The sequence below is a fragment of the Atheta coriaria genome, unplaced genomic scaffold (assembly GCF_025399875.1).
Source record: "Atheta coriaria isolate IRGN ID8LTWV9N9 unplaced genomic scaffold, Caltech_Dcor_3.1 hic_scaffold_9_pilon, whole genome shotgun sequence".
NCBI lineage: Eukaryota > Metazoa > Arthropoda > Insecta > Coleoptera > Staphylinidae > Dalotia > Dalotia coriaria.
Window position 1 is genome coordinate 9498272 of NW_027045451.1, and position 116752 is coordinate 9615023.

The following is a 116752-nucleotide window of genomic DNA, read 5'->3' on the forward strand; positions in this document are numbered from 1 at the left end:
GCTGTAGGTTGGGCCGGGAGCAATGGACGGATCGAAGCAGTGGGCGATCGACCAGAGCGCCTCCGACCTATGACTGTCTTATAACGACACGTGCCAAAAATTTAAAAATCTCATCCACTCCTGTTGCTCTTTCTTCCATCTCCTCCCCTTCTCTACTCTGTTCTCTTCCTTCTGTCTTCTACTCTTCTCTGCTATTCTTTTCTTCTACTTCTCCTATTTCTCTGTTCTCCACTTTCTTACTTCTCTTATATTTCGTTGCAATTCACATATGCAACCCAAATTACACCTGTTATTTTTATATTTGAGAAAAATGCCTTCTATAACTGGGATTCGATCCGTGCCTACTAGCATGCTAGCAGGTGCACGTACCCACTCGACCACCGAGTCATTTTATCATTGTTATTTGATTCTTCTATATATGATTCTACTTTATTCAACTTTTTAAAAACAACAACACAACACAAACAACAGCTATATATTGTACACGCTCGACGCACTTAAAAATTTATATGGAATATGATTCAAGACATCAATCCTGCAAACAGCAAAGGGGAAACCAGAAAGAAATATGAAGAAGTATATAATATTACAATAGGTTTTATTAGAAACATTAAAAACTACATACAAACAAAAAACAGGATAATGATATACAATTATATAATGCTCTTTTTATAACTTTTAACAAAATAACTAAAAATGATATCAATAACAGCTTCAAAATGTTGTAAATTTATTTAATCGTATTTGCAATCATCATCAACAGCGAGATACGGAATTAAATTCTGCAGCGGAGAAAATTCTTCCGAACATACTGTGAGACTGCCTCCACGTGCTATACTAAAAAAAAAACTACAATACAAGCAACAAGTACTATGGGGCATACAAACAACTTTCAATATAACTCGCGTTACGGAATTTTCTCGCAATATATTTCTATACAGGGTGATTCAGAATAAAATTCTGCATCAGGAAAAATTATTTCGAAGTTATTGTGAGACCGCGTTCGTGTGTTATAGCAAAAACTACAATTCCTAGCGCAACGAGTACTACGGCGCACACACACATCTTTCAATATAACTCGCGTTACGGAATTTTCTCGCAATATATTTCAATACAAGGAAATAAAGAATTAAATTATGCATCTGGGAAAGTTCAATCCGAACTTAGTTTAAGACCGCGTTCGCGTGTTATAATATTAAGAAAGTACAATTCCTAGCGCAACGAGTACTATTGCGTATATGCGTATACACACAACTATCATTATAACTCGCGTTACGGAATTTTCTCGCAATAAATTTCGATACAGGGAAATAAAGAATTAAATTCCGCATCTGGGAAAGTCAATCCGAACTTAGTTTAAGACCGCGTTCGCGTGTTATAATATTAAGAAAGTACAATTCCTAGCGCAACGAGTACTATTGCGTATATGCGTATACACACAACTATCATTATAACTCGCGTTACGGAATTTTCTCGCAATAAATTTCGATACAGGGAAATAAAGAATTAAAATCCGCATCTGGGAAAGTCAATCCGAACTTAGTTCAAGACCGCGTTCGCTTGTTATAATATTAAGAAAGTACAATTCCTAGCGCAACGAGTACTATTGCGTATATGCGTATACACACAACTATCATTATAACTCGCGTTACGGAATTTTCTCGCAATAAATTTCGATACAGAGAAATAAGGAATTAAATTCTTCATCTGGGAAAGTTAATTCGAACTTAGTTTAAGACCGCGTTCGCGTGTTATAATATTAAGAAAGTACAATTCCTAGCGCAACGAGTACTATTGCGTATATGCGTATACACACAACTATCATTATAACTCGCGTTACGGAATTTTCTCGCAATAAATTTCGATACAGAGAAATAAGGAATTAAATTCCGCATCTGGGAAAGTTAATCCGAACTTAGTTTAAGACCGCGTTCGCGTGTTATAATATTAAGAAAGTACAATTCCTAGCGCAACGAGTACTATTGCGTATATGCGTATACACACAACTATCATTATAACTCGCGTTACGGAATTTTCTCGCAATAAATTTCGATACAGGGAAATAAAGAATTAAATTCCGCATCTGGGAAAGTCAATCCGAACTTAGTTTAAGACCGCGTTCGCGTGTTATAATATTAAGAAAGTACAATTCCTAGCGCAACGAGTACTATTGCGTATATGCGTATACACACAACTATCATTATAACTCGCGTTACGGAATTTTCTCGCAATAAATTTCGATACAGGGAAATAAAGAATTAAATTCCGCATCTGGGAAAGTCAATCCGAACTTAGTTTAAGACCGCGTTCGCGTGTTATAATATTAAGAAAGTACAATTCCTAGCGCAACGAGTACTATTGCGTATATGCGTATACACACAACTATCATTATAACTCGCGTTACGGAATTTTCTCGCAATAAATTTCGATACAGGAAATAAAGAATTAAATTCCGCATCTGGAAAAGTCAACCCGAACTTAGTTTAAGACCGCGTTCGCGTGTTATAATATTAAGAAAGTACAATTCCTAGCGCAACGAGTACTATTGCGTATATGCGTATACACACAACTATCATTATAACTCGCGTTACGGAATTTTCTCGCAATAAATTCCGATACCGGGAAATAAAGAATTAAATTTCGCATCTGGGAAAGTCAATCCGAACTTAGTTTAAGACCGCGTTCGCGTGTTATAATATTAAGAAAGTACAATTCCTAGCGCAACGAGTACTATTGCGTATATGCGTATACACACAACTATCATTATAACTCGCGTTACGGAATTTTCTCGCAATAAATTCCGATACCGGGAAATAAAGAATTAAATTTCGCATCTGGGAAAGTCAATCCGAACTTAGTTTAAGACCGCGTTCGCGTGTTATAATATTAAGAAAGTACAATTCCTAGCGCAACGAGTACTATTGCGTATATGCGTATACACACAACTATCATTATAACTCGCGTTACGGAATTTTCTCGCAATAAATTTCGATACAGGGAAATAAAGAATTAAATTCCGCATCTGGGAAAGTCAATCCGAACTTAGTTTAAGACCGCGTTCGCGTGTTATAATATTAAGAAAGTACAATTCCTAGCGCAACGAGTACTAGTGCGTATATGCGTATACACACAACTATCATTATAACTCGCGTTACGGAATTTTCTCGCAATAAATTTCGATACAGAGAAATAAAGAATTAAAATCCGCATCGCGTGAATCCGAACTTAGTTTAAGACCGCGTTCGCGTGTTATAATATTAAGAAATACAATTTCGAGTACTATTGCGTATATGCGTATACACACAACTATCATTATAACTCGCGTTACGGAATTTTCTCGCAATAAATTTCGATACAGAGAAATAAAGAATTAAAATCCGCATCTGGCAAAGTGAATCCGAACTTAGTTTAAGACCGCGTTCGCGTGTTATAATATTAAGAAAGTACAATTCCTAGCGCAACGAGTACTATTGCGTATATGCGTATACACACAACTATCATTATAACTCGCGTTACGGAATTTTCTCGCAATAAATTTCGATACAGGGAAATAAAGAATTAAAATCCGCATCTGGGAAAGTCAATCCGAACTTAGTTCAAGACCGCGTTCGCTTGTTATAATATTAAGAAAGTACAATTCCTAGCGCAACGAGTACTATTGCGTATATGCGTATACACACAACTATCATTATAACTCGCGTTACGGAATTTTCTCGCAATAAATTTCGATACAGGGAAATAAAGAATTAAATTCCGCATCTGGGAAAGTCAATCCGAACTTAGTTTAAGACCGCGTTCGCGTGTTATAATATTAAGAAAGTACAATTCCTAGCGCAACGAGTACTATTGCGTATATGCGTATACACACAACTATCATTATAACTCGCGTTACGGAATTTTCTCGCAATAAATTTCGATACAGGAAATAAAGAATTAAATTCCGCATCTGGGAAAGTCAATCCGAACTTAGTTTAAGACCGCGTTCGCGTGTTATAATATTAAGAAAGTACAATTCCTTACGCAACGAGTACTATTGCGTATATGCGTATACACACAACTATCATTATAACTCGCCTTACGGAATTTTCTCGCAATAAACTTCGATACAGGAAAATAAAGAATTAAATTCCGCATCTGGGAAAGTCAATCCGAACTTAGTTTAAGATCGCGTTCGCGTGTTATAATATTAAGAAAGTACAATTCCTAGCGCAACGAGTACTATTGCGTATATGCGTATACACACAACTATCATTATAACTCGCGTTACGGAATTTTCTCGCAATAAATTTCGATACAGGGAAATAAAGAATTAAATTCCGCATCTGGGAAAGTCAATCCGAACTTAGTTTAAGACCGCGTTCGCGTGTTATAATATTAAGAAAGTACAATTCCTAGCGCAACGAGTACTATTGCGTATATGCGTATACACACAACTATCATTATAACTCGCGTTACGGAATTTTCTCGCAATATATTTCTATACAGGAAGATCCAGAATTAAATTCTGCATCTGGGAAAATTGTTCCGAACTTAGTGTGATACCGCGGTCGCGAATAATAATAAAAAAGTACAATTCCAAGCGCAACGAGTTTAATGTCGATTTTAGGACACTTCCGGCACGATTTTGCGGGGCGGCAAGGGCGCACCGTATAAGTAAACTCTCGCGTTACTTAAATTTGAAAGAATCAATCAAATCGCACAAACGGTTCTCGAGATACAGCCAAATTTCCACCGCGTGTTGCAAAAATTCGCAAAAATCGAGCACATTTTAAGGCGATTTTAGGGCACTTCTGGCATGGTTTTGGAGGACGGCAAAGTCGCGCCGCATAAATAAACTTTCGCATTATTTAAATTTGAAAGAATCATTCAAATCGCACAAGTGGTTCTCGAGATACAGCAAAATTTCCACTGCGTGTTTCGAAAATTCGCATAAATCGGCAAAGTTTAAGGGCGATTTTAGGGCACTTCTGGCATGATTTTGCGGGGCGGCGAGGTCACACCGTATAAACTAACTCTCGCGTTATTTGAATTTGAAAGAATCATTCAAATGGCACAAGTGGTTCTCGAGATACAGCAAAATTTCCACCGCGTGTTTCGAAAATTCGCAAAAATAGGCAAGGTTTAAGGGCGATTTTAGGGCACTTCTGGCATGATTTTGCGGGGCGGCAAGGTTGCACCGTATAAATTAACTCTCGCGTTATTTGAATTTGAAAGAATCATTCAAATCGCGCAAGTGGTTCTCAAGATACAGCAAAATTTCCGCCGCGTGTTTCAAAAATTCGCAAAAATCGGCAAAGTTTAAGGGCAATTTTAAGGCACTTCTGGCATGTTTTTGCGGGGCGGCAAGGTCGCACCGTATAAATTAACTCTCGCGTTATTTGAATTTGAAAGAATCATTCAAATCGCGCAAGTGGTTCTCAAGATACAGCAAAATTTCCGCCGCGTGTTTCGAAAATTCGCAAAAATCGGCAAAGTTTAAGGACGATTTTAGAGCACTTCTGGCATGATTTTGCGGGGCGGCAATGTCGCACCGTATAAATAAACTCTCGCGTTATTTAAATTTGAGAGAATCATTCAAATCGCACAAACGGTTCTCGAGATACAGCAAAATTTCCACCGCGTGTTTCGAAAATTCGCAAAAATCGGCAAAGTTTAAGGACGATTTTAGTGCACTTCTGGCATGATTTAGCGGGGCGGCAAGATCGCACAGTAGAAATAAACTCTTGCCTTATTTAAATTTGAAAGAATTATTCAAATCGTACAAACGGTTCTCAAAATACAGCCAAATTTCCACCGTGTGTTTCAAAAATTTGCAAAACCGACAAAGTTTAAGAGGGATTTCGCGGGTTGTCAAGGCCGGACGGTATGAATAAACGCTCGTGCTATCTAAATTTGAAAGAATCATTTAAATTGCACAAACGGTTCCCGAGATACAGCCAAAGGGAGCAGCATTGTAAATCGCAACTATTATTGCTCCATTAATAAAAAAAAGACTCTCAAAATAAATCGAGAAATTTCCGAGATAACAATTTCAGCACAAGGAAAAGGGTAAACCTTTTTCAATATCCAAATATCCAAACTTCACAAAAATCTGTTTTACCACAGTTTTAACAACAAATATAATTCAGTAAAAACTTACCGGCGCACCGTGTACTAAGAATCAAAGAGTCCAGTGGCAAGAGCTGTAACAGACATAGAATAATTAATTTTAATATTTCACATGGTGATACAATGCAATATGTGTTGTAAATTTACGGCTTGACTAACAAATCATAACACTCGTATTAACAGAAGATTATGCTAATATCCGTTTGACTCTATTGCAAGAAAGTTTAGGTTAATATTATTAGTTTAAAGCACATGGTATTAAAAAGTTGAGATAAATTACCTTCAGCTTTGATAATAATCGACACATGCGGGGTATCTCACTCTTCTTCAAATAAACACGGAGTTAAATTATTATACACGGCAACACCACGAAATGAATTACAATTTTGAAACAATACGGCGACCGGACAGCAACGTAAACCGAACGAGAATGCACTTGAGTGCAGAGTCGCAACGCCGAATGCGCTGAGAATACTAGCAGCTAAGCAGAGCGCGCAGCGTCAATGCGCGTAGAATGCGCGCGTAAAAAGTTGTTTATCTTGATAAACGCACTGATAAACACGAATACCCGAATACGAAAACAATTCTTCAACGATTCACTGAACAAGTTTGACCGAAATACAGCGGAGAGAACGAAAATACGACGAATTAAATTACGTATATTCACTGTCAACTATATGCATATAAAAATCTCTTATTGAACAAGAATTTAGAAAAATATTCATCTCTAACGTGTAACGTGTTAATTGATCTATAAGTTTATATGTTTATTTTTCAATAAAAACAGCTTAGTTAAAAGTATTTGTAGCGAAACTCATCAATTTTCGTAGTATTTTTTCGGAAAACTCAATTTTTCATGGGTTTGTCCCTTTAATATTTATTAATCCGAAGCGACTATAAGTAATCTTAAATCGTGTTGCAAGATTTTTAATTAATACAAAAATATGAATTACCCGCGATTTTTAATTATCTTATTCAATAGAAAATTGATTTGTTATTGAGCAGATTCGTTGAATTTTAAATTTACATACATTTTTTTAAAATTACATTTCTAACGTATTCACATATTTTAAATAACATTATATCGTCAGTAACTGATGATGACGAAACACGATTAACACAAATAAAATATTCAATATTAAATAATTTAATATCTGGGGAATTAAATAAAAAAAAGTTATTTTTCTGTATTGTGCGTAACAGCAAATGGTAAAGAGGAAGTGGAATGTTGTCTTTCATTTGCTCGGATAGATTTTAATGAACGACTTCATCCTGTATATACAGACATATTGTTAATAATAGTATCGTCTAGCAAGATATTACGATAACTAAATTTGAGCGTTAATAAAATATCGTAATCTGTTTCAATATTATTAAATATTAGTGACTCGTTTTCATAAAAATGATTAAATAAATACTATTTGCTGCTATCATTGGCAAGATTACCTAAAATTAGTGGCAATAATATTTCAACTGTTTGTATGTGGAATTCAACTTCCATATCCAAAGCAGAGAAAATATATGTGATAAGATAAGAACAGCGATGCAACGTTTAAAATAACTTCTACTTTCGCAAATTATATGCAGTTTGCAAAATGTGGGCGTTGTTCATACTGCTTTTAGGTTCTCAAGGCTACTACCAAGTGTTAGCGAAGACACAATTACTATTCGCAAATGTTACTGGAACTGGACGAAATGCAAGGGTGGAGGCAGAGTGTTACAATGATGATTACAATGACGCCATTGCATGGATCACACCACCACAGAACAATAATATTTTGTCAATGTCAGGTATTTTATAATTTGAATTATTTTACGCAAATATATATATATTTAAATTTGTAGATAATTTAGGTTCTATTGACTTTAATTGGGATAAGGCCGGATGGGCTTCTGATTTTGCCTATAAAGGAATGTTTGGGCCAATCATGGATTACTCATGGGAAAGTAATACTCTTTCAGTTAATACTATCTTATATTGAATTAATTTTTAATATTTAAATAGCATTCCCAATTATTAAAACACAAAGAGCCGAACCAAAAATTGAGAAATACAATTTTGAAAAGCTAGACCCAATAAAAATATTTAATCAATTCGAATTAAATTTTTCATTTTTGGGAAAATCAAATGCACAAATTTACATGTGCACCGGTGCGCAAGTACAAAAGAGTGCTTGCTTCATATTTATTTTAGGCGGTTGGGAAGGAACGGGTAGTATTTTAAGACGGTGCAAAAATGGTACATCACCTATTATCTCAAATGATAAATTGGATGGATGTGAAAATGTTGTTAAGAAAGTATTAACGTTGTAATGTTCATATGATCAAATTTATACCAAAATATTTTTAGAAAGAACATGGATCACTCTTCTCAGAAGATAATTGGAGCCATATATCAATAAGATATTCTAATCAACAATTGCAAGTGATTGTTGATGACAATTCATTAATGTTATACAATGCAGCGAATAACAGCGAATTTAATCAGTATGAAAGATTGTTTATTCACTCATTTAACGAGACCGCTTTGTGGAAATATCATAATTGTATAAAATCACAATTAGTGATTAAAATGCTTAAACTAAATGTATTATTTTAGATTTATACCATGAAGCTCGAAGTGTTAAAAATGGGTATATAGATAGCAATTGGTTTTATGTAAATTCTGGTCAACTATGCATTTCGTTCTTTGCAAACTTTGAGAAAGAAACGACTATATCACTATATGGCTATAGTGACAATGACATACCCAAGCAAATTAAAACATTCAATTATGAGGGTGATAAAAACCTGCAATGGAATTACAAGACATTGAATAGTTCAGAAGTGGAAAACAATACATACATATTGCGTATAAATGTGGATGAAGAAAATATCATAGCAATTCGAAACGTAATACATCAAGTAAATTGCGGAAGAACTAAACGTAATCAATTCCATTCATCAATATTGTCATTCGATGGTTTGCCGCTCAAAACAAAGTGTACATCCCTTCGAGAAAAAAGCGCACAACTTGCATTGAGACAAGCAAGTATTAATAGCGACACTGAGAAACAGAACTCTTTGTGTACTACTTTGTATAATAATACAGTTTGCCAACACCGAATAATATGCAATGAAGAATTCTGTTATTGCTCAATGGGTTTCCATGGAACTTATTGTGAAAGTGGTAAACAAAATGTATTCCACATCATTTCTAATACATCTAAAACAATATGTTGCAGCCTGTAATCCGGGAACTTATGGATTCAATTGTGAATCTAAATGTGGAGAGTGCAAATATTCAACTAATTGCAATTTCATAACTGGAGAATGTCAACACGGATGCAAGGATAATTATATTGGACCAAATTGCAAACAAAGAGATTTACCAGTTTTAAATGACATTGCAGGAATTCAAACTGAATGTATCTCGGATTGTGCAATAACAATTTATGATAATAATGTAAATTATGATGGTGTTCAACAGCCAAAATATTATTATACCATATTAACACATCCGAGTAGACAAACAACAGAAGGAGCAATAACAGCAATAGACATCAATGTCATTAAATTTACGAATCTATTAAAAGGCCACAAATATACTTATCAAATAGTACTTTGTGTCAATAATAACAAACGGGAATGTTATGCAAAAGACATTAAAACATTTGAATTTGAGACAAAATGTGAAGGTAACTTAATAGACTGAAATTATAAAAAAATAAAATACATCGCATTTTCAGAAATTTCACAACATCAAATTATAATTAAAAGTGTTGATAAACTCACCACTATTACAGTCACTGGTTACAATTCTGAAACTCAGTGTGACTTAAGCCAATATCATTGGTCGTTGAAGGAAACTTCCAGAAACAAAGAGATACGCTCAGGATCATTAGATGTAAATATATATTGGAATACCTTAAACCTATTCACAAATTATTCACTGCAACTGACGAGAAACAACAGAATAAGGAATAACATTTTATTTACTACGGACGAATCTAGTACGTATTTTAATGTTATACTATAAAATTTTACTTTCTATTGATTGTTGTTCTAGTTCCAAATGCTGTTAAAAATATCAAGGCAGAGTCAAAATCATCAAATACACTAGCATTAATATGGGATGAACCATTTCCAGTTGTTGGTATTATCACCAATTATCTTGTCGAATGGAAGGTAGGTTTTGAAACAATTATTGCAATTTCTTTATTTAACAAATTATAACTTTAGTTTATAGGCAATAGGGATTGTTCAATAGATACTAAATCGCAGGATATCCTATTTAGAAATGTGACAGAACCAAAAATAAAATTAAGTAATCTACAATTTTATTCAGTTTATGATATTTCAATTTATGCACTTACTAAGAAGGGAAGGAGCCAAGTTATAACTATTATCGGGCAAACTGAAGCGAAAGGTGGAATTGAACTGAATGCATACAAGTACAATTTGTATCCTGTCGGGAACGCTGTAACAATATCACTGGTTATTGACTGTAATAATTGGAATGGTCCTGTTTTTCTGTATTTAACTGCAACCTGCAAAAGCGAGTGGTGTGATGGAAAAGTGACAAATGGTTCTAAAATTATAAAATATAACGATATGAATGCCAAAGTTCAAAACCTGCATCCATACACAAATTACTCAGTTGAAATGTATTTGTGTGCCGACTCTAATAATGATCATCTTAAATTAGGATCTGTTGATATTATGACACTAGCTAGTGGTATGAATGGGATTGAATCGTTTTCTTTCTCTAAATTGTACAATGTTTTTAGTTCCGAATCCGGTGCAATTTGCGGAAGTATATAGTTCAACAGAGAATAGTTTATCGTTAAGATGGAGTGCACCGTATCCCCCAACTGGAATACTAGATACATTTATATTAAAATATAAATATTACAAACGTTGGAATGGATGGTCAATGAAACAAACTTATACAATTGAGTCATGTAAAATATGGACGAATATGTATTGTACTACCTTGCACAATCTCGATAATAGCTATGAATACCAAATATCAATTACTGCACGCAATAAGAATGTTCCAGGCGAGGGTATGCCAATTGAATTCAGTGGAGCTACACGTATTAGTGGTAATTGATATTTATACGCACTCTAATATTTGATAATAATTGTCTATGTTTTAGCACCCCAGCCGCCATTAAACCTTACAGCAATTTGGGATGAGTCGCATTTCCTTCACCTGCAATGGCAACATCCGAACAAAACAAACGGTCCATTTGTAAGATTTGATGTAAATGTTAGTGGACAACGTTTTAAACATCAAGTGTCGGAAAATTTTACATACACAGTAAAGGTAAGGCACAATTAACGCATTGAAATATTCCATATATTACAACACTATTACCATTTGCAGACTTCTTTCCAATGCCAACCTGAAAACCATCACGCAACTGTTAGTGTGCAAACAATTAACTCAAAATTTCAATCTAGCCAATTATCTAATACGTTTTCGTGCCCAGTCTTTAAAGCTGCATTTAAATCCGAACCAGAATTGAGAAACATTGACAATAACACTTTGAGTGTTTATATTCCATCAATTGAAAATGCTGAATCAAATAGCAATTTGTATATTATTCTAATAACTAATCTGTCTAGCAAAGAAAGCAATTGTAAAACAGGTACGGGATTTAAACTGGATGCAGTCATACCAATTCAAGAACATGAGAGTTGCCAGATTATCGGCCACTATGGACAAGTTCAATACAAAGAGATTGAAGAAACAGAAGCACACGTAACCTTCACCGAAGCACCAGAATATAATTTTAAAACAGAAACTTACGAATTAAACATTCTAATAGTAAACGAATTTAATGGTCAAATGTCGCATACTTTGTACCAAGTAGCAACATACGCCGCCATAAAACCGCATGACAACGATAACGGCAGATCAAATACCGCCGGCTTTAATTTCTGGTGGTTGATTTTGAGTGTTGCAGTTGTTATTATTATTACTGGAGGTTTACTTTGGAAGCGAAGATCAAAATCAACCACAAAAACTAAACACGGCGACACGGAATATTCTGAAATACCCATCATAGACAAGCCGACAACTAGAGCATCTTCACCTGCATTACCTCCACCTCTTCCAATGCGGCAAATCAAGTCAACCCCTGAAAAGAATGAAAAATGCTCCCAAGTTGTGCCTATTTCAGGAATTGATGAATATGTAAGAACAATGATTTTTGATGATAAATTGGAGAAACAACATAAAAAAGTCATGGATATATCGACAAAGGCTTTAGATTTTCATCGACCCAAAACTGCTCCTGATTCTATTGCAGCAAATTACATATCAGTAAGTAATTCGATTAATTTAACTAACATTCAATTCGACGTTTGTATTTGGTTTATAGAGTCCTCTCTGCCCGAGAGCGTATATTATGTGCTTGGCCCCAACATCTGCAAATATTTATCATTTTTGGCAAATGATCGTTAAAGAAAGAGTAGAAAACATTTTGTTATTTGCTACATCGGCTGATATTAAAAGGTATTTAGAACACTTATAAATAATTGTATATTATATACTAGCATTATTTGTGTTTTGGTTTTGCAGAAAAATATTCTACAATATTGGCCAGATTATCCCACAAACAATACAATATCATTTCAAGATATAGAAATATCCACTTAATCAGTTGAGATAATGTACACCTATAAGGTGTATAACTTGGAAGTGAAGTTGGACACTCGGGCGACACAGTTACGTATCTTACACTTTACCAATTGGTCAAAACGAGGAAAGCCTATGAATCCCATTCATCTCACATCATTTCTCCAATGTCTTCAAACAATTCCACATTCTTCTAAGCATCCTATTCTGGTGCATGACGCCGGCGGATATGCAAATTGTGCAAGCGTAATAGTTCTGGTGGATATCTGTTTGAGGGAGGCTGAGCGTGATGGTCAAGTGGACATTTTTCATCAATTACAATTGCTTCACTCTCAACGATCAAACATAATGGACAATGTTGAAGATTACTTGTTGGTGCACCTTATTCTAGTCAAGTATCTTGCCACCCCTCAATATGTATATCCTTGCAACGTATTCAATTCTATTCTCACCGGCATCGACGACGCCACTGTAACACAACAGATGAAGATGATATCAGATTCATTGTGGCAGGAGAGTGTGCTACGACCTGAAGGATCTGTCCTGTATTACAACAAAAGGGACAAGAATCGAGATCAGGATATAATTCCACATCCGTCATGTTGTGTATTTCTGCGTCCTCTTTATGAGAAAGAATCGTGTTACATCAATGCGATTTTTGTTGATGGTTACCAACAGTCGAAACAATTTATTGTCACCCAACATCCTCTTACCAACACCGTCGATGATTTTTGGCGAATGGTAGTTGATAATAATGTGAAGCTGGTTATATCTCTACAACCTGAATATGATGTAAATTGAAGAACTAAAAGTGTATTGTTTTAATATTCACTTTGTGTTTAATTGCAGGTAGAATTCTGGAACAATGGAGGCGACTTCCTAACACCAAATGGGACTTCCATTGAACATCTAGAAATTGCGGAATTACCCGATTTCCACATGCATACTTTATTTGTAAAACCCAATGGAACACCAATTAAGAAAATAGAAATAAACTTAATAGAAGTTGTGGGATGGAAAGTAGAACATGCAGTGCCGATTGATTTGCGCGTTTTGATGTCAACTCGCCTTCAGATGAATAGAACAAAATGTAAAGAATTCAATAGTATTGTAGTGATGTGCAGGTAAATTGATCACTTTAAATTGTTTAGAATAGCTTATAATAACAATAATTTTAGAAATGGTGCATCCGCATGTGGTTTGTATATTGCTGCATGTAATCTCTTGGATAGCATGGAGTCAGAACAAGTTGTCGATGTGTGTACGAGCGTGCGCAATATACGCAATTATCGATCTCAATTTGTTACTGATCAGGTAAGTGATGATTCAAATACCAATTACACATTGTATTCATACTGTTCATGGTTTGTTCTAGGCTCAGTTTCATGCTCTGTATAAACTGGCATCATTGTTCCTTGATGATTTTCGAAAATACTCTAATTTTGAGGCAGTTATTACAACAACCAAGAGGACTAAAATATGACTAAATGTTAAGCACAATAATCAAGGTCTAGATGTTTATATTACAAAAAATATAATGTAATATGTGTGTAATATTGTGTATTTACAGTTATACAACAATACAGTTTATTTTGAGTTTTTATATGTTGTAAGACATTGTCAAAATCAGTTGCAAATTTGCGTTTATATTAAATATTATAAAATGGAAATAATTATTAACATATTCAATAAAATATAGTTTATAAAAACTAAAAACCACGTTTTTATGAGAAAACTATATTAACTTACATACGAGTGCACATGCTAACTTACACTTAAGTCACCTGATTCAAGTGCACTTAGTAATTGTTTTCGTTGCATTAAAACACATAAAAATTGTGTAAAACTTTGGTAGAGTGTGCCGTGTCGGTTACAAACAGGCAAGCAAACAAACATACCTATGAAAGAATGCTCTACGAATAAAAAAGAATGGAGCTTAGACTAATTCTCTCTTGGGGCTGAAATAAAAACAACAAGATTGGATTGTAAAATAGAAAAATGAAGAACATCAAAGTGGGTGCGCAAAAGGTAATGACTTGGTCAGGAAATTAACATGTGGAGGAGATATAACGCAATGCTTAAGAAGAAAGAAAATTTAAGAAGATAAAACTTAACTACAGATCTGAAAAACAAAATTGAAGGAAATGCTGAGAAAAAAGAGCCGAGTGCAAACGTGGCGGATTGGTGAAGATCCTGGTTAGCCAGATTTGCATTGGTGGGAGGTTTATTACAGAGACCCGAATTCATAGATGATGACAACACAAAAGTAAACCAGAAAGTGATATTGTTAATGGCACTGACGAACAAAGAAGGACGGTACAAATATAATGCGCAATTTGCCAAGAGAAGAAGTATATGAGTGTCTAGATCTCTAGAAAGATTGCTGGATTTTGTATGATTTGAGTTTGCATTGCGTTTGAGTATGAGATTGCAGTTTGTTTGATTGGATGAATGCCAATTTCACACCTAATTCAACACCGAAAGTATTATTCTAGTATTATTATTATTATTGTTGTAGTATAGAGCATAAAATAAACGAGTAAAAATAAGATAAAATACTTTCATATATTTCTATTAAAAATATCTTAAGTGAATTCAAAATTTAAAATGTAAGAAGTATTGAAATTGCTTATAAATAAAATACAGTAACACAAATTTGCTGCTATTTGAAATAAATTTATGCCTAAATAATTATATATTAATTTTATAGTATTTCATAAAACACATTATCATAAAAACACCACACCCATACTAAATAAATACTATTTTGCGTTATCACATTTGAGATTAGCTGAAAGTGGTAGCAATAATGTGTCATAGGCTGATTTCGTCCGTAGAATTCAACTTCCCGTTCCGAATGAGACTTTGAGGAAACCGTGATAAGATAAGAATTTCGATGAAACGCTTTAAGTATAGTCTAGTTGCGCAAATGGTGTGCAGTTTGTAAAATGCGGGCGTTGTTCATGTTGCTTCTAGCTTCTCAAGGATACTACCAAGTGTTAGCGAAGACACAATTACTGTTTGCAAATGTTACTGGAACTGGACGAAATGCAAGGGTGGAGGCAGAGTGTTACAATGATGATTACAATGACGCCATTGCATGGATCACACCACCACAGAACAATTACATTTTGTCAATGTCAGGTATTTAATAATTTGAATTATTTGACGCAAAAAAAAAATTAAAATTTGTAGATAATTTAAGTTCTATTGACTTTAATTGGGATAAGGCCGGATGGGCTTCTGATTTTGCCTATAAAGGAATGTTTGGGCCAATCATGGATTACTCATGGGAAAGTAATACTCTTTCAGTAAATACTATTTTATATTGAATTAATTTTTAATAATTACATAGCATTCCCAATTATTAAAACACAAGGAGCCGAACTAAAAAAAACCTATTACTATTTTGAAAAACTAGACCCAATAAAAATATTTAATCAATTCGAATTAAATTTTTCATTTTTGGGAAAATCAAATGCACAAATTTACATGTGCACCGGTGCGCAAGTTCAAAAGAGTGCTTGCTTCATATTTATTTTAGGCGGTTGGGAAGGAAAGGGGAGTATTTTAAGACGGTGCAAAACTGGTACATCACCTATTATCTCAAGTGATAAATTGGATGGATGTGAAAATGTTGTTGAGAAAGTATTAACGTTGTAATGTTCATATGATCAAATTTATACCAAAATATTTTTAGAAAGAACATGGATCACTCTTCTCAGAAGATAATTGGAGCCATATATCAATAAGATATTCTAATCAACAATTGCAAGTGATTGTTGATGACAATTCATTAATGTTATTCAATGCAGTGAATAACAGCGAATTTAATCAGTATGAAAGATTGTTCATTCACTCATATAACGAGACCGCTTTATGGAAATATCATAATTGTATAAAATCACAATTAGTTATTAAAATGCTTAAACTAAATGTATTATTTTAGATTTATACCATGAAGCTCGAAGTGTTAAAAATGGGTATATAGATAGCAATTGGTTTCATGTAAATTCTGGTCAACTATGCATTTCGTTCTTTGCAAACTTTGAGAAAGAAACGACTATATCACTATATGGCTATAGTGACAATGACATACCCAAGCAAATTAAAACATTCAATTATGAGGGTGATAAAAACCTGCAATGGAATTACAAGACATTCAATAGTTCAGAAGTGGAAAACAATACATACATATTGCGTATAAATGTGGATGAAGAAAATATCATAGCAATTCGAAACGTAATACGTCAAGTAAACTGCGGAATAACTAAACGTAATCAATTCCATTCATCAATATTGTCATTCGATGGTTTGCCGCTCAAAACAAAGTGTACATCTCTTCGAGAAAAAAGCGCACAACTTGTATTGAGACAAGCAAGTAACCGTAGCGACACTGAAAAACAGAACTCTTTGTGTACTACTTTGTATAATAATACAGTTCGCCAACACCGAATAATATGCAATGAAGAATTCTGTTATTGCTCAATGGGATTCCATGGAACTTATTGTGAAAGTGGTAAACAAAATGTATTCAACATAATTTCTAATACATCTAAAACTATATGTTGCAGCCTGTAACCCGGGAACTTATGGATTCAATTGTGAATCTAAATGTGGAGAATGCAAATATTCAACTAATTGCAATTTCATAACTGGAGAATGTCAACACGGATGCAAGGATAATTATATTGGACCAAATTGCAAACAAAGAGATTTACCAGTTTTAAATGACATTGCAGGAATTCAAACTGAATGTATCTCGGATTGTACAATAACAATTTATGATAATGATATAAATTATGATGGAGTACAACAACCAACACATTACTACACACGATTAACAAATCCGGATAAACAAATAACAGAGGGAGAAGTGACATCAATTAAAAGCCATATTATTAAATTCACCAATTTATTAAAAGGCCACAAATATTCTTATCAAATAGTACTTTGTGTCAATAATAACAAACGGGAATGTTATGCAAAAGACAATAAAAGATTTGAATTTGAAACAAAATGTGAAGGTAACTTAATAGATTGAAATTATAAACAAATAAAATAATCACATTTTCAGAAATTTCACAACATCAAATTATAATTAAAAGTGTTGATAAACTCACCACTATTACAGTCACTGATTACAATTCTGAAACTCAGTGTGACTTAAGCCAATATCATTGGTCGTTGAAGGAAACATCCAGAAAGAAAGAGATACGCTCCGGATCATTAGATGTAAATATATATTGGAATGCATTAAACCTATTCACAAATTATTCACTGCAATTGACGAGAAACAACAGAATAACGAATAACATTTCATTTACTACGGACGAATCTAGTACGTATTTTAATGTTATTCTATAAAATTTTACTTTGTATTCTTTGTATTGATTTGTGTTCTAGTTCCAAATGCTGTTCAAAATATCAAGGCAGAGTCAAAATCATCAAATACACTAGCATTAATATGGGATGAACCATTTCCAGTTGTTGGTATTATCACCAATTATCTTGTCGAATGGAAGGTAGGTTTTGAAACAATTATTGCAATTTCTTTATTTAACAAATTATAACTTTAGTTTATAGGCAATAGGGATTGTTCAATAGATACTAAATCGCAGGATATCCTATTTAGAAATGTGACAGAACCAAAAATTAAATTAAGTAATCTACAATTTTATTCAGAATATTACATTTCAATTTATGCATTTACTAAAAAAGGAAGAAGTAAAGTTGCAGCTATTATCGGGCTAACTGAGAAGGATGGAATTAAACTGAAAGCATACAAGTACAATGTGTATCCTGCCAAAAACGCTGTAACAATATCACTGGTTATTGACTGTAATAATTGGAATGGTCCTGTTTCTCTGTATATAACTGCAACCTGTAAAAGCGATTGGTGTGATGGAAAAGTGATAAATGGATCTAAAGTGATAACATATAACGATATGAATGCCAAAGTTCAAAACCTTAATCCATACACAAATTACTCAGTTGCAATGTATTTGTGTGCAGACTCTAATAATGATTATCTTAAATTAGGATCTGTTGATATCATGACACTAGCTAGTGGTATGAATGGTATTGAATCGTTTTCTTTCTCTACATTGTACAATGTTTTTAGTTCCGAATCCGGTCCAATTTGCGGAAGTATATAGTTCAACAGAGAATAGTTTATCGTTAAGATGGAGTGCACCTTATCCCCCAACTGGAATACTAGATACATTTATATTAAAATATAAATATTATAAACGTTGGAATGGATGGTTAATTAAACAAACTTATACAATTGAGTCATGTAAAATCTGGACGAATATGTATTGTACTACCTTGCACAATCTTGATAATAGCTATGAATACCAAATATCAATTACTGCACGCAATAAGAATGTTCCAGACGAGGGTACGCCAATTGAATTCAGTGGACCTACACGTATTAGTGGTAATTAATATTTATACGCACTCCTATATTTTATAATAATTGTCTTTGTTTTAGCACCCCAGCCGCCATTAAACCTTCAAGCAATTTGGGATGAGTCGCATTTCCTTCACTTGCAATGGCAACATCCGAACAAAACTAACGGTCCATTTGTAAGATTTGATGTAAATGTTAGTGGACAACGTTTTAAACATCAAGTGTCGGAAAATTTTACATACACAGTAAAGGTAAGGCACAATTAACGCATTGAAATATTACATATATTACAACATTATCACCATTTGCAGACTTCTTTCCAATGCAAACCTGAAATCCATCACGCAACAGTTAGTGTGCAAACAATTAACTCAAAATTTCAATCTAGCCAATTATCTAATACGTTTTCATGCCCAGTCTTTAAGGCTACATTTAAGTCCGAACCAGAATTGAGAAACATTGACAATAACACTTTGAGTATTTATATTCCATCAATCGAAAATGCTGAATCAAATAGCAATTTGTATATTATTCTAATAACTAATCTGTCTGGTAAAGAAAGCAATTGTAAAACAAGTACGGGATTTAAACTGGATGCAGTCATACCAATTGAAGAACATGAGAGTTGTCAGATTATCGGCAACTATGGACAAGTTCAATACAAAGAGATTGAAGAAACAGAAACAAACGTTACCTTTAGCGAAGCACCAGAATATAATTTTAAAACAGAAACTTACGATTTGAACATACTAATAGTAAACGAATTTAATGGTCAAATGTCGCATGCTTTGTACCAAGTAGCAACAAACGTGGCCAAAAAGCCGGATGACAAGCAAAATACTGCCGGCTTTAATTTCTGGTGGCTTGCACTCATCTTTGCACTAATTGCCCTCTTCGCAGCCGGAGGCTTTATATGGTATAGACAACCTGTTTGGCTGACCAAATTCTTATTTTCCGCCGATACAAGCAACCACATCGACGAGACGAAACCCGACCTCATTCCATTGACGCAACAAGTAACAACAACTGCAACAACTACCACTACCACAACACCAATAACATCAAGGACAACAACACCGCTCATTAAACCACCGGTACCTGCAAAACCATCCATTAGCTTAATTCCTGTCTCAACCCTGAACGTGTACGTGAAGCAGGCATCACTAAGTGGTGAACTCGAGAATCAACACGAAAAGTACCAACGAGGAATGCAAAAGAAAGCCGATTGCGGCAAACAGAAGGAAAATTTTCCAAAAAATCGCTACAAAAACTTGATTGCATGTATGTTTAGTTCCCCCCAGAAAAACACAGAAGAATATTTTCAATGTTTATGATTTCAGACGATCATTCCAGAGTCATCTTGAAGCAAATCAATGGAAAACCTTCTTCGGATTACATCAACGCTAATTATATTAAGGTTTCTTTGATAACTTTTTCAAAAAAACAAATAATTTTAAAAAAACCATGAAATTTTAAATATTTTAGGGTCCCACCTGTGAAAAAGCATACATTGCCACTCAGGGACCAATCGATTCAACCATCTACGATTTCTGGCACATGATAATAACAGAACAAGTGGAACATATCATCATGTTAGCAAATTTAGTAGAAACAGGAAAGGTAAACATCAAAATTTTCCCAAAAAAGACTACAACACTTATTTTCAGCAAAAAGTAAGTCCCTATTGGCCAGATTTCAAAAAAATTAACAAAGTGAATGTCTTGGACGACATCACAATCACCGCCACCAGCGAGAAATTTTTCTACAATTACGTCCTGCGTACATTCAACGTGAAACGCGGCATAATTAATACAGAAGTAACCCAATTACACTTTACCAACTGGCCTGACCACGGGGTACCTTTATATCCAGCAAGTCTGGTACCATTCGTCAAAGCCATCTTCAATATTCCACATTCCGAAAAGCATCCTATTCTGGTCCATTGCAGGTAACCTAAAACACAAAATTAAAAAAAAAAAACTAAAATTTATTGATATTGAATTCTAGTGCTGGTGTGGGACGAACCGGTACAATCATCCTGATTGATATTTTACTGCGTCAGGCAATGGCGACCAACCAAGTGGACCCATTCCATGAACTGGGCAAATTGCGTGAACAACGTGCCAATCTGGTCGATAATGTCGAGCAATACAAACTGGTCCATCTCGTATTACTGGAGTATGTCAATCCGTATGAAACAACGCATTCCTGTGAAGAGATCGAAGCTATATACGCGGGTCTCACTGATAAGAAACTAAAGAATTTACTCGAGTACATCGAGGAGTCCGCGTGGCAAGAGTCCGCCATCTTTGAACAACCGCGCAGCTTCCTCAAAGCGGACCCGACGAAAACCCGGGATCCTGAAATTGTTCCCGGAATGTATGGGATTCTTTACCTGCGGCCACGCACAGAGAGTGATTCGAGGTTTATCAACGCTGTGACTGTTGATGGGTTCAACGAACCGAAAAGGTTCATATCCACGCAGCATCCACTACCGAATACCATTGAAGACTTTTGGAGGTTGGTGATTGATCAGGAGATCAAAGTCGTGGTTTCCTTACAAAACGAATACGATGTATGTTATAACCTAGAAAATATTTTCAGAAATTTAACCTCAAATTTTTTTCTTTTGTGAATTTTTTAAAAGGTGGAGTTTTGGAAAAATGGCGGTGATTTGATAACTAAAGGAGGATCTTTGATTGAGCACATAGAAGAAGTCAATCTGACAGAATTCTATATGCACTCGTTGGACGTGACATTGAAGAATGAAAAGAAGCATGATATTAAACTTATTGAGTTGGAGAACTGGGGCGTGAATGACGTGTTACCCAAAAACCTCAATTCGCTTATTTCTGTTTGGAGGCAGGTGAATGGGATCAAGTTACTGGAGTCAAATATATTGGTTATGTGCAGGTATAGTTTTTTTGTAGGTTATGTAACTATTTTTTGTAAATTCGAATGTTTCAGGAATGGAGCTAGTGCTTGTGGGTTGTATATTGCAATGACAAACCTTTTGGATCGTATGCAGGGTGAACAAGTGGTGGATGTGTGCATGTCCGTGCGTACAACACGACGCAGCCGGAAACAATTTGTTAATAACATTGTAAGACATTTTTCTCAAAATATTTTCCTAAAAATTCTGAAAACGTTTTTTTTTTGTTTTTTTTTTTTGTTTCAGGAACAATTGAGGGCACTTTATCGACTGGCTGTGCTGCATCTAAGCGAGTTTGACATCTACTCCAACTTTACGCCTATCACGCATGCGCCAAAGAGAGCTTGATGCTTAGTTACTTAATTCGTAAATTCTATTCATAAAAATTAACATGGTTACAGGTAGAGTTAGAGCTTCAAACCGTAAACCGTAAAATTCTAAAGGTTGTAATCGTAATTGTAATTGAATTCCAATTCAAACTTCATTGCGTTTTAGATTCGTAGGTCATTCTTATGCATTGTTTTGTAATGCGCGTTTTTTTATATATATATAGAATATAGTGGTGTGTGTTAATATTTACAATTATCGTGTGTTGTTGAAGGTGAGAAAGAGAGCTGTTTTATGCAACAACAATGCGCTAGCAAGCAGATGGCGCTCTCACTATGCTAACATAACCTTACTTACTAGCTGCTGCTTTACACATATATAAAATGGACAAAAGTGGTACTCTCGTAGGCGTTGTCAATGATATGTAGCTGGTCTCTAACAGTCATCTAACAGAGCGCACGCGCGGGATTTCTTTGATTCGTTTGCTAGCTTCGGATGAGAGGAGCGCTCCATTTTGTGTCGCCCGACATTTATCACAGTTCTTTTCGCGCGGGGGCTGCTTAGAGCAACACCTTGCTGTTGTCCTGAATGCGGGTGGCTAGCAATGCGGCTCCGAAGGTGAGGACCACCGTTAGGACCGCTGGGACCAGCAGAACAGTCTGTACCATTGCTGTGTACATGGGGATCGCGCAAAGTGAAGCCAAGTGGAACAAACAACGCATTACTCCATGCGCAGTACATCTACAAGTTAAAAAACAACATTTTTATATCAAACAACTAAATATCACATAAATAATTACCTTAAATGACATGGATAACCTTCAATTATCACCATGGTCAAGGTATTGATAGCGCACATAAGAAACACCTTGACCAAAGCTTCCGTGAGTAAAATAAAACTGAATCTGTACTGGAAAAAGATCCCAATTGACGAAATACTGGATAATAACAATAAAGTGACCACAATCGGTGGTCTTAAGGTGATTTCCAGTAAAAACCCAAGAATCAACAGGGATGGTAACATGGGACCTGCCCAAGCGATGGTCTCACGGTACAAATCCTCCAGGTAAATATTGTAGTCGAAATCCACAGTGCAATCAGAGATAAGTGATAGAAACGTGTTGTTGATCATCATACAGTCCACAAAATGGTGGTCGGATAAATCTGTGTCCACAAATCGCGAATCACGCACGGTTGTATTCAGAAAGTACGTGATTGAAGACTTGACGTTTGTGAACTCTGCTTCGTCGAATACACAATTGACGAATTCAACATGGCGGAGTTCCAGATTCTTAAAAGTGACGTTTTTGAAGAGGGAGTCGCGATATTCGATGTTTTCAATGGTCGCGTCAAAGACCCGATCCACGTAACTTGCATGTACGATATACTTCCGCATAGCATTGTATTCCTGATCATTCATGTCCTTGATCATCGCTGAAGAGTATGAGGATATGCCCATGTAGACAAACCCTAGTAGAAGATGTAGTAATGCAAGTAGGGCGGTTGTCCGGAAGTGAGCAGGTGATGAAATCCGCCGGAAAGCATCGCAGACTGTGTCAATCCAACTGCGGACTGCATTACGTCCTGGACTTGCGGGACGGTCACGATATGCACTGCGTCCCGGGAGTTCCAATTCGGTGAGACCATATTGTGTACGGCTTTTGTTCAATCGGTGTAAACGTTGATAGACTTCAAGTGCTTCTACTTCCCGGGATGCTTCTAGTAAATACCTAGGTGATTCTGAGGTCCAGATCAATCCAACTATGCAACTGATTGTTGGGAGGATATTAGCAATGAGGAAACGATGCCATGAACTCCAATGTTCACGGTTGTCCAGAACTACATCAGCACCCTCAGTTGGTAAGGTTAGATGCGCGATGGTTGAGGTTAGCAAAGCTCCCAAGGGCCAGAAAGAATGTAGGAGACCTGTGTATCGCGTGCGGGTTGCCCTTGGGCAGGTTTCTGCTAAGTAGCTAAAGGTCAAAGGGACGGCGCCTGCAATACCAACTCCAGAACAAAATCTGAGAATAAAAGTTTTTAGGTTAAAGTTAAAATTTCTAATTTCTAGTTTTTGATACCTTGCAGTCATAAAGGTACCATACGTGGGCATAACTGTAGCAACAGCTGAGAAAAGGGCGGCTACTATAAGGGAACTCACAAGAGCCCTTCGACGACCAACTCGGTCACCCAGAATCCCCCAGGCGATTGACCCAATGGCCAATGCCAACAATGTTATTGATACTACAATAAAACATTGGTAACCACAACATAACCTTAATTCTGAGCTATCTTACCCAACCATCCCTTGCGATGATCATCAATACACAACTGCAACTCAGCTGCGGGTAATATATACCCCAATATGGCTACCTCACTGCAATCAGCAGCAATTGCAAGACCTAAAACCATGGTTAACAGGAGTTGGGCCTTGCCCACATTGGCCTGTGATAGGGCATCTTCATGAAACCCTACGAGGGCTTCCCCAGCGACGCTGTTACACCCAGCACTACCTCCTGTTGACACTACAAATGATTTTATTTCAAAATTGTTTATATTTTAGTGTAAAATTGCTAATACTTTGTTCTGTGGGACCATTCTGGGCCGTTTCCAGTGGTGGGACCAGACACGCTGACTCCTCGCACATTTTCGTTTATCGTTGTTTACTGTTGTGCTTCGTTGATAACACACCACGCATTTGAAGCTTTCAAGGTCGTGTTGATATTTTCCTGCTTCTGTTTGCGATTGGTACGATTGAAGGGTTGCAAAGACATGTATGCTTGAATGGTGGAAAGTGGTTCGCGAATAATTCACTATGTACTCGAAATGGGGCCACGGCCCAGTTTCTTCGCGTGTGTTTCCACCGCCGCCGCCGCCGGTGTGTGCGTTCGCCAGCAAAGTGGAGCGTCGTATCGATTACTAGCGGGCTACCGTTGGTGTGCGTGACGCGAAGGGGGCGGCAACGCTTTGGAGTAAATCAATATCCGCACGGGTGGTCATGCATGCCAAAAATGTGCGATGAGGATATCCGGATGTGATTTCCTTTTTGGATATCCACAACTTAAGGAAATGATGGATTTCAGAACAGAATCTTCCGGATATCCGGTTTTGTTTCAAATCAAAATGGTTGAGATTTTGAATTTTGCGCCGTTGATTTGTTACCAAGTGGAATAAAAGAATTCCAGCGGTTTAAATTCTAACCTTTGAACGTAAATCGTGTTGCTTGCTTGATTTTACAGAAAACATATTGTTATAAGAAATATTAAAGTAATTATTCATAATAAAATGAGTGTAAAGTTGAATTTGATTGCCGCAGCATGCGAAAACATGGGAATTGGTAAAAACAATGATTTACCATGGAAATTAAAGTGAGTATACATAAAATAAACATAAAATAACCTCATAATGTACAATAACGTAAAACATCAACATTTTCAACACTTTACAAAATATTACGATGATCCAAAGCATGATGCACTTTTCTCGGCCAATCAAATCGATGGAAAACCATAACTGTCATTTCAAACCTAATCTCGACCAATCCCGAGGCGTATTTTGTGCACAATGTTAATTTTACAATTTTCAGAAAAGAAATGCAATATTTCAGTCGCATGACAACGCAAACCTCCGATCCCAACAAAAAGAACGTTGTGATCATGGGTAGAAAAACCTGGGACTCTGTCCCAGCGAAATTTAAGCCGTTCAAAGACCGTATTAACTTTATTCTAAGCAGACAAAACCTGGACTTGAAAGATTATGAAAATGTGCAGGCATTCAAAAGTTTAGATGATATCATCACCCATCTTGAAGAAACTTCTGCAAAAGAAGGATATGATAAAGTTTGGGTGATTGGTGGTAGTGATATTTATAAAGTAAGTAAATGTAAATTATTTTTTAAGTTTTTTGATGTTTATGATTGCTTTTTAGTTATCCTTGGAGAGTAGAAGTTTCCACCGTTTGTATTTAACTGAAATCAAGAAGAACTTCGATTGTGATACGTTTTTCCCTCATTTCGGAGATAATTTAAAGCTTGTTGAGTAAGTTTCCTACAAAATAAAACTTCTGTTTTTAATTATTATACTTTTAGTGATCCTGAAGTTCCTGCCGGCGTTCAGAAGGAAGGAGACATCGAATACGTCTTCAAGGTCTACGAAAACGCCGACTTCGGCCAAGATGGCGGCCGTTAGGTAAACATAAATATTCTTTTACTCAATTTCCTCTTATAAACAACAATCGGCGCGCGCTCCCGCAGCGCATTTGAAAATATTGTATACATATCATAATATAACGCACATATTCAACGAATATAACCTGATAAAATCTTCACAGTCGAATTCATATTAAATTTATACATCGTCATCACATCGCGCCCGCACGCTGCTACTTGTGTTTTGATTCTTAAGAGTTACTTCGCCCCCAAGGGTGGGCGATCAGTCGTCGCGCTAAATGCCGCCGGCGCCCGTCATCGTCTCCTGCACTGGGCTCTCGGTGGGCAGCTGATGGCGGCGCACATTCGTCGGCATCTGTCTACTTGTGAGACTAGTCGCCTGATTACTCCAATCACCTGTTTGCACCAAAGTGCGGTAGAACTTGGACGTTGTCTTGTTGAAAATAGGCAACAATTCATTCGCCTCATTAGACAACGCTTTCATATAGATTACAGCGTCGGTGCCGTCACCTTCACAGGATAAAAGTACTAAATCTCCGTGGAAGTAACGTGCATATAGGCGTGAAATAGGAAGGCCGTAGCCATAACCAGCTAGGGGAACAGTATGCGAGTCGGATTTACTCGGCTGCGGGGCTGTTGAATACATATACTTGAAGAGGTGCTCCGTTGTGCTTCGTGCTATCCCACCTCCTTTGTCAGACATCTTGAAATGATAAAATTCATGAAAAACATAACCTAAATGTTACATTTGAGGTTATATCTACCTTAAGACAAATATCTTCTTTTCCCTTGGCGATGGTGACCGTTATAGGTGGATAATGTTCAATTGAACCATGATACTCCATGACAGCACGCATCGAGTTCTTGAACAGCTCGAAAAGCATGTGGTAGAGATGTGATGGCACATAGACCATACGCACATCGGCTTCCTGTTTAAGTGCGTTATGCTGCGACTCCTGGACGATGAGTTCAGGCGAGGCGAGATAATAACGGTCGCAGAGGAAGCGCGCGTTTTCGTACGCGTCCTTGATCACACTGACGATATCACAATTCGGGTCGATGCAACCGATGTATTTGCTGCGGTTTGGTCCCGGCGCGTTTTCCAATTGTCCACCAAATAATAACGCTAAAAATCGAATCACAGTATTAAATATTTAATACTAATTAATTAATAATAACTTACTGTGTTGATTGATAAGCATACGAATCGATATACGTGACATATAGAATCTATCCAGGAAGTATTGTATGCTGTGCTCAGTATGGTGGTCAATATCGTGCGATTCTTTGAGTTCAAGCACACCCTGCGCCATTGTTTCCACGACATCTGCGTGACGATTACGGATCATCACCAGACTATCGCAAAAGTGCTCCAAAGTCTTGCTGTTGATTTCGGCCTTCTCGAATTCAATTATCTCCTCGAAACTGCGAATATACCAGTCGTTGACTGCCACTACTGATGGCATTCGGAGAAGATGTTCGGGTAACAAGGCGATTTCTTTCATTATATTAGCTAGGCGTACTGGTAATTCCTTTCGGAGGAATATGAATGATTTTTGTTCGGATGCGCTTAATCCTTGAAGAAAAATAAGAGAATATTATTCATTAGTGTTGTTTAAATCAGAATCCCTACTAATATTATAAATGCGAAAGTCCTGATGTTTGTTACACTTTCACGCAAAAACTACTTAACCGATCATCATGAAAATTTATACACATATGCTTAGTGGTCCCCGAATGGTTATAGGCTACTTTTTATTTAATAAAAAAAGTATTTTTTAAATAAAATAAAGAAATTGTTTAGCCAATAATACCTCTGCATCTGGCTATTTGACTACTTTAACGCCATCTGGCATTCCAGCAATGAAGCTCAAACCTAAGTACTATAGTACCATCACACTGTATTATCACACTGTATTACCGACAGCTACGTCAACATCAAATCCAATTGACTACACTATGGAGACTGTACACTATACTTCCATAGACTATACTTTCAGCCATTTTAAACTACCCGCCATTCTACTTCATTGTTACTTCTGCTGTGACTACAGACGCGTACGAAAGCAACTTCATTATTTTAGATATTCGCGAGCGAAGCCGCAGGTTAAAGCTAGTAATAAATAATTTAATGTTAGGATTGTACATGGAGCGACATCTGTTGATCATTTTTATAAGCTGCTCGTAAAAAAATATTCTAGCTCATAATTGCTAGAAATTAAAATATTTTTGGTTGTTACCCAAAGGAAATCAATATAAACCAACTAAATTGTACCTATTTTGTCGTTTTTATAGGGTATTTATGGTTGCTTATAAAATATCATCGAGTTTTAGTCGAAAAAAGTGATTAAGGTCAATCGCGTGACATGAAGAGCGTACTTATATCAATTATTGACAAGGTACTGCATTATTGACTCGGCTAATTTTATCCACGCGGATAATGACTGATAATTCGATGGTCTACTTTGAGCAAACACACGCTTGTCACTTGTTTGTGTTTCTGTACGAGTGCTAAGCATTAAATTCAAATATATTGGCAAACGCGATGCTCCAATACATACGAGTACAGTACGCAAATTCGGCGAAATTGTCAAATTTGCCATCATTCACAACAAGGCTGAATTAAAATTCACCATGTCAAGGTCTCACTCCACTCAACTCAACTCAAAACATAACTTAACTCATTTTTTCTAAAATTTCAAAAGAATTCATATAATTTCTTTATTAAAGAAATTAAATCTAATTTGTTTTGTTATGGGTTTTAATTTCATAATTACACTGTAACTATTCAAAAACAAATTAAAACCGTCTGAATTCTGCATTTTTCCCCGAATGACCGTGAAATGAACCAGTTGAAAGTCACGTGTGTGAATAATCACACAATATGCCAGTTTTACTGTGTACTGTAGCTGTGAGCCCGTCGGCCGTAACCTGTGTTTAACAACAAATACGTAACTGCACGACACGTTTCGCGTCTGCTGGTTGAAATGTTGAAAACAACTCGTCTGTGTGTGTATCATGTGTGTGTTGTGTTTGTCTCGCGTGTGCGTTAATGATTTAAGTCATGACCGTCGCTGGAAGTGCTTGGACTTTGCACCCGTGACTCGCGCGATGCCGTCAATGGCGGCCCCGCGAAATATTCTATCATGTCGCATAAGCAGCCGGTTCAACTGGCAACGGCTCAGCGGAGGAACTTTTTACATGCAAACTTTCCGTAAGTATTTTTAAAATATGTATTAAATTAAGGAATGCTCGTCGGGGTTTTTATTATTGAGTAATTGCCCAGACTGGCTGTAAAAACAAGTATGAAATTAAGCGTTGTAAATAAAAATAAAAACAGAATATGAACGAAATGGAATGGAATGGTTTGGTGTGGAGTTGAATGATGACTGTAAAATGTTAGAGTGTAGTGTTAGTGACCGGTTGAAAATATTATGGTTTAAAGTCTGAACACTTAAAAACGTTGTATTTGTTTTTATGTTTTTTATGTTTTTGTATGGCTGGTAACTAATTTCTAAAAGTGTACATTTATCTAATTTAGTTTAAAATTGAAATTTGCACACGCCTTGAGTGGGCATGTTGTTATCTTATTTTAGTTATCAAATTTAGGTCAAATAATTGGGAATTTCATTGCCAAATTTTATTTTTTTCCGATAAAAATAAATATTCTCAATATTTAATTATAAATATGATGTTTTCTTGGTGGTTTATTACAAAAATTGACTCATAAATAGTTTTATGTCTTTAGAATTTAGATTGTCCTAGGTTTATAGGAAAATTGTTTTTTTTTTGTTGTGAGATGTCATAAAACTAGTACAATGCGTAAAACATTAATTTTTTAGGTCATTGAACCGACTTAGCCTTGGTGCTGCAGGTTGCAATCATCTCGAGTCATTACAATTATGCACAATGAATTAATTTTTAAAGTGTATTTCTTAATTTGTGGTAAATTTGCGTCGTTGGCAGGCAAAATGCAAAAACAAGTGCATTGCACACAAAACAGATGTAATGGAATAGGCATGATTAGATTATTGCAAGTGCAAACCTCTAAAAATAATTATTGCAGTTGTTTTTTATTAACTGCGAAGTTTGTGATTATTTTTAATAACAAAAATTTATGAAAATCAAAAATCCGTCAAGATATTTCAAACACCAACTCAAGACTGACGTCACTTCCCCAATCAGCAGCAAATCTGATATGGGGACAAATGTCAACTAAGGAAAACTCGATTGTATACTGTTTACATTGAATCTTGATTCTTATTTTCACGGATTAGGTCTAGAGACAGTCACGTTTTTCGTTTTGTTTGCCGAACATTGACGTCAGAAGAAATACGAAGTGTTTTAGGGTGAATTTAAAAAATGACAAACTAAAGTTTAATATTATAACAGCTAAACCAACAATTTCTGTAAAAATTGTCATCATGATAACGCGGTATTTAGAAGATGAATCAGAATCAACCTACTCCAGACACCAAACACCAGTTCCGTGCTAGGTGCATTTGCCTTATTCTGTTTACTCCGAGATAAGAGTTTCTCTATTCTAAGCAACAATTTTTTACTATCGGAAACATAGGTACACTTCAAATGCATAATTTGTATTAATATGTTTCAAAATCAGTAAAAAATACAGTAATACATTACATATTAAGAGTAGAAAACAATAAATCCCTACTAATATTATAAATGCGAAAGTCCTGATGTTTGTTACACTTTCACGCAAAAACTACTTAACCGATCATCATGAAAATTTGTACACATATTCTTAGTGGTCCCCGAATGGTTATAGGCTACTTTTTATTTAATAAAAATTTTTTTTAAATAAAATAAAGAAATTGTTTAGCCAATAATACCTCTGCATCTGGCTATTTGACTACTTTAACGCCATCTAGCATTCCAGCAATGAAGCTCAAACCTAAGTACTATAGTACCATCACACTGTATTACCGACAGCTACGTCAACATCAAATCCAATTGACTACACTATGGAGACTGTACACTATACTTCCATAGACTATACTTTCAGCCATTTTAAACTTCCCGCCATTCTACTTCATTGTTACTTCTTCTGTGACTACAGACGCGTACGGAAGCAACTTCATTATTTTAGATATTCGCGAGCGAAGCCGCGGGTTAAAGCTAGTAACATATAAAGAACGAAATACTCACGTAGCTAAACGTAATTCATTGTTTTCCACTCTAGACATGTAATATACTAGTTTTTACTACTACCGCGTTTAAAAACTACATTTTGCATACATAAAAAGGTCTACATGTCCCTAACGACAATTGACTTTTGCATTTTTTGCATTTTGTACCACATTTTCCACCCGATAGAAACGCACGCTCTAATATCCATTGATATTCATGACATGCGAATTTCAAATGCATAGCGCCTGTGCCGTGTCCTTGATGCGTAAAAACAAACAAGCATGACAAATGTATAGTAATGCAATGCACTGAATGCGTCTCGTGCTGGCGGAGATCAAACACAATCCGCGCCCAAAGTCCAAAGTCTGAAAGGGCTTCCCGATTAAAACGCGCATTCCACGCCCACCTATACGCCCCCTTCAGTCGGCCATAGTCAATTTTCACATCGGACGTATGTCTAGGTATATTTATAGTAACTTTGGCGGCCAGACTTACATCATACGCTCGGAGTGCAAAAGGGAATTAATTAATTAATCAAAATAAATGAGAATAAAATAAAATTTTGTTTAAAAAATGGTTTTTAGGTTAAAATATCATGAAAAATGATGAAAAGTTTATGCTATTTGATGATTAACATGTTGATTAACATTGTAGTGTGAATTAAATGTTGCTCAGTGTTTCGAGTACATCCGGTATGTACTCGTATGTGGTAACAATTGAAACAAGTTAGATTGCATCACATAGTTTCACACATAATTTTTTATAACCCACGACTGATAAGACATAAAAATAAAATAAAAAAATACGTCATATGAGGAGATGAGACACGCCCCCTAAAATAATACCCAAATAATAATTCATTAACAGTGAATTTTCATTTTACTGCATCGCGGATGAATAACCAAAAGGTCAAGTTCGGATGAATCCGGAAAAGCGAAATCGCAATCGATATCGCCCGCATGTCTAGCGTGACGTCCATATTTGAAACCGAAAAAATCATCGCAGCTTTGCGCGTTTTTCACGAAAATAGCCGCGGCGAAAAAAGCGCGCGCACGTTGTATTGCAACACGTGAACTTCGGACGCAGGCGACTCTCATTTAATGGGAAATTGCGCCTTTTCACGGTCGCGCGCTCAACGCCAAGTAAATAAACCATGCGGAATTGGGCCATTTATCTAAAAATTTTCAGTGAATTATAACTAAAAATAGCATACTTGGTTGCCTACCCTAATATGCTCACGTAAGGGAAACTTCCACTCGTCACAATTTCAAAAGTGAACATGTTATTTACAACCGATATTCACCAGCTGTTAAATAACATTATTACATCTACTTATCACTCGCGTCATACACGCGAAGAAAAAAAATAACACATAAAAGCATTGATACGAAGTGATTCGAGCGAAAACAAGTCCAAACGCGCAAAATATAAATAGGATTGGCCTAGATCCGCGTCATTTTTGACGAATTACCAAATAAAATTAATTAAAACAATTTGTTTAAACAATTAACAATAAAATTCATACTAAATAATAGTAATTCTGGTGTTTTTGTGATTTTTATTCTTTGGATGATGTTTTCTGGTGTGATTTTGCATCATTTCTCCAAAAGTGCAACCAGCACTTACCGAAATCGATAAACTTCTTGATGGACAGCGGCGACGGATTGAATTGCGAGTAGAAGTCGAGCATCTTGGCGAAGCTGCCGAGCCCTTTCGGTGTCAGCTTCATCTCGATGCGGCTGTGTGGTAACGCAAAACAAGTGAACCCTTTCAGATAGCGGCGATTACTTAACGAATGCCGCGCGCGCGACCAGAGTGTCCGTCCGTGGTGCGTGTCTGTGTTGTTTTGCAATGCGGTTTTCTAGTTACGCTCATCGACGCCCGCTTACGAACGCAATCATCGCCTAACTAACGTGACCTTGCCTTGCGCTATCAATTTATAACCTGCCCGAACGCTGCGAGTAGGATTGCGACCAATGAGCGTAACTTGTTTCGAATAAAGCTTGGTGAACACGTTTTGGTTGTAAAACAGTGTTTTTTATATTATTTATGTAGTAAAGATAATAAAAATGTTATATTTACGGTTTTTAGTTGATTATTGCTGTGTTTTGTTTTAAAATGTTTAATTTGTTTAGTTGGATGTCATTTTGTTTAGGGGAATCTGGGGATATTTGTGATGACAACCTGTTTTGTATCACTAGGTTAATTTTGTTTCATTTGAAATTGTTTCTGGAAAAATTAAGAATTTGAATTACTTTGATTGTGGAAATGACAATATGTTTTAATAATAATATTGTGTGTTTATATTAGGTGAATATTTCAATATTTTACTTTAAAATAATAAGTTTCTTCAACTAAATGACATTTTACTTAGGGGAATCTAGGGATTTTTGTATTGACAACTTGATTTTCTGTCACTAGTTGAATTTTGTTTCATTTGTAGCTGTTTGTGGAACAACGAGCATCATAATCATAACCACTGCGATTCTAGAAATAACAATCAATTATTACATATTTTATCACTAAAAGAAACATCATCAACACAATGTCTTACCAATTGTACAGAAACACAACACTTGGCCACACATTACAAGAGTCTCTGGATGAATTAATTCAAGTATGTATTACATTTTCCCAATCAACAATCTAAGCATGAAATTTATTATCATTTATCTATTTTTCAGTATGGACAAATTACCCCGCAGCTTGCCTGTAAGGTCCTCTTACAGTTTGATAAATCCATCAATCAAACACTGGCGACCCGTGTCAAGTCTCGTGTGACATTCAAAGCCAATAAATTAAACACTTATCGCTTCTGTGACAATGTGTGGACTTTCATGCTGGATGAGGTTGAATTCCGTGAGGTGCAGGAGATCATTCAGATTGACAAAGTGAAAATCGTGGCCTGTGATGGAAAGAGTGCAAATGCAGATTAAGTCCAGCTGCTTGTTCAAATTTCATTCTCAGCTCACACATGATTGCTCATCATTGTTCAGTTCATTAGTAAAACAAAACTTGTGATATACATGATATAGTTGAGTTAAGTATGACAGGGGGTTTAAACTAATAGATTTAATTTATGAACTGGCTTGGACTATGTACATTTGTGGGATTTTGGGGGCAAATGCTATTCATAATGTACAATTTTTGTGTTTTATTTCACTTTGATGGCAGGGATGTTGAAAAAGTTTAATAAAATGATGAAAAAGTTTTTGGTTTGTAAGTAAATTCTTATGTTAGGTTGGTATTGTGTTTAGTATGGAAATTATAATGTTTTAAAGTGAGATAATAAAGATTTGACATTAAATAAAGAGAAAACTGCATTTTTATCTTATTTTTGAATAATTTTCCACTAACCCATTGTATCCTCATAAAAGTTAGTAAAATGGAGAAGCGTTATCATTTTAATTAAGATATCAACAAAATTTTTACCAATCTTTCACATTTTCTAACATTTTTCCAAAAGATTGATGAAAAATACGCTTTTAAAAGCTGTTTGTGTCCATGGTTTTATTATTCAGATAAAAATGTTTTTAAGTATTTTAAATTCCGATGAAACTTGTGAAATCCTGCGAAGATCTCTAAAAATATATTAACCTCCTCGCACATTCTGTGATCCTGATACAAACTTGCTCCGAAACTTGTGTCGAAAGGTTTCTTGCACATTTTAATATCAATCTAATTTTGTGAATACTGTCTAAATTATCAGTCTGATAACAAAATTTTACTAAGATAAACTGTTCAAAATAACGTTTTCTTCAATATTCTATAATAAAAAAGTTAATTTTCAAATTTTTATTTTTTGCATAAGAAATGATGGAGAAAATGTAAAATTCAGTTTATCGCAGTTATCTCACAAAGTAAAAATGTTAAAGAAAAACGGTTTTCAGTATCGTGTACAGGGTATAATTTTACATTATGTAGCACTTTAAAAAGTTCAGTTTTCTACACTTATGTAATAATTGAAAATGGTCAATAACTCGAAAACTAATTACGTTATCGAAATGAAACAAAGATTAATGGATTCCTTGCATCATTATACATCTAGTTGGAAAGTTTGGTGAAAATCTGAGTTGTGGTTTAATTTGGCCGGTTTCAATTTTCACCAGTTATTTTGGAAATATTGGTGATATCGAAAAACTGACTGGATATCTTTCATCCCCTTGGAAAACTGTGATGATTGGCGTTTTCCATTTTTCTCTAGCGTAAAAAATAATTTTTGAGCCTCAAAAGAGTCAAGTGTAACCACTTAAGTATTTTCGAGCAGTTTTTGGTCAACTTTTGAAAATGGAAAAACTAAATCTGCCATTTTATAGATTCCTATCCCAATCTGAACAAACTGAAGAAAGTTCTTCTCTAACTTTATTACTTTCCGAGAAAATCGTGTCGGAAAATTTGAAAATCACGACTTATATTTGAAAATTTTTCAATGTTATCCTATCTAGAATTTGATGCTAATCATCATAGTGTTTTCGGTTTTTGTTTATCTCAATTAGTTTCTGAGATAATTGTAATTTAAGTCTCGCTGCGAGTACACATTTCACTTAAAGTCATCTACTGAGAAAACCCTTGGCGTTATTAAATTAAAAGTTCTATAAATTGGGTAATTAAGAGCTGCTCTACACAATGAATTTATTTGTTTTAATAAATATTTGAAATACTAATTAAAATGTCAGGCGCCTCCGCCAAAAGTTGAAATAATTAATAAAATTACCTAGGGAATTAAAAAATCTACTTTTTTATCGCGTTTTGCCAAATAAAATAAAAGAATAGGCAAAAATAATTGCCTTTTCCACTTCAAAATCATTTCTTTCATTTTTTATATAAATTTGGACGTTTTACAAGCCATATTAAAAAGAATTCTTGAAAGATCAAGAATATAAAGCCTTTTTTGTTCTACTCCTTTTAGTTGTCGTGATAATTAATATTTAATCTTTTAAACTTTTCCAATGATGGAGGCGCCAAATGTCAGGCACCTCCGCCAAATTTTCTAGAATTAAAAAATGTTTGTTGTTTACAAACCCTTTTAAAAGGAAACACGGAATTTAGGGCTTTTCTTAGAGTTTTCTCAAAAATTTAAAATATAGTACTGAGAAAAATGATACGGCTTAGCTTAATGTTTTCAAATTAACAATCAAATACATTTCAATTTGGAAGTGGAAGAACCTGCATTGTATACAAGTTAACCTCAGTAACATCTTTAAGATGACTTAGTACTAGGCATGAATATTTAATTTTAAGACAAAAAACGCACAAAACTATTTAATTCATTAATATAAACCAGTAACAGTAATTATCCTTTATATTTAAGTGTTAAAAAATGTGAAAATTCAAAGTGCCAACTTATATTTCTGAAGAATTTACTAAAAATCACCTAAATTATACTCAGTATGACTCTATCCAGAGTAGAAGTCTTCTTGAACTTTGCAACATGGACAGGGGCAGTTCTCTACTCACTTTATAACTTTTACTTAGCATGTGACAGTAAGTTAATGTGTATTTCTTACAAATAAACAAACATTAACTAATATTCTTTATTATCCACAGTTTTTAATCACCAAGAAGATAGCTACAATGACTTCTCACCAGGTTGGACATTCCTCCATCGAAGAAAAGACTCAGCTGACATCGAATGGCAAACAATTCTATATCTCCTCACACAAATAACATCATGGTGTCTTATGCATGCATTCCTCAGTGAAATAATATCTAAAACTAAATTTTATAACTATAAACAAACTCAGATCTTCCAAATAACATTCACATTGATTTATTTAATTGTACATATGCCAATAGTATTACTACTAATGATAATTCTCCAACCAGTTGTGTTCAGACTGTTCTACACATTACAAAACACTGTTTTAATGTGGATTTGTTGGTTGTCATGTCTCACAATCATCACAATGCTTAAATTTGTTGATTTAAGTGAGTATCTCGATGGATATAATGAGATGGATGTGTATTTGACTATCACCTGTTTATTCTGGATGAATTTAAAGTGCTTCAGTTATTTTATGGACAAATTTAAACAAAACAAAGAAGAAACATTAACAAAAGATGGTTTATCTTCTAAAAGTGTTGATAATTTAGAGTATTTTGCATATTGTTTGTACTTACCTACACTTTTTGGTGGACCATTTGTATGTTTCGATGATTATGTTCATTGTGCACAAGATGGCCACTTAAAACATTCATTTTTAACTAAATTAACCAAACTAGGGAAGAATTTAGTGAGAATTGGATTCTGGGTGGTTTTCACTGAATTTGCCCTGCATTTTATTTATGTTAATCCAATGATTTATCAAATTGAGGTGAGTTTTATTGTTTTTACTTACTTTTTACTGAAAAGTTAATTTTTTCGTTGCAGCATGTTAAAACTTTCAACTCCTGGACGTTTTACGGCTATGGTTACGCAATGGGACAATATTTCCACCTGAAATACGTCGTATTATACGGTTTTAGTCTATCATTCGCAGAATTCGACGGAATTCCAGTCCCCAACAGACCAAAATGCATCGGAAGGATTCATGTCTATTCAGATATGTGGAAACACTTCGATCGTGGCTTCTACATTTTCCTCGTACGGTAAGTTAATCAATCAAAACTATTCTTTATTGGTAAACCAATAAAAAAATAAAAAAATCAACTTTGTGTCTTGTTCTCTGTACATGTTTAGATATATCTACATTCCATTAATGGGCGACCAAAGAACACTACGCCGGCAGATACTCGCAAGCATAGTGTGCTTCCTCTTCGTCTACGCATGGCACGGCATAGCCACCTTCATCCTCATCTGGACCATAATCAATCTCATCACAATCATCATCGAAAAATGCTTTAAACTGTTCATTGACTCGCAAATCGGCGCAAACATCATGCATGAATTGAATTTAAGTGATCAATGGAGGCAAAGACTGCATGGTATTATTGCTGCACCATTATTAGCTATATCAGCAATGTCAAATTCATATTTTTTCGCTGGTAGGGAAGTCGGAGATGCTTTCTTTGCGCAGTTCTTTGCAAGTCAACTCAGCGCAAAGCTAACATTCTTTTTCCTGCTGTACTTTTGCTGTCAGGTGTCAATTGAAACCAAACAATGGGAACAAAAGAAGTCAACAGCAGGAAAACAGCGATAACGAATAAAAAATTGGATAATTAGAAGTAATACTATGTACAGTACCGGGTCATTGATGATTTTGTAAGAAAATGCCGCAGAAAATGATTGTTTTCATGTGGAATGATTAATGAATAAAATAATACCGAATATAACCTAGGGATAAATCTCCGGGTGTTTCAAGGTCGTCGATTCTTCCGCCGCAGTTCTAGTTTCTTCAAGGCTTCGAGTCGATTACGCTCGATTAATTCCTGTTGCTTTTTTTGTTCTAGTCTGGCAAGTGCTTGTTTCCGCTTGTATTCTATTTCTTCTGGTGAGCATTTTATCGGCGATGTATCAGCTAAAAATATAAATATTTCAAAATTATTCGTTTTAATTAATAAATTTTGTTTATAATTACAATCACTTAAAACAGTCGCCCTTGGAGCATGTTTAGCTCTGAGTTTTGCAAGCGCAGCCAATCTTTTCTTCTCAATTTCCTCTCTTAGAATTTCTTCATTAGATTTTTTAACATAAGTATGCCCGAAACTAAGACTTTTTGTTTTAAACTTCAAAGGACTCTCTTTTTTAACATTTGATGTTGATGTTGATGTAGATGCTGATCCAGCAGCACTGGTTTTTAACGGCGATGTAGGTAACTCAGGAAACATGTCCAGCGTGTCATCAAACTCCTCCAAAGCCAAATTAAATGAATTATGAGTCTTTTGTTGTTGTAATTTTCCTTTAAAACTAAAATTACTCCTATTTGGTGTTCGATTAGGCGAATCTAACAACGTATTCGAACTGTAAGATTTTGTAAGTGTTCTAGGTGATTCTGTTTTAGTTGTTTCTGTTTTTACAGGTGTTTGTAGGACTGTAACTGCTAATGGTTTGCATATATCACTCAATTCATTGTGTTTCAGCTTCTCTTCAACTTGTTGGCTTACCATCAGCAGTTCTTGTTCTAATGAATCATCAAACAGATCATCTGTGGGTTGAGGCACATGGTTATTGTTAAGACTACAATTAAAATCTAATTCTGCATCATCTAGTTCTACAATATCTTCTCGGAATGCCATCAATTCATCTCTGATTTCATCAAAGGTTCGATGTGAGTTTGTGGTTGGTGCATGTTTTTTTCAATGGCAATGGAGATGATTTCTGATGGTTTATGATTCTTTTAGGTCGGCGATTTGTACGTGGTTTGGACTGGGGTGAGTTCCAGTCCCATAGGACATCCACTTTGTCAAGAGATTCTTGGGTGCAGGTGAGATACACTGGACTGTAGTCTTTGTCAATACTTAAATTTGGTTTCATAGGAGTTGTAGTTAAGTCAGTTGAGCTGCCTTCTAAAAATGGTGAAGAAAGTGTTAATACTTTATTTATTATTAAATATATTGTGTTGGATTAGTATAATTAAATAATAAAATGATGTTAAACTCTGAAGTCGAGTGAATTAATTTGTATACATTGTAAAATTCTTACCATTTTTGATTTTCAACCGGTTTCTTAGACTTTGGGCCATCTTTGTACACTACTATCACATAAATTAAATTCACTGGATGAGTAATTATTTATCTATTTGAATTAAACAACAAATTAGAAAATCAACACAATAAATATTTGCTTTTCAGGTGGCAAAACAGTAAAACATATTGAGGGTTATGACAGACTTTTGGTGTATAAAAAGTTGCCTACGTTAAATATGCATTTTTAAGAAATACAAACATAAAATTACGTTTTTTGTAGTAAAAACGTTATTATCTGTTATTAATAACACAAGAAGGTTGAATATAATGACATATTGCATTCATAATTCTTGTTCATTGTCGTACCAGCCAAGAACAAACAACATAAAATACTAATTACTTCATACAGGTAGTTACGAAAATAAATGTAATAAATAAATAGTAAAAATAAACTTAAACAAAGCAAACAACTCATTGATCCTTAAACTGATAATTTTTTATCATATTAAACCCATTGTTGTTATATAAATTGCACAAAATCAACTAGATATATTTAGTAAACTTGAAATTGAATTTTCGTGCGGTGTTTGAGTAACTCGTGCGTGAAATTTAATTTTCTAGAAATAAAATTCAAATTGGAATCATAGCCATTATAGTTATTAAATTGTTAAATCAATATCCTAAACGTTTCTGATGAAACTCCACACAAAGAGCGACAGTAACTAACATATCAACACAAGCGGAAGTTGGTGGGGAAGTTGATGAACAAGAATTTCCTCACACATTTCCCTCATTCGAAATGTCGGCACGTGAGAACGTAAACGCGAATGTGAACAGCGTGAGTATTTAACTAACACCCGATTTTAATATTAAACGCATGCATTTTTAAGTTGATTGACGTAACTAAACGATTCGAAAACACACGGAGTAGATTATTATCGATTGCATTTAACGAGAAATAGGAAGCACGCGCACGAAACTCACCGAACGAAATAAAACAATCAATAATCCATGATATTGCGAGCAAATAAATCGAAATAAAGTAGATTTTAGAGGTTTAAGATAATGTGGGGCAAAAACAAGTTGTGTTTTCTTTGAAAATATAATAGATGTGTTGTGATAAAGTTATTAATATGAGTGGGTGATTGAAATGTGCGATAACGAAACAGATGTATGATAATCTAAAATACGAGGTGATAATATTTGTGTTTGATTTTTTACGTTGGAGATTATTAAACAAAACAAATAATAGAATATTAGGTTATTTTTTTGAAGGTTATGGAGTAGAATATTAGGTTAGGTTAGTACAAACTAGAATTTCACGTAAAAATTAAGAAAAACTAATTTAAAGAAGTTAAAACATAGAGATTTCATGACCCAACTGCTAGTTTCTTTTATTATAATCATTTTTTGTTGAAATTCTGTTGTAATTCACATTGAAAATGCCATAAAATATTAGATTAGATTGTTTTAGGTTACTTAGACGCAAAATTATGTGAAGCTAAGTTGATTTAATTAGCATTTGGCGTGAAAATTAAGAAAAACTAGCTCAAAGGAGTTAAAAGTTCGCGTTTTTTCTTCAACGCGGTAAAAAGTTAGTTTTTTAAGGTTATATAGTGAAATAATGTATTAGGTTAGATTTTTAAGGTTATGTAGAAGCAAAATTAGCTAAGGTTATGTTCCTACAATTAGAATTTCGCGTGAAAACTAAGAAAAACTAGTTCAAAGAAACTATAACACTGAAATAATATAATATTACATGGCACATTTTGTGTCCTCAATCGGTACACCTTTTTTCTAATCATTAATTATTCTAATTCTATAGTTTTTTCTGTTGTAGTTCTGTTGTAGTTCACGTTAGGTGGCTTCATTGGCCACGCAAATAGCATGCAGGTAATAACGCTAAAGTCACTGTCAGAAAATCGATATCCTTGGAACCTTTACCTGCCTTCACCATTGAAAAGCTTTGCATATTCAGTTCAGTACCTGATATTTGTTTACAGTCAACCATAGACACCGAAGAGATCGGTTGTTAGTTATTTCATTCGGTTTCATTCGACATTCGGTCGATGTGAATACATCATCACACTTTTTTCTTTTCTGCTTTAATTAAATTATTAATTTTCGGGTGTACCTAATGAATATTTGAAGTTTGACGCGTGAATTTCTGAATAATATAAGTTGGCAATCTGTTCGGTGAAGCGGTACAATTGGAATTGCGATCGTTAAAAGCTGTAGGAAGCAAAATAGAACTTTTATTACACAAGCATAAAACATGTTTATGTAATACATGTATGCACTTGTAGTTTAGTCATCTAATGTCACCTGAAATATTGTGTTCAGCGTGTTTGGAGAAATATAAAAAGAGCATAAAGTGAAATATGTACACGTCGGACAACAAAGAAGTTACTGTAAGTTTATATTCGTTTTCTTTGCATTTATGTATGCTATTTGCACACAGAACTGCACGATTAGTAAAACTGAACTATTTTTTTAATTATTTTATGTGTTTACGCACCGCTTATTTGAAAAATTTTGGTATTATTACTTTTAGAAATAATATAAAAATACGTATAAAAAGAAAAGTTTAAAAAAATAGATTTTTGAATGTTTTATTGAAGAATTAAATCAATAAAAAATATTACGCGAGAGAAATCGCAAGTAAAAGCTAGAAATATTATATTTTACTATAAAACTCGTAAAAATTCAAATTTTAAGCCCAAAAAACCCGAAGAACTTTCCTTTTAATTTAAATTTACCTAATACGTCATTATTTAATATTTTAAAGACATTTCTCATTGATTTACTAAAACCCAAAACCCTAAAACTTGTTTCTGATTTAATTTGCGTACAATTAGTATGATTTTATGACTCACTCACAAAATCTAATGCGTCTAACGCGTCTAACGCTCCAAATAGATAACTACGCAACTGTACAACGTGCGAGAATTGATAAAAAAATACAATACAAAAACAAATTTATGCGGAAACACATAATTCTACTCAAATATACCTCAAAGTATAAAAATTATTCGCAATTTTATTGTTTGAACTACTTAGTGTCAAATTACGAAAAAAATCAAAACTTTGATTATAAAAACAATAAAAATTAACAATTACACCACGTTAACACTTATTTCAACAATTCACAATTGTTTAAACACAACGTGTGATTAATTGAACATAATTCTATGTTGTAACAATAATTACCATCGTAAAAACGAGTTCATTACTTTTATAAACAAATACGTATCTAGTAATCTTTCAAATCACGGAAATTGGTTCATGCGCTTCGTCAAGGTGCGTCCAAGCGCATTGTTGCATAAAATGCACACCTGCAAACAAAATGCGTATTTGTTGTGTAATTTCCGCCATATTTGTTACAATTGCCATAAATAGACACAAAAAAAACTCAATAATTGAATGTCTGTGACTTGTGAATGTGTCTTTTGTCTGGCAATTCGCGGAACTTCCGTTAAGTGAGTGATTAAGGTTATGGTAGGAGAAGCCATTTTCATTTGTCAACTGTACACCTCATGTACGAGTACTGTTCATGTCCTGCCAGACTTTCAGTACGAGGTGAACGCGCGTCGCGAACAAAGTGAACAAAGAAACCAAGTACATTTACCTAAAAAATTCAAATATTTATCGCTCACTGACGTTATTATCACCAAATTCTGTTTATCGCCACAATATATATTATCGTCGAGATTAAAATCGATTAAAATCAGTTTTCAGTCTAGTCAAGTATAAAATGCACGGGAGCATATGTTAGATCACGCAGTGATCATTCCCCAACGTAGTTTTTAACAAGTTTTATCGTGTTTTTCGTTGTTTTTTGGTTACAAAATGAGTGCTAATAACGGTGTGAGAACCGACGGAAGTGCGTTTTCCGCCATTGTTGTAAGATGACTTTGAAATTTGACGGATGTGTAACTTACTTGTGATTTTTGTGGATTATAGAAAAGCCTCGACGCCAATAAGTATGCGACGAAGAAAACCATCGCTCAAGGTTTGCTGGACGTCGCTCTGCTCACGGCGAATGCATCCCAGTTGAAATACATCCTGCAAGTTGGCGAGAAGCATGAATTCTACACGTTGATGCTTACGCTGATCATCGTCTCCATCGTTCTACAGGTATAAACTTTTTAGGGGTTATGCTTGCATGTATTTTGGGTTGCCTACCTTTTATTTGCATATTTATAAATATAAATTAATATTTTATTCGCTGCACGATACACTACAGGTCCTCGTCGGTCTGCTATCACTCAGTTTAAACCTGCTGCGTGATTGTCGCCTGCATCTGGAAGATTTTCACGCGTCTGCTGTGTGTCTCAACTACTTCACGATGTTCTGCGCATTCGCCATAACTGTTTTGAACCTTCTTATATCATGTTTTGATCCGACAATTGCAAAATACGCTGTTTTTGAACCACCGTCTATCGAAGGCGGACTCTGAGCACTTTTTTCCGCACAATTTACACACTGAAACACGCACGTTGTATGAAAATATTCAGGGGTTATGTTTGGTTTTGTAGCTGCTGGTTGCCATCTTGTTTGTTATCATCGGCGGACTGAACCTGAACAAACACTCGGACCAAACTGCAGCGGTTGTTCTCAACGATATAATATTAATATTCGTTTTTTCTATATCACTGGTGAATATTATAATATCCGGTTTTGGTATGGAGTATTCCAATCAACCACTGCGGCTGCTCAGTGAAGATGAACGCTTGAATCGTGTCACGTGATGTGATAGGCAACCCAAACGTCGACACTTGTTGCACAATCGACACGCATGCGTTATTTTTGATTTTGCGGTTGAAATAAGTTTAAAAAATGGCGTTGAATGGCGTTGCAGGTGAGCGCAGCCTTCCTGTCAATGACAACGCAGACACTGCAGCATTCCGACGACGAACAGCGCCAGTTTATCGGCAGTGTACTGAACCAAGTCGCGTTGGGATTCGTCACCGGAGCGCTGTTCTGCGACGTGATCAAAATGAATTTCGGTCTAGATCCGGCACTCGCCTTCAACGCCACCGCAACACCCACACCGCAAAAGTCAAACTATTAAAACTATTATTTTATGGCATTTTCTACGCATTTCGTGTGTTTACATTTATTTGCTCAATGTTGATCATATTTTTATTGATTTATATCTTCATTTCTTTGTTTTAATTCGATTTATTTTTTGTTTTATTTTGTGGCACTTGCACAATCACAAAATGGCACCTGCAGCTCATCCAAGGCATTGTGTGCGTGTTCGTCGGCACCGGCGTCGATTTATACGAGCAACAAGATGCCAAGAAGGCGAATCTAGCGAACAACATCATTCTCAGTCTGAATTTGGTACTCATGGTGGTGAATATCATCATCAGCACATTCGAAATGAAAGAAGACTTCAGCGACACCGGTGAAACGACGACAGCTGCAACTAAACTCTTACCAACTACATGATTATACTTTAAAACTAAGAATTTAACTTGTTTAGTTTATATTTAGCGTTAATATTAATGTAAAATGTATTTATCGATAGTTTTTACAAGCGCTTTGACTCATTCATAAACATAACCTTAAGTAAAATTAATATAAAACCATCAAATCCTGTTTTTTAGGTTATGTGAATACATTAACCTCACTTTAACTCAAATTTATACCGTTTGAAGATATTTTGATACCGTCTTTCTTTCGCCATCATCTCTAAATACTCCTTTCTACTCGCTGATGACCTCAAAGTTAGAATCATGTTAACTTTTTGAACGATTGATTCAGCCGTAGCATGATCCGTTTCAAAATCGTAATGTTTAAAAATCATCGGTGTGTTAACCGACGATGAAGGCGTTTCTTTATCAAAACTAAAACCTGGATTATATATGATCCTAAATACAGACTTACTACTTTTTGTGTCTGTGATCTCACACGATGCTATTGACTCCATTGGATGACTGACAGGTCGATGTCGATTGAAAATAAACTTTGCGGATTTTTGACGCACCGGATCAATTTCGATCTTGTCCGCGACTATTCCCAGTTGAATTTCTACCTTTGCACGTACCCGATTAATCACGTGGACTTTGTATGTCTTGTAAAGCGGTGCCTCCATTGCTGTCTTGTGGTTTTCGAGGATTTCCAGTTCGATTTGTTGACGGTTTGCATCTTGAGCTATAAAAAACAAAATAAATCAAAATAAAACATTTATGGTTGCATAACTAGTGATTTTACCGTTTGTTGTTGAGCTCTGTGGTTTACTCAATGAATTATTAGCTGTTTCTTCTGTAGGACTAGCGAGATTTTTATCCAAATCACTTTTTGTTTCCTCAACAAGTCCAAGACAAGTAAAACCAAACTTTACAACGCATTCTTTCCTATCTAAAGCTCCTAAATCTCGTTCTATCTCGCCATCTTCTTCCATTATGTATAAACCATAGTTTTCACTTGGTTTAAGTTGGAAATCACCATGAACTGTGCTGCATTTAAAGCAAATCAATCCAATTAACTCATGGATTTTTGCTGTGGCAATGCAGACAATCGTCATTGGATAATTCCTCTGCTCCTCTGGAAGCATGGTGAGGAATATACGATACCTCCTTACAGGTATGCCAACTTGTGCATTCCCATCGAATTTAGCATACTCTATGTATGGATTCTTTGGTACATTCGGATAGTTTACAATTTGTTCAGATAAAAGTGATTTTACATTAGTCTCAATAGGTGTTAACACTTCTTTTTTCACCAGTGATAAATCATTGGGTAAATTACTCTCCCATTTGATGTGTTTTGTCTTGGCAGCTCTCTTTTTCGCTTGATCCATTCTTTCTAGTCGCACAGCAGTGTCAGATCTGATGCGAACAGGTAAATCTAAATCAGGAGGTATTTCTATTGAGTCGTTCTGATTGAAATCTTCATCATCTTGACTGTCTTCACTATCTGGGTAAATATTGAGTTGATCTACTAGGTTTTTAGGGAGATTTTGGCCTTCCATTACAATTTCACACATGCCTGTGATAATAAACAAGTTTTAATAGAGTTTTCTTCAAGAAAAACGTATTAAACGTACCGGTATCATCTGTAGAAATGAAGGAGTTTCTTATGTGTGATAGCAACCAGTGTTTATCATTGTAAAACGCCATGATTTTCAATGTTTTATAACAAATTCCACTCTGATGCAAGCAGTTGTAACCTCAAACTTTGTTTTTGTTACCGCCCCACCAAAGAATAAAGATTTTAACATTTAAAAACAAAATAATTAAAGAAATTAATGTTTTTAAGGCTTAGAATGAAATATTCTCATATTCTGTAATTCTATTTATTGTTTTACTACTTATTGACTTTTGATATTAACATTATCTTGTAATTTATTGAACATTATTCTTATTACATTTATTTTCATTATTTGGATGATGTATACATTTAGTGAAATGACAAACAAGTCATTCAATGATCTTCTCTCTGATAATCTACCTAAAATCTAGACAATTCAATCAAATAAACAATAAATAACAATAACTTGCAACCAAACTGGTAAAAATGTCTAAAATATCAACAATATCAATAATATCCTAACAAAATTGATGCTGGAAGACCGCATTTACTAATATTTACAATTTATATCAATATAACAATATTTAATATATGTATTATTGCGCTAATATGCACGTCATTAGGCTAAAACATTTACTTCTCACAATTAACAGAGTTAAGTTTGATTTTCATTAATTTCTTTATATTTATACAAATTTTGATATATGGATCAGTAAATCAAGTGTAAATATGTTGTATTATTTCCAAATTTGATTTGGTCAGTCACTAAACTTACAAAAAATAGTTGAATATTGCTAGAGCCGCGTTTTTCGTTACTTTTCACTATAAATAAACTAATCGCGTGATATTTATGTAAATATCTATGTATTGTCATTGTTAAATTGTTAAATTAGTTACTTTGCATCAAAAAAGCAGCATTTGAATGCTATTATGTATATTTATAGCCGCTTAAACTTTCAAAATGGCGTTTTTGATCAGAAAATGGCCGCCTACGCATTAATTCGATAAGAAAACTTCTTATTTATTAATTTTAGTGAGTTGTGTATCGTCGTCCATTTTCTAATCATCAGCGTGGCCATTTTGTCATCGTCACGTGACTTGTGCGACAAAAAATGTCCGTTTTTTTTACAATTTCAATAAAAACGAACCGATAACACTATCATTGTATATCTAAACCTCTATAACACGCAAAACCAATCACAAACATCGATATATTCTATGATATTAGTATGTATATTATATAGCAATTGTTTTGGAAGACTTGTTTACAGTTTAACAACGTTTTGGAAGACATTACTTATCCCTTAAATGTAATTCAACACCTACACACTGGTTCAAAATCGATAATACTTGCATCAATGCCAAATACGCGGATTATTGTCGTGTTTGCTTGTCAAAATAACGGTAACGATCGTTACGTGCAGAAAATGGAAGACATTTCAATGATTTGACGCAATCATTGTGTGCTTTTTGTTTTTTTCTTTGTTCCAAGGCATTGGTTTGTTTTAGTTAAATATTTTGTATCATTTTGGAAGACTTCGTTCGTATTTCTTGCTAAAATTGACGAATTAAAACGGTAAACCGATGGAGAATGCTTTCACCAAAGCAATACCAGCGTCATACATGCCGATAACACCGAACAAGACACCGAGGCTGATGATAAAGTAATCGAACGCAATGGCGCGCGTATCCATCGTCTGTCGTTTGAGTTTCAAGTGGAAGTAACACGGCCAGATGAAGCTTAACATTGTACCGGTGAAACTACCGATGAAACCCATGAGGATTGAGAAATGCGGGATGAAACACGCCATTAGAATAGTGAACACCACGATACCAACCCGCCATGCTAAACCCCAGACTTTTAGCTCACCATCAAGCGCCCAGATTGTAGGAAATGGCGTTTTTGGTTTACCGCGGAAAAATGCACGCTCCAACAACTCACACGCTGCATAATACGGTAGTGGATAACTTAGGAGAGCTTTTATAACCAAACAAAGGTTTACCAATCCTTTGAAACCCGCCGAGTGGAGATTATTAGTGATTACCTGTTGGGTGTCGTTCTGGAATGTCAGGAAACAGACATAACCAAACACGGCTTTGAAGATGGCGGCCCACACATGCGACCAGTCCAACATCCATTGGAATTTCGATGGATCAATCATGTTACCCTCCAATGTGGGCAGGAAGATCTGTGATGTGTAGGAGAACACAATCACGCCGAGACTTATGGGGAAGTTTTCAAAGTCAATCGTCCATTTGACTTTACTCCATCCCCAATCACCGATTTCCAATAAGCAGTAACCAAGGATGATTGCATTGATGAGGATGTGTGACATTGTGCACCAGAAGGACAACAGACTCACACTTTGAAGAGATTTCAGAAATCCTAAAATATAAATCATATCCCCATTAATATTATAAATGCGAAAGTCCCGATGTTTGTTACACTTTCACGCAAAAACTACTTAACCGATCATCATGAAAATTTGTACACATATTCTTAGTGGTCCCCGAATGGTTATAGACTACTTTTTATTTAATAAAAAAAATTATTTTTGAAATAAAATAAAGAAATTGTTTAGCCAATAATACCTCTGCATCTGGCTATTTGACTACTTTAACGCCATCTAGCATTCCAGCAATGAAGCTCAAACCTAAGTACTATAGTACCATCACACTGTATTACCGACAGCTACGTCAACATCAAATCCAATTGACTACACTATGGAGACTGTACACTATACTTCCATAGACTATACTTTCAGCCATTTTAAACTTCCCGCCATTCTACTTCATTGTTACTTCTTCTGTGACTACAGACGCGTACGGAATCAACTTCATTATTTTAGATATTCGCGAGCGAAGCCGCGGGTTAAAGCTAGTAAAACAATAAAAATGAAGTAAAATTGATTTTTAGGTTACCTAGAGGTATTAACAGGATACCAATCAACATCATCCAGGATCTTGTATCTATAGCGCCATCTGGGAAGCTCCCAATCATCAAATCACCACAAACCACCACGTAGAGGATACAAGTCATCAATAGTTCAATAATTTGTGCGATGTTGACTATTTTAGCGCCATATTTCTTCCCAAAACACTCTTTTGCAATGGCTACGTACGAATCACGTACACGGATCTGTGTTCCAGTGGTCACATCAAACTCATACAGACATTCAACTAGGATTTTGCCTGTGTAACAACAAATGTATGCAATTCCCACCATTGCAGCCACTGCCCAGTAACCTCCTCTGAGGACAGCGAATGGTAAAGAAACAATAAACATTCCCTAAAACAATAAAAATCAATATGTGTTTAATAATGTTTAAATACGAGTATTAATTACCTGGATTGCATTGGTGACATTCCAAGCAGCTTGATACTCATTGATCTTGATATCACTCTTCCCTTCAACGAAATCATCCGAAATGGACGACATGTGCGACACTTGCCGTGGTATCCCACTTTGATAATTGAAAGAAGACTCCTCTTGCCCTTGTTGTCCTGCGTGTTGTTGCTGTTGTTGGAAGTCCTCCCCGGATAAAGACTGTTTAAATGGGTTGGTACAATGCATGCTCTGCATCTCATGGTGTTCCATGGATCCCTGATTGGGTATCTCGCTGTTTAATTGAGCAAAATGGAAGTTCTCGCCGGGTTGACCCTCGGGGCCATGTTCTCCACCTCCGCCGCTGCCGGTTGGTACATGCTGGCGGATATTCTGCCATGCGGCGTTCATCGCGTTGCCCAGCGGTGGTAAACCGAAATTACCGAATTTCGACATCGCGTTGAATGAAATTTGAGTGAAATCACAGAAAAATGAATCCTTGCGTAATTGTCGCGTGTGCGGGAAGGTATCGCCGATGAAAATCGATACGGTGGGAGTCTGTACGTCGCACTCGGTGGATACAGATCGGAAATAATTCGTTATAACATGTTGAAACCGCGGTTTTGATGCTGTGGAAGTACGAGTGTTTTGTGTGCGATGTGGAAGCGAAACGTGCGTGATGCTTGAAATTAGTTTATGTGGGTGAGATTTAACAAATGAAATTTAACACACTGAGATGGTGGAGTCCATCTCGCGGAGGAGATGAATCTGTTCACAGAGGTCCTGTCGATCCTGAGGGCGAGAAATTGCACATGCGCAAGGAATCTCCTGCTGCGCATTTCGGAAAAGGAAGAAATATTTGAATAAAAACAAGTTTTGCTTTAAATATTTGCCAAATTGTGTTAAATACATGTCAATTTAGTTTTACTCATCTATATATATAAAATTTGCGTGTCACAGTGTTTGTTTCCATACTCCTCCGAAACGGCTTTACCGATTTTTACCAAATTTTATATGCGTATTCAGTAGGTCTGAGAATCGGCTAACATCTATTTTTCATACCCCTAAGTGATAAGGGTTGTTCACCCTTAACTTTTTTTTAAATTTTTGGACAAATTCTTTTGTTTTTTTTTTTTATAATGTGGAATTAAAAAATACATACAACCCTAAATTTTTAGCTTCTTATCACCAACCCCTATTTCTTTATAGCCATTTTCGTAATTTAATCATTTTTCATCCCGCTCAAAGAAAATTTTTATATGCGTATTCAGTTGGTCTGAGAATCGGTAACTTCATATCTCTAAGTGATAAGGGTTGTTCACCCTTAATTTTTTTTAAATTTTGGTCGAAATTTTTTGTTTTTATTTTTTTAATGTGGCATTAAAATATACATACAACCCTAAATTTTTGGTTTCTTATCACCAACCCCTATTTTTTATAATAAGTAAGTTACTTTTTGTCTACACTAAAATTTATCTAGAAACTTGAAATAATTTATATGGCAAAACAACGTTTGCCCGGTTAACTAGTAAAAATATAAATTTATTGATTTATTTCTTTGGAAAATCACTAAAAATTCGTGCTAGGACGATTAAAATCCTATTATTATTCATTAATTAACAACAAATCAAATATTAATGAAATTTGATTGGAAAATTTGATAAAATCATCTAAATTAATGAAATTACGCCAACAGAAAGTGAAAACAGTGCGGTAAAAGTAAAATGGCGGATAACCCTTTTGTGCAAATCAAGTAAAACCACAAAATCTGCCTAAAGGACTGCGACTGGACTACTGGATGACTCAGGCACGACTGAACACTGCACCCGCTGTGCGCTCGCCTTTTATACCTGCGGACTACCCGCAAATAGTGGTGGGGGAAGGTGCGTAGTCATTACGCGCGTAAACTGTACGCAGTCATTGATCCCTACGCGTTCCCCACCACTTTTGCGGGTCGCCCGCAGGTATAAAAGGCAAGCGCACACGTTCAGTCGTCCCAGAGTCGTCCAGCAGTCCAGTCGCAGTTCTCTCTTCACTCTTCCTTTGATTTCCACGTTATAAAACAAATAAAACACTTAAATTACATCCAACTACTTATAAGGTGGTATATAATTCTCTCCCATCATTGGACAATCATCCACAAGTACAGAATCCTGTAAAATAATAAAATTTTACTTAAATTTTGCATAAAATGTAAGAAATTCTAACAAAACTTACAATTTTCTCGCATCTATCACAACATTCACACCTACTGAAGTCCCTCGGAACAAAAACAGCATCCTCTGCGCAATTTACACCACGTAAATCTTCACATTTATAATTATCTTTATAACAATTCGGTGTACATTCAGATGCAACATGATACTGATAATCCCCAAGCAGTAATAATAAAAACGCAACAGTTTTGAACATATCTTTATTTTGGCCGCTTCCACACCAAACCGAAAATGATGATAAATCATTCATTGTTATTGTCTTATATCTCTTAATACGTTGTTGTTGTTTTTTCATATATATGTGTGTGTATGTGTGTTTTAACAAAATATTTACCACGCCGCCATCTTCCAGACGACATTTGCTAACTATGGCTGCAATCGTTTAGCAATTGAACTCATAAAACATTTATTCAAAAATGCACAGTACATTTTCTTCTTTACTGCCCCGATAACTTCACTAATAGCTATATATGCTTAACACTAGATTAAGATTTTACATCGTTTGAGATTGTTTGCTATCCAGTGGGTGTTGTGTGAATGTGAAATCAATAAAAATTACTTGACACTTTGACTACGAGCATACTGCTTACACAACTAACAGTTGCAGCATGTAGACGATGTAAATATTGATGATAATTGTAAAAATATATCTCATTTTCTGAATAACACATGACCAAAACGTCCAATTTGTCGACAAAAAAACCGCCCGGCAACACTGTGGCTGATAGACCAGTGTTGCATGTCGCATGTGTGACGTCACACAGCAGATATAACCTCTTCAGCCTTGAAATAGGAATAATGTAAATGTTGAATACAAATTTCATTAAATGCGTTCAGGAATCATAAACAGCGCCCCCTGTTAGAATCTTAGAGCCTTATTATGTACTTAATGTATGACAAATTGGTTTCCACGAAGAAAAACATGTTTATAAAAGATACCTTGTTTGTTTTTTAGATATTTTCTCTCAAGTATCGAGCAGAATCTACAGCCTGATTAGTTATCAGGCTCAGCATGATTCTCGCTCTCGTTGAGTTCGCAATACTTGACGGTTTTAACGTTGGCAGCGTCCGTGGTCCCATTTAGCTCATGGCTGGCAATATCCGGCACGCCTTCGGAGGTGCTCTGCCGTGACGTGGTGCGACTCCTGCGTCCGTTCAGAACTTCCGCGTATTTCGGCACGAATGTCGTCCACTCATTCGAGTTGATATCCAAATACTCAATGGTATTCAGGAAGCTTTTGCCTGAAAACCCACCGACAGCGTATAGACGCTTGCCAACAACGACAACCTCAACATTCGCGCGCGGCGTCGTCATCGACGGGCCGACAATCCACGTCTCCGTCCGTGTATCGTATACTTCTGTAGAGTTCAACGAGTGGGTGCCGTCCGAGCCGCCAACGACATAGAGCATATCATTAAACACAGCCACGCCACAGCCGCGTCGCGCTGTTATAATTGGCTTGGACATCGTCCAGACGTCTTCTTCCGGGTTGTAGACTTCGACAGAACTGAGACAATTCCACGAATCGCATCCGCCAATGGCGTAGAGTAAACCTCGATATGAAGTTACACCTGTTTGATATCTGCCTATATTTAAGGGGGCAATGGACATCCATCCTTTGGCTTCCGGGTTGAAAACATCGCATTGTTTGATGCCGACTTGTCCATTCCACCCGCCGATGCAGTAAACCAGCCCGTCGAGGTCACACACGCCGGGATTACTACGCGCTAAGGGTAATTTTGGTAAATCCACCCATTTACCAACAGGAATATCCAACATTTCGACTGTGTCTAACTCTGTAGTGCCATTACTACCTCCAATCGCGTAGATTTTACCGTCTAAGACAGCTACTTGGAACCTTCCACGACTTTCTTTCATCTGCGGAAGAGTTTTCCACGTGTTGGTGTCTGGATTGTATTGTTCCGCAGTGCGTAGACATTCAATGCGATCATAACCTCCACAGACGATTAGAGTGTTGTGTAGATTACCGCAACCCACCGCACATCGGGGTTTGACATGTTTGCAAGCGCACAGTATAAGTCTGGTTTGTCTTCGCTCGCTGGACGGCTTACATCTGGGGTGCTTGACATGGGAGATGGTGTAGAAGGCGTGTTTAACCTATAAAAACGTAATTTTTGTAATAAATAAATTTTGAGGTTAAAATAGGTTAACCATGATGTTTACCTCAGTTGGATGGATAAAATGGTCAACTTTCCAGCCAGAGTGACTAAAGCTAAGAATGTATGCTCGCCGACTTTTGACGAAGCGATCAAATTCCAATCAGGTTCCACTTCGGCAACCAGTTGATCCTCGCCGATTTCTCTGGAATAGATTAAAACACGCGGTTTGCTTGGTTGTATAGACTTCTTCTTGGGTTTTGAGTTGCTCTGCACGTTCTTCAGTGACATCTTTTTGTAGTCTTGAACAATATCCGTGTCACAGACATCGCCTAACAGGAAAATATAATTAAATTGAATGAATAACAATTACAAGTGTTGAGTGAGTTGTTTTTTACCTGTTGGCAAGCTAGCGCAATCCTGCAGGAAGTTATCAATGCCAAGATAGAGCATGTGTGTACGCTCGTTTAACGTGTTGATGTTGAGCGTTTCATCGTTCAATTGTCGATGGATCCAGTCCAAAACCAAGCGACATAGTGACGCGTGATTTACCAGGTCCATTTCCTGGCGCGATTGATTTAGGATCTCGATTTTCGTGCACAACAAGTTGAACATTGACGAGGATTGACTGATTTTATCAAACTAGACATAAATTTATGTTAATTAAGAAGTTATTTTCGATTTTGCATAAACGACAATCGAAAAATTGTTATTTTGAGGTTTAATTAACAAAATTTTCATATTTTTTTGTAGAAACAAACATTTTAGAGCATTAAAATGTTTTTAACATTTCGAAAAATTAAGTTTTTCAATGTTTTTGTCATAAAAACAAAGAATAAACTTGATTAATACCCAAAAATCTGAAAAAAATGCAATTTTTGCGTCTACAACTGTCAAAAACGCGCTGTCAAAGCAAAAGAAAAGAAAAATCTCCATTTTAAACCTAAGAATTCAACAGTTTTCCAATTGTCGCTCTTGTTTCTAATTTAAACCCTTTGTAAAATGATTCAATACATACTTCCTTGGCAATGAAAGCATCCACTTGCTGTACAAACTCCTTATTGCGTGCGATGCCTGACAATGACCTGATTTCGATACAATTATCAACGGACAAGTATTTAATCAGGTGCTGGGCGCACCGCCTGGCGACACGATCGATTTTCAGATGACATGCGGCCAGATAAACAGCTTTCACCTTCAGAAACCAAACCACACATGACGCAACAAGGCCACAAAAATTAAACCTCAATCAAAATCAAAATCAACACTAAGCAAGCTTACCAAATCAACAGGTATTTCACAAGTGGCCGTATACGCATACTCAATGAGCAGCTTAAGTGCCTTCTTATCAAAGCCGCCATTCAACTTGTAGGTAATCACATTCTCCACATGCTTCTGATCGATTTCCGTGGAGAACAACTCGAAAAAGTATGGCGACACGCTGGCGAGGATGGCGCGATGTGCGTGAATCTCTGCATTACCGACCTATATTTTCATCACAAAAATTACAAAGCGTTATTATCTACCTCCGACTTGATTAAATCAAAAAGCAAAAATATTTTGCAGACAAAAATTTACCATCGCCTAACGAAACTGATTTTATACATGTTCTGTAAACACAGACAATATCATCACAAAAAAAAACTTAATAAAAATTAGAATATGAGAGAGAATTTCGTGTGGTAGCGTTACCTAAATGCCGATATTTGCGTTTTACACGTCTGCAATAATACCAAAGTACACATGTCTCACACTGAATCGGTGATACAAAAAATGAAAAGTTTGTTTTAAGCTAGTTTTAAGAAGGTTACTCAAGGACTACTCACTAATGCGTCAAACTCTTTTTTGCTGAACAGTAGTGACACGTATCTGAGTGTATCTGACGGTAAACAGTTAAAATTTTACATCGCATTTCAATCAAACATTCTCTTGGTTTACTCGCAAAATGATTCAGAGAACGCGCTCGGGGCTGAGGTTTGAAACGTAACAGAAGTAAGCATGATTGACTGAAACTTGTAAAATCGAATTGTCACACGGTCAGGTTCACATACGTGCAGTATAACGTCACAAAAATGCCGGTTCTTGCGCATCATGTTGAGGGCGTTCAGCGTGTCCGAGTGCAGGCTGTCGTCCTTAAAGCACAGCGGCAGCAGGAGCACTTCGTCATCTTCTTCGATCTCCAGGTCGTCCATGTCGGGCGGCGCGCACGGTTCTTGCTCAGGATGATGATGGTGATGATGATATGTTCCTGCAATACCAACGTCATCACTTTAATTTGATTAAAACAGCTCAACTAAATGCAATTAGGTTCAAAATACAGCGCTAGCAACATTTAGCGTTGTGTTAATCAGAAAAACAAGCACAGTAAACAATCAACAAGTTATATTTTAGCGCTGGCAGTGCGCTAAATTTACCTTGTGTGGATGTTTGTTGATAGTTTGCTAATTTTGCGATATTATGTTAAGCATTTTGAGTTGATCGTCACGAGGTGGTTGTGTTTTGAAGTGGTGAGAGGTGCGATCGTCTTCGGCGCATCGCAATCGTGATATTCAATGCGTAGGTGAGATTGAACTGCGACGCAGAATGGGGAATATGTTGTGTTTGGATGTGTGTGCGGGGGTTTCAGGGTGAACCTGAGCGGTGCGGCGCGCAATCAATACGTCGTGCAAGATGTGAGTGCTAGATGGCTTTAGTCGGAGGAAGTTTTACTGATACGCATTTTAATCAACTGTAACTGGTACAAGAGGTAGAGGTACGAGTTGTACCAGTCAAATTTCGATTATCGAAGAGTTATTTTTGTGGGTTTTGACGTAATAAACGCGTTTTTGATGGGTGAATTCGCAAAAATTGATTTTTTGCAGAAATATTGGAATCAATCAACGATATTTTTTGTTTTTACTGAAGAAAAGATGAAATATTGAGGTCTAAATCAAAAAATCTAGTAAAAAATGCTTTTTTGAGTAAAAAAATTAGGTTTTTTCGTAGTAAAATTGAAATATCTATGAAAATAGTAATTGTACAATATTGTTGTCAATATTGTATGTTTGCCAAGTAAATTCCTTATTTTATGAGTCTAACAACTTAAAAAAATGTCTAATATTTTGAAAATTAAAGCCAAAAAAACGTTTTTTACAACAAAAAACCTTAAAAATTTGCTTTTTTAATAAAATTCCTTCGTTTTTTAACAGTAAAATTAAAATATCTGCAAAAATATTAATTTCCCACCATTAACAAAAATACTAAAACCTTTCTAAATAAATTCCTCACTTTATGAGTCTAACAACTTTAAAAAATGTCTAATATTTTGAAAATTAAAGCCAAAAAACAGTTTTTTACAACAAAAAACCTTAAAAATTTGCTTTTTTCATAAAATTCCTTCGTTTTTTAACAGTAAAATTAAAATATCTACGAAAATATTAATTTCCCACCATTAATAACAATACTAAAACCTTTCTAAATAAATTCCTCATTTTATGAGTCTAACAACTTTAAAAAATGTCTAATATTTTGAAAATTAAAGCCAAAAAACAGTTTTTAACAACAAAAAACCTTAAAAATTTGTTTTTTTCATAAAATTCCTTCGTTTTTTAACAGTAAAATTAAAATATCTACAAAAATATTAATTTCCCACCATTAACAACAATACTATAACTTTTCTAAATAAATTCCTCACTTTATGAGTCTAAAAACATTAAAAAATGTCTAATATTTTGAAAATTAAAGCCAAAAAACTGTTTTTAACAACAAAAAACCTTAAAAATTGCCTTTTTTAATCAAATATCCACGTTTTTAAACAGTAAAATTAAAATATCTACGAAAATATTAATTTCCCACCATGGACAACAACACTAAAACCTTCCTAAATAAATTCCTTATTTTATCTGCTAAATAACCTCAAAAAATTTCAAAAATCTTCAAAATTAAACCCAAAAAATAGTTTTTTCAACCATAAAAAACTCCTAATATTTTATATATGAGTACTTACTAATTAATCACTCACTGTTTTTATTCTACTATTAATATTGCTATTGGTAGCACTATGAAAACACTAAACGTTATCTTTATCAACTGTTACGTTGTTGTAATTCCGCATATATTACAGATAAACTATCATTACCTTTACCAACTTCGCACATATCACACACCAACAAGTAGACATAGACATAGTTACTCCATTGTAATAATAGTTATCATGTTTATAATATCGCCATTATAAACACGATAAAAATAAATATTTCTTACCATTAGTCATTGGTGGCGACTCCATGATTGGCACGATCAACCGTTGAAATATTCCAGTAGCAGCTACACTGTATTAACAAAACATAAATATAAATAAACTTCTCATTTACAATTGATTATTTATATACATACCAAGATATTTGATTTGATTTGATTAGTTCTAGGTATTATATACGAGTACATGTAAACTAATACGTAATAAATAAAAAATGGCGAAATAAGCATGAAATTTATTTGAAAAGCGTCGAATATGCACAAATTGCCTACGTTAAGTGCCATCACGATAATACTCTGTCTGGTTGCGACTGGTTTATTGAAGCAAATAATAAAAATAACAAATGAACTCGATTAATGCGTTAATGCGTTTCAACTTGAAGTTAAAGATACGAGTGTAATATACAAGTCATCCCATGAGTGCCTCAACCCACACAACGCGTCTAATAAATGTAAAATGTGCGAATTTATATAGTATTTGACGCGTTTTTAAATAAATCGAATCATTTTCCGAATTGTTTTATTGTAAGTATTGCAACAATGGCCGATTTCGATTGTAATATAAGTGTAATAATGGAAACTCACCACGGTTGAAGATTAGTTGTTGATTTGTGGGTTCACGCTTGCGATTCAAGACCGAAAACACGTTGAGGGGTCACAAGACGCATGCTTTCGCTCGCCATATTTTCATGTGGCACGCGCAACGAGTTGTGAGCACGGCGAGCGTGAGCATGAATCCAGATCCAACGCGAACGGCGTAGAAGCACGAGGCGCACCAGAGACGCACGTTGCGCGCAAAACGTGTTCGTGCATGAGCCCCAGCTGTAAACAAAAGTTCGTATTCGGTGCGATGCGGGAGCTGTAAATGCAGGCGACGACAAAAGAAACTCAGGTTGCGGTGTTAGTAATACAAAACAACCGATAGATGGCGCACATAGTACCATAATAGAATAATATTTATTGATATTGTTTTACAATTTTAACAAATATAGAACTGTCAGTGTCCTTTGAAGTCATGAGCCTCCAGGACATGCATAAAGAGTTGTTTTTGTGTGTTTTGGGTTGCATATTATTACAAAACAAGAAAAACAACAATTTTAGCCTTACAATCGCGTTTATAAGACAAAAATTATTGTTTTCTTTGGTAAAACACACATTATACGTATTAATAACATCGTACATCAGTTTTGTAAACTTTAACACACAAAAGATAAAACATGACAATGTGATTTGCACCGGTAGTTTTAACCTTGAGTGTTAGTATTACAAATAAACCGATAGATGGCGCATAGAGTACCATAATACAATATTTATTTTTTATCATTTTACAATGTTTTTCTAAGATGTTTAACTTTTAGGAGCGGGATTGCTTGGTGCAGACGAAGCCAACCAATCGATAACTCTACAATCGTTCCACACGTACTGTCCTTTCAAGTCATGTGCCTCTAAACTAAGATAAAGAGTTGCTTTCGCACCTTCATCAATGGTCAACGGGCCTTTGTGATTGGTCATATCAGTATCAACAAAACCAGGATGAACTGAATTCACTGATATGTCTCTGTTGGGTGATTCGTTGTTGAATTCACGTTGTTGAACGCGTGTTAAAGCAGATACACCTACTTTTGACACAACGTAACTACTACTACCCCAACCGTTTTGTTCATTTTTGCCGGTTTTAGCATCACTGCAATGTAATTTTAAAGATATTTCTAAAATGACGGATGGTACACTTACCTTATGTATTGATTCATCAACTCAGACAATTCACCGACTGTCAGTGTAGGTTTAGACAATTTATCTCTTAAATCTTGTCCGGGAATTCGTGATAAATGTCCGGCTGAACTTGACACATGCAAAACACGCGCATCTTGTCTTAACAATGGAAACAAAGCATTACAAACGCGTAAAGTACCGAAATAATTCGTGCCGACGGTTTTCTCAGCTTGTACAGCCACTGGTTCAGTAGACGCATTCTAAAAATTGATATTATATTAATAATTAGAGAAAAAATTGAGAAAAACTTACAGAAAATGCAATTCCTGCATTGTTAACCAACAAATCAATTCCCCCATATTTATCTTGCAAGTATCCTTTGAATTTGTTCACACTTTCATCACTGTCAATGTCTAATTGATGAAAGTTTGGATTATAGCCTAAATCTTTAAGTTCTTTGACTGCATTTTGTCCTCTCGCATCACTCCTGGCTGTGAGGTAGACAATGCCATTGAATTTCTTGCACAAACCTTTGACTATTGCAAAACCTATGCCTTTGTTGGATCCAGTCACCTGTACATGATTAGTAATAAATTATATTGTGATATTTATGATTGTAATAAAACTTACAACTGCAATTTTAGTTGTCGATGCCATAGTGAACTATTATGAATTAAATTCTATGGTTAATTTAGTGGTATATATATACATTGACATAAATGTTATGTTAGAATTTAGTACAACCACATGGAATAATATTTATTGCTGATAAAACTGTTTGTCTTATCTGTTGTTAATCTAAAAACCTGTTTTTATAAAGTGCGGTTACATGTTATTTTTATTTAGTGTATAATTGGTTGCATATATTACAAGTGCATAAAAACAAAAAGTTATAATTGAATTAATAATTAATAATTTCAATTACATCTTGGAAACTAAACTTAACGAAAGTTTCTCTAATTGTATAATTGAATAATTGCTACATCAATTAATTCATACATTCATTCGAATGCAGTTTAATTAATAATTTAAATTCCTTCATTGATATAAAACTGAATTCCTGAAATTCTTAAACAAATTAAATTCTAATTCGCTGATTTTATCATCATGGAAGTTGAAAATAATATATACTTACAAATTCTCAACGAATTAACTCATGTTAAGTTATTCCCTGGTCGTCATACAAAAGCAACCATTCCTCTTGCATTATTTTTTAATTTAATCAGAGCTTATCAGTTTTATTGTGCGTTCAGATTGTTTATGTATGGAATGCAATTCGGTGAAGTAACAATTGTTGCTGATGCGTGTGCATCTATCGCATCGCATTGCCATGTAATAACTTATATTAATCTAAATATTTAACCTAACAAGTAATAATTTGTCATTTGGGTTGCATATATTTTTAAGGAACAAAAAGGATTGTTTTCTTTATGAAAACACGAACTCTACGCATTGTTAACAGCGTGCAATACTTCTGGAAATCAGCACACACTGAAAAAATAGACAAAGCTCTCATAAAATACATAACTATCTATCGTGGTGTGATTTACAACGGAATTGTTTTTGTAATATGGGTGCCTATAATAATACTCCGCAGATATCCTTTCCAAGCATTGTATCCTGAGCTTAAATATTCGTACGAGATTTTTGGCATGATGCAACTCACGCAATACTCTTACGATACTTTGGTGCTAACAGCAAGTGATTGTTTCTTTCTGGGTTCTGCGTTTTTGCTTTACGGACAATTTCATGCTTTAAATCATAAATTATCCAACATAGGTGGCGCTACTGCAGCACAAATGCATAAGGACATCAGAAGTTGCATACAACATCATAAACTATTATTACAGTTTGTTTAATGTTTAAAAAATTGCTAAAACTGTATAATTTGTTAATATATTTTTAGATTGACGTATGATTTGGCCAGTTTGTATAAATTTGGTTTGGCTGTTCAAGTAATGACAACAACAATTGCGATTTGTACAGAGATGTTTGTCTGGGACGAAAGGCACATTAAAATCAACAAATAAATTATATATTAATTAATACATAACCTATTTTTTAGGAATCTACCTTCAAAAATTCAATCTTCAATTTATTTAGTTTTCTTGCTGATTCAGCTGTCTTTTTATTGTTTTTCAATTGAAATGTTAACAAATGAAGTAATATTTTACTCATAATAGCTTAAACTAGAGGTTATAAGTTGTTTTTTAGGCTATGGAAACGTCAAACGCCATTTTCCACTCTCAATGGTACACTGATTTCAAATTTGCGAAGACATACGTCCAAGCAATTATTCGCAGATCACAAAAACCTATTATATTCACTGCAGGAGGTGTAATTGTTATAAACAAAGCAACATTTACATCGGTAATATATTTTTTGATATTATTTAAGGATAAAATTAGAATTTAACACTTTTTTGATTTGTTTCAGATCCTGAAAAGTACTTTTTCACTCTATACGTTTTTAAACGATGTTAGAGATGATAAATAATGGCAGTTACAAATTATAACCTCACTTAAATAGTTAGTAGCGACATCTATTGGATAAATTAGATAAATTGTGGTTTTATTTCACTTGAAGCAAATATATTTATGGTTTAATATCATTTGGCATTGTATCTGATAGCCAATCAACACGTTTACAATTATACCAAATAAAATCACCTCTATAATCATGTTCATCGTTTAATGCTAGGAACAACGCGCTCTTTGCGCCATCTTCCGGTGATTGAATTCCTCTTCCTTGTGTCATATCAGTGTTAACATAACCTGGATGCACAGAATTTATTCTTATACAACGTTGTGCACTTTCTTCGTTGAATAACTTCTGCTGAGCTACTGTAAAAGCACAAATAGCTACTTTAGATAAAACATAACCCATATTCTTCCATTGGTAGGTTGTATAATTTTCTTCTAAACTATAAAACAAAACAAAAATTAAATAAATAAAATATTATCTTGATAAATATTATAAATATTAAATATTACTTGATATAATCAGTTAAAATATGTTCCAATTCTTCAATTGTGATATTCTTAGTAAATTTATTACGTAAATCCGGGTCTGGAATAACAGAAACATGACCAGCAGCACTGGAAACGTTGATAATCTGCGCGTGTTTGTTTAACAAAGGAAATAATACATTACAAACACGTTTCGTGCCGTAGTAATTTGTTTCTAAAGTGTTGATTACTATATTTTTATGAGATTCAGTTGATTTACTCTGAAATATAATATTTTTTACTTAAAATTCTTTAAAATTAATTATTTTGAATTAGAATTAGAATTTTATTCTTACACTATATTTTATGGCAGCGTTGTTAATCAACAGGTCAATGCCACCATGTTTAATTTCAATGTCACGCGCGAGTTGATTAACACTGTCGATGTCATTGATATCTAACTGATGATAACAAGCATTGAGTCCTAAGTTATGGAGTAGTTCAATGGCATGCTGTCCGTTGGATTCATCTCTTGAGGTTAGATAAACTATTCCCGGGTAATTGTTTTGTAGTAAACCTTTTACAATTGCGAAACCTATGCCTTTATTGCTGCCAGTCACCTTGACACATTTCATTTTAGTAAAATTTATTAAATTATTTTTATTAATATTTAACAGTGTACTTACCACTGCTACTTTTTTAAATAATTTGTTGCACATGGTAAATTCACAGAGTTAAATACGTGTATGAACTTGTAGAGACTTGTAGAGATGTTGTAGAAGTGAATTATTGAGAGAATGAATATGAATATGAGTATGAGCTGGGTTTTAAAATACGAGTAAATACTGGCTGTCGCCTAGTGTTTAGGTTTTGTAAACAAATCTCAAACAAATGTACATATGTAGTAGTAATATAAAGAAACTCGTTGTTTTGTGCGAAACTGCAGTAGGGGAATGAGCAGGTGATGTTGAACTTGTTAGACGGAACGTATGATGTCGTCAGAAGCAAATTTGTATCAGTTTTCAACTGAAATTTGATTAATCATTTGAGTGAAACACTTGTTTTAAAGGAAAATCGCTATAACTTGTTTATGGCTCATAAGCAGCTACCATTTTTGTAGATTTTATAGTAATATTTTATAAAGAATGGGTGGATACATGAAAATTTAGAAAAATAATGAAAAAGATTTGAATTTTACGGAGAATTCGGAGAATTTTAAATTTTTCAAAATTTACCTTTACCTTTTCTTATAGAGAATGTTCCGTAGATTAAAAATCTTCAATCCGTTCCTTCCTATCACTTTTAGTTTACGAGATATTCGCAATCAAAATATCGAAGAAAATCAGAAAACTAGATGTCGCTACGATGTCCGTATTTCTATTAAATTCGAATCCGATTCTTTGCAGTACTTTTTATGTGTTTACAATAAAGTTGTTTGTTTTTGTAGTAAGTGACCTCGCACATCAGATTTTTGTTGGTATCAGTATTAAAAACGAATAAAACGATACATACAGCAGGTAGACGAATATTCTGCACACTGCACAATAAACATTTTTGTTAAAATGAGAAAACCAACGACGTAATGAATCAAATCTGCTAAAATTGTCTTTATCCATTCATAAAACCCTTAAAATTTAACTCTCTAAATATGTACAAGTTTATTTATGAAACAGATAAAGATTAAAGACAAAAAATTCCAAGAAAACATGTCACATTCACACATATTTCACCAAATCCCTACTAATATTATAAATGCGAAAGTCCTGATGTTTGTTACACTTTCACGCAAAAACTACTTAACCGATCATCATGAAAATATGTACACATATTCTCAGTGGTCCCCGAATGGTTATAGGCTACTTTTTATTTAATAAAACAATTATTTTTTAAATAAAATAAAGAAATTGTTTAGCCAATAATACCTCTGCATCTGGCTATTTGACTACTTTAACGCCATCTAGCATTCCAGCAATGAAGCTCAAACCTAAGTACTATAGTACCATCACACTGTATTATCACACTGTATTACCGACAGCTACGTCAACATCAAATCCAATTGACTACACTATGGAGACTGTATAATATACTTCCATAGACTATACTTTCAGCCATTTTAAACTTCCCGACATTCTACTTCATTGTTACTTCTTCTGTGACTACAGACGCATATGGAAGCAACTTCATTATTTTAGATATTTGCGAGCGAAGCCGCGGGTTAAAGCTAATACAAAATAAACTCAAGTTGACATCAGTAAAACACAACATAAACTCTATCATATATAATTTATCAATAATCATGAAAGTTCTAGGTTTTTATTTGGAAGTTTACATAAGTACTTACACTTGGAGCTGGACGTTCAATTAACGTTAAATAATAAATAATTTTCATAAGTAGTAATTAGTCGTACAAGATAATAACAAGTATCGTGTTATGTTAATAATTAAAAAATGGCCTTAGAGGAAATTGCGCTTTAACTACACATACACATAATTAATGATAATTTGCTCGATTTGCTAGAATATTAAGAATTAACTCAAAACACGCGCACACACTTCACATCCCATCCTTCCACATATTGTTTGTACGCACACATCAACACATACACAACACACAACACCAGAGTGTCGTAAGTCTTTACAGCGGCACTTTCATGTCCTTGGACTTGATGCATTTACCCTTGTAGCAGATTTCTGTCTCATGAGAAATCTCAGTTGAAGTTGAGGTCTTCAGAATACCTTTATTCCAAGTCTCCAGACTCATAGGAGTGATGTAGGTCATTGAGGTCAAAGGTGTGGTTGTTTCTACTTCAGGGACAGGTCTTTCAGTTGTTGTGGTGGTGGTAGTAGTGGTGGGGGTAGTGGGAGGAGGTTGGGTTTCAGGTTCACTTGTCTCCGGAGCAAAGGTTGATTCAGGGACGATGGTTTTACCAACTGTGGTTGTATCCACTTCATCAACATCTTCTTCTACTTGAATTTTGGTCTTTTCTTCAGGGATTCCAAACATATTATACAGGGAATCAAAGAATCCTCCTTCTGTAGTGGTTGTAACTGGTGTGGGAGTTGTCACTTCATTTTCGGGAAGTGTTGTCATCGGTAAAGTTGTGTATTCCACTTGGATGGGTTGGATCTTTGCAGGTTGTTCTTTCTCTTCAGAACTGAATAAATTTTTATTACTAGCAGCGTTCTGGGATTCAGCACCTTCAAGGACATCTGTTGGTCGTCTTACTAGTTTCCAAACACCTCGTCTTCTTTTCTGGGTGGTTGTTTCAGGGATAACTGTTGTTACACTCTCATCAAAATCTTCTTCCACTGCTATTATAGTAGGAGATGATTTTTCTGTTTGGTCTGGGTTGTTGTAGTCATCATATTCATTATTCATTTCTTCTACAATTCTGTCTACTTCTATGTTGGTTCTCATTTTTTGTTGTTCTTCCTGAATAACATGGTTTACTTCAGGTGCGGTGGCAATGGAAGGTAAAGCAAGTGGGATATCTTCACTTCCTTTCACTTCAGAGGGATAAAGTTAGGCATTTGGTAGTTTTCAACAAGATGACCATCTTTTACACCATCATCTTTACTGTTGTCCTTTGCAACATACGTAGGTCTATAAATAGACTGGAAACCCTCCTGATCATCTTGCGGGTCTACTGTAATCTGAAACGATGGTCTTGCAGTTGTATGGAAATTCTTAAACTGTGCGGGGTAGTTTCCACCTTCGACATCTTCATCCTCTGAAGATTCTGAAGCTGGACGTTTAGGTTTCTGGGGCATTCTGTAATGGGTCTTCCCGCGGGTTCTTCCCCTTTGTGTTACACTTTTGGTTTCATCATTATTAGTATTACCCCTACGGTTATCTTCACTTGCAGGTGCTGGAGTTACTCTGGTCCTGATTGGGAGACGTACACGTGGTCTCACACGTGGTTTCTCCTCCTCAACTGCTTCCTTTTGAGTGGTTTGATAGAAACGTTCTGTGGAAATACTAGGCTGACTAGCTTCGAAGTACTGAGCAGTGGTTTGATACTTGGGACGGATTTCACCAACGAATTGAACGTTCTCCGTGCTGGAGTGGTAACGTACCTGTGGTTGCACATCCTCCTCTCTGAGATGGGGTTTCAGGGTACTGCTCACATAAGTTGAAGAATACAAGGGTCTTGATGCTTCTGTAGGAGTAGGGGTTGAGGAAACCTCTGCAGGTTTCTTGAAACTAGGATCCCTGAAGAACCCATAAAACTCATCACTGCTACTATCTTTATTACTATCAGTTTCGTATTTCCTCGAGGTTTCAACCTGGGGTATAGCTGTTGTTGTGGGTCTTCTACCTCTATTCCTGGAACTAGTGTTTTCTGTATTCTCTTCTTCCAGATTCTTAATCGGAAGCTGATTAATCTGATGAATGACCACAGGTTCAGTAGCTGGTTTAGTAACCTTCCTGTTATTGATCAATACCAACTCCTGATCAGCAGGTACATTATACACAGGTCTGTAGTTAATGTATTCTGCACTCACTCTCTGAGTAACCTGTGGTTCAATAATCTGAACAGAAGGTACATGATTGCTTTGAATATGTGATGGGGTCACCTCTTGTTCATAAGCGGAACTAACCCTATCTGTTGTTTCGGGTACAGGGCGTCCTCGTGTACGGAATCTGGAACGTGCAGTTACGATTTTCTTGGTTGGGTCAGTGGTGCTTCTGACTAGAGTATTTTCAGTCGTTTGCTCAGATTCGTCTTGGTAACGAGTTCTACTTGGGAGTGGTCTACGACCTCTGGTGACAGGGGCTCTACGTGTGCTGGAAACCGGAGTGCTTGGGGTTGTGGTTGAGAATCTACTACCACGGACACGTCCACGTGTTACAACCTTCCTGGGAGTTGTTGTTTCAACATGGGGTAAATGGGTTGAAGGGTAATGAGATGATGGAGCTTGGGTTGTAGAGGAAATTGGGTCATGACTGCTAACTTCATATCGTTCCACCTCACCTGTCTTAGGGGAAGTAGGGATTAGACCAGGTTGTAGTAATTGACGTACAGATTGATCTTCAAGGTTATTGATCAAATTGGGTAATTGACCATGTGGTTGAGGAGACTGCCCAATGTTATAATTCTCAACATTGGCATTCTGGGTCTTCACCTGTTCATGTTGTTCTTCATATTCTTCAGGTTGGAATTGATAGATTTGTTGACCAGGACCAGTTACAAAGTTCCCACTGGTTTCATGAGTTAACACCTTGGAATCCAAAGCTTCTTGGTTCAATTGATGTTGGTTGATTCTGGGTTTAGGAGTGCTCACGTGATACACAGGTTGTTGGTATTCAGGTTGGATCTCCTCGCTTTGTTTGTATTTATAAATAATTGGTCTGTGAGGTTGTACCTCTTCTTCATATTCAGGAGCAACAGGTGTGTAATGCAAGGGACTAGGTGTTGTTGACCTTCCAATAGAAAACTTCTCCTGAATAGAATATTTAGGTTTTTCTGTTGTGGGTCTCACTTTGGGACGGGATTCTATTACAGTTTCCTTTAAATATTGATCTTCTGTAACAGCAGGAGCTGGGGTTGTTGTGGGACGGCTTCTGGAATGAGTGGTTCTTGTAGGGGCATCGTAAGATTCCCTGACATGAGTTTGACTTTGTGTTGGTCTTGTACGTATCCTTGTTGGGGCTTTGGTAATCTCCTCTTGGTATTGTTCCACTGCAGGAGCAGGTGTTGTCCTTGATCTGGTTGATGAATGACCATGGGTTGATCCAGTGGAGTATTGGTTTTCATCTTCTTGACTTTGAGTATACTCCTGACTCACTTGACTCAATTGTGGTCTAGTCACTTCATGTAAATACTGTTCATTCTGATTAGATACAACTGAAGAAGGACGAATATATTCTTCATGCCTAACAGGGACAGAGGAAGGTTTATGTTGTTGTTGTAGAATCTCATCAATAAATTGATCCTCTGTCAATTGTGGTTGAGGAGTAGAGCTGAACCTCACCGTTGAATGTCTCGTAGGAGTTGTTTGTGGTCTGCTAAAAGACTCAAGCTGATACTTTTCAGGGACATGTTGTATGTCTTGTTCCTGTTGTACATGTTGTCCACGCTGTGCGGTTTCTTGGAACCTGTGACTTGTTTCAGGAAGACGTAAATTTTCATTATACTGAGGAATGAATGAATTTATCTGATCAATCTCATGTTGTTTAATCACATGTTCCTCAGGTATGGGTTTACTATACCTAGGTGTAGAAGACACCACAGGAGTAGGCCTCTGTTGATATTCAAATTGTTGTTGATCTTGTAAACTAAACTGTTGATAAACCTCAGGTTGAGGTTGTGGTTGAACCTGAGATTGCGGAATCTGTTGTGGTTGTTGAATAGCAGGTTTCCTAGTCTCCTTCTCCTTAATAACAACAGAACCCACATGAGGAGAAGGAAGTGGTATCTTAGAATACCCGCAGGTGCTTTGTAACTCAAGGGAGCAACGAAGAATGGGTATTGATCAATTTTACGTTCCACTCGATTACTATCCAAACTGGATAAATATGGAAGTTCAAACTTGGTGTAACCTCTAGGTGCTTCCAAGGTTGAAGGTCCCACAAAGATCTTAGGAGAATTGGGTCCTATACTATCTTGTACATCAATAGAACTAGCATCTTTCAATAGAGCTAATACTTCATTGACATCTGAAGAAGAAGAACCACCCATGTAAACAGCTAAAGGAGGTTGATGAGCTTTCCTCTTCTTGGAAGCAGGTTTCTTTGTTGTTGTACTAGGTTCTGTTGCAACTTCAACAGGTAAAACATACTCCTGTTCAGGTTGTGGTTGTTGCTGGAACTGAAGTTGTAGTTTATGAGCTTCAAGAGCCTGTTTAGCAAAATCACTCTGAATATTCTGAAGTTGTTGTTGTTTATGAGGAACAACAGGTCTGTAATTGATAAACTGTGGAGGTATATCCGCAATAGGAGCTTGTTGGTAAGCATGTAACCTTGGATGATCCTGTTGTGGTCTATTATTAACCTGTTGTGCAGCTAGGGTCTCCAAAGGCACATACAACAACTGAACATTATCCCTTTCTTCATTTTTACCAGGGATCTCCACAGGTTGAACAGGTTTCGGTCTTTTTTCAAACCTGGAAGACGTGGCATTCAACCTTATCGGTGGCAAATCAGGAATTTCAAAATTCTGTGAAAAATACTGTTGTTGTGGCAGGGCCTGTGGTCTTTGATTCAGAAACTCCTCCGGAATGGTATGATAATCATTCGGTTGGTAATACTGCACGAATTGTGCTTGCTGCGGTGTCTGCTGAGGAATATAAAACTCTTTCTGTGGTTTCGGTGGACGTCCTTGAAGACGCCCCGCTTGGCTGGACTCAAATTTATACGGGTGCTGATGTGGAGGTGGTTGCTTCACACGCACCGGAAGATTCTGCGGCGTTAATTCCACCGGACGTTTTTGGTACGTTGTGGTTTCGCGTAAATACTGCTGGAAGTTGTTGTTCTTCGGCGGCTTGGTTTCTTCGGGAAAGAAACTGTTCGCCGGCGGGTCTGCTAAATTTAGCACTCGGCCGGTCGCTTTCTTTTCGACGTCGATGACAGGTTGCGATTGAGCGCGCTTAGGCGCGATCGGAATCCAATCGTTTTCATCATACGTTTTTGAATCAGCTTCCTGACAGCGCACAGAGCTGATGGCCAACAATGCCGCGGAGAACAGGAGGAAGTCTTTCCGCAGAATCTGCAAATTAATTAAAAAAATTATTATTTATTATTATATTGTAAATAATTGGAGCAAAAAATAAACTTTCTCTTATTTGATTTATCTCCTTGAAAATTAAACAAAAATTTAAAATTTTGTATTTTCTTTGTTTTAAACAGCATATCTCATCTTTTGTAGTGTAATATGTTGGTAACTTGCTTGAAACTCTCAAGTTATTTCGTTTTTATTACGCAATGCGATGATAATCGCTGCGTTTAACCTTTCCGACCTCCCATGCAAGTACAAACTGGAATACACTCATGGCATGCGTAAATAAAATAATAATAGAGAAAGTGTTCCACCTCCTGGCTCCAGCATCACGTAGGTATCTACATAATTTACTCTTTACCTTGAATCGTTCGTAAAAAGTTGATTTTGAAGGCCAGGTTCAACAAAAACGGTCAAAATAAAAAGTTGACGCCCTGCAGAATCATTTTTCTATCTATTAAATTAAGATTCATGGGTTTCCGTGGGTGTAATTTGAACTTTTCTGACCTTGCTTGATGTGTGTGACACAGTGCCCCCAAGGAAACAGAAATCCTATGCTAATTGCATTCTACTTTTAAATTTTTTCAACATTTTAACACAAAAATCTAAAAAAAAAGTTTTTAACTTGACAGCAATGAACTAATTATATCAATCGAACAGGATCTAGGCTTTCTGAACTCTTACGTATCACTCTGATTGAGATTGATTAACATTTCTTATATAAACCGTGCAAAAACATCCGTTAAGCTCTGATAAAGATTCAAACGTTCTATATTTTCGTGCTCATCATGCGCAAATAAAAAAATAAAATTAATCTCTTGGCATGTCAATGAATGGCTAATTAACATCGATTAATATAAACATCCTCAACACCTGGATGAAGAACAACTAGAAGAACTAGTTAATCAATTAATTAAAAAATTAAAATAAATTTTCATTCATTTGCAAGTATCACATTCCTTCCTCGGTAATACTCACAAATCATATAAGAGTATTGTATTGATAGATCCAGTTTTATATCTTTGGCGTTTTACTCCATCGACGGAAGAAAGTTAAATTAATTGCCCAATGCGTATGTTATTCTATGCTGTTTGGAGTAATGATAACAATTAAACAGGCGCAACGGGCGCGACGCGCCGAACGGAACCAAGGCGAAACCCGGCTCGTTTACCGGAGAAAGAAAAAAAGAAAGTTCCTCTTAATATAGTGGCATTAAAAGCATTAAAAAGCGGCTAATACTGTATCGGGAATGAAGCAACATGAAGCGTATGTGTGTGTAGTTTATGTGTATGTGAATGTCTTCCATAGTTCGGTGACTTTTGACGTGTGGTGCACGTGATACTCGCGCACGAAACGGAGTAAACACTCTGTCTACCTGCGTTTTGTTCTATTTTAATGGATTTTTTATTTAATATCTATAATATCATGCTGGTTGGAAGCTTCTTTCAACACCGCATAGCGATGAGTGGTTTAGTGAAGTTCAAGTTCAAACTTTCCAATTGGAATTTATTCTTTTTTATTTTTTTTTTGTAAAAATGCCTAAAAATGGTTTGAAATTAAATATTTTTGCTGAAATTGTTGGTTTATTAGATGAATTATTACATTTTAGTATGTAATTTGCATTAAGGCACTTTGTATTGTTTGTAGCGTCAATATTAAGTTAATAAATTTAAAAAATTGAGGTTTTTTAACTTTAAAATTGAAAAAATTCATTTTTTGAGTTTTCTTCCAGTAAAATCTTTTTCCATTGAAAAATTGATGTCAGTGTTGAGTTGCAGTTGAAGTGTTTTATTTATTTTAGCAATTTTTAATTTTTACAGTCTTTTTTTAATTAAAATAATCGTTAGTTTCGCGCTTAATAACAAAATAAATTAGTTTTCACCATTTTATGATTCTTTTTCTATGATTTAAATATCATACACCTTGCACAAACAAAATTTTTATCTATTTTTTATACTATTAATAAATAATTTTACTATTCTTCATTTTTTTACTAATTTTTTTAAAACTTTTTTCTTAAATTTTTGATTACAAAACAACTTGTGTAATTTTTTCGTCCAAACTTTCCCAAAACATCAACTATAACATCATTTCACAAACAAATTCCATTTAAACAAACATTAGTCACAATTGTGACTGTAACACGTCCTTAACCAGTTAAATTTGTTAAACTTTCTGTTACATTTCACCGTCGATTTGCACTTTGTAGTGAACTCCGGTTGTTATTCTTAGCAAACAGAAATACGAGTACAAAGCAAGGCCATACAAGTGTGTTGATTGTCTCGGCAATTTCCCACGAGCAGAGTTGAATCATTAGTTGTTATGGAATTAAGCAGTTAAACAATTAGTTCAGCGATTACTGTACAGTGTATTTTTGCGTACTTTTTTTTTATTATGCAACACTAAGTAAACTAAAGCAAAGTGGAATTAATGCAACTGTAAATGTAAAAAGTTGCTTTCGTAAGATAATTATCTGCAGATTAATGCAAAAAATCTCAGAAATGTAACGGAGTTTATTAAAATGTTACTCATAACGGTGAGGTACAACAAATTAGCAAATTTTCTTTTACTTAACAATTTGCAATATTAACTAAGACAGCAATATATCAAGATGTGAAAGTTTATGAAGAGCAATAATTTCATGCTTCATTTAGTATTTTATTCGTTTTAATTCAATTCTGTCATAGAAAATATTAAGACGTAAATATAAACATTAAGTTTATTATTGATTCAAAAGAAAATGTTATGAAATGTTTCACGGAGTGAAAGTGGAAATAATTTTTTTCTTCAACTTTTAAAGTTGAAAATTCTAAATATGTTAATCGTGTTAATGGTTATAATGCTCGAAATGATTCCAAGCGCGATGATCTGTTTTGTTTCGAGTATTCAAGCATTCGAGCGATGTTTTAATTTGCATTAATTGCCGCTAATCGGATCCGCTGCGCAGAACACTTTCAAAACTATTAGACTACTTCAACTTCCTCTTCACGCCTTACATCTCACATAACCTCACTTGTAAACTAACCTAAAAATTCTTTTTCACAATTTTTATTATTAAAATGTTAAAATTTAGTCATTAATCATTCATTTATTAGTCATACAGAATATTTGCTTGTCGCAATAGTTAACGAGTGTTTAAACAACAATAGAAATAGATATAGCCACATAATGCATATTCATATGCATTGTTTTTCGAGTACAAATACAAAGTTAAGAAAACATCGTGTGCGGCGTGTCGATATTAGTCGCACTTACTCACATTCCAATGCGCATTCAATTGCGAAGAAAACGCGAGATTTCATCGCGTGGATAATTTTTAATTCCACACAGGAGACAATACGAGGTGTGTCACTCTAGGCGTGATTGTCTACGAAAAGCGCACGAATTGCGTCAAACTCTCTTAATGTGAATGTCGTGCGTGGTTTAATAATAAGCGTCATTTACATATCAATAAGTTTCATAATAATAAATTTAAAATTATTTATAATTACAGAAAAGAAATAAATATTAATTTTTCTCTTATTTCAGAATAAAATTTGACCTTGAAAGCTGAAGAATTGTTTGAATTAAACTCAAGAAAAGTTTTTTATTGATTTTTTTATTAAAATTTTTATTGTATTGAATGTAATGATCACTGACTGGTGGAATAATAACAATAATTGGAGAGGCCTTCACAAGAATGCAATTCTGCACGGATCATATTGTCATTAGAAAGTATATTAATAATAATTCTGGTAGCGACCGCATGTTGTTTGATTTTCCTGCGTTTCTTGCATTTAGCAGGCAATATTTGCGTTTAATGAATTTAATAATATGTAATTATTCACGTACAAACTGCAATCAATTGTATAACATCTTCATATAAAAAATAAATTTATTACTTCATTGCCTAAACGCGAATTGAATGTTTAAAACGTTTTTTTAAGTCATTTATTGGCAAATTTTGTCCTAGTTTACTTATACTTAAACTTTGAGCTAATTGCGCGATGTCATGTCAGAGAAAAAGAAAACAAGTTGATTCACGCATACAAATGACGCTGTTATTTAACAACAAATGCACGAAATCATTACTTAGTATTCTCTTTACTTTTTTGTTAAATTCCAAGCCCCAGACCGGAGTTTACCTACTTTTATTCTTGACATGCGAAACAAAATGCCAAAAGTTCAGCTTATATACAACTTGTTTATTCAATAATAATTAATAATTATTACTTACCATATTAATATGAATTGTGTCTAACTAATTATTCCTTCTGACAAGTGAATGTCCCCGGCTCAGAAGAGAGTTGCGTTGCGCAGAGTGCAGGGCAAGAATCCGCAATTAAAGTTCAAAGATTTCAAAACACACTTTCAAACAGTCACTGATACATGGCGCACTGAAAAACTCCTAGCGAGGTGAATGCTGCGCACGGCTGAGACGACTTCTTGGACGGCGAGAATGAACTGCTAGGAGGCCATGTCCGCTCCTCGGCGACGCTGGCTGCTGAATGAGCACCGAGCGGCGTAGACTTGACAAAGGAAAGTCTTGGTGCGGCCGGCGATTGCCTTCCTTAAATTGCGCCAAAAGGTGCAAGCGAGATGCTTGCCAGCTGGAGAGCGGGAGGAATATTAAGCTAAGACGTGAAGAATTTACTTGAATATACCTAGGTTCTATGTTTTCTAGTTTTGGGTTTAGTCAAAAGGTACAAATTAAATATTATGAGTGCAACAGGTGTTTGAGGTGTTTTAGGGATGGGTTTATAAGGGTTTGAACTTATTTTATTGTAGCTTAAGGTATTTTTATTGTTTAAAATTTTAATTTTGTTGTAAAACTCTAGTAAAATGTACGGAAATTAATATTTTAACATTTTTTGAAGAATTTGTTTGTTTTCTTGGTTAAATATTTATTTTTTTTTGGAAATTTTGATTTTGACGTCATTTTTGAGTTTTTCAGTTTAATTAATCTTCTACATATCTAATTATTTTCTATATTTTGTAGTTAATATTTATTTATCAACATTTTTTTAAATTTTCTCTTAATAAAAATATCGAAAAACGTAATCCCAACTAACACTATAAATGCGAAAGTCCTGATGTTTGTTACACTTTCAAGGAAAAAATACTTAACCGATCATCATGAAAATTTGTACACATATTCTTAGTGGTCCCCGAATGGTTATAGGCTACTTTTTATTTAATAAAAAAAATTATTTTTAAAATAAAATAAAGAAATAGTTTAGCCAATAATACCTCTGCATCTGGCTATTTGACTACTTTAACGCCATCTAGCATTCCAGCAATGAAGCTCAAACCTAAGTACTATAGTACCATCACACTGTATTATCACACGGTATTACCGACAGCTACGTCAACATCAAATCCAATTGACTACACTATGGAGACTGTACACTATACTTCCATAGAAGAGTACTTTCAGACATTCTACTTCATTGTTACTTCTTCTGTGACTACAAACGCGTTCGGAAGCAACTTCATTATTTTAGATATTCGCGAGCGAAGCCGCGGGTTAAATTTTATTGCAATTCTTACTTAAATTTAAATTTTTATGTCTAAACTAAGAATAAATTAATTTATTATAATTACTATGGCACTATTTAACGTCATACGAGCACGTTAACTTTCTGTGACCAAGAAAGTTTTAAGTTCTTGTAAATTAATTTTTAAAAATCGAACATTTGGTAAGCGTGTATGAGTATTGCATGCAGGTAAACACCTGTGCGGAATATGCGAGAAAAAATTAATAAACATATTAAAGATGCCATATTGCATATCAAAGCTTTAAATTTACCTTAAAAATACGTACACTTCGTACATGGTTACAAAAAAAAAAGGAAAAATAAAAAGAAATTTAATTCAAGATTGATTATTAACTGCTATTGACGTGCAAGTTCAGCAGGAAAGCGAACAGTGGAAGTAGTTTAATCAGGAATGTCTGATTTTTATTGTTAATTAAATTTACTCGTTAAATATAAGGTAATTGGTGATTAAAAAGCAAAATATTTGGAGATACCGGGGATCGAACCCGGGGCCTTTCACATGCAAAGCGAACGCTCTACCACTGAGCTATATCCCCTGTGTGTGCTTACCTGATAACAAATAATTGTGCAACACCTGAGTGTTACCTGATACTACCTGTGTATACAATGTGTTTGAGATTAGATATACTCGTACTAACATAATATAATACAAATGTAAAGTGAATGTTATTTTTTAAATTTAGTGAATACTTGATAACTGTTGTGTTATCGACGGTGTTATTTACATACAGGTAATACAGGTAATACGTATTTACAACTACGTGTTTTTCACCTTACCCGTGCAGCAGGTGCGATGGTGGTGTAATGGTCAGCATAGTTGCCTTCCAAGCAGTTGATCCGGGTTCGATTCCCGGCCATCGCAATTGTTTTTGATTTCCTTACATTTCTTCCAATAAAATTTTATAAATTTTTCTTAAAATAATAAATTTACTATTTTTTCTTAATAAAAATGGTATTACACACTAATGTTTACAATTTTTCTTAGTTTTCACGTTTACAATTATATTTTTTGATGTAAATTATGCAAAATTATCAATTTTTTCTTTTTCCAATTTTTTTTTTCAATAAAACGTAACAAATGTTATTAAAATCATATTTTTACAACATTTTATACCTAAAAACTGCATTACACACTAATATTCACCAATTTTGTTAATTTTTATGCTTAAAATTGCAATTTTTGGAGCAAATTTTGTTAAATAACCAAAATTCTCAAAACATTTGCGATGGCCGGGAATCGAACCCGGATCAACTGCTTGGAAGGCAACTATGCTGACCATTACACCACCATCGCACATATTTATTAAAAAATAACAAAATAGGACGAGTAGGGACCTCACAATCAACTAATACATCTATTAAAACAAAAAATAAAAATTTTACACAATTTTACACTACTTAACAACTTATAACACTACTTTGGCCTTGACTGAGTTATTTTATTTTATCCATACACAATTTTCAATTTACATAAATATCGTTCCAAGCAAATCCGCCTATAATTTTCAAATTGAATACTTATTTCATATCTCATGATTCCTAATGCAAATACACGCATTACAATATCGAAAAGTTGTCATAAAGTAGATCCGACCGAAGAAAGTTATGTCTCTCCGCTAGAAAGTTTACTAAACAAGCTCGACACTCGAAAAAACTTATTTGCAAATATAATTTAATTTAAATTTACTCAAATTACATTGAAATAATGAAATAAAATTACGCACAACTGCCAACGTGCAGTATTTTACTCTTTACACGACGAGTGCACAACGAAAGAAATTTAGATGTGAATAGCGTATATGACATGAAATATAAACTCGTAAAATTATTATTAACCGCACATTGTGGCTGTTTTATAATTTTAAATTATGATTCTACAACGATCATAATTTAACCGCATTTTCGGAGTTGGAGTTGAAGTTGGAGAAACAGTTTTTATAGAGCGTGCAATTTAATGAAATTAGTGAAAACTTTTACCGCCTCAAAATAAGAAGAAGTAAATTAATAAAATAAAAAAATTAAATTGTTCGTACGTGCACTCATAATACACCACTAAACAAATGAGATATTTGTTGTATGATACTCGTAATTTACGTGTAAATGCGTATGAGATGTACACGTGAACGTATTACGCAAACACATATTCGTATTGAATGTCCCACAAGAACCGCAGAAGAGGAAGAACAACAGTTAGGATGAAAATGAAACTGAGAATGACTTTTGGTTTCGATCATGCATGATGTCCGACTGTCCATTGATCCACATTGTAATGAATACATGCAGTGATATAATATAGTCAGTTATTTTAATGAGGTGCTTTCATGGAGGAGAAGAAAATAAATAAACAATCGTTATTTGTGTTGTGTTCAAATATAAAACGCATATAAATTTTATTTCAGCAAATAATATTGGTATTTTGAATATGTTTAGAATATGTTTATGATGTAATATTTGATGTAATATGATATTTATGCGTGTTTATTTATATTTTAGGGTTGCATATGTGCGTTGGTGGTGTAATGGTCAGCATAGTTGCCTTCCAAGCAGTTGATCCGGGTTCGATTCCCGGCCATCGCAAATGTTTTGAGAATTTTGGTTATTTTACTAAATTTGCTCCAAAAATTGCAATTTTAAGCATAAAAATTAACAAAATTGGTGAATATATATGTAGCCATAAGTTTATATACCATATTGCAATATGTATATATATTTTTTATGTATTTGATTTGTTATGTAAATAAAGAGTTTGTTAATCTAAAAAAAAAATCTAAAATTCCAAGCAGTTGATCCGGGTTCGATTCCCGGCCATCGCAGCTTCTTTTGATTTTCTTGTTTTATAAACAACTTAACTTTAATTTATTTGAATTCCTAATAAGATTTTATATTTTTTGTGATTTTTGTATGTTAAATTTTACAAATTATTTTTTGAACATACTGTATATCATTGTAGTAATTATTTTAACGTAAAAATATGCGTTTTCACAGGGGATATAGCTCAGTGGTAGAGCGTTCGCTTTGCATGTGAAAGGCCCTGGGTTCGATCCCCAGTATCTCCAAATTTTGGTTTTGTAATGCCTGAAATTAATATTTTACTCATCTTTTCTTCTTCCTCACAAAGTATAACTCCTAGTATCATTGGTACTGCATTAAAACTTACTGGAACCTTTTCTGTTGCCGTCAGCGAATAATTTTGAAAATAATTCTTTGTACATATTGTATATACAGGTACCCAGTAATCAAGCATGTTTTTCCTGGTTTCCACAGGGGATATAGCTCAGTGGTAGAGCGTTCGCTTTGCATGTGAAAGGCCCCGGGTTCGATCCCCGGTATCTCCAAATGTTTTGCCCTTTAAGACTTACTTGCACCTATATCACTTCCGGTTTTATTTTATAATCAATTATCTGCTGATTTATTTATTTATTTATTTATTGATTTATGATTACACAATTTATACTTATTGGTATTTATATCAAGTGTTATCCTATGACCAACTGATTGATTCGTTCCTCTTAGCTTCACGATTGAATAACCATTTTGATGCAACAGCGATGTTTGTGTTTCACGTCGAATTGCAAATTATAGCATTCCCTTCACTCGCCAACACTCCACGGCGCAGAACTAACTGACAGAATGACCAGCTGAGAAGCTAAGTGAAAACTCCAGAGTGACCAATCACCATTGCTGACAATTTTATGCGCTTCTGTTTTTGCGATGCGCCGAAACTAGCTCAGATTGCACATTTCATTTCATTACAATAATTACATCTTCAAGAAATTGTTCTAAATATTGTAAAGAGAATAAAAATTCATATTATACTTTAATAAAACATATTATTAACGAGTTATAGCATTATCTTAGGTATTTGTATGTTTGTTTCTCCTTAACGCAAAAACTATTGAACCAATTTTGATAAAACTTTACAATTTTATAGTTTGTTTAATAAATTAAGAGATAGACTACTTTTTGTTGCATAAATGTAGCTAGAAGTGTGAAAAATTAGGGTTGAAAGTTAATATAGACGGTAAATGCAAATTTAACCTATATACTTCGAATGGAAATGGCCCAAACAAACATTTTAAGCATTTTTCATTGTTTTAAATAAAAATCAACAAAATTTTACATAATAAGCCAAAACAACATGAAAATAATTAATTAAACTACTTTTTATTAAATTTTAAAAATCAATATAAATATAGCTCAATGATTTACGATAAGATAAATTACTAGAAGCAGCTTTCTCACATTCCCAACATTTATCCTAATATTAGATGACTGCTACACTAAACATACAAATATATTACATAAAAAATCTTAATCTGTCACTGATTCAATCGTCATTACGTGATTAATCGGATGAACATACAAATATTCATGCAAATCCCAATCAGCATAGCAAAGATGCCTGCGCCTCATTATGAAAGCTCAAGAGAATTTAAGTGGTTTACATTTGCCCTGATTTTCGGATGTTTTTTCGATGCCATTAACATCGCCGTTATTGGATAATGCGCGATTCGTCGATTTATGCGATTTGCTACAATTACGTATAAATCGAAGCAAAACAGCCATTATGCAGTCACAGTGCGCTGATCTCCTTTCCGCTGCGGCTTCGCAATTTCTATAAAATGTAACACACACATACACCGACACGAAAACAGCAAGCTTGCAGCTACAACTCGCACACAGCAACTAATTGTGAACGCTAGTGCCGCTAGTTATCCGCGTCAGTTTTACCTGCGAGCTGAAGTAGGTGGATTCAATTACGCAATTGCGCAAAAATGCATCTGCGATACGATCGATATTAAAATATGCGATAATTAATCTAAAGCATAACGGTTTTAGCTTATATAATCAACTTATAGTCATTATTTAATTACAGGCTCATCCGGGTTAAGAACTGTGAGCAACTTACTTAGTTTATGTTAAATTTTCTGTGTAACAACGAAATATATTTTTATTTCAAGAAATTATGAACTAGAATATTTTTTTAAAGACATGACATGTAACTGCAAAAGCAGTTACAAGAAAATCATTTAAACATAACACAAGTGAATACAATTGAGCGACGCGGAATTCATATTTAGACTTCAGGAAATATTTACCGGCATTTTTACAAGAGTAATTGAGTTTATAAGCAGCGCAACAAAGATTAAACAGATGCCAATCCGTGTAAAATCTTAATATTTAGTTATATTTTTGCTTCTCGGTGAAATATCACTTTTGAAACCTTGCTATAAAGAGGCTACACTGCATTTTGCAGTAATTCTGGTAGTAAAACTTGTTAAAAGTGTTTTTACCTACGAGAAATCAATGAAAAAAATAAATTTGCATTATTTCTTCAGGAGTAACAGTAAGTTTTGTAAAAAAGTGAAATTTAGAAAAGAAAACATTATTTTTTGCGTATTTTATGCATTTACTAGTCATAATTCATTTAAAACCTACTAGAAATGCGAAAATTCATTAAAAATAGATAAAATTACAAAAATACATAAATATTTAGTTATAGACACATTAAACCAATGTCTAATCACGATTTAAACAAGTAATAACGTCTAAAAACGCAAAAATCTTAATATTTTGCAAAATTTTAAACAAAATCAATCATTATCAGTTTCTTACCGCAAAAATATTGAAATATTATGTTAAAATTTAAATTTTTTGTTTTTCGATTAAACATCACCTCTATACAACCTGCTAAAACGTAATAAAATACTCCGTGGACTTTGATTCGAAGTCAAGAGTATCCGCCCGGTCTGAAACTAGATGATACACTTGAAAGAGAAAGTGTGCACTCTCGCATCCGACGATTTTCCTTCTGCGTGCGCCTCCGCCTTTGAATTCACACATCCACTTGTTCTGGTTTCTGCATACCGATGCGGAGCCACCATCGCCCATCGCCGCTACCATTACCATGATTAGAATGTACCAGGAACTCTGTGAGACTAATGCGTTGCGTTGACGATGATTTACAAAGTGAACAAATTCGTTTTTGTGCGTAAATTACGCCGTTGTGTGTTTTATGAACAACAACAAATGACGTACGGCGGCGAAAAGAAATTCATCGAGAAAGAAATTGCCAATTGGCAATTGCCATCATCGTGAAAGTCGTATCGACGCTGTAATTGCCAGTGATGTTATATTATTTGTTTTGTTTATGTGTGTTTAGTTTATATATTTAATATTGAAAAGGAATCTTGTTGTTGGTAAAATGTGTGCATTGTTCCACTTTACGTAATTGCTGAGGATGCGATGCGACTGATGCGACGCATTATCATTACGTATTGGAATTTATGGGAATTAATGTCAAGTACAGCGTGGAAAAATGCAAAAAACGAGCGCGTAATTGGAAATCGAATTATAACTTTTCCTAACACAAACACAAATACAAACAAAAGTGATATTGGCATACTTTTGTGAATTGATTTCTCATTTTTGCAATTTTGCGTTTTATTTCAAATTAAATTGAGAATTCATACGGAAATTGAATGATTCCAACCTTGACTTTCACATTTAATCATTTTAACAATAATTTTTTGTTTTGGAATTATCTGCACACGAAAATACTCTTCAAGGACGTTTTCTTAATTTCGATCTTCTAATTTACTCTTAAACATCAAGCTTCTTCCAGAGATGACAAGATTTGTACTGCTTTTTCGTTCTAGGATAAGTGTTCGACGATTAGCTGTGCATTTCATGCCTTTTTTACATTTTCCGCATTCTATAATATAAAAAAATAATGTTTTGTAAGTTTTTCGTTTGAATTCTTACCACCACAATGAATATCAAAGTATTCCCATTGTTTAATATTCATTTTAGGGAATGTATCGACCGCGTTTCCCATTTTGATGATTATCTAAGAAATATGTTTGTGTTACGAATAATTTCTGCAGCTAATGTCACTTTAATCGATCGTCAATCAAAATGTGTCATGGTAACCTATTTGAGTTAACAATACTCAACTTATGAGTATAATAATCATATTAAAAGTATTATATTCTTCAATGTTAAATGTATTTTAATTCTTCAGAAATTTGAACAATTTAATACAATTTTTCTACTTCCATCTTCAAAGCACCACTTTTTCTATGGTTTTAAGACACAATAAGTGGTAATTTAATCACGGATGGTCAAGGCGGTGATTAAAGTACTTTAGTAACGGGATTCAGCTTGCGCCTGCGCGTATGTGATTTTTAGTACGTGCGCGAACTCCCATGTATTTATAATCTTACATTTCCCAGTAGTGTGCAAACAAATTTCAAAATGTTAATATAAAAAGGTTCATAACACAAGCATCACGTCGATGAACGTGATTAAAATACCACTTAGCGCACTTGTTATTAAATATTCTATTAATACATAGACAGCAATTTATTAAAATCAAGATAGGTACATTTGATGTAATTAGACAATGTGCTTCACGTTACTTTATCAATTCGATGATTTGTGGCACCGAATTGAGTTTACATTTACAATAACATTTCTTTGGTTGCAGGCGAGGTCTTCGCAAGCCTCGAAATAGCAATTTTGTGCCTGGAATCGAGTGCGATAACACATGAGGCGGCTTTTTGCAAGAATCCATGTAAATGTGCCATTGGCTCACTTGAGTGCTAGTAGTCTTCGTGATGATCTCAGAGGGCACATGTATATTACATGTACAGTTTAGTTTCGATCCATTGTGACCCATTAATTAGAATTTTCTTGATTCGAAATTTTACGAAATAATTTTGACTTTTGAAGTAAATTAGATTAAATAATGTGTCAATTTTGACATAATCCTACAGGTACCTGACATTAGCGCCATCTAGAATCGAAACTATAAGTATTATTTAATTACAACACTAACTTTCATCTCCTATTTACTACTCTTTAAATAATAATTTTTAATATTTTATTAATTATTCTTTTATTCCAGGCTCAGATAAATACAAAAATTTATAAATCATCAAAATCTGTCCATTCGTTCCTGAGTTATAAATGTTGTAACTAACACAATTTGTTTTATATATAAAACTAGCTGTTGCCCGCGACTTCGTTTCGGCAGTGTTTAATACAAATGTAATTCGTTTTTACTCTCTTGTTCTAGACATACTCGTAGTAAGAGTCAATTCTATCAATAAGATTAGCAATTTTAATTTAAAGAAATTAATTATATAAAGTTTTGTCAATAATGCACTTCAGCGCGCCATCTCGAATTCAACTATTTAACTATAACTATGATTGAATCTCAATGTCAAATTTTATTCTATAGAAAAGAGCTGTTTTGAGGATTTTCCCGGCAATTATTCGAATTTTTCTCACCTTTTTGAACCTTCCCTAGACCTCCACGAATAATTCAAGACCAAGATAAGATAAATCCGTTCAGCCGTTCTCGAGTTTTAGCGAGACTAACGAACAGCAATTCATTTATATATATATATATATAGATTAAGTGATTTTCTGCATGATGACTGTATGTTTATAATCTGATTGTATTCTTAACATTTAAAAATTCAAATCTACTACGTTCTTGAGTACAAATAACAACATCAAAATCTAATCTAGTGCATTCTCGCGCGCGTGCAATTACCGGTTGGCGCGAGTCAAGGAAAGCAACTTTTATTGTTAACAAATAATTTCGAGCTTACGAAATCGGAAACTGCTAAACACACACACAAACACAAACACATTTATTGTCTATCAGATTGCAAGAAACAAAAACCCACCCACTCAACTCTATAATATTAAATATTTTAATATCAAAATTTGACAATGACCTCATCAAAACGTTACCTTTAACCATAATCTCATATGATACATTTTGGGTGGCGTACGTGATGATTTATGACGAGATAATTTCAAAGCGGCGACGGTGAAACAGATCCGAGAGATCAAAGTGGCTCGGCGTTTACAAATTTTAAGCGATCGCAAAGTGCCAGCGCCAAGGAGAGTGAACGTTTTCAGCCGGACGATCCGGAGAAACCGTTCTGTTCTGATTTTGTACTTTCACTGTTTCACTGTTTCTACCAGCGGATACCACATGAGGCAACGCATATTATTAATGACACTCTGCACGCGTCGATGAAGGTCATTTCCAATCAACTTTGTTTTAACATTTCAAGACATTAACGGATAGAAACTGACTTTGCGAGTTGTAGCCGTAGATAAATATTAACACATGCAAAAATCAACATGGCGGAAGGTAATCATGAACTTGATCATGAATAAGAGTCAAGTTCAATAAATTATTGGAATATTTATTAATTTATTGGTTTTTAACAAAAAAGAAAATAAAATAAATAAAAATTAAAGATATACATACATAAATGGAATCCTAACCATGACCAGAAACTACGTAAATCAACTTCAACTAACTGGAACGCTTTGAAAAAGTTTTGCGGCGCTTGGTGCAATATCAAATGCGGTTGAGTTTACCATACTACCCACAAGTGAAAACAATCTTGATGTGTCCTCATCTGTGTCTGCATGTGCATTCAATTTCAATAACACTAAACACAACTTTCAAGATAACTACTAACTACTACAACCTGACTAATATTGTAATTTTGTATGTTTGTGTCGCTACTACGTTAAAACCACTCAAGCAATTTTGATAAATTTTGGTTTGATGATATTCTGGACCTTGGAGAATAACTTAGGCTACATTTTGTTGCTAAAATATAACTTGAAGGGTGTGAAAAATAGTTTTGAAGTTTTTACAACGAAAAAGATAAATGACGCTGACACATGCGGATAAAAATGCTATTGAAGATGATCGCCGGTATTTATGTATAGAATATTGCACATCTATATATAAAAAATGAATTGCTGTTCGTTAGTCTCGCTAAAACTCGAGAACGACTGAACGGATTTATCTTATCTTGGTCATGAATTATTCGTGGAGGTCTAGGGAAGGTTTAAAAGGTGAGAAAAATTCGAATAATTGCCGGGAAAATCCTCAAAACAGCTCTTTTCAATAGAATAAAATTTGACATTGAGATTCAATCATAGTTATAGTTAAATAGTTGAATTCGAGATAGCGCGCTGCAGTGCATTATTGACAAAACTTTATATGCATAATTTCTTTAAATTAAAATTGCTAATCTTATTGATATAATTGACTCTTACTACGAGTATGTCTAGAACAAGAGAGTAAAAACGAATTACATTTTTATTAAGCACTGCCAGAACGAAGTCGCGGGCAACAGCTAGTATATAATAAAGAAAACCATGCTTCTTCCAGGATCAAGTATTTGTAGCCTTTTCACGTGGGTAAAATGCACAAAATCCGCAAATCTGGAAGTTTTTATGTTTTTGTAAAATTATTTCATTTGAAATGATTCTGCGCACATTTCCGAATGAATTCCTCTTCATATTGTTAATTTAATGATTCGCGTTGAATGAATTAAGTGAGAGGCCAGTCGGTGGGCACTCACTTATAGTGTTATAGCAGTTGTACGCTGTAAGCTGTAAGGCGTAGTAGAGAGTACGAAGTGTGTCAACGAACACAAAATTTTAACTTTCCCCGATGCGATGCGGCCGATGCGAGCGAGATGAAGCTCACCTGCTTCGGAAGTTCGGAATTCAGTGTTTTTCGAACCACACCCTGCGATTCGCTCAGGTTCATGTCGTTTTTTCGTAGTCACCGGATCATTTCGATCGCCTCCGGCGTCGAGCGCCGAGATGATTTCTTCGCGTGACGGTGTTGTTGACTAAAATCGCTCGCGAACAGGTTCAAAATATTAGATAGTTCTAGTCTGATACTTTTCAATTTAAATTTCAATAACAACGTAGGTAGATTAATTAAATTTAAGATGTTTTTTTGAGAGTGATAATCAAAACACTGGAAAAGTGTTGATTTTTCTTAAAATTTTACTAAATATTAAGATTTTTGTCTTTTTTCTTGATTTTTTCTATGAAGTTTTATATTTCTGGAAGGATTTAAATGAATTTTAACAAGAAAATGCATAAAATACTTTTAAAAATATTTTTTTCTTTACTAAATTTCTGTTTTTGTACAAAATCTACAGAATTTTATGAAGAAATGATGCAAATTTGATTTTTTTATTGATTTCTCGTAAGTAAAAACTCTTTTAACAAGTTTTACTGCCAGAATTACTGAAAAATGCAATGTAGACTCTTTATAGCAAGGTTTAAAAAGATGACAGTTCATCGAGGAACAAAAATAATATATGGATTGGCATCTGTTTAATCTTTATAAGGTGATTATAAACTCAATAACTTTTGTAAAAATGCCAGTAAATATTTCCTGAAGTCTAAATATGAATTCCGCGTCGCTCAGTTGTATTCACTTCTGTTATGTTTAAATGATTTTGTAGTAACTGCTTGTGCACCCCAACAAATTAGCTGAAAATCGTGCTTAAGTTATAAAAATTTGCATTGCAATTTGTAGGGATGTTGGGATCATAATTACAACAATATTTCAAATGTTACCATGGATGTCATGTCTTTGAAAAAATATTCCAGCTCATAATTGCTTGGAATTAAAATATTTTTCATTGTTAGACAAATGAATTAATATAAACTCTTCAAATTGTACAAATTTCGTCGTTTTAAAGAGTTTGTTATTGTTAAAATCGGCATTTTATATTGTAAGGTGACCCATGGCTGCAATATCACAACTATCACAACCTGTTTTGTCAATTGCAACAGTTAAAAACACTATGAGAATATACCTGCGTTCAGTGCAATAAAGTAATTCGCTGTGCGTGTTTGTATTTTGATTGTGTATTAAATTAATTGTTTTCCACTGCTGTTACAATGTAATGTAAGTACTATTTTCGATATTTGATTATTTTCATTAGATGGTGACGTGCTGTATTGCTTTTATGTTAACTTTTGTATCATTACATAGAGGAACAAAAAAAAATAACAAAATATTGAGATTTAACGTGGATTTGCATCTGTTTAATCTTTGTAAGCTGGCTTTGTAAACTCAATTACTCTTGTAAAAATGCCGGTAAATATTTCCTGTGGTCTAAATATGAATTCCGCGTCGCTCAGTTGTATTCACTTGTGTTATGTTTAAATGATTTTGTAGTAACTGCTTGTGCACCCCAACAAATTTTACCTTAATAATCAAGTAAATAACATATAAACATCAAAAACAAGCAAAAATATAACATAGTTAAATTGAAAATCTAGGATGAAATTTTAATTCATACGAAAAAATGAGCAAATGGGAGTCAGTTATACAATCATCCACGTACGGTGCCCTGAACACGAGTCACTTCTACCGCTGCTTTTGTACGGTGCCCTGAATGGGAGTCACTTTCACCGCCACCCTGCTGCGGTACACCGAATGAGACTCAACTATACAATTGCAATTAATTGCAATATAACTAAATTGAACATTTTTTATTTTATTAGAACATTGTTTAAAACATTAAATATAATGCATAAAATCCGCATTCCCAATAATAAAAAACCAAACGAAATGGAAAATAGCATTCCACATTCGTGCAATGCGCAAAGTGAAAATTCGTAATTACGTTCGGCATGCGCTCCAAATAATATCTATGCAATTATCACAAATCAGCAATCAGTTCACTGGGCTACGAGTGCCCACAAACAAACTATAGGAAATACATACCCATCCACACAACTATGAATAACGTCCCGATGCGTAACATGCCTATTCATCGAATAATAAATTTTTTTTCTTTTCATTAAAAAAAACGAAACGTTTACAAATCGTCTATTAGCGTAAACATCGCAACTCAATCCTCAATTCGCATAAATTTGCCGAAATAATCATCATTAGAACAATTCACTTCGCTTGCCTGCGCGTGTGCCTCTCCTACATTGATTGACTATTACATTGTTTGCGTTGTTGTTATTATTAACAAAATATCTAGACCACGACAGCAAATGTTTTGTGCTTTTTGCAATTAGTAGACGCGCGCTAGACGACCAGACAACGCTTGAAAATATATGGAACGATAAGTTTCAGTCAGTCGGAGAACACTGCCGGTGACCTAGTGTTAAACGGCAATAAGGACAAATCGAAAGTATCAGCCACCAGCCAACTCGATTTCTCGATTGCAACTCTTCAAAACGCTAAAAAGAGATTTTTTTCTAATTACTGATTCGTCATATCCACGTAGTCGAACACAAATAATGACGACTTTTACGCGGCAGGAATTGGTTTCCGGTCAATTTGATTCAATTCGTAGTTATGCCTGCAACAAAAGTCAAGATTTCTTCAACATTATGATATAATATTTTGATTTGTGTGCATCAAGTGAACAGAAAGACGTTCAATAACTGAATGCTTACTGATCGATGACAATGAATTATTGAATAAGCGCGTTCGGCGTTCACTTTATGCGGAGCAGAAGGCTTGACAAATCGTAATCACTGATAAATTAAGGAAGTGAAAAACTTTGCGAACGTTACACTTCTATGCTTTTTCCTGGTGCACATGTAATACTGTTATAGTTTATTATAACATATGGTTTTGTTGAGTTTATTGTGATCAAAGTTTATTGACGTTCTAATTATGATCTTTTCTTAAGTGAAAATTAATTATTATTGCGTTGTTTTTTATTTTTAGTCGTGAAGAGGAAAAAAAAACGTAATTTTATTTAAAAAAACGTTAAAATCGGGTAAAAAATAGAATCAAAATTTAAGATTACTTAAGGGTATTCATAAATAAACAAAAGGAGTTATGTTAAACACAGAGAATAAGTTAATAGCTTTTGATTAAGCTAAGAATCATTGCAATCGGCCTTTAAAAACCCAAGAAAAAAGTAAAAAAAGTTTCATATTGCGACAAAAATATATAACTGCAACCCAATATACATCTATACATCATCTGCTTTAACCTAACCAATTTTAAACGAAAAACATTTAAAAAAAAGCAAAGAAAAACAAAGTTTTCGTATATTTTTAAAGAAAATATTCATTTTATTGTATTTCTTGATATAAATAAACAAAATTTTTACATATAATACGATTCTATGACTTATTATAAACAAAATATGATTTTTACCAAGTAAAATAAGCAATAAATATGTATTAATTTCGAATTTGACGTACAATTTCCCATTTGCTCTATTTGTGATTGAGAATAATGCAGGCCTAAACAAAGTTTTATAACGCTCTGAATAATTCCTTATTTTAATTGTAAATATTAAACTAACATCGCTACATATATCCGCAAACACCTTTTGCCACGACGAGCATAACGCACGCAATTCTCATTAGTTTACTACATTTTACTTACTACTTTAATTACTAATTGGAATCCATTACAATACATTTCGGCCTTTTACGTTGGCAGATTAATAATCTATTTATTTAATAATATAATTAATTAATTTCCGCCTATAATACCTGTTATTATTGGGAATTAGTTTATAAAAGTGTGTTTTGATGATTAATTAATTCTCATCTTCGAGTAATACTTACCAATATGTTAATCTTAAATTCGAAACTGTTTTAATATATGTATTCGGTTTTTATATCCGGTTTCACTGCTTTTTATCTGCAATGTGAAGCGTAAACGACTTTATTTATTTATTTCTGTAGCAGAAAATATTATTCGCGTTGTGGATATTAGCTTTGTTTGTTAGCGATATTAACAGAAACGGGCTGGTTCGAAAGTAGTTTGTTCTAGTTTGTCGTTAAACTAAAACTATACACAGTTTAACGACACAGCGCCCAACGACAAGTTGCTATTATTATTATTTAAGTGCATTTTAGTGCTGCGCGAATTGCAAATGTATAATGCAGCGAAAAAGTGTTAATATATGCACAAACACGGAGCGAAATATATCGTAAATAGTAAATTATAGTAAATAGTAAATGACGTTGAATGGGTTATTATGTAGCTTTATAGTTTGGAAGAGATTGGTTCATGTAATAACCTGGGTTGTATCAAGTTGAATGTTGTAAGAAGTTTTATAGTTTCTTTGGGAAATCAACGGCTAAAAGTCTTCCAAAATTTGAGATTTTTAGCACTTTTAATCACATTTTTAGCCTATTTACCCCACGATATTTAATTATTTTATACTCTAATCTAATAGAGAATTTTCCAAAGTTTCATAAGATTATAGAGAATAGTCCATAGATTAAGACGCTGCGATCAGAACTTAAATATCTCTTTTAGTTTACGAGATATTCGCGATTGAAGAAAATGGCCAAAAATTGAAAAATGTCACTTTTTAGCACTTTTAGTCGCGTTTTTCGATCTTTTACTGTTGGAAATATAATTATTATATATTTTTATCTGATAGAGAATTTTCCAATCTGTCATAATCAGCAATTCGTTGGTCGCTATCGCTTTTAGTTTAAGAGATATTCATTAACAAAAATCGTCGAAAAAAGTATCAAGCACCCCCCCTTGGCAATTTTTTTCTTAAGAATGAAAATTTCATCTCTCCGATTTCCCTTTTAACTAGCCTATCTAATAGAGAATAATGCGTAGATTAAGACGCTGCGATCAGATCTTAAATATCTCTTTTAGTTTACGAGATATTCGCGATTGAATAAAATGGGCAAAATTTGAAAAATGTCACTTTTGAGCACTTTTAGTCGCGTTTTTCGACCTTTTACTACTGGAAATATAATTGTTTTATATTTTTATCTGATAGAGAATCTTCCAATCTTTCATAATCAGTAATTCGTTGGTTGCTATCTCTTTTAGTTTAAGAGATATTAATTTTTGAAAATCGTCGAAAAAAAGTATCAAGCACCCCCCCTTGGCAATTTTTTCTTAAGAACGAAAATTTCATGTCTCCGATTTTAGTTTTAACTATCCTATCTTTTAGAGAATACTTCGTAGATTAAGACGCTGCAATCAGATCTTAAATATCTCTTTTAGTTTACGAGATATTCGCGATTGAAGAAAATGGGCAAAAATTGAAAAATGTCACTTTTCAGTACTTTTAGTAGCGTTTTTAGACCTTTTACTGTTGGAAATATAATTATTTTGTATTTTTATCTGATAGAGAATCTTCCAATCTTTCATAATCAACAATTCGTTGGTTGCTATCGCTTTTAGTTTAAGAGATATTAATTATCAAAAATCGTCGAAAAAAAGTATCAAGCACCCCCCCTTGGCAATTTTTTCTTAAGAATGAAAATTTCATCTCTCCGATTTCCGTTTTAACTATCCTATCTTATAGAGAATAGTCCGTAGATTAAGACGCTGCGATCAGATCTTAAATATCTCTTTTAGTTAACGAGATATTCGCAATTGTAAAAAACGTCAGGTTTTCACTTTAAAAATACAAATATGAAACACAATTACAATTTATTGACTTATCATTTGCATATTACACATATGATACAAAGTAAACATACATTTTGCACAGCATGAAACAAAACGTAAATTAGAGTAATAAATAAGGCGGAATGTTCCTGCAGAAATGCAAATAAAATCTAGAAATGGCATGCTATTCCTCATCCTGTCCAATCATCACATCATCATAGCTTCTGTTATATCTTTGGCTTAATTTCCCCTTCATCCATTCCACAACTCTGAGCTTATAAATGAAATAAACACCTACTATCACAATTGCAATGAGTATCAGTATAGATAAAGTCCATGCCAGTGTGTGGCTTTCATCAACTACATCTGATGGCCCTGAAGTTGGCTCACAAATGTTGCCTCTGCGAGTGAATCCTTCCAGACACTCACACACACCTGTCTCCTGTGACTCAGTCATCATACAACTTTCATTTTCTGGGCAGGGCTCATCTAGTACTGTGATACTACATTTTTGACCTGAAATAACACCAGAATGTTAAATTATTGCACAAAGTGGTGAGATTTATAGAATTACCTGATCCACCAGCAACTTTGCTGATGCAGAATCCAATAAGTAATAGTAGCTTTTGTAATGGCTTTTCACTGATCATTGTGCCTCTGCATATCGCATTTTCGATCGGCTTTAGCACGGAATTATCTATCAGCGTCACTGATAATCACGTCTAACGCATGACAAACAAAACGCTAAACGCGATTGGCGTGCTGCACTGAATATTCTTGTACGCATTAATTCAATGTCAGAACATTGACGTCCTGAAACTTATCGTAACTTAAATAACTCCCTTCATCGCAAGCTTCCGGCTCATTACACTCTTTATTCAATTTACGTTCATCATAGTAAACAATTACGTTCGTGTTGTTCTCGTTCAATTTTATGCGTTGACCGCTGATGCTGTCGGCTGGACGCTGTCAAAAATTTGACTAGCGACATCTTGCGGAAGTTATTTAATAAAAATATTTATTTGCATATTATATATCCTATCTAAAATATTATGAATAATATAGAATAAACACTTATTTATTTAGTTTAAAGGCTATAAATGCCTGTAATGTAATATATTTAATGTAAATTCAATGGAAAAATTTACAAATTCAAACTCAGTCAAAGTTATCGAAGCGAACTCTAGTGAACATGTGTGAACATTAGGCAACTTTTGACACACCAAATTCTGACACATTTTTTATCACATCTTTAGGTTATGACCGTTATATGCGCAAATTCAAGCTAAAACTTACTTAAATCTAGTGCAAAAATGTTTTCCGCCTCAGGTATTCGAATGCTAGCAAAAACCACACGTAAAAATGCGGTAGGTACATCTATATCCAACACAAAGACACTGTTTGATTGACATATATTTCAGACTTTGAATTTGATCAGCCAACTTCGACATAGATCATCAACACCCATAAACACAGTGGTCATGTTTGTTCCTCAACAAGAGGTTTGTAAACTTAATTATATTCTACTGCATATTTTAAATATCTAAACATTTTTAGTCTTGGATTGTGGAAAGAATGGGTAAATTCCACAGAATACTAGATCCTGGATTGAACCTGCTAATTCCAATCATCGATAGAGTAAAATATGTGCAAAGTTTAAAGGAAATAGCCATTGATGTGCCCAAACAAAGTGCCATCACATCAGACAATGTCACCCTAAATATTGATGGTGTGCTCTACTTAAGAATTATTGATCCATACTTGGCAAGTTATGGTGTTGAGGATCCAGAATTTGCAATTACACAACTTGCGCAAACCACAATGCGTTCCGAACTCGGCAAAATCTCACTGGACAAAGTATTCAGAGAAAGAGAGAATTTAAACGTGAATATTGTTGATTCCATCAACAAAGCAAGCGAAGCCTGGGGCATCACCTGTCTGCGTTATGAAATCCGCGATATTAAACTCCCCAGCCGCGTGCAGGAAGCAATGCAGATGCAGGTCGAAGCCGAGCGCAAAAAACGCGCGGCCATCTTAGAATCCGAAGGTGTACGAGAAGCAGACATCAACGTAGCCGAAGGTAAAAGGCAAGCAAGAATCTTAGCGTCTGAAGCAGAGAAACAGGAACAAATCAATAAAGCATGCGGTGAAGCGGCCGCCATTTTGTCCGTGGCCGAAGCACGCTCAGGAGGACTTAAATTAGTTGCGAAAGCTTTGGAGGAGAACCTCGGCTCGAATGCGGCTTCACTCAGCATAGCCGAGCAGTATGTGCATGCGTTTAATAAACTCGCGAAATCAACAAACACGCTCATTCTTCCGTCGAACGCCGGTGATATTTCCAGCATGGTTGCACAGGCGCTTGCGATTTACAGCAAAGTATCACCATCACCGCAGAATACTCTAGCCACGCTCCCGCAGAAAAAAGACTTGAATATGTCCGCGATTAAGACCGAAATCATGCCACCGAAGAGCAACGATGATTTAGATGAATATTTCAGCGACGAGGATGAGAAGAAAAAGTTTCTGAACCAACAGAACGTTCCAACATTGACTAACAAGTAGAGAGGTTGTAAAAATATAAATATTATAACGCATTTATAGATTTTTTCAATGTTTTATTATCAAGATTGAAGAATTCCGGCGTCGTAGAAATATTTTATGACTATTCGCATTCTCTGCTGATATAATGCTTCGTTTCGGGAGATGAAATCAAACTGCATTGGCATTTCAATGTGTTTCCGGGCTTCCAATTCGTCTTTATCAGCTGTCATCATTTTTAAAATAATACCAGCCATGATTAAACCTTTCAGCGAATAATTTCTCCATTCATATTGTAGTGTATCCCAGGTATAAACATCCGGACAATTTAATTGTGATAAATGTGTTTGTAAACTTTCATGATACACTTTTAGGTAAACATCAATGTCATTGAAAAATTCAGGTGTGCATGCGCATGTTGATATAAAATAAGATAAATCAATGACTGGTGATGTTTTGCGGAATATTTGAAAATCCAAAATACAAACATCTTTCGGTTTAGGTTCATCTACATCATAACGAAACATGTAATTATGTGTCCAGCTATCACCATGCACAAAAACATCACTTTCTGATAACAGTGCTAATTTCTCAAGGTATGCAACCTGTCCATGACTTAAAAAGTTTGCTATTGCTTCGATATATTCAAACTCTGTTTCCTGATCGAAGCAATCCGCTAATTTTTCAGTTAAACCTTTATAAAAACCATTGTTTATTAATCGTTCGTAATTTGTTTGAAACCATTCGAATTTATAGCCGATTGATGCGAATTTCTCGGGGTATTTATGTTTGAATGCAAAGGAAAATGCGTGGAACTTTCCGTAAGCTGATAGGACTGCTTTCACATGATTTTTATCCAGTGGTTCGTTTAATGGCGACCATATTTTGTAGCCTGTTTCTAGGAGATCTTCAAGTATGACTATTTCATCGTTTGCAAAGTAACATTTTGGCATCAGTGGTAGAGTAAGTTTATTTCCATGATTTTGAAGTATTTCTTTAAATGCTGCGACTACTTTGTTATAAAACTCTGCTTCGTTTTTGTAGAAAAATTCCCATTCACCTTTTATCTCTTTAGGTTTACTTTTTGCGAATAAATGTAGTGTTGCATCGGTTTCTGAGTCTTTTAATGTTATTCTGTTGACGTTTGCGATGTATCCATGATTAGGTGATTCGTCGATGGCTATTTTTGGTGCTGTAAAGTTTTGATCTTTAGCGATTTGAAGCAGAGCGTTTTGTAGTGATGTTTCTGCCATTGTTGAGAGTACTGAGTATACTGATCTACTGATGTTATTCTAGGTGTACGGGTGAGTTAGTTGGTTGCATTGAATAGAAATAGTTGATTGCGTAACCTTTGCTCACTAATTATGTGTAATTGTTAGTTAATTCGCAAGTCGCAGACTTAATTTATGACTGCATGCGCGGTAGAAACAGTAGTTTAATTTAATTTGAAGCTGCGTAAGTGTTTTGATCATTTAAACATTAGATTAGACCTTGAGTATAATAAATTATTTTTTAGCTTAGCTTATCATGATTGCATGATCAACATATAAATATTTACAATCTACACCTAGACAGAGTTTTTTCTTAGGGTATTTGTGAATAGGTACATGTTTTGAAACTATCAATAATTGCCTAAGAATGAAACATTATATAAATTAAATAATTATTTAATACTACAATTAAAGTAACAAGCATTTATGTTTAATATTTCAAGTAAATCAAAATAAACATTCAATTTCATTTATTTGTCTGTTTTCAGGCGTTCTATCACACTGATACTACTTGATCGTCTTATGCGCACTTCGGGCTGCGGGGTGAGACGTCGGTAGTTACACAATCTCTTAACATTCCAAGTGATCTTCGAATGCAATCATGTCATGCAATATGCGATCTTAAAGTAATATAGAATTCGTGCGTTGTTTGCATGTTATTGTTTTCGGGTTTATCAACATCACCTCAACACCGAACTTTTTGTGCGCAAGTCCGGCGCAGGAAGCGGCGCAGGGAAACAAGTTAACGTTCTTCCGCAACGCACGCTCAGCATCATCATTCAGTGCGCGACATTGTCTGCAGTTACACCTCCGCTAATAAAATTGTCAATAATTTATTAAATCAGTAAAAAAGTGTTGCTACCAAGTGAAAAACATTCCTCGAGGCACTCACAAGTAAGTTTCTTGCATTATTTTCATTTGCGCCTTTTTATTAAATCTGTAATTTGTAACATTTGCACGCGACATTGTTTTATGCGGCGTTAGACGCGTGTTTGCAATATGGCCGCGATTCAAACGTCGTTTTCACGTTCGCAACCACCAAGTTGCGTCATCACATAAATCAAATCATGTACTTGCAATGCGTCTAATTGGAATATTCGGATGTAATTTTATTGTGCAATCGACATGTGGTATGGGGTGATCGCAGTTTCACCTTCTCGAAGTGTACGCGGCGAAGTTATCAGCTGTTTGTTTGCTTTTCACATGTTTCAAACGGTAACTTTGCGGCAGTAGAGTGCCAATTGTGCAGCACTGCTAACACAAAGAGACGCCATGTTGTTGTTTTGAATTTAACATTCCAACACCATTCGGCACTGCTGATAACGCACTCTTATTTTTATTTTCTAGCGTTACATTTATCATTTACTTATTCTTTAGTATTTTGTTACATTTTAATTCTGTTTTATTTTCTGTTTATTGCGTGCGACGTTGTTGATGGTGCATTACGATCGGTTTCTCAATCCACTTCTTGAAAACGTTCCTGTTTTCCATCGCAGGCATGTATATTAAAAAAATAACTGTACTTGCTATTATTTCTCTTTTTACTTAAAATTTTCTGCTGTTTCTAGATGACATTTCAAGGTCACCCACAAGATGTCCAGAATTAGTCTTACTTTCCCAAGAATGGAAAAAGGTTCGAACATTGCTGTAACGTTTATCCAATGTCTCTAATAATTTTTAAAATTTCTGTTACTAATTGTTCTTTCTGCTTGTCTTTCAGGTACATATTCGATATATTGGGGCATTTTTGTAATTCGGGCGCGTTCGTTTTCGGTTTATGTACTTTTTGTGTCTACTAATATTTCACACCTTCATGTTTTAACTAACTACCTCTTAATATCATTATTACTTTATTATTTTTTAATTCTTTTAATATTCTTATTTTTCATAATTTAAAAAAATCCTTGCCAATTTAGATTAATTTATCATTTATTTATTTTATTCTTTAAAAAAAATTTAGTTCCGAATATCTACCAAATCATCCTTACCCAGTATTTTTAATCTTTGTTTCGATTCACAGGTATAAGTGATAAACGATATTCGCGAGAGACCTGGAGAGGTGTAACGAAATACTCATCGAGTGCGGGTCGCGACGCGTTTGATTTAACCATTTTATTGAATCGTGTTCAATTAGCTACCGAAGGAGGGTCGTGCCTTGTCCCCTTTCACCTGTTAGGGAAAGTACGCAGTGTTTACAAAAATGTATCCGAATATTCGACAAATCGAGTGCGGGACGCGATTAAAAATCCGAAAGTATCGCGTAATCCGTATTGCACTATTAAAGTGCGCGTTAAAAATAATTCCAATTCCATGAGGGTTTGTACGGGGCCTCAACGGACTGCAAGCATCCTACCAGCGGTTTGGACTCAAGATTGTATTATAATATCAACGCCATAAGTAGTGAGTACACCTGACACCAAACTGGCTGTCTTGTATCTTTATGCGCCAACATATGCACGTGTAATCGTCGGTATAGCGTCGTATTTTACCCCATTAAATTGAATTATTTTAATCTTATAGAGAATAGTCCGTAGAATAGTTTCTGCGATTTGTACCTATTTATCTCATTTAGTTTACGAGATATTCGCGATTGAATAAAATGGGCAAAAATTGCAAAATGTCACTTTTTAGCACTTTTAGTCGCGTTTTTCGACCTTTTACTGTAGGAAATATAATTATTTTATATTTTTATCTGATAGAGAATTTTCCAATCTTTCATAATCAACAATTCGTTGGTAGCTATCTCTTTTAGTTTAAGAGATATGAATTTTTGAAAATCGTCGAAAAAAAGTATCAAGCACCCCCCCTTGGCAATTTTTTCTTAAGACTTAAAATTTCATCTCTCAGATTTCCGTTTTAACTATCCTATCTGATAGAGATTGGTCCGTAGATTAAGACGCTGCGATCAGATCTTATTTATCTCTTTTAGTTTACGAGATATTCGCGATTGAATAAAATGGGCAAAAATTGCAAAATGTCACTTTTTAGCACTTTTAGTCGCGTTTTTCGACCTTTTACTGTAGGAAATATAATTATTTTATATTTTTATCTGATAGAGAATTTTCCAATCTTTCATAATCAACAATTCGTTGGTAGCTATCTCTTTTAGTTTAAGAGATATGAATTTTTGAAAATCGTCGAAAAAAAGTATCAAGCACCCCCCCTTGGCAATTTTTTCTTAAGACTTAAAATTTCATCTCTCAGATTTCGGTTTTAACTATCCTATCTGATAGAGATTGGTCCGTAGATTAAGACGCTGCGATCAGATCTTATTTATCTCTTTTAGTTTACGAGATATTCGCGATTGAATAAAATGGGCAAAAATTGCAAAATGTCACTTTTTAGCACTTTTAGTCGCGTTTTTCGACCTTTTACTGTAGGAAATATAATTATTTTATATTTTTATCTGATAGAGAATTTTCCAATCTTTCATAATCAACAATTCGTTGGTAGCTATCTCTTTTAGTTTAAGAGATATGAATTTTTGAAAATCGTCGAAAAAAAGTATCAAGCACCCCCTTGGCAATTTTTTCTTAAGACTTAAAATTTCATCTCTCAGATTTCCGTTTTAACTATCCTATCTGATAGAGATTGGTCCGTAGATTAAGACGCTGCGATCAGATCTTATTTATCTCTTTTAGTTTACGAGATATTCGCGATTGAATAAAATGGGCAAAAATTGCAAAATGTCACTTTTTAGCACTTTTAGTCGCGTTTTTCGACCTTTTACTGTAGGAAATATAATTATTTTATATTTTTATCTGATAGAGAATTTTCCAATCTTTCATAATCAACAATTCGTTGGTAGCTATCTCTTTTAGTTTAAGAGATATGAATTTTTGAAAATCGTCGAAAAAAAGTATCAAGCACCCCCCCTTGGCAATTTTTTCTTAAGACTTAAAATTTCATCTCTCAGATTTCCGTTTTAACTATCCTATCTGATAGAGATTGGTCCGTAGATTAAGACGCTGCGATCAGATCTTATTTATCTCTTTTAGTTTACGAGATATTCGCGATTGAATAAAATGGGCAAAAATTGCAAAATGTCACTTTTTAGCACTTTTAGTCGCGTTTTTCGACCTTTTACTGTAGGAAATATAATTATTTTATATTTTTATCTGATAGAGAATTTTCCAATCTTTCATAATCAACAATTCGTTGGTAGCTATCTCTTTTAGTTTAAGAGATATGAATTTTTGAAAATCGTCGAAAAAAAGTATCAAGCACCCCCCCTTGGCAATTTTTTCTTAAGACTTAAAATTTCATCTCTCAGATTTCGGTTTTAACTATCCTATCTGATAGAGATTGGTCCGTAGATTAAGACGCTGCGATCAGATCTTATTTATCTCTTTTAGTTTACGAGATATTCGCGATTGAATAAAATGGGCAAAAATTGCAAAATGTCACTTTTTAGCACTTTTAGTCGCGTTTTTCGACCTTTTACTGTAGGAAATATAATTATTTTATATTTTTATCTGATAGAGAATTTTCCAATCTTTCATAATCAACAATTCGTTGGTAGCTATCTCTTTTAGTTTAAGAGATATGAATTTTTGAAAATCGTCGAAAAAAAGTATCAAGCACCCCCCCTTGGCAATTTTTTCTTAAGACTTAAAATTTCATCTCTCAGATTTCCGTTTTAACTATCCTATCTGATAGAGATTGGTCCGTAGATTAAGACGCTGCGATCAGATCTTATTTATCTCTTTTAGTTTACGAGATATTCGCGATTGAATAAAATGGGCAAAAATTGCAAAATGTCACTTTTTAGCACTTTTAGTCGCGTTTTTCGACCTTTTACTGTAGGAAATATAATTATTTTATATTTTTATCTGATAGAGAATTTTCCAATCTTTCATAATCAACAATTCGTTGGTAGCTATCTCTTTTAGTTTAAGAGATATGAATTTTTGAAAATCGTCGAAAAAAAGTATCAAGCACCCCCCCTTGGCAATTTTTTCTTAAGACTTAAAATTTCATCTCTCAGATTTTGGTTTTAACTATCCTATCTGATAGAGATTGGTCCGTAGATTAAGACGCTGCGATCAGATCTTATTTATCTCTTTTAGTTTACGAGATATTCGCGATTGAATAAAATGGGCAAAAATTGCAAAATGTCACTTTTTAGCACTTTTAGTCGCGTTTTTCGACCTTTTACTGTAGGAAATATAATTATTTTATATTTTTATCTGATAGAGAATTTTCCAATCTTTCATAATCAACAATTCGTTGGTAGCTATCTCTTTTAGTTTAAGAGATATGAATTTTTGAAAATCGTCGAAAAAAAGTATCAAGCACCCCCCCTTGGCAATTTTTTCTTAAGACTTAAAATTTCATCTCTCAGATTTTGGTTTTAACTATCCTATCTGATAGAGATTGGTCCGTAGATTAAGACGCTGCGATCAGATCTTATTTATCTCTTTTAGTTTACGAGATATTCGCGATTGAATAAAATGGGCAAAAATTGCAAAATGTCACTTTTTAGCACTTTTAGTCGCGTTTTTCGACCTTTTACTGTAGGAAATATAATTATTTTATATTTTTATCTGATAGAGAATCTTCCAATCTTTCATAATCAACAATTCGTTGGTTGCTATCGCTTTTAGTTTAAGAGATATTAATTATCAAAAATCGTCGAAAAAAAGTATCAAAAAGTAAGTTGTGTGGGTGCACCGTTGTACTCGTTGCGCATTTTGCGGCCAGTTTCGTGCCGGTCTCTGGTTGATTCAGAAGTATTTTGTGCGACTCGTATCGTTTATCCGGACTTCTACTTTCCAATTCGTATTATATTCCATCATCAATTGATCATTTAATTTTAGGTTGACTTTAGTAACTTTAGTACAGTTATTTATTATATGCGCGTAAGTGTATCGCGGCCATGTTGATTTATTCATTATTTGGATGACCCATCGTGCTGCTGTAAGTAACTTCTAAACAGCACAGATTGTTTGTTTTTCTCTGCTGTGTGAATACATTATTACTTATGTTTTCATTTTTTATTTACAGTATTTGCCGTGCCTTGGAATCGGATGCGTTCTGCATTGGTAAGTTTATAATTCAATTATATATTTCGTTTTATTTTCTGCGTTCATCATTACTTTGTATTTACGTGTTTTTTTTTCGCGGTCCACCGCCTTCTACTAAAGTGTTAGCATCAAATAATTTAATTATTTTTTGTTATTGGGAGCAACGTCTTACAAATTTGGGCGCGGGGTCCAAGTATGCACAATTAAATTCTCTATCCGGTTGTATTTAATTGTTGCAAGGAAAGCACTTATACGATACGATTTATGAGTTTATATTGGAAACAAACGTGTAAAACGCAGCTATAAATTTGAACATCACGCCTCATATAGGTTAGATTTATAGATTTATTTTATTTATAAATGTCACTTTTTAGTACTTTTAGCCGCATTTTTCGACCTTTTACTGTAGAAAATTTAAATATTTTATACTTCTATTTAATAGAGAATATTCCAATATTTCATAATCAGCAATTCGTGGGTTGCTATCTCTTTTAGTTTAGGAGATATTAATTATTAAAAATCGTCGATAAAAGTCATCAAGCACCCCTTGGCAATTTTTTCTTAAGAATTAAAATTTCATCTCTCAGATTTCCGTTTTAACTATCCTATCCTTTAGAGAATAGTCCGTAGATTAAGACGCTGTGATCGGATCTTAATTATCTCTTTTAGTTTACGGGATATTAGCAATTGAATGGGCGAATGAGAATCAGTTATACATTCATCCACGTACGGTACCCTGAACACGAGTCACTTTTACCGCTAACCTCGTAAGGTGCCCCGAATTGAGTCACTTCTACCGCTAGCCTCGTATGGTGCCTCGAATCGAGTCTCTTCTACCCCTAGCCTCGTAAGGTGCCCCGAATCGAGTCTCTTCTACGGCTAGCATTTCACATACAAATATTTCACGCAAAAAGGGTGAAAAAGTCACCCGACATCGTAGGAGAACCATTCTTTCATCAGATTGTAGGTATTGAATTTCTTTATTATTTTCACAAATAAGTTTAGTAATTTGCTTCTTAATTAGCAGCAAAAAATACATTTTTATTTTTCGAAGATCTAATTTTTGTCTGTTTTAGGGATTTTACGCCTGAGCCCATCATCGTAGAAAGACCGTTCTTTCATCAAATTGTAAGTATTGAATTTCTCTGTCATTTTCATGAATAACTTTAGTAATTTGCTTAGTAATTAGCAACAAAAAATGCATTTATGTGTTTTGAAGATCTAATTTTTGCCTGTTTTAGAGGTTTTACACCTGAGCCCGACTTCGTTAGAGCACCATTATTGAATCAGATTGTAAGTATTGATTTTCTTTATCATTTTCAATAATAACCTTAGTGATTTGTTAATTAATTAGCAACAAAAATTGCGTTTTCATGTTTTCAAGGGCCAATTTTTGCTTGTTTTTGGGGTAAACAGCTGAATGGGGCTGCCCCTTGATATCAGAGGGGTCCCTAAAGATGTAGAATTTAATTCTTGGTCGTAAAAAAGGGTAAAAGGTCTAAAAACGCGACTGAAACTGCTAAAAATTTGCAATTTTTTAATTTTTAACGATTTACTTCAATTGTGAATATCTCGTAAACTAAAAGAGATAGTTGCTCCTTTCTATCGCAGAGTCTTAATCTACGCCAATTCTCTATAAAATAATACATATTTTGTTGCAATATTGTAAAGTATTCTTAGGTTTGTTAGAATACACGCATAACAAGTTTTTTTATTGTTTTCAGCGTGCGTATCTCAACAGTGATAGTGACCTCGTGTAGTTGCTGTCGGCTGTGCAACTCAAGGCATGCGCAGTTCCATTTTGGTTGTCGAGTGAATCGCGCGTTTTCATTGCGACTACTTTTTGTTCTTCCAATCATAATTAGGTAAATTGCGGAATGTTCAATTAACAATTGACGAAATTTACTGAAATCGGATGTGAATGTTGTTTTTGCTAGTGAGATAGCATGCGATGAATGTTCATCAATCGCAGAGTTATCGGTGGTTCATATATGCGCGTTTGATGTTCCGTCGGCCGTCGGTGATTGTTTTTCGCTTGTGGAATTACATTGCACTCGGGTTAAGCCATGTGTAAATAACCTGCGTGTCCACACAAACTTAATAATAACTTGGATTTATGTTTAATTAATATAAATAAACAATGTTGATGCCTGTTGAAGAAGTTTAGGAGCACTTGTGCCAAGGAGTCTACCGCTTCCCTCGCAGAAATATTAGAGATGCGTGTATTACAAGGCAAGTTTTACTTTCAGGAGATTAAAGAGCTGTCTATGATTTTCGATTCTAAAAAATGTATGTAGTTATTAATGTTGCTAATAAAACATTATGTAATATTATATACTTCTTCATATTTCTTCCTGGTTTCCCCATTGCCGTTTGCAGGATTGTTGTCTTGAATCATATTCCATATAAATCTTAAGTGCGTCGAGCGTGTTCAATATATAGCTGTTATTTGTGTTGTGTTGTTGTTTTTAAAAAGTTGAATAAAGTAGAATCATAAATAAGAGAATCAAATAACAACGATAAAATTACTCGGTGGTCGAGTAGGTACGTGCACCTGCTAGCATGCTAGTAGACACGGATCGAATCTCAGGTGTGGAAGGCATTTTTCTCAAATATAAAAATAACGGGTGTAATTTGGGTTGCATATGTATACTCAAATAAAATATAAGAGAAATTGTAATACAAGTGAAAGCAATAAGAGAAGTACGAAAGTAGTAAGTGGTGAAACGAAGAACAGAGAAATGGGAGAAGTAGAAGAAGGAATAGCAGAGAAAGAGTAGAAGGCAGAAGGAAGAGAACAGAGTAGAGAAGAGGAGGAGGAGATAGAAGAAAGAGCAACCAGGAGTGGATCAGATTTTTAAATTTTTTGGCACGTGTCGTTATAAGACAGTCTACGCCCACTGCCTACGCCCTACGCCCACTGCTTCGATGTGTCCATTACTCCCGGCCCAACCTACAGCTACGATGTCTCTGCGCTTCATCCCCGAAATTATCAGGCATATCAACAATTTTTATGGTGGGGGATCACCCCCAGAGAGAGGGAACTCCTTATAAGGACAATCCTTATAAGGTTTTGTAAAAATATTTCTAAGTTTTAAGTCGACTCAAGAGAGGTGACACTTAAAAATATTCTTACAAGTTCTGACCTGTAGCTGAAATGAAAGAAGGAGCACACAAATCACACAGGATACCTTAACAATTTTTATAGAGGGGATCATTCCCTGAGAGAGGGAACTCTCTTAGAGACCTGTTCCTGAAATGATAGAAGGCGAACACACAAATCAAAGAAGTCAATATATTTTACTATTTATTTATTAACAATAGAATACAACTTTAGATTTTACAAGTCAACGGAATACATGTCTCCATATTGAAATAGGAGTTACGACCTGCATAGCCGCGCACATGCCAGCAAGTACTACTTCATAAAGTTCTACCGGAATAATGAAATTAGTAAATAGCCAATTTTCTAGGGGATTGAAAATGGAAACAAATATACAGGGTGTTACAAAAGGTAAATTTAAAGTGCAAACAAAAAACTCTCAGCACTATAAACGCCGCTCGTTTTTACTAGACTATCAGGGAAATTAATATACAAGATGTTCCAGAAAGAAAATTCAAAGTGCAAAGGGGAAAATACTAAAAACATCAGCTAAAGCAAAATTTTCACGGACACAAATGAAAACATATATACAGGGTGATCTAAATAGACAATGAATGCAAATTTTCGCGGGTTGTAGGTGGAATTCCTGCAGCAAATAAACACCACTCAACGTAGAATTTAATTCCGCGTCTTTTGACGCCACGCTGAAATTATTGTGCCGTCTAGATCGCGTGCAAACCGGAAATAATATCAAAATTTCACGGCAAAAGGGGGACAAAATCACTTTTGAATGCAAATTTTCGGGGATTGCAGGTCGAATTCCTGCAGCAAACAAATACCACTCGATGTAGAATTTAATTCCGCGACTTTTGACGCCGCGCTGAAATTATTAGCCCTAGACTCGACGCAAAATCACTTTTGAATGCAAATTTTCGGGGGTTGCAGGTCGAATTCCTGCAGCAAACAAATACCACTCGACGTAGAATTTAATTCCGCGTCTTTTGACGCCGCGCTGAAATTAATGAGCCGCCTAGATCGCGTGCAAAATAGAAATAAAACTAAAATTTCAAAGTAAAAGGTGACAAAATCACTTTTGAATGCAAATTTTCGGGGGTCGCAGGTCGAATTCTTGCAGCAAACAAATAACACTCGACGTAGAATTTAATTCCGCGTCTTTTGACGCCACGCTGAAATTATTGTGCCGTCTAGATCGCGTGCAAACCGGAAATAATACAAAAATTTCACGGCAAAAGTTGAAAAAATCACCTTTGAATGCAAATTTTCGGGGGTTGCAGGTCGAATTCCTGCAACAAAGAAATACCACTCGACGTAGAATTTAATTCCGCGTCTTTTGACGAAACGCTGAAATTATTGTGCCGTCTAGATCGCGTGCAAACCGGAAATAATACAAAAATTTCACGGCAAAAGTTGACAAAATCACCTTTGAATGCAAATTTTCGGGGGTTGCAGGTCGAATTCCTACAGCAAACAAATACCACTCGACGTAGAATTTAATTCCGCGTCTTTTGACGCCGCGCAGATATCACAGAGCCGCCTAGATCGTGTGCAAATCTGAAATAATACCAAAATTTCACGGCAAAAGTTGACAAAATCACCTTCGAATGCAAATTTTCGGGGGTTGCAGGTCGAATTCCTGCAGCAAACAAATACCACTCGACGTAGAATTTAATTCCGCGTTTTTGACGACACGCTGAAATTATTGTGCCGTCCAGATCGCGTGCAAACCGGAAATAATACAAAAATTTCACGGCAAAAGGTGACAAAATCACTTTTGAATGCAAATTTTCGGGGGTTGCAGGTCGAATTCCTGCAACAAACAAATACCTCTCGACGTAGAATTTAATTCCGCGTCTTTTGACGACACGCTGAAATTATTGTGCCATCCAGATCGCGTGCAAACCGGAAATAATACAGAAATTTCACGGCAAAAGGTGACAAAATCACTTTTGAATGCAAATTTTCGGGGGTTGCAGGTCGAATTCCTGCAACAAACAAATACCTCTCGACGTAGAATTTAATTCCGCGTCTTTTGACGACACGCTGAAATTATTGTGCCATCCAGATCGCGTGCAAACCGGAAATAATACAAAAATTTCACGGCAAAAGGTGACAAAATCACTTTTGAATGCAAATTTTCGGGGGTTGCAGGTCGAATTCTTGCAGCAAACAAATACCACTCGACGTAGAATTTAATTCCGCGTCTTTTGACGCCACGATGAAATTATTGTGCCGTCTAGATCGCAAGCAAACCGGAAATAATACAAAAATTTCACGGCAAAAGGTGACAAAATCACTTTTGAATGCAAATTTTCGAAGGTTGCAGGTCGAATTCCTGCAACAAACAAATACCACCCGACGTAGAATTTAATTCCGCGTCTTTTGACGCCACGCTGAAATCACTGAGCCGCCCAGATCGTGTGCAAATCGGAAATAATACCAAAATTTCACGGCAAAAGGTGACAAAATTACCTTTGAATGCAAATTTTCAAGGGTTGCAGGTCGAATTCCTGCAGCAAACAAATACCACTCGACGTAGAATTTAATTTCGCGTCTTCTGACGCCGCGATGAAATCACTGAGCCGCCTAGATCGTGTGCAAATCGGAAATAATACCAAAATTTCAAGGTAAAAGGTGACAAAATCACTTTTAATGCAAATTTTCGGGGGTTGCAGGCCGAATTCCTGCAGCAAACAAATACCACTCGACGTAGAATTTAATTCCGCGTCTTTTGACGCTGCGCTGAAATTAATGAGCCGCCTAAATCACGTGCAAAATAGAAATAAAACTAAAATTTTAAAGTAAAAGGTGACAAAATCACTTTTGACTGCAAATTTTCGGGGGTCGCACGTCGGATTCTTGCAGCAAACAAATACCACTCGACATAGAATTTAATTCCGCGTCTTTTGACGCCGCGCTGAAATTATTGAGCCGCCTAGATCGTGTGCAAACCGGAAATAATACAAAAATTTCACGGCAAAAGGTGACAAAATCACCTTTGAATGCAAATTTTCGAGGGTTGCAGGTCGAATTCCTGCAGCAAACAAATTCAACCCAACGTAGAATTTAATTCCGCGTCTTTTGACGCCACGCTAAAATTATTGTGCCGTCTAGATCGCGTGCAAACCGGAAATAATAAAAAAATTTCACGGCAAAAGGTGACAAAGTCACTTTTGAGTGCAAATTTTCGGGAGTTGAAGGTCGAATTCCTGCAGCAAAGAAATACCACTCGACGTAGAATTTAATTCCGCGTCTTTTGACGCCACGCTGAAATTATTGTGCCGCCTAGATCGCGGGCAAAATAAAAATGAAACTAAAATTTCAAGGTAAAAGGTGACAAAATCACTTTTGACTGCAAATTTTCGGGGGTTGCAGGTGAAATTTCTGCAGCAAACAAACACCACTCGATGTAGAATTTAATTCTGCGGCTTTTGACGATGAGATGTAATTATTTAGCCGCCTAGATCGCGGGCAAAATAGAAATAAAACTAAAATTTCAAGGTAAAAGGTGGCAAAATCACTTTTGAATGCAAATTTTCGAGGGTTGCAGGTCGAATTCCTGCAGCAAACGAATACCACCCAACGTAGAATTTAATTCCGCGTCTTTTGATACCACCTTGAAGTTAATGAGCCGCCTAGATCGCGTGCAAACCAGAAATAAAACTAAAATTTCAAGGTAAAAGGTGACAAAATCACTTTTGAATGCAAATTTTCGCGGGTTGCAGGTCGAATTCCTGCAACAAGTAAAAATCACCCGCCGGAGGATTTAATTCCGCATCTTTTGACGCTACGGCGAAGCTAGTGAGTCGCCTAGATCGCGTGCAAAATATAAATAAATATTATATTGCAATACTTGCATTACAATGAACATGTGGCGACTATTGCTACTTATTTTCAGAGTGTTTACTTATTTCACTGATCGCTTTTTCACATCAGGTTTTAAATCTACATTTGACTGATTAATTTGTCGAATATTAATAGAATATAGTATTTATGTTACCCACTTTCTAACGTTTTCCCAGGTAAAATATTCCACACGGGCCGCGAAAGATCTTGATTTAAATTTTTATGAATACACAAAACCAAACCACTAAGAATTTTTAGCCGACGGAAGATATCCGACAGCCGACGGCAAACACGTGCGTATCTTGTAAAACCATGCAAATCTGCGTTCCACGCGTAATAACTCATTAACTATACGCGACACTTGTCTGTTAATTCTAAATCTTATCTTTGCTGACCGATTTTAATTGAACTACCGACTTAAAATCACAAGAAACGCGATAAGTCGTCACCAAGCCCGCCACGCAATAAACGCGTGCACACCACGCCTCAGCGCACGATCGACTAAGTAAGAAGTGGAATAAACACTGCTGAGCATATCGGACGCGCTGCAACGTGATAAAAACAAGTTGTTTGTACACTAACATCGATTGAGTGATGGAGTCAAGAGTGAGAACTATGAACAATTTTGGTTGTTGAAACAGTTTAATGCAATGAAAAATATTTATATTATGAACGTACTACTCTCTTATTCGCATAAATAATGTATTCTAAAATCCAGAATTAAATGCAGTATATATTAAAAAACAGTTTAGAAGATAATGGCAATTGACAAATACTTCACGCAGTTAATATATTTTCTTATCTTGATCTATAGAGAATAATCTTTCCCCACTTTAACCAGGATGTTAAATTAATGTAAAATACTGGGTGACACAGAGAGAAAATCAAAAGTTTAAAATAGAAAACTTCAGGACCACAAACTCGGTCAGTGTCTGATAGGAAAACAAAGAAAACTAGTATACAGGGTGATACACACTGATATACACTTTTCCGTACTTTTAGTGGCGTTTTTTGACCTTTTACTGTAGGAAATATAATTATTATATATTTTTATCTGATAGCGAATTTTTCAATCTTTCGTAATACGCAATTCCTTGGATGCTATCTCTGTTGGTTTAAGTGATATGAATTATGGAATTTTTTTTTTTAAGATTTAAAATTTCATCCCTCTGATTTCCGTTTTAACTAGCCTATCTTATAGAGACGATTTCGTAGATTAAGACGCTGCGATCGGATCTTAATTATCCCTTTTAGTTTACGAGATATTCGCAATTGAATGGGCGAATAAGAGTCAGTTATACATTCATCTACGTACGGTGCCCTGAACACGAGTCACTTCTACCGCTGTCTACTTCTACCTAGTGTCTGGCAATGAGCAGTGCACTTAAAATAATGTTACTAATAAAATATGCAAAAATAGAGTTTGCCAAAATAACAAATTGGACATCATAATTGGAACAATTTTGTTGGCTGTTAGCTGCCAGAAGGAACCCCGATTCAGGTTTTATAATTGGGGATCGTTCTAACCTGTGTTGGGGACACACATAGAGAAACTTTTATCTTTCCTATAATGACGAAAGTCTGGCCGTCACGGGCTCTTACTCTATAACAACCCAATTATCCCAGACAAAACTTTATAAAAATTGAAAAACAGTAAAATTATTCGAGCAATTTTCAGGCACTGCGGGCATAATTTCTTGGGGGCAGCAATAGCGTATCCGTAACACTAACTCTCATGCTATCAAATACAAAAAAAAAACGTGCAAATCTTGGGAATAGACCCGGAGCTATAAGCCGATTTCCACGAAAAATAGTGAAATGTGCCGAGCCATTTTCAGGCACTTCCCACATGATTTCTGGGGGCGGCAATAGCGTATCCGAAAGATTAACTCTCTGACAATCAGAATCAGAAGGGAACTTTCAAATATCGCGAATAGTTTCTCAGATATGAGCCAATTTCCACGATGAAACATTAAAAAAATTGAAAAATAGTGAAATTTACCAAACGATTTCCTGGAACTTCCCGCATGAGGGCAGTGAAAAAAAAAAACATGCAAATACATCAAAAAAGTTGAGTTAATATACTGTAAATTATTTTGATGCAGTTAAGATACCTTAGCAAATTACCGAACACGTTTGTTAATGCCGAGGTTGACTGAAGATAATTCAACGCAATCTGATTATATCGTTATTAATTTTACAAAACGAACCCCATCGCGAGAAATATACAGACGAACGCTGTGCCTACAGCTGGCAGCAAGAGTATAGCCAACTGCACGTAACAATGTTAAATTTTTATACGCTTGTAGAACGAATTTAAAGAGGAAACAAAATTAAACCAATCAAACATTGACAAACTTACTTTAATGTGCATTGGATATTTGAGATGGAGCGCAAATACTCAAACAGAAATATATTTGATAGAACAACGCACATAATTGTAGTATATCCAAACATATTGCAACTGATATTGTTTACATAACACTAAAAAATCAATGTTACTTACTCCTTTGCTAAATCGCCTAAGAATTTGGTAAAGAATATATTGAAAGCCAACTAATCACCTTGGTCGCAAATCACTCACGCACAAAACAGACAAAACCGTTATATTTCTGCAAACTTTGCACGCAATCAATGGTCAACAAAACGCCTTTCGTCTCACAGCCGTCCAATATGGATAGAATACGCATCACAAAATATGTATTTCATGACGTGTCATCGCTCGCGCGAGGCCAATAACAAACTAAAAGAATGGGCACACAAAACATCTGCCGTGTGCAGCGTGATCGCAACATGACGTAGTAACAAGTGATAAAAATCTGTTTGTTTACAAATACAGTTAAGCGTCACACGTGAAAGTAAAATAACTCTTCTTGTAAGAGCAGTTAAATTTTATACACATTTTATTAGGAAATATATTAGAAGCTTTGATGAAATCGAATTTTTAAAAGGAAGTAAAATGTTTAAAACGTAATATTAAATAAATAAAATGCACACTCAATATGGGGGCGATATTTATTTGATTCACCTAGCACCGGTTGTGAGTTGCAATATACACAGTCCACGCGATCACAAACCGGCCGGACAATAAACGCGCAAATAGTAAATAACATTACTATAGTTATGATTACAATTAAATAGTCGAGTGATGAATAAATATAATACCAACAGTACAACAGTCTTAAAATTTGATTTGCGTAATTATGATTTCTTATGCTGACAGAAAGCCAGATTTTACATGAAATATTTAAGTGATCTGCTGATGATAAGAATGTTTTGTTGAAGATGATTTTTATAATAAACTATTCCACCTAATGTAAAATTGTTAGTTATATTCATGATTTAAGAATTGTAGAATACCTGCTTAAATTTACGATGCCAATATAAACAGCAAGATGTGATTTTATTCCAAGAAATAAATATTCGATATCTGCAGGTAAACAAACTTATCTCTTGTGCGAAATCGCGTGATCCACACGGACACGGCGTGCACTCACTACCACCGACAAGCAATATTTAACGCAAAAACGTGCATCTTAGTGCCATCTAACCGTCTACCTACTAACGACAGGTTTAAATTCAACTCATTTTATTAAATATGCAACAAAGTTGATATGGTATGAAAATACCAATCATAAGCAATTTAATAATGCCTATCAACTCGCAATATTGCTTTAATTTGTACTCTATGATACAATATAATAATATTATATTCACACATCGGAGAAAAACAAACATTCTGTGTGGAGTATCGAAATGGTGAGATAAAAGATACTTACTCAAGCCCATAGGGACCTCCTAAGCACAGAAAACAAAATGACAATATGTATCCGATTGATCTAGCAACCGACAGCGTCACACAATAACCGACAATAAAACCGCAGAATTCTTGTAATTTGAATAATATACCTACATCAAAAACGAGCAAAAAATAACATAGTTAAATTGAAAATCTAGTATGAAATTTTAATTCATACGAAAAATGAGCAAATGGGAGTCAGTTATACAATCATCCACGTACGGTGCCCTGAACACGAGTCACTTCTACCGCTGCCCTTGTACGGTGCCCTGAATGGGAGTCACTTTCACCGCCATCCTGTTACGGTATACCGAATGAGACTCAACTATACAATTGCAATTAATTGCAATTAATTGTAATATAACTAAATAAACAAAGATAAATCAACGTTCTTGACATATTTTAGTCAATAAACTTGAATAGTGCATACTTTTTAAACTAAAAGCAATAGCGACCAACAGATTGAAGAATATGAAAGATAAAAATTAAAAACAATTCTATTCTTTAGGTCTTAGGTCTTAAAAGTTCATTTTTTTAATTATAGTCAAAAGATATGAAATAAGAATACAATCGCTTCGCTTGAAGTGACAACACATGCTATGCAATTTTAAACACATTTATGAATATAACAATCTATAAAACACTACAGAAATATGATAATAAAGAAAAACAAACGACTGAAATAGAATCAATCAATGCGGTTAAGAATATTATTTAATTTACTTACTGGTAAGTATTGTAAAACTTCCATCGTAAACGGCATCCGTCGGCATCCCGCTCACGAACCAATACACAATATTTGCATTTCGCGAACATCTTATAAGCGATAAATCATTAGCGAGACACAATAAGCAAAAATAATCACTAAGAACACGGAAAGTAATACGCGTTACCGAATTAAATCCTAAAAAAGGAGAATCGCGGCGACCGCGTGCGAACCATCCGTCGGATACGGTGAAACTAATTTTTATACCTGCAGCGTGAGCAAACAATACACGCAACGCCATCACACGGTTGCGTATATAGTACAAAACTATACACTACTATCGTACGCAAATCATCTGACAATAAAAGATAAAAACAAACCGGTCGAATTTCAGTGCGGAATTCAAATAACGCAAACGATTTCGAAACATTGCGCAAAATAAAATTGCGAAAATTATCAATTGTTGATTCATAGTTATTTTATATGAACTGAGTTTTGCATATATCAATTGCGGTATTTATAGGGTATATTTGATTAGTGGACATGTTCATAATTCAAACTCGTGTAGTTAACAAGCCAACACTAGTTGTACACCTATATCGCGTGTCAGAATAAGAATACTTAATAACTGTAATTAGTGCTATATTTGTGTTTATATGTATATTAGGGTTTAATGATGATACGATTTGAATTTTTGAAGTGAAAACTTTTTTAGAATCGTTGAGAATTTAAAATTAATGAAACGACTCTAAAAAGGGACACTATTTGTTTTTCTCCGATGTGTGAATATAAAGTTATTATATTGTATCATAGAGTATAAATTAAAGCAACATTGCGATTTGATAGGCATTAGTAAATTGCATATGATTGGTATTTTCATGTAATATCAACTTTGTTGCATATTTGATAAAATGTGTTTTGAATTTAAACCTGCCGTTACTAGATAGTCGGTTAGATGGCACTACGATGCACGTTTTCGCATTAAATATTGCTTGTTGGTGGTAGTGAGTGCTCACCGTGTCCGTGTGCGATCACGCGATTTCACACAGGAGATAAGTTTGTTTACCTGCCGATATCGATCTTTATTTCTTGGAATAAAATCACATCTTGCAGTTTATATTGGCTTCGTAAATTTAAGCAAGAATTCTTCATTTCTTAAATCATGAATATAACTAATAATTTTACATAAGGTGGAATAGTTTATTATAAAAATGATCATCAGCAAAACATTTTAATCAACAGTATTTTTTCTTAAATTATAGTTCAAAATATAGTTAATATTTTATTATAAAATATATATTGAACGATAATCAGAATTAATTTTTAATTTTTTTGAATTAATTCTTTAATTAATTCTTTATTGAAAAAACCGTTATTTTGCAAATTAATATTTTATTAGTTTAGTAAAAATAATTATTAACATAATAAGTAAAGTGAGCAAATTATACGATATTCCCCCACAAATAATTGTTATTAAACGATACTCAATTAAAACCATTGCAAATCAATGAAATAATATCACTACCGAATTTATTTATTAATTAATAGGTACCATCCATGAATCAGTGACTTTTCACCTCATCACATACTGTGTATAAAAATGATTCAATAAAACACATAAAAATCTTTGTGTACATTTATATTTATCATACTATCTTATTTCCTCGTCAATGTTTGTCATCATATTCTGCTAAACACAATGGATATTTAGCCTACGTTAAAATATCACAATATTCATTCATTTCATATCGCCTAAAGAGAGTCGTACACTAAATTATGTTTAACAATAGGTTTCGCTTAGAAAATCTAGAATTACATTTTACGTTAGTTTTCATTTCAAACACATGCGCGCACAGCGCATTGCCATCTCCCATTACTAAATCAATTCAATTATTTAATTACTCCAATGACGTGCATGCATTCATTCAATCGTCTTAATCGGTAATTGTACAAATAGAAAGGATATGGTATGAATACAGAGATATGAAGATGTGTTAGAAGATTCGATATGGAGAATTCGGGGACGAGAGAACATTGACGAACATTTCTTGGCTTTTTCCTGCGGGATATGTACACGTTACAGTTTTTTTGA

The 116752-nt window shown here is 34.8% G+C and overlaps 20 protein-coding genes, 2 long non-coding RNA genes and 6 other non-coding genes across 43 annotated transcripts; 15 read left to right on the forward strand and 13 right to left on the reverse strand.

The window, feature by feature from the left end:
* Nucleotides 1–7625: 7625 nt before the first annotated feature.
* On the forward strand, nt 7626–9339 carry LOC135797971 (uncharacterized). The gene is made up of 5 exons (XM_065310612.1): nt 7626–7899; nt 7954–8055; nt 8114–8406; nt 8459–8654; nt 8708–9339. Exons 1-5 carry the CDS (start codon nt 7704–7706, stop codon nt 9337–9339), a joined length of 1419 nt encoding a protein of 472 aa, XP_065166684.1. The 5' UTR covers nt 7626–7703.
* LOC135797972 (receptor-type tyrosine-protein phosphatase eta-like) lies at nt 9338–12743 on the forward strand. The gene is made up of 9 exons (XM_065310613.1): nt 9338–9785; nt 9837–10100; nt 10157–10275; nt 10330–10825; nt 10878–11195; nt 11250–11419; nt 11480–12421; nt 12480–12613; nt 12680–12743. Exons 4-9 carry the CDS (start codon nt 10702–10704, stop codon nt 12741–12743), a joined length of 1752 nt encoding a protein of 583 aa, XP_065166685.1. The 5' UTR covers nt 9338–9785; nt 9837–10100; nt 10157–10275; nt 10330–10701.
* Nucleotides 12744–12769: 26 nt separating this feature from the next.
* LOC135797974 (receptor-type tyrosine-protein phosphatase T-like) lies at nt 12770–14409 on the forward strand. Its single transcript, XM_065310614.1, has 4 exons — nt 12770–13528; nt 13586–13860; nt 13915–14050; nt 14112–14409. Exons 1-4 carry the CDS (start codon nt 12770–12772, stop codon nt 14217–14219), a joined length of 1278 nt encoding a protein of 425 aa, XP_065166686.1. The 3' UTR covers nt 14220–14409.
* A 1239-nt stretch (nt 14410–15648) lies between these two features.
* On the forward strand, nt 15649–22665 carry LOC135797976 (receptor-type tyrosine-protein phosphatase S-like). Its single transcript, XM_065310618.1, has 19 exons — nt 15649–15880; nt 15942–16033; nt 16092–16384; nt 16437–16632; nt 16686–17255; nt 17311–17763; nt 17814–18077; nt 18143–18261; nt 18316–18808; nt 18861–19178; nt 19233–19402; nt 19463–20432; nt 20492–20568; nt 20637–20771; nt 20819–21099; nt 21159–21726; nt 21799–22064; nt 22119–22254; nt 22330–22665. The coding sequence occupies exons 1-19, from the start codon at nt 15837–15839 to the stop codon at nt 22429–22431; spliced, it is 5547 nt and encodes a 1848-aa protein (XP_065166690.1). The 5' UTR covers nt 15649–15836; the 3' UTR covers nt 22432–22665.
* On the reverse strand, nt 22439–25402 carry LOC135799906 (synaptic vesicle glycoprotein 2B-like). The gene is made up of 5 exons (XM_065313144.1): nt 24988–25402; nt 24705–24932; nt 24489–24651; nt 23211–24431; nt 22439–23151 (listed from the first exon to the last, which is right to left on the reverse strand). The coding sequence occupies exons 1-5, from the start codon at nt 25052–25054 to the stop codon at nt 22971–22973; spliced, it is 1860 nt and encodes a 619-aa protein (XP_065169216.1). The 5' UTR covers nt 25055–25402; the 3' UTR covers nt 22439–22970.
* Nucleotides 25403–25624: 222 nt separating this feature from the next.
* On the forward strand, nt 25625–26731 carry Dhfr (dihydrofolate reductase). Its single transcript, XM_065313146.1, has 4 exons — nt 25625–25775; nt 25994–26279; nt 26335–26444; nt 26495–26731. Exons 1-4 carry the CDS (start codon nt 25693–25695, stop codon nt 26592–26594), a joined length of 579 nt encoding a protein of 192 aa, XP_065169218.1. The 5' UTR covers nt 25625–25692; the 3' UTR covers nt 26595–26731.
* Pdk (pyruvate dehydrogenase kinase) lies at nt 26596–33645 on the reverse strand. Its single transcript, XM_065313145.1, has 4 exons — nt 33353–33645; nt 27759–28151; nt 27340–27701; nt 26596–27278 (listed from the first exon to the last, which is right to left on the reverse strand). Exons 1-4 carry the CDS (start codon nt 33453–33455, stop codon nt 26850–26852), a joined length of 1287 nt encoding a protein of 428 aa, XP_065169217.1. The 5' UTR covers nt 33456–33645; the 3' UTR covers nt 26596–26849.
* Nucleotides 29645–35044, forward strand: TfIIA-S (general transcription factor IIA subunit 2). Its single transcript, XM_065313147.1, has 3 exons — nt 29645–29789; nt 34170–34343; nt 34411–35044. Exons 2-3 carry the CDS (start codon nt 34272–34274, stop codon nt 34660–34662), a joined length of 324 nt encoding a protein of 107 aa, XP_065169219.1. The 5' UTR covers nt 29645–29789; nt 34170–34271; the 3' UTR covers nt 34663–35044.
* Nucleotides 35045–37116: 2072 nt separating this feature from the next.
* Nucleotides 37117–38998, forward strand: rasp (protein-cysteine N-palmitoyltransferase Rasp). The gene is made up of 4 exons (XM_065310619.1): nt 37117–37210; nt 37274–38040; nt 38097–38314; nt 38406–38998. The coding sequence occupies exons 1-4, from the start codon at nt 37117–37119 to the stop codon at nt 38863–38865; spliced, it is 1539 nt and encodes a 512-aa protein (XP_065166691.1). The 3' UTR covers nt 38866–38998.
* On the reverse strand, nt 38320–44368 carry LOC135798029 (uncharacterized). Its single transcript, XM_065310685.1, is given in 5 exon segments — nt 38320–39183; nt 39244–39952; nt 39954–40171; nt 40308–40359; nt 44233–44368. Coding segments are annotated over 4 exon segments (1128 nt in total). The 5' UTR covers nt 40348–40359; nt 44233–44368; the 3' UTR covers nt 38320–39022.
* On the forward strand, nt 40868–45893 carry LOC135798030 (ninjurin-2-like). 7 transcript variants are annotated; one of them, XM_065310692.1, is made up of 4 exons: nt 41468–41484; nt 42635–42702; nt 44255–44428; nt 45530–45893. In XM_065310692.1, exons 2-4 carry the CDS (start codon nt 42673–42675, stop codon nt 45746–45748), a joined length of 423 nt encoding a protein of 140 aa, XP_065166764.1. In that variant the 5' UTR covers nt 41468–41484; nt 42635–42672; the 3' UTR covers nt 45749–45893. The 7 variants fall into 7 exon arrangements, with proteins under 7 accessions (XP_065166762.1, XP_065166764.1, XP_065166763.1 ...); XM_065310690.1 differs by lacking the exons at nt 41468–41484; nt 42635–42702 and adding an exon at nt 40868–41129; XM_065310691.1 differs by lacking the exon at nt 41468–41484 and having other exon boundaries at nt 42263–42702.
* On the reverse strand, nt 45769–47507 carry Sin1 (SAPK-interacting protein 1). Its single transcript, XM_065310684.1, has 3 exons — nt 47349–47507; nt 46514–47290; nt 45769–46453 (listed from the first exon to the last, which is right to left on the reverse strand). Exons 1-3 carry the CDS (start codon nt 47419–47421, stop codon nt 45927–45929), a joined length of 1377 nt encoding a protein of 458 aa, XP_065166756.1. The 5' UTR covers nt 47422–47507; the 3' UTR covers nt 45769–45926.
* Nucleotides 47508–47583: 76 nt separating this feature from the next.
* VGAT (vesicular GABA transporter) lies at nt 47584–51426 on the reverse strand. The gene is made up of 3 exons (XM_065310683.1): nt 50679–51426; nt 50255–50621; nt 47584–49718 (listed from the first exon to the last, which is right to left on the reverse strand). Exons 1-3 carry the CDS (start codon nt 51111–51113, stop codon nt 48901–48903), a joined length of 1620 nt encoding a protein of 539 aa, XP_065166755.1. The 5' UTR covers nt 51114–51426; the 3' UTR covers nt 47584–48900.
* Nucleotides 51427–53059: 1633 nt separating this feature from the next.
* On the reverse strand, nt 53060–60029 carry LOC135798132 (influenza virus NS1A-binding protein-like). Its single transcript, XM_065310872.1, is given in 9 exon segments — nt 53060–54886; nt 54889–54992; nt 55059–55323; nt 55390–55633; nt 56010–56186; nt 56273–56476; nt 57043–57239; nt 59234–59301; nt 59813–60029. Coding segments are annotated over 8 exon segments (2235 nt in total). The 5' UTR covers nt 59259–59301; nt 59813–60029; the 3' UTR covers nt 53060–53867.
* Nucleotides 57307–63620, forward strand: LOC135798135 (odorant receptor 85a-like). Of its 3 annotated transcripts, none has more exons than XM_065310877.1 (5): nt 57307–57551; nt 62847–62948; nt 63006–63102; nt 63155–63310; nt 63377–63620. In XM_065310877.1, exons 1-5 carry the CDS (start codon nt 57544–57546, stop codon nt 63434–63436), a joined length of 423 nt encoding a protein of 140 aa, XP_065166949.1. In that variant the 5' UTR covers nt 57307–57543; the 3' UTR covers nt 63437–63620. The 3 variants fall into 3 exon arrangements, 2 of the variants coding, with proteins under 2 accessions (XP_065166949.1, XP_065166948.1); XR_010549663.1 differs by lacking the exon at nt 57307–57551 and adding an exon at nt 58711–59752; XM_065310876.1 differs by lacking the exon at nt 57307–57551 and adding an exon at nt 62030–62789.
* On the reverse strand, nt 60517–61786 carry LOC135798133 (carbonyl reductase [NADPH] 1-like). The gene is made up of 4 exons (XM_065310873.1): nt 61571–61786; nt 61253–61513; nt 60962–61200; nt 60517–60911 (listed from the first exon to the last, which is right to left on the reverse strand). Exons 1-4 carry the CDS (start codon nt 61595–61597, stop codon nt 60575–60577), a joined length of 864 nt encoding a protein of 287 aa, XP_065166945.1. The 5' UTR covers nt 61598–61786; the 3' UTR covers nt 60517–60574.
* Nucleotides 63510–64823, reverse strand: LOC135798134 (carbonyl reductase [NADPH] 1-like). Its single transcript, XM_065310875.1, has 4 exons — nt 64575–64823; nt 64245–64508; nt 63934–64169; nt 63510–63863 (listed from the first exon to the last, which is right to left on the reverse strand). The coding sequence occupies exons 1-4, from the start codon at nt 64605–64607 to the stop codon at nt 63536–63538; spliced, it is 861 nt and encodes a 286-aa protein (XP_065166947.1). The 5' UTR covers nt 64608–64823; the 3' UTR covers nt 63510–63535.
* Nucleotides 64824–66188: 1365 nt separating this feature from the next.
* Nucleotides 66189–76103, reverse strand: LOC135798720 (mucin-2). Its single transcript, XM_065311635.1, is given in 4 exon segments — nt 66189–67395; nt 67398–70322; nt 70325–71597; nt 75823–76103. Coding segments are annotated over 4 exon segments (5073 nt in total). The 5' UTR covers nt 75826–76103; the 3' UTR covers nt 66189–66523.
* Nucleotides 76104–77607: 1504 nt separating this feature from the next.
* Nucleotides 77608–77679, reverse strand: TRNAA-UGC (transfer RNA alanine (anticodon UGC)). The gene has a single exon. It is a non-coding gene; the product is annotated as a tRNA-Ala (tRNA).
* A 254-nt stretch (nt 77680–77933) lies between these two features.
* Nucleotides 77934–78005, forward strand: TRNAG-UCC (transfer RNA glycine (anticodon UCC)). Its single transcript has one exon. It is a non-coding gene; the product is annotated as a tRNA-Gly (tRNA).
* Nucleotides 78006–78365: 360 nt separating this feature from the next.
* TRNAG-UCC (transfer RNA glycine (anticodon UCC)) lies at nt 78366–78437 on the reverse strand. The gene has a single exon. It is a non-coding gene; the product is annotated as a tRNA-Gly (tRNA).
* A 1211-nt stretch (nt 78438–79648) lies between these two features.
* Nucleotides 79649–79720, forward strand: TRNAG-UCC (transfer RNA glycine (anticodon UCC)). Its single transcript has one exon. It is a non-coding gene; the product is annotated as a tRNA-Gly (tRNA).
* A 407-nt stretch (nt 79721–80127) lies between these two features.
* Nucleotides 80128–80199, forward strand: TRNAA-UGC (transfer RNA alanine (anticodon UGC)). Its single transcript has one exon. It is a non-coding gene; the product is annotated as a tRNA-Ala (tRNA).
* A 207-nt stretch (nt 80200–80406) lies between these two features.
* On the forward strand, nt 80407–80478 carry TRNAA-UGC (transfer RNA alanine (anticodon UGC)). Its single transcript has one exon. It is a non-coding gene; the product is annotated as a tRNA-Ala (tRNA).
* Nucleotides 80479–83562: 3084 nt separating this feature from the next.
* Nucleotides 83563–84048, reverse strand: LOC135799126 (uncharacterized). The gene is made up of 2 exons (XR_010549885.1): nt 83909–84048; nt 83563–83858 (listed from the first exon to the last, which is right to left on the reverse strand). It is a non-coding gene; the product is annotated as an uncharacterized lncRNA (long non-coding RNA).
* Nucleotides 84049–88821: 4773 nt separating this feature from the next.
* On the forward strand, nt 88822–96610 carry Stoml2 (stomatin like 2). 2 transcript variants are annotated; one of them, XM_065311403.1, is made up of 5 exons: nt 88822–88904; nt 94610–94720; nt 94775–94855; nt 94911–95919; nt 95980–96610. In XM_065311403.1, the coding sequence occupies exons 2-4, from the start codon at nt 94667–94669 to the stop codon at nt 95913–95915; spliced, it is 1140 nt and encodes a 379-aa protein (XP_065167475.1). In that variant the 5' UTR covers nt 88822–88904; nt 94610–94666; the 3' UTR covers nt 95916–95919; nt 95980–96610. The 2 variants fall into 2 exon arrangements, with proteins under 2 accessions (XP_065167475.1, XP_065167474.1); XM_065311402.1 differs by lacking the exon at nt 95980–96610 and having other exon boundaries at nt 94911–95958.
* On the reverse strand, nt 95948–97260 carry LOC135798540 (uncharacterized). Its single transcript, XM_065311401.1, has one exon. It carries the CDS (start codon nt 97142–97144, stop codon nt 95975–95977), a length of 1170 nt encoding a protein of 389 aa, XP_065167473.1. The 5' UTR covers nt 97145–97260; the 3' UTR covers nt 95948–95974.
* Nucleotides 97261–97611: 351 nt separating this feature from the next.
* LOC135799870 (uncharacterized) lies at nt 97612–105519 on the forward strand. Of its 7 annotated transcripts, XR_010550076.1 has the most exons (9): nt 97612–98658; nt 98731–98795; nt 98883–99562; nt 103169–103206; nt 103858–104155; nt 104265–104316; nt 104430–104481; nt 104913–105053; nt 105126–105519. It is a non-coding gene; the product is annotated as an uncharacterized lncRNA (long non-coding RNA). The 7 variants fall into 7 exon arrangements; XR_010550073.1 differs by having other exon boundaries at nt 97612–98056; nt 98659–98795; nt 104913–105519; XR_010550075.1 differs by having other exon boundaries at nt 97613–98662; nt 104913–105519.
* Nucleotides 105520–116752: the final 11233 nt, after the last annotated feature.

Coding starts and splice junctions, on each gene's coding strand:
- VGAT (XM_065310683.1), bottom strand. CDS start 51,113: ATGTCGAAATTCGGTAATTTCGGTTTACCACCGCTGGGCAACGCGATG. Junction 50,622..50,678: donor ATGTCACCAATGCAATCCAG/GTAATTAATACT, acceptor TTATTGTTTTAG/GGAATGTTTATTGTTTCTTT. Junction 49,719..50,254: donor TATCCTGTTAATACCTCTAG/GTAACCTAAAAA, acceptor TTTATATTTTAG/GATTTCTGAAATCTCTTCAA.
- LOC135798133 (XM_065310873.1), bottom strand. CDS start 61,597: ATGGCATCGACAACTAAAATTGCAGTT. Junction 61,514..61,570: donor CGACAACTAAAATTGCAGTT/GTAAGTTTTATT, acceptor AATCATGTACAG/GTGACTGGATCCAACAAAGG. Junction 60,912..60,961: donor TTGATGAATCAATACATAAG/GTAAGTGTACCA, acceptor ATTACATTGCAG/TGATGCTAAAACCGGCAAAA.
- LOC135798134 (XM_065310875.1), bottom strand. CDS start 64,607: ATGTGCAACAAATTATTTAAAAAAGTAGCAGTG. Junction 64,170..64,244: donor ACGCTGCCATAAAATATAGT/GTAAGAATAAAA, acceptor ATTATATTTCAG/AGTAAATCAACTGAATCTCA. Junction 63,864..63,933: donor ATTTTAACTGATTATATCAA/GTAATATTTAAT, acceptor TTTGTTTTATAG/TTTAGAAGAAAATTATACAA.
- TfIIA-S (XM_065313147.1), top strand. CDS start 34,272: ATGTCTTACCAATTGTACAGAAACACAACACTTGGCCACACATTACAA. Junction 34,344..34,410: donor CTCTGGATGAATTAATTCAA/GTATGTATTACA, acceptor TCTATTTTTCAG/TATGGACAAATTACCCCGCA.
- Dhfr (XM_065313146.1), top strand. CDS start 25,693: ATGAGTGTAAAGTTGAATTTGATTGCCGCAGCATGCGAAAACATGGGA. Junction 25,776..25,993: donor GATTTACCATGGAAATTAAA/GTGAGTATACAT, acceptor TACAATTTTCAG/AAAAGAAATGCAATATTTCA. Junction 26,280..26,334: donor GTGGTAGTGATATTTATAAA/GTAAGTAAATGT, acceptor ATTGCTTTTTAG/TTATCCTTGGAGAGTAGAAG.
- LOC135797972 (XM_065310613.1), top strand. CDS start 10,702: ATGAATGCCAAAGTTCAAAACCTGCATCCATACACAAATTACTCAGTT. Junction 10,826..10,877: donor TATTATGACACTAGCTAGTG/GTATGAATGGGA, acceptor CAATGTTTTTAG/TTCCGAATCCGGTGCAATTT. Junction 11,420..11,479: donor ATTTTACATACACAGTAAAG/GTAAGGCACAAT, acceptor TACCATTTGCAG/ACTTCTTTCCAATGCCAACC.
- LOC135799906 (XM_065313144.1), bottom strand. CDS start 25,054: ATGTGCGAGGAGTCAGCGTGTCTGGTCCCACCACTGGAAACGGCCCAG. Junction 24,652..24,704: donor TCATCGCAAGGGATGGTTGG/GTAAGATAGCTC, acceptor GTTTTATTGTAG/TATCAATAACATTGTTGGCA. Junction 23,152..23,210: donor GGTTATCCATGTCATTTAAG/GTAATTATTTAT, acceptor TTTAACTTGTAG/ATGTACTGCGCATGGAGTAA.
- rasp (XM_065310619.1), top strand. CDS start 37,117: ATGACTCTATCCAGAGTAGAAGTCTTCTTGAACTTTGCAACATGGACA. Junction 37,211..37,273: donor CTTTTACTTAGCATGTGACA/GTAAGTTAATGT, acceptor TATTATCCACAG/TTTTTAATCACCAAGAAGAT. Junction 38,041..38,096: donor CAATGATTTATCAAATTGAG/GTGAGTTTTATT, acceptor TTTTCGTTGCAG/CATGTTAAAACTTTCAACTC.
- Stoml2 (XM_065311403.1), top strand. CDS start 94,667: ATGTTTTCCGCCTCAGGTATTCGAATGCTAGCAAAAACCACACGTAAA. Junction 94,721..94,774: donor AAACCACACGTAAAAATGCG/GTAGGTACATCT, acceptor CATATATTTCAG/ACTTTGAATTTGATCAGCCA. Junction 94,856..94,910: donor TGTTTGTTCCTCAACAAGAG/GTTTGTAAACTT, acceptor AAACATTTTTAG/TCTTGGATTGTGGAAAGAAT.
- LOC135797976 (XM_065310618.1), top strand. CDS start 15,837: ATGGATCACACCACCACAGAACAATTACATTTTGTCAATGTCAG. Junction 19,179..19,232: donor TGGACCTACACGTATTAGTG/GTAATTAATATT, acceptor TCTTTGTTTTAG/CACCCCAGCCGCCATTAAAC. Junction 21,100..21,158: donor CCTATTCTGGTCCATTGCAG/GTAACCTAAAAC, acceptor ATTGAATTCTAG/TGCTGGTGTGGGACGAACCG.
- LOC135798540 (XM_065311401.1), bottom strand. CDS start 97,144: ATGGCAGAAACATCACTACAAAACGCTCTGCTTCAAATCGCTAAAGAT.
- Pdk (XM_065313145.1), bottom strand. CDS start 33,455: ATGAAGCTGACACCGAAAGGGCTCGGCAGCTTCGCCAAGATGCTCGAC. Junction 28,152..33,352: donor CAAGAAGTTTATCGATTTCG/GTAAGTGCTGGT, acceptor TTTTTCTTCAAG/GATTAAGCGCATCCGAACAA. Junction 27,702..27,758: donor TATGCTTATCAATCAACACA/GTAAGTTATTAT, acceptor TTCGATTTTTAG/CGTTATTATTTGGTGGACAA.
- LOC135798135 (XM_065310876.1), top strand. CDS start 62,371: ATGAAAACACGAACTCTACGCATTGTTAACAGCGTGCAATACTTCTGG. Junction 62,949..63,005: donor ATGTTTGTCTGGGACGAAAG/GCACATTAAAAT, acceptor CCTATTTTTTAG/GAATCTACCTTCAAAAATTC. Junction 63,311..63,376: donor ACAAAGCAACATTTACATCG/GTAATATATTTT, acceptor GATTTGTTTCAG/ATCCTGAAAAGTACTTTTTC.
- LOC135797974 (XM_065310614.1), top strand. CDS start 12,770: ATGTACACCTATAAGGTGTATAACTTGGAAGTGAAGTTGGACACTCGG. Junction 13,529..13,585: donor CTCTACAACCTGAATATGAT/GTAAATTGAAGA, acceptor GTTTAATTGCAG/GTAGAATTCTGGAACAATGG. Junction 14,051..14,111: donor CTCAATTTGTTACTGATCAG/GTAAGTGATGAT, acceptor GGTTTGTTCTAG/GCTCAGTTTCATGCTCTGTA.
- LOC135797971 (XM_065310612.1), top strand. CDS start 7,704: ATGTGGGCGTTGTTCATACTGCTTTTAGGTTCTCAAGGCTACTACCAA. Junction 8,056..8,113: donor CATGGATTACTCATGGGAAA/GTAATACTCTTT, acceptor ATATTTAAATAG/CATTCCCAATTATTAAAACA. Junction 8,407..8,458: donor GTGAAAATGTTGTTAAGAAA/GTATTAACGTTG, acceptor AAATATTTTTAG/AAAGAACATGGATCACTCTT.
- Sin1 (XM_065310684.1), bottom strand. CDS start 47,421: ATGGCGTTTTACAATGATAAACACTGGTTGCTATCACACATAAGAAAC. Junction 47,291..47,348: donor CATTTCTACAGATGATACCG/GTACGTTTAATA, acceptor TTATTATCACAG/GCATGTGTGAAATTGTAATG. Junction 46,454..46,513: donor ACAGAGCTCAACAACAAACG/GTAAAATCACTA, acceptor TGTTTTTTATAG/CTCAAGATGCAAACCGTCAA.
- LOC135798030 (XM_065310686.1), top strand. CDS start 44,141: ATGAGTGCTAATAACGGTGTGAGAACCGACGGAAGTGCGTTTTCCGCC. Junction 44,195..44,254: donor GTGCGTTTTCCGCCATTGTT/GTAAGATGACTT, acceptor TGTGGATTATAG/AAAAGCCTCGACGCCAATAA. Junction 44,429..45,529: donor TCGTCTCCATCGTTCTACAG/GTATAAACTTTT, acceptor TGGCACCTGCAG/CTCATCCAAGGCATTGTGTG.